The 144,179-nt window shown below is 38.3% G+C and overlaps 2 protein-coding genes across 3 annotated transcripts; one reads left to right on the top strand and one right to left on the bottom strand.

Moving 5' to 3' along the window:
• Window positions 1-64,104: 64,104 nt before the first annotated feature.
• Window positions 64,105-99,392, bottom strand: LOC132155069 (phospholipid phosphatase-related protein type 5-like). Its single transcript, XM_059563846.1, has 6 exons — window positions 99,133-99,392; window positions 80,556-80,688; window positions 76,048-76,298; window positions 72,624-72,800; window positions 67,004-67,138; window positions 64,105-64,841 (listed from the first exon to the last, which is right to left on the bottom strand). Exons 1-6 carry the CDS (start codon window positions 99,334-99,336, stop codon window positions 64,812-64,814), a joined length of 930 nt encoding a protein of 309 aa, XP_059419829.1. The 5' UTR covers window positions 99,337-99,392; the 3' UTR covers window positions 64,105-64,811.
• Window positions 99,393-110,341: 10,949 nt separating this feature from the next.
• Window positions 110,342-133,226, top strand: LOC132155067 (phospholipid phosphatase-related protein type 4-like). Of its 2 annotated transcripts, none has more exons than XM_059563845.1 (7): window positions 110,342-110,718; window positions 122,447-122,632; window positions 125,329-125,458; window positions 125,745-125,910; window positions 127,418-127,475; window positions 127,609-127,782; window positions 129,598-133,226. In XM_059563845.1, exons 1-7 carry the CDS (start codon window positions 110,641-110,643, stop codon window positions 131,098-131,100), a joined length of 2,295 nt encoding a protein of 764 aa, XP_059419828.1. In that variant the 5' UTR covers window positions 110,342-110,640; the 3' UTR covers window positions 131,101-133,226. The 2 variants fall into 2 exon arrangements, with proteins under 2 accessions (XP_059419828.1, XP_059419827.1); XM_059563844.1 differs by having other exon boundaries at window positions 125,715-125,910.
• Window positions 133,227-144,179: the final 10,953 nt, after the last annotated feature.

Below are 144,179 nucleotides of genomic sequence, written 5' to 3'. Positions count from 1 at the left end.
AATGCTTTATGGACATGGTGTCCTGCAAATGTTACATAACCCTCCATTACGTGCAGATTTCCCATGAGATTGACTTGCCAATCGACCCCAGTAGGATGTGGGGAGAGGTTGGGTGGACAGGAATACCGATAAGTTAAGAAAAAGCTCATTTAGACCTGAATAGAAATTATTGACCTGGAAGCAGCTGCTGGTTGCTTGCTGATTTGTTGCCGGTTCTGGCAAGAACAATTACTGCTGTGGTCTGGTCACTTGGAGCCAGTGATAAAAGTTTTTGACTGAGTTCACTGGCAATGTGAAGATGCTGAAGATTCTTTACGTTCCTCTGCATGGAATGATTTCACACAAAGCAGGTACAGTGGGATCCAACAGTCTAAGACCTCTCTCTCTCTCTCTCTCTCTCTCTCTCTTTCTGTCTTTCTTTTGAAAAGTTTCAGTGTTTTGCCATTCTGAAACCCTAAGGAATTCCATGGTTTCAGAAACAACAACAGCACGCATTTAAAATATATACAAATAGCATCTTGTGCAGTAGAAGCAAGAACATCTGGCAATCTGTACAAAAAGTCATGATTAATATAGCAAATAAATTTGTGACCTAGAAATAGTGCAGGATGTTTTTTTTTTGTTGTTTTTTGTTTTTTACCAGATTGTCCTTTTTTGTGAGTTAAATGTTCATTCTTTCCATTGCTTTTTCTGTTTGAAAAGGTTTTTATTCCAGATAATACAAATTTAAATTTGTATTTTTTAGGAAAAACAGGTCTTGTACAGTATATCTTATTTAGTTTCTATTTAAAATTATATTTAACTAAAATATGTTTTTTATATACATATATTTTAGATTTTCATGATGCCCCTGTCTACTGTTACAGATCTGCACATTTTGCACCTTTGTATTTACTTTGACTTTTGCTTGCAATCAAATATAAATTCAGCAAGAATTCCTTTCTGCATTACTCCTCGACAAACACTATTTTTAAAACACACAACAGACACAGCAGGGGCTTGGCGAAAAATTCCAAAATCTGGTTTTAATGCATGAGATCTTGTTTGTGTGGTTTCTATAACAAAGCTACAGGCTAAGAGTAGCTGTCTATCAGCATGAGTCTAGCTAATGAAGCATTTTAACTTTACGTGACAATAATTTGGTCTCAGTCATTTTGTTTTCCAAAATGCTTCAGATTTATGGAGGTATATCTCTCTTGCTCTCTCTCTCTGGATTTCCAAACAGAGATAATATCTGAAATAAAGATGTTTTTATAATTTAATACCTTTCACCAATGGTTATCTCAAGAACAACAGTAGCATTCCTGGTTGTTTCAGCTCTTTATGCAGTAATGAATGCCACTTTGAGACACTTCCCTTCACACCTCCCTACAGGTTCGCCAGCTAAGCTTCATGCTGATTATCTTGTCGGATCCTGTTCCCGGCTTGATGACAGTACACACATGACAAATGGCATGCGGGGGAGCTGCTCGCTATTAATTAAGTCAAATGGTCGAATGTCAAAGCGGCAAAGGTCAGAGCTAATCTCTGCGACCTGTCTCTGCTGCTCCCTGCCAGAGACCGTCTCACTGCTGAACGTATCGACAGATACCTATTGCTTTATCTTTTGATTATGAGTCACCCTTTATTCTAACCCTACCGAATTGATTATTTACAAGGCAGAATCTCTAGGGGAGGAGGAAAGAGCAGAGAATAAAAATGAGCTTTGTTAAGTAGGGCTGTTCAGAACACGGTCTACTTGTGATGTAATCCAGGGTAATGTCTAACCTCAAAGTGCCCTAAAGTTTCTCTTTTTGTGACACAGGTTTGTCACATTTTCGTCATCATCTTTGACTCTTTTAATTATTATTATTATTGTTTTTTGTGCTTTAAAAAATCTTAACTCATTCTTAAATGGATAGTTCACCTACAAATCACATATCTTGTATCATTTACTCACCCTCGTTTCCTTTCATGTCCTTTCAAATGCGCTTGACTTTACTTTCTTCTTAAGATCACAAAATGTGCCTTTTTGAAGAATATCCTAGCCACTTTTTGAAATATAATTAAAAGGTATAAAACTCATGCTCTATGTTCCAAATGTTTCTTTGAAGGGTTATAATTTTTTAATGTGATAAATGTTAGGATTTGGTTTAGGTTTAGTTGCTTGTGATTATTTTTACTTTCAATACTATAATAAGTACATGTAACCAGGGCCAGATTAACACTTTGTTGTACCCTGGGCAACAATATTCAAGGGCCCCATCATCACGACCCCAGGATCACCATAATATGGTCATATACAGAATATATTACTGTAATATACAGTAAATATACTCACTACTTCAAGTTCTAACTGTCATCAGGTGTATTTTGATTTACAAATATTTAAATGCTCATAGAACTACAAATGCACTACTATGTCCCCTATCAAAGACATTCACTCACATATAATGCTATGAAAACAAAACACATCAGCATCTGTATAATCTGGTAAAATTGACCCACTACATTGAGAGGGAGGGAAATATCCTCCATTTTCACAAAAATGAATAAATAAGCAACCACTTTCAAACCATTGTTTATTTAACAACATTTATTCCCAATATAAATGTATTGAATTGATAGAGCTATAACAGAAGACCACAGACAACACATCAAGAAACATTTTGGTCCTCAGCTCATTTTAAGCAGAAATCACCCTGACAGGGTGACCCTGTTTCCTCAGAATTCAACAAGGCAATCAAGTCATTAGTACAACACAAACAATTTGAAATCTGCCAATTATCCCTCCACAACAATATACAGCATTTTAATAAAGCTGACACCTCAAGGAAAAAAATAAATAAATAAAATGCAGTATCACTATTATCTGCTCATAAACATTTTTATCCTAAGCTCATTTTAACTTGTTTTAAAATAGAACAACAACACATCACAGCACAATTAACCAGTTAAACATTTTAGTGCTACATAAACATTTAGAAATCTGTCAATTTCTCTGAAGAAGACAAGACAGAAATAAATGCTACATAATCTGGCAAAACACACAATTTTAGTACTAAATAATGAGGAAGTGCATGTTTGAATTTGAAATGCCTTCATTTGGCAAACACATCTTACAATGGCTTTTTTCTGGACTTTGACTGTGCAAACTGGTGTATAACATCTTCCAAATCAAGGCCACTAACAAGTTCATGTCCAATAGCTAAAATAGAAAGATAAAAATAAATACTTCAAAACCTGGCAAAACACACAATTTTAATCCTAAATAATGAGGAAGTGCATGTTTGCTTTCATTTGGCATCTTGAAGAAAAGTCCTGGCTAGCTGAGTTGTCCTCGTCGTTGACGGAAGCTGACTTAACAGAACTCTCGGCAACATTAACAGGAGTGAAGAAATGACCTATTTTAGGTATATACTTAAAATTTTCTGCGTTTCTGATGTCCTTTTCCTTTTTTAATTTCCGCTTCGCGCTCCCACTTAGCTTCTCCATGTCAGATTTTTATCTGTTGTAGCAACGCCTGACGTAACCCGCTCGGCGTAACATTTGACACACCTCATGCGGACTGACCAATGAGGAGAGGGTCTTAACTTGAGGCCCTCTCTTCATTTGTCATTCCGCATGAGACTGACTCTCAACCGCTCTCAACTCACGTTCAAAGTCATAGGCAGCGCAGCGTCTCTCTGTGCAGCGCAAAAGCCCGTGTTGACAGTTTGTTTAATATAAAGCGGGAGATTACCAGATACAGTATTTTGCTCGTGCCCTTGCTGCCCTGGGCCCTTTAGAGGTCTTGGGCCCCTGGGCAATTGCCCAGTTGCCCTTATGGTTAATCCGGCCCTGCATGTAACGTAACATAAGGACACTGTAAAAATAAAGTGTTACCCCTACTATAACATTAATTTTGATAGCCTCACCAGTTTTCCTTGGCACATCCATTAAAGAAGTAGCATTGTCCGCTTCATGAATCACTGGACTGATGCTCAGTTGACTCAATGAATCGTTAGCAGCAGTTAACAGCTCAATGGAGGGGAAGATTATCAGTGGACAACTTTAATTTAGGACTGTTAGTCAAACAAAAGCTAAAGTAATTCAAACATGTGGAATTTAGAACATGAGTTGTAAGGCCAGTGTTTAAGAATGCCAGAATATTCATTATGGGTGAACTATGCCTTTAAATGAGGAAACATTAATAAGTTAACATTTTAATCAAACCTGTATTTGTAGATACTGTGAGTGGTCAGTGAGCATGGCATTATGGTAAAGGATAAGCAGAATGTTGCCTTCAGGTGGGAGCAGTTTGACAGCATATAGCTTATAATGAGGAATTTTCCCCTGCTGCTCATAGATCTGCTGGATCGATCATTAGCCGTCTCCATGCTCACTGATTTGTGTTTTAATGGCTCTGTCTGACTGTCCCAGGGAAGTCCAATAGCTATTTATAGAGTAAGAAACAAAGTGGTATAGCCAGCGAAGGCTTTGGGGGGTAAATTTTATACAGTGGCGCTCAATCGTTTTGGAAAACATTGAAAATATGTTATTTAAAATCCAATTTAAACCTGTAAATAATCAGAAAAAAAAAACTTTAAACAAATGATTATTTTATGATGTAAAATGTCATCGTTATATTTTATAATAATATATTGACAATAATAAATAAATTAATATGTATTTTTATAAGAATAATTCAGATTCTCCACTATTTCTAGGTTTACCAAAAGGCAGGTTTCAAGCCTTTCATCAGTTTTTGGAAAAAAAAATGTGATGCTGCTATATTTTGATACTCTTTTAAAAACTGTTTTGGATATGGATATAAAATGGAAATAAATGGTTATATGGATATAAATGTACCTATACTACAGATTAATTGACACACATTGCTGTGCATGCAATAAACAGCTGCTTCATTGTTGAAACGATACTAAGAAAAGTCAAGTTATGGATATACATATTACTGCCATTTCCATAAAAGAAACTGCTGCAAACAAGTCAGTCCTTAAGTCAACTGTCCAAATCAATCAAGTTAAACCTTTTGACCGATTAAATCAAAAGAGTGTTCTTTGGCAAATTTGGCATCTTATTCTAACACAGCAAAGAGAAAATGCATGATTTCTGAAATATTATCAGAGAAAATGATTCTCATGTTGGTATATGGTAATCTTATCAGACAATGATTAATCAGTAATATTTTATTGGGGCACAGCAGTATTTTACTGGGGATCATCAGCAAATAATGCTAACAGAATAGGGAGAAACCAAATCATATATTTAAATAAAAAAAAATCATTTAAATTTGTTGCTAAATTTGAGACATTTTCACCAGTGATCTCAAACTTTACAGTCTCTACTGTATGTGCAGTATTTTCCCAATGCATTTAGTCTCTCCAGAAAACGATCACAGGCTAACAAGCAAACTATGACAAGCGTGAGTAATCAGACAAGAACTGAAAACAAACATACTGCATATTGTTTACTGAGTCCAATCTAGCCTGCAAATCTCACCACATGAATCAGTTTGCATTTCGGGAAAAGTTTTCAGTGACTAATTTGTTTCTTGTGAGAGTTGTGTGTGGGTAGTCTGAAGCCTGGTAATATATTCCATGACAAGACTTTACAGCGATCTGCATGCCCTTCAGTATCTCCCTCACAAAAACACTTAACATGCAAGACACATGCTGCTCATTGCATTCTTTGCCTACATGTGAAAGTCAAATATATATAATAGCAAAGATTGTTGTATCCTTGCCCAGTCGTGACATCCTGCGTGAATAATTGATGCCAGTATTCCAACACATTTGAATCATTAACCACATGCAACACTGAACATAGCACTCTCATTAATATCCAGTCGACCCTGCTGTCCACAGGGTTTCGCCGATCTGCACCTTTCTTTCGCAAGCTAAGCCCTGTGGTTCATTTTAAAGACACATCTATCCAAGTAAACCCATTTTGATCAGAGCAAATGGAGTCAGTTAAGTGAGTGGGCCTGTTTTTAAAGCCCATGGCTCTCATCTTGCTCCACGCATCAGGTTGCCTGCTCTGTGGCTGGGTGGCAGATGACTTGTCAAGACGGTTTTATGTATTTTTATATACACACATATATATATTGGTTTCAACCCGTGGACTGAGAAGCATCGGACTCTCCTGGAAGTTCCTCTAACTGTTTAGAATCATTGTTCTCCAAATACACCAGCGCTCCAGCAGCCCCTGCCGAGCATGGTGGACTGGAACGCATCGCCTGCAGGGAGCAAGATAAAACCGGCAAAGAGAGAGAAAGAGAGAGAGTTTGAAAGAGAAGCAAAGTCTAGCATCAAAAAGTCGGCTTTCCCTTATGAAGCTGTAAAAAAAAAAAAAAAAATAGGAGGGTGAGGGAGAGAGAAAGAGACCGAGATGGGAAAAAGAGCATTGGGAGAAAAAACGTAGGGCTTGCTAGATACAGCTCCAGCTGTCAAGTAAGTCATATACCTCTCTGTAATGGAAATTTCTGATAGGTCCAATGACGAGTAGAGAGTATGTACTGTTTTTTTTCTTCTAAAAAAAAAAAAAAAAAAAAACTCTCCTCACAGATGGACCTCCAAATGTTTCGGGGGAGGCTCTCTCTTTCTCTATGCGCTCTCTCTCTCTTGCATGGCAGCATGTGTATATTTGGAAACTCAACAAACACAAGGATGAGAAACAGTCACCACCGCTCCCTGTTGTGCTGGAAAGGCAAACGAATAACGGGATCGTTATCCTAATGACTGACACGAGGGGCCAGAAAAGACAAGCTTCCTGACCAGGTGCACCCTGCGTTTGACTTTAGAGCCGATCGATGGTGTCAGATTAATTTACAAGTTCTTACAACCACCAGTGGTGCATTCTGTGTTTTAAGAGAAAAAGGTCTCGTGGGGTCTTTCAGATAGGCGTGATGAAGATCAGAGAATGATTGCAGAGATAACTTCTTTGTGCAAATGAGGAGCATTTATTGGAAAATCTCTCTGCTGATAGTTTTCTGCCAGGGAGCCAGTGATGAGTGGGCAGTTTCATGTGTGCGGGTGTGAGAATATAAAGTCGGCTCCGTTGCATCGCTCCGAAATATCTCAGCAGTGTAAGCAAGCGTGCAACTTAAGTCCAACAATCACTGACCTATGACCTTTTAATGACCTTTGTTTTTAAAGAAATAGTTACATTTTTGTTTGTAGAGGGAGTGTTGCAAAGAAAGTAAAAGAAAAAGAAGAAAATGGAAAAGATGTTGGACATTGGGTTTTAAAGGGATAGTTGGAAGTGAACCAATGCATTTTTAAATATCCATATTTAAAACTTTATATAACATAAATATAGCTTTCGCTAATTGTCATATGCAGGTACACGAGAGAGTGGCGTTCCAGCAGATGACATTGCATGTGATAAGAGAGCAAAACAGGTTACAAGTCACTAATTAGAAAAATAAAATAAATAAATCGTTTTGTACAGAAAAATGTTACAGGTCACAGATCACAAATTAGAAAAATAAAATGAATAAATAGTTTTGTACAGAAAAATGTTAGAGGATTAAGCCTAAGCCAAGAGGAGATTGGTTTTCCCTTGCTGTAAACACAACTTGGTTCTGGTGAGACTAGCATATTCTCCTCACCCTTACACTATGCCTACATCCTACGTCATCAGCTGGAACACCATTCTCTCGTGAACTTGCGTATCAGTTACTGGAAGCTAGAGTCTAAAGTTTTAATATGGATATGTTTCTTACAAAAATGCATTGATTCACTCCAGAAGGCCTTTATTAACCCCTCTGAGCCATTTGGTGTACTTTTTATGATGGATTTGTGTACCTTTGTTGGACTTCATCCATCCAACTTTATCTTAAAGGGATACTCCAAAATTAAAAAAATTTCATTAATCACTTACCCCCATGTCGTTCCAAACACATAAAAGTTTTGTTTGTCTTCGGAACACAATTTCAAATATTTTGGATGAAAACTGAAGGCAACTTAAGCTCTTCTGTGTCAGCTGCAACACAAGGATGTGCTGTTTTCTTTCAAAGCAAAGTGTAAATACACATTGAAAACATATTCTTGTGGTGTGGCTGGCACAGAAGAGTGTACGCTGCCTGCGGTCAGCTCATATTCTCAAAAATGGCGTCATTGTGATGTGGAGAGACATAGAAGACAAATTGTTAAATAAAGTCATTAATTTTGTTTTATTCACATACAAAAAGTATTCTTGTCACTTTGTAATGTTACAGTTGAACCACAGATGGCAGATGGACAATTCTGAAGATACTTTTCATACTTTTATGGACCTTGTTGACAGTGTAATTTACTTGGCAGTCTATGGGAGAGTTACAAGCCTCCTGGTTTTCATCCAAAATATCTTAAATTGTTTTTTTTTTAAATGCTTTTAAAATTTTCATTTTGGGGTGGAGTATCCCTTTAAATCCCACTCACTGCCAGAACATTTTTAATTATTACTCTGATTGTATTCATTTTAAAGAAGAAAGTCATATACACCTAGGATGGCTTGAGGGTAAGTCATGGGTAAATCTAAATTTTAATTTTAGGATGAACTATCCCTTTAAGCCCACAGTCATGCATTACCACAAGTCTATAATTTGGGAAATTCCCAAATCCTCAAACTCATCAAATTCTTCAACTACCCAGTTTAAGATAAAAGTGACAACTATTGACTATATTAATATAATATTTTTAAATAAAAAATATGGTCGCAACTTCCAGTTCACAAAGACTTTAACTTACTGTTTAAGTCAATTTTGTAAGATGGTTTAGTTCAAGAGTCTAAGACTGCACTGAAAGTTATGTATTTCGATTTTTCACTTTGGATTGATTTTCTGTTCAAAACTCCATCTAAAATGTTCATTTACAATGAAATTTATTAAATTATGTTATTTCTCAATATTAGATATAACACTGTATGCATAACACAGCAGTTGCAATGTCTTTGATATAAAGGTAAATACAAATTTAAAGCACAGCTGTCATTCATTGTAATGAGCCTTCTACACTGCTCTTAGGGGGTGACAACTAGATGTTTGCCCAAAATCCAATTTCACATATCTGCTTACATGTCCTCTTATCACATGAGATCTAGGCAATGATGAGTCATGTGGGGAAGTGTCTCTGATCTGAAGGAGATAAGAGAAAGTGACATTGAGAGGAACACAGTATTCAGATAAGTGGTTAATCATTGTGAGTTGTTCAGTGGCAGATTCTGGAACGTTTACTGCATATTCGATCTAAATATTTGGTTACATCCTTGATTTAAAAGATCACAGTTCTATTGCTTAGAGTGCGCTTGTGGTATGGAGCAAAACATTAAACATGAAAGGGTTTGCAAAAGATTGGAGCCATCTTCTATAAAGTAGAATTGCTAAAGAGGTGCAAATTCCAGCAGAGGCAATGGGGTGGAAGGCCAAGAGGAGCGAGCAAGCCAAAGGCCCGTTTGTGGCGCTTTTCCCATTCATGCCTCATAAATAATGCAGCGGCGCTCATCTCATTTCCATGCTCGCAGCCATGAGCGGAGTGCTAATAGCTTAACTAATTGCTCTAAACAGGGGCGGTGGTTAATTGGGATGGGGGACTGCATTAGAGGAGAGATTTAAGGAGTGACGCCACGCTCCCAGCAGCCTCTGATCAACTCACCGAACCTAAGCAATGCTAGACAGCCCTCACTCTTTTTAACTCGCTGACCCGGGACCACGTTAAAACTTCACAACCCTTCCGCCAAACAGGACACTTCCTTCCTTGGTGTCAACATGAAGAGTTCTTTTCGGGTAAGAGATCACAGAGTCCCAGTGCTGCAGATCAGGTGTAAAAACCAGGTAGTAATCAGTGTCGGAGCAGCTGGTGATAAAGAGACAGAGGCTTGTGGAGTATGTAATTCAAGGAAGCACATCAACCATGCTGTTCCCCACCCATGGGAAGTGTCTTTGTCAAACACCCAGTGAAACCTGTTCTCTTCCGACACCGACGGCATGCATTTCATACACAGATGCAGGACAAATGTAAAGCACAGGTTGTTTTGTTTCAACTGAGGATTAAATATTTATCCAAAGTATTTTATTAACAGGCCGAGGTGCTCAGGCGAAGCAGGCGGCACAGCTGTTCTGTCACATTTCTAAATAGCTCTGAGTTGTTTGTTGTGTTGTGTGCGGTTTATTTATTTATTAATATGCGTTTATTCTCATGTACCCATGAGAAGACAATGGAATTCCACATCAAAATAAAGAGAGAGCGAGTAAGAACTTCTGACTACATTAAGGTGACTCATTCATGCTGCTGCTGACTGACTAAAATGTGTTTCCCTGCACATTTTTGAACATAGTCACATCTCCAGCTGACATGTTAGCTGTTCGTATTCCCTTTGCACTGTTTTGCTGTCATAGACTTTGTTTTCTTAAAGACTTTTTCATGCTTTTTATCTCTTTTTTGGTTTTGCAACAACAAACTAAGTATAAAACAAGTGCTCTTCGAAGGAATACTGTATATGTGCTGTAAGATTAATGTGGGTTTTTGTTGCAGCGAGCAGTTTTTTTGTGGTTGTTGTGTTTGTGTGCTCAAACAGAGGCCAGTTATACTAGAGTAAACTAGTACAAGTTTGAAAATTAAGCAAAAAAAAAAAAAATTAAACCTGTGTGATCTTTCTGCTTCCTGTAGAAATCAAATTATTGCTACAGTAGCCTCACAAAATCAGATTAATGACTACATTATTTACTGAAATAGGAAACTGACAAGAAACTTAATACTCAGTGAGTTTATGCTTAATCACCTGACATTTAAGGTAAAAAAAAAACAAGGCATATTAGTCATTGTTTATTGTTCATGCAAAATACTGTCTGCAAAAGTTTGGATATCAGCGTAAATACTTGTCATTTGATGACTTGTACATTAGGGCTGGACAGTTTGTAGATATATAATGAAAATAGCACTCAGTGTTAATCGATAGAGATTTGATAACAATTTTTTCATAATTTTGCATTTTATTGTTATTGAACAGTTAGATACACACAAAATTGTCTTTCACGTGGCATAATTTTCACGAAAACAGTCACTTATCTCTGAAGTGAATGTAAGCAGTTGGGGATAAAAATTGGATGTGTGTGTATATAATACATTTTTGCCATTGAAATGACCAGAAAAATGCTGCAATTCACCCCTATTATGTTTAAAAAAGAAGTAGAAAGAAAAAAATAATTACTGTCATACTTTAATGCATTAACGTTTACAACATTTAAAAAATTTTCAACTTTTTATTCATTTTATTTGGTTTTATTTATAATGAACTGGTATATATCTATATACAGTATATATATATATATATATATATATATATATATATATATATATATATATATATATATATATATATATATATATATACATATATATAAATATATATATATATATATATATATATATATATATATACATATATATAAATATATATATATATATATATATATATATATATATATATATATATATATATATATATATATATATATATATATATATATAATATACAAAATTTTATCATGCACCAAAAATGCTTTCATTTATACCCCCCACCCACCTCCTGTTATCACTTGGAGGTTTTACAGTAGCACAATACCATTGTAAGTGTGATGGACTGAACTTACATTATTATGTGTAACTATGATCAAATTAAAGTGCGACATGATGTAGCATAAACTAAGGCGGAGCTAGAAAAAGACATAGCATCTTTTTAGAGGTACAAGCTGATCTAAGCAGAGGAACATAGACTGTAAAAATTATGACTGGTGTGCTTGTATCCAGCCATTATTTTGGCTTTCACATCCTGCCCATCTTTGTTAGCATCGCTCCCTTGTGTATGCTAATTGCAGGCCAAGTTTAAATCAATACCTTTGAGGGAAGGAGGCGATGAAATCTATCCAAACTGCCGTGTGCTCACAAAGGCCTCATTAAAGAGTGGAGCTACCATGATGCCTCCCACTCAACACCCCCGCTTGCCTCCCATCCCTTCTCACTCACCGATATTTGTGTTCGGGTCCCATGCGGTGCGTGCTTTTAGAGCACTGTAGTTCCTGTTATCCATACATTTGGACTTGAGCTGGGATCCCATATGTTTCACAGGCAGAAAACATTTTTCTTGCCTGCTGATAAAAAAAGCAACCTGGAAACAAAGTGCATGAGAGCAGATGAGAGAAGAGAGGGATGAAAAGGGGGGAGTGGGTGTTGAATCTGGTTAGAGGTCAGAAAATAATGGGAGAGTTTGCAAGGGTGAACTGTAGACTTGCCACAGTCCAATTATTAAAATACTCTCTTTTTCCCTCCTTTGCAGATCCGCTACACACACACACACACACACACACACACACACACACACAATCATAGATAGTTCCTTGCATTAACTGTAAAAGAAAGAGGGTGTGCTAATTAACTTTCTTTTAGGACAGCGAGGGAAAAAGGTGGAAAAGAACGACACAACTAGTAAAAAGTGAAACTCAAAAGTGATTTAAACTTAAGGGGCAACTTTATTACAATTAAACCACTTCTGCACTCTTGCATTTCAGTCTGTCTTTTTCACCAACCAACTATTATTTATAAGCTTTTTTTTCCCTTCTGGAGCCTGAAATGTAGGAATTTTGGTCAATATTTTTCTAAATGTGTTTTTGTGTTGGTTGTGCTGGCACCTTGTCTGGTTTAGGAATGTCATGGATAAATAAGGATGACAATAAAATCGCCAGTAGGTCGCAGCAAGTCTATGTTTTAATAAATCATTTATTGAATCATTCAAATCAAACGATTCGTTCAAAACGGCTGATACAATTAGAAAGTAAACAAGTGAGTCCACTTGAATGAGCTGTTGAATCCCTGGCTCACTTGATTGTTCAAAATCTGATTCATTCAAGGAACGAAACATCGTGTCGCTATGCACTGTTGTATAAAATAAATACAGAAATATCAGAAGATATTTAGAAAAGTAGATGTGAAAGGAATATAAAAACTTAAAAACTCATAAATGGGTATTTTCAGTGAATGCTTTTGGAGTGGACTCAAGATGTGTTTTTGTTTTTTTATGGCCAAGTTGGTGACTGATATGAGAGCCCTGTTTTCTTTTTTTTTTTGTGCGAAAAATGACGAAAACTTGCTTCAGTTTGTAAGCAGTTCGAGTTCTGATTGGCCCATCGCCGCTATTTAGTTTGTGAATTATCATAAGTAATTTAGAGAATTTTAACATTTGCATCGTAAGTTTTACATAATACACATATTATTCTAAAGGGGATGGTAAGGGGGAATGTTTTTTTGTCTTCTTTTTTCTTCAACTTTTTTTTCTGTACAGAGCCTAGGGCTGCAACAGAGACAGGTGTGATTTCTAAGGACACCTATTTCAGTGATATCTGTCAGGTAGTAAAGACTTTATGTGTGGTGTTTCCACAAAAAAATACAAAAATAAACTGCTTGCAGCAACTTTAAAAATGTGTAATTGTATGGTGACACTGTGTGCAACATATAAGCTTGAAAGATTTCTTACTTTACTTTTGTTTGTGGTCGTGTTTTATTGGAATAGTCATTAACCTAAACTTTCTTAGTAAAAGTTCCATTACAGACGTGTTTATTCTGGTTCATTTCAAAACAAATCACCTAACAACAATAACCAATCAAGACATGTTTAGGATTTGGAGGATTTTAAAGCAGCACGCCACACATTCATGTAAAACCAATTAATTAATCCTACACACCTTTCAAAAGAGTGTGAGAGTGTTTTCATTGTTCTGCCAGAAGAAAATCAGAACTTTTTTGATTCTGCTGTCAGAGCTAATTTGATGTGAGTATTATTGGTTTGTTAAACACCCACTCTCTTCAGCTGGAACTGATTTATTTGTAAGGTAAATCTATACCGGGATAATAACTCATTATTGTAATGACACCTCTATGAGAATAAAATATTCTATAAATATAAACTATTCAATATATCCCTTAATTAACCAGCAAACTAAAAGAGCTTAATTAGCACTGAAAAGAATTTCCAATGACTCAACGACAATTTTCAACGAAAAACACATACAGTAATTACTTGTGGCATTAGTTGTTTTAGATAAATCTCTTGAGTGCTATTAATGGAAGACTGCTTTAGATACTATGGGACGGCATCCTGAGGGACTTGTAAATGAATATTAGAAACTCGAAATCTGCTTTTCTCCCACTTAATATGCCCTTGATAGATGTAAGTCCTAACCGCATAGCATACATCTTTCGATCTAGATTGGATCCACTAGCATGAGCGCACATGGCCAATATAAATGGCAAGTAGCCGTGCGCAATCTAAGGCCTGGACTCTTTAACCTGTAAGTTGCTACTCCCAAAGACGGCCTGCAATTTAGACCTGGCAAATCAAAGTGCCAGGGAACTCGATCAATTTCAAATTGTACATTGGAGTCATTTAGTGCGCTGGCAGCGGCACTGCAGCCACTGTAATGCGGCTCTGGCCAGGTTGCTATAGTAACGGCAGGCAGAGGAGAGACGGCCTGGCCGGTGTGTGTTGGAGCGAATGTGACTCCCGTGAACTGTCTGATAGCATGCAGGAGGCACGCGCGCACAGAGGATTAGGAGAATGTGTTCACAGGAAATGAACTGAGAGATCTGGGCTGAGAGAGAAAAGAGACAGAGATGGCTGGTGGAGGGAGATGGGAGGACGGAGATGAGGAGAAGAGGATTCTGGGAGAGAATCAGATTCATTGTGACAATCATCTTTTCATCTTTTGTGCCTTGTGTGTAGCATTGATCTCTGGAACACATGACATGTAGCTTCTGACGATTTCATCAACAACTATTAAATCTTCTTTAAATGAGTTTTTATTTATTTATTTATGTACTAAAGGAAAAAAAGGAAAGAAAACATATTTGACGACTACTACCCTTCAAAACCTCCCCCCTTCCCTCACTTGACCCAGCATACCTCAGGACATAGAAAAATATCGAAAGTAAAACAACTTAAAAATCAAATAAGTATACAGCTAGGCAGGATTGGTAGTATTAATAGCAACAAAAGTAATCAGTAGATTAAATGGCCAAAAACACTGTGACTGTGGAAATCCAGTTCTTCCAAATGGACAAGGTTACAGGTTTAGCATGATTAGTCCGTGCAAATGATAGGTCCAGATATATTATCTCCAAAAAGGAATGTAGCCAATGCTTAGCACTAGCAGAAAGATTATGAGTGGGTTTTCATCTTTGAACTAATAGTTTCTTTGCCGCATTCATAGGGGCTGGCCAAAATTTCTGTTTCTTCTCTCTTACAGAAAATGGAGAATTATCATGCATCAATAAAATAACAGGATCTTTGGGAAAACGAATCCTGGTAAGCTTGTACAAAATATCCAACACAATGTCCCAGAACTTTGCACCTCTGGGCAGTCCCAAAGCATTTCAACATGTCAAGGCAACCTGTTCCACAAAAATTACAGTACTGGTTGGGTGATAGACCCATAGGATAGTGTATGCATGTGGTTAAAAATTCCCTGTTATTAATTTTAAAGTGAATAAATTTGTAATTAATTGTGAATGCATGGAAAGTATTATCCCATATACTGTGTACCAGTCAATGATTCCGTTATGGGGGTCAAATCTGATAACCACACTCTAGCTGTAGTGAGAAAATTAAGTTTTGAAAAGCAAAGGTAAAAATAAGAAACAATTCCAGTGCTTAGCGCATCGGGAATCCGATTCACTACTGGGTGAATCTGAAGACATGAGTTTTTAATTTTTTTATAAAGTCCAAAATGTCACAGAGATACAATTGTCTTGACATTATGATAAAAAAGCCCCATTGATAGAATAAACAAATATTTAAAGAAAAACTTTATATTAAAATATTATAATATATTGAAATATATAAAAAATCTGGATCCGATTGTTATGTTATTCTGTAGGTCCAACTGGAGCTTAATTGGATTCCATAGATAGATAAAAACTAAAAACTCTTAAAACTGTATTGCAAACAGCATTTTATGTTGCAATATATATATATATATATATATAAAATACATACAAAAATACATTTAAATATATATATATATATATATATATATATATATATATATATATATATTTAAATGTATTTTTGTATATTTATTTATTTATAGGTCTGTGTGCTCAAACAGTGTGGTGCTAGTAATGCAAATATTATGCACTGTAAAAATAATTTTTCAAATTTGTTTTACAAGAAAATGCTATTTACATTGTATTACTTTAAAATGTCATGTTCATTTGGATATGTTACTTGAAGTTTATTTTTTATATTTTGTTGTACTAGCAATTTCTGAGTGAAAACTGTTTCAAAGGTTTTTTTTTTTTTTTTTTTCAGTGTTGGTTTGATTCCCAGGAAAAATTACATGCTTGAACTTGAAAATGTATGCCTTCAGCACTATGTATACATTTCCTCAGATTAAAGATAAAATCTGCCAACTGCATGGTAGTTGAGAAACTGACATAAAAAAAAAAAATTAAAAAAAAAAAACGGTTCTGGGTGCCTGCCTTGAAGTGTGAATAATGAAATTTGTGGGTCAAAAATGTGTTTTAAACTAGATTTTTATTACACGTTTCTTTTTCATGAACACTCATTATTTGCTGGACATTCACTATTTCAGCACTTTTAGTGGCTGGCTAAACCAGTTTGAAGGTGGCCAGTGAATAAATTGATTTTTTTATTTGCTCTGAAATACTGTTTAGTGAAATAGCCTCAAAGTGTTTGCTCGTTGCATCTATGTACAACCGAGGCCTACACATTAGAACTAGCACTCCATCAAACCAGTCAGCAAAAGCCTGTTGGTGATTTCTAGACCACAGGACCTAATAGGGCATAATGCACCCATTCACCTCAGTGTGGTTCAGTCAGAAATGCTCTGAACAGAAGCTGTCTGCACTGGCCACACTAATGAAGCAAATGGACGGAAATGCCATGTGAAAGGAACTGATGTATGGAGGCTGTTGTTGAGGGGGAGGTTAGTGTTGATCTGATTAGAGACTGGCAGTGATGAAGCAGGGCCGAGTACGGAGCCCTGACTCACTCCAGGGACGGGACAGTGCCACCAGGCTCAATTGTGTTCAGGATGCATGGTTCTCCTTCTCTCTATTGGCATCTGCTAGGTGGTGTCCCAGGAAGCATTCATCTTAATATTTTCTCTCCTGAGCATTTGTAACATCTTGTCCCTGAATCGTCCAGCAAGACAACTTCCATCCATTGTAAACGCATTAAGCCCCCTCAGGGTTTGACTTCTTTCCTCCGCACCAACAATTTACGTCGAGATAACATTTTGGATCAATGTGATGAGAGGTCATGACAGAGTCATGAATTTATTTTTGTCACGGGCTTGGTTCATGCTCGCGTCCGTGCATTCATCAGGGTTAATGCATATTTATGCATACAAGCCGTCGGTCACAAACAGATAATGGTTAAATGAATCAAAGCAAAAATCTATTGAAAGTGCGTTAAGAGTTATGGCTGGCTTCTGATGACCTTTCTAGTGCTCTTTTTCATACAGAACTGTAATCTAGTCAGTTTAAGATGTGACCTTTGAGGACGTTCCCTTGGATTACCCTTTATAAATGCATATGAAACAGAAGGTTACTCGCCGGATCGCTGTGTAACAGTAGAACAGAGGAATCTCAGGGCATCAGAAACGAGAAAATCAGGAGCAGATGGTGTGCATGGTCTAAACAAAAGAATGACCTTCTGAGTAGATCTTTCCCTGTGGCCAATTACAGATCAACAAAAGGTTATTCAGAGTACAGGAGTGAGTTTCGAGATTCAGTTGATATGGAAATTGTACTGATATTTAGGCAAAATACAAATCAGCACAATGTTCTTCTCGCTCAGGCACATTTTTGTTCATCATGAAACAGTTGTCAGTTACAAATGTGATTATAAATATTATTGTGTCTGAGCAGAGCAGCTTATTACTGAGATCACATGGATTCCCTCTTTATGCAGAATTAAAAAAAAATTGCAATTTTATTCCCCTTTTCAGTACATTAATTTCTATATGTGAAACCTACAAATAGATATTTATCATCTATCTATCTATCTATCTATCTATCTATCTATCTATCTATCTATCTATCTATCTATCTATCTATCTATCTATCTATCTATCTATCTATCTATCTATCTATCTGTCTGTCTGTCTGTCTGTCTATCTATCTGTCTGTCTGTCTGTCTGTCTATCTATCTATCTGTATCAGGAGATACTGTTTTTATTTAATAGATATTTAGTCAGATGCTCTAAATATGAGGTACTGTAAGGTTACACGATTCTATTTCAGATTCCCCACATGATTACTGTACAGTGCAGCAGGCAACAGTGACATCTGCTGGTGTGACACTCATATTCCATACAATCATAACCATATAATAGACACAAAAACATATACATAAATATTATATATATGGATGTATACCATGGATGTATATAACATACAGTGTATAACATATACAATATAACATTGTGATCAGAAAACAATATTTTAAGTTATTAAGTGCTCAAATTGCAGTTTCAGTACAATTCACTTTTGACATTCGGGGTCGTCATTTTTAACTTTCCTGAGTTATAAATATATTGATGATATCGATGGGATATTGAGTGTAATTTCTTAACACTCTGAATTTTAGAAAACACATCGAGTCCACATTATTGAGCTCATTTTTCTCTGTGTTACGTAATTAGCAGCCCAGTCATAAAAACAGGCACATTTCAGTTGATTTAAAAGAGCTGCTTTAGGATCAAAGAGAGTTACAGACAGCTAGGACATTTAAAAAGCAGCCATCTGACGAATGATTTCCAATTTCAGCCTCATTACAGTCAGTCATTGGTAAAATGGATTTCTTAAAAACCATTGCTCCCTTTCTAAGAAGTTTGGGAACTCTTGCCCCCTCTTGAGCTCTTAATGTGTGCTGACTCATTTTCAAATTCAGATTCACATAATTATCAAGTCAGCTAAACTTAATTCAGCCTGAACTTGAAGCATGAAGCATGAAGCTAGTTTTTCCAAAATGAGCATTCATTTTCTGTTATAATAGTATAATGCATGAGAATTGTAATATTCACATTGTTCACAGTTCAAATAGTAGCTCAATTTCAGTAGTAAATTGACATTTAGTAGTACAGACTAATTGACAGTCTGTATAGCTAACATTGACTCATGGGAGATGGTGTAACATCTATAATGCATTAGGCTGTGTTTGAGATTGTAAGGGCCAGATAGGGACATTTCCCTGGCTTGACTCTGTCTTAATGGTAGCTAATAGTTTATTGGTAAGAGGACTAATAACTGAAAGGTTTGCTCAGCATTGTGGCCTAGAATGAGACCACAATATCAAGTTACTCCAGGACTGTTTTTTTTAAGTGTAAAGTCATTTAGAAAAGAGGACATCCATTAGCTGACTACTATACTGAAATGAACTAATACATTACGGGTACTACTACTAAACTTTTCACACACACCAATAGATTAAATTACAAAATTACTGTTACTCATAAGGAAACAAATAAAACTCATGGGTTTTTAAGAATTAAATGAAGGGTTACCTCTATCTTTCTGAAGCATGAATTAATAATTCAATCACAAAGAAATATATATACACACACACACACACACACACACATATATATATATGTATTCCAAAAAGCTGGTTATGTGACATACCCGGGCATGTTTGAGGATAAGCAAGCGGACAACCTCAGCTTTCGGTTTCAAAATCGGAGGTTACTTTCAGGGTATGTAAGTAACCATAGTAAGATAACCAAGTTAACTAAGTAAAGAAAACCAGCTCCGGAGCAGGTGGTAGTTCTCTTCAATTCAAGTTTATTTGTATAGCGCTTTTACGATACAAATCATTACAAAGCAACTTTACAGAAAATTACATTTCTACAATATTTAGTAGTAGCTTATAAGTGGTGACTGTCAGTTTGTGTGCATATGACAGGATTTTTCAGAAAAATTAATACGTAGTCAAGACGTAGTCAGTCAGACGTTGAACATTATTAACAGCAATTATTATATGATGTAATCACACTTGTAGCAATATTTGTTAGTTCTGTTTGTTGATTCAGGGTTAGCATCATCTGGGGTCCTCTGAGGGGTCAGCATCATCTTTTCTCAGGTGTTCTGCTTCACGTTTTCTGTGTCTTTACACACCAGAATTATGCCTGACTCGGCGCTGGCGCGCTGCTCCTTTTGTAGGTGACATAGAGGGAGGCCGCCGACAGACCAGGAACTTGTCTTCACGACAACAATATCTATACTTCATGTTGAGCATAAATATAAAGCCTACCGATAAAGAACACCGTCAACAGTATTGATGGCAAAATAGACTATGTTTGACAGGTGCAATATGCCAGTGTCACCGGCCTAAGGTTTTCAAAAGGCATCACGCGAGTATGAACATCACTACAACTAGGAAAAAAATGATTGTAATTCAAACGCAGCTCCCGTCGGCATTTAAACAGACCAATGCTCTTAATTCCGATCGGTCCAACGCAATAACGAAATCTGAGCAGGTCTAAAAACTGAAACTGTTGATGCTGCATTTTACACTTTGGAAAAGTTATATATATGTTTTAAATATGAGCAGGCCTACAAGCTGGGATTGGTAATGCTGCACTGTAATCATAGTTATTTATTTATATTTTTCATTATATTTTATTATATGATATTGGTTTGAGACTGAGAGTATTTTATTTAGTGGAGAACTTTGCAGCAGTATTTTATTTGTTATTCTTTTTTTATTTTATATATATTTTATTAAAATGTATTTTTAAAAAGTGTAAACAAATTGTTTAAAAAAGTTTATAGTAATAAACAACCAGCAGTTTAATGTTTGCATTTCTTTCCCTTACTGTACCGAAAGTGAACCGAACCGTGACTTTAAAACTGAGGTACATACCGAACCGTGATTTTTGCGTACCGTTACACCCCTAATATATATATATATATATATATATATATATATATATATATATATATATATATATATATATATATAGTATATAGTACAGACCAAAAGTTTGGACACACCTTCTCATTCAAAGAGTTTTCTTTATTTTCATGACTATGAAAATTGTAGATTCACACTGAAGGCATCAAAACTATGAATTAACACATGTGGAATTATATATGGAATTATATACATAACAAAAAAGTGTGAAACAACTGAAAATATGTCATATTCTAGGTTCTTCAAAAAAGCCACCTTTTGCTTTGATTACTGCTTTGCACACTCTTGGCATTCTCTTGATGAGCTTCAAGAGGTAGTCACCTGAAATGGTCTTCCAACAGTCTTGAAGGAGTTCCCCGAGAGATGCTTAGCCCTTGTTGGCCCTTTTGCCTTCTGTCTGGGGTCCAGCTCACCCCTAAACCATCTCGATTGGGTTCAGGTCCGGTGACTGTGGAGGCCAGGTCATCTGGTGCAGCACCCCATCACTCTCCTTCTTGGTCAAATAGCCCTTGATGCCTTCAGTGTGACTCTACAATTTTCATAGTCAACTCTTTGAATGAGAAGGTGTGTCCAAACTTTTGGTCTGTACTGTATATACTGTATATATATATATATATATATATATATATATATACAGTCATGCCCAAAAATATGGACACCCTTGGTAAATATGATCAAAGAAGGCTGTGAAAATGTATCTGCAATTTTAAGAAATTCACAAAAATATAACCTTTCATTGGATATTAAGAATTTAAAATGGGGGGAAATATCATTATGAAATAAATGTTTTCTCTAATACGCATTGGCCACAATTAAGGACAAACAGGTATGGCACGGGCAAAACACAAGAGTGTAACAGTTAGTGTGGTGCAAGAGTCCATATGATGGATGAGTAACCTCTGATGGAGATCGGACGGAAGTCCATGGACAGGATTCATACCATAGGTGGAGCAGAAGAACACCAGAGCAGGACAGAAGACCATCAGGCTGGAGCAGACGGAGTAGAAGACCACCACGGAGGATCAGAAGACCACCAGGTCGGAGCAGACAGATGATTTGAGCTTTGTGACATGGTGCATTATCCTGCTGGAAGTAGCCATCAGAAGATGGGTACACTGTAGTCATAAAGGGATGGACATGGTCAGCAACCATACTCAGGTAGGCTGTGGTGTTTAAAAGATGCTTAATTAGTACTAAGGGGCCCAAAGTGTGCAAAGATATATCCCCCACACCATTACACCACCAGCCTGAACCTTTGAGACAAGGCAGGACAGATCCATGCTTTGATGTTCTTTACGCCAAATACTGACCCTACCATCTGAATGTTGCAGCAGAAATGGAGACTCATCAGACCAGGCAATGTTTTTCAAATTTTCTATTGTCCAATCTTTGTGACCCTGTGCGAATTGTTGCCTCCGTTTCCTGTTCTTAGCTGACAGGAGCGGCACCCGGTGTGGTCTTCTGCTGCTGTAGCCCATCTGCTTCAGGGTTCTACGTGTTGTGCATTCAGAGATGGTATTCTGTATACCTTGGTTGTAACGAGTGGTTATTTGAGTTACTGTTGCCTTTCTATCATCTCTAACCAGTCTGCCCATTCTCCTCTGACCTCTGACATCAACAAGGCATTTTCGTGTACACAACTTCTGCTCACTGGATATTTTCTATTTTTTGGACATACTCTGTAAATCCTAGAGATGGTTGTGCGTGAAAATCCCAGTAGATCTATTATAGATAGTAGTTGTACCTCCAGTGTGCATTTGAAACATTCAGTTTCATCTGTGTTGTAATAAATTATTAAAGATGGTGCTGTGAACTGGTGGTTGAAAAGCATAAAACATCAAAAGATGCTTATTAGGGAGCAAAAGCAAACATTCCTGTAAAACAGAGAGAGAGAGAGCTGACCTGTTGTCACATCATCTGATTTAATAACAGCACAAAGTGACTGTAACTCAAGCTGTTTTCCTCTGAATCACACCTTTTCTATTTTCTATTTTGAGGCATGTTTAATTAAGCTTTATAAATATACATTAAGGGATGATTTGTTATAGATTAAAGGAGATAAATGTTATAGTTTAAGAATAAACACATAAATTGAGTACAATAATTTACTAATTTATTAACATTATTTTACTTTTTTCTTAATCTTGTACATTTCCTTTTTTTCCACAATGTTTTGCTTCTAAAGATATGCATATGCATTTTATTTAAGCCGGAAGTTCTTTGAACAGAAATAGTTTTTTTTTTCTTTTTTTTCTATATTTAATTATTATTATTGTAATACACTTTTTAGCCAACAGATGGAGGCAAATGCACAGATCAAGTAAAAATTAAGCGATTCCATAGATTTGTCTCCTCCGAAATGTTAGATAATTTAGGCATTAATCCTGATGTCACAAAAATGTTCATTATATAAGCATTATATTTCCCTTCTCTTAATCTCCTTCTATTTATCCTGAAGATTAATTTTAGAGGAGCCATAATGATTTCCACAATGGTTCCAATTTCTTTATTTTTTCCCATGAGCACAGCAGGGCAATTAAGCCTCACTAATTTGTTGAATTTACCAACATTCTTATCAAAATTCAGCTGTTCTAAATGCATGCAATTAGGCATTTAGGGATGTGTCACGGTTAAGCAGTGCTTCTGACACTGGACTCACTGACTCTGGATGATGAGTTGACCAGAGCCTCAGTTGGAAAGAAAAGCATAACAGTGTCTAATCAACCAGCCAGTCAACCATAAGGTCCCGCCCTCTGGCCCTGTGCTCTAGCCAATGAGTGACAAAGGAATGTATTAAAGACTTAAAATCCAGCAAATCAGTTGCAAGGTCCTGCTTTCCCCTCCTGGGGCCATGTTGACGTCATCATGTCAGCTCTGTTCAGTGGAGTGATAAACTTCGGCCTGAGGAATCAACAGACCACCGCAGACAAAACTCATACCTACAAAGTTTAAGTATTCTTACACATACATCCATAAGGCATAACCATAACCATAATATTAACAAACGTAGATTTGAATCAGTAGATGTTCTCAAGATGGGTATTTTTCATAAATATCCAGTAAACACAGCACTATATGGCCGAAAATGGCTTTTAATTGATTCACTATCAATCCATCACAACATCCGGAATGGTCTCATAGCTGTTTTATGCTTATGGCAAAGAGCCCTGTGAGCTGAAACAAATCAAGTTGTAAAAAAGCCCCTTTAGTCATCGATCATGTTCAGATGTTCGAACAGATGTATTTTTAGCTGTGCTTCAGTAGGGATTGGCATTTAAAGGTTGTGCTTCTTTCAAGGGTTCTCTCCATCTTTGTTTCCAGAGTTGAGGTGCAAGTGGCTGCATTAACAGATGCTTCCCAAAGCACTGAAGAGAATCTAAATATGAAAACAGCACAAGAACACTTCATTACACATAGCCTGACAACAAAGTTTGTGCTTCCTAGAGCTGCATTTCAAAGTTCTTTAGTATTTTATATTTACTCAGAAATAAAGGGGGGGGGCTTTCATCAACAGCTAATTGCCTTGTGGAGAGATGGGCTGAGGATCCAAATCACTTGCCTTACTGAAATTTAGTAAAATTATTTTCTTTCTTTTTTGACATATTTCTCAACAGCAAAAAAATTTGAGTATTTTGATACAACATATATTGTAATATATATATATATATATATATATATATATATATCAGCTCCATTTATTTATTACAAAATGAAAAATATTAATTTAGATGATTAAATATATTAAATATATGTGACCCTGCATGGACCACAAAACCAGTCTATACGTTCTGAATTGCTGGGGTTTATTTGTAGCAATAGCCAAAAATACATTGTATGGATCAAAATTATAAATTTTCCTATTATGTCCAAAATCATTAGGATATTGAGTAAAGATCATGTTCCATGAAGATATTTAGTAAATGTCCTAAATATATAAAAACTTATTTTGTATTATTATTATTAAAATGCATTGCTAAGAACTTAATTTGGCAATTTTATCAATATTTAGATTTCTTTGGGGACCTTCAGATTCCAGATTTTCAAATATTTGTATCTCAACCAAACATTGTCCTATCTTAACAACTCATCAATGCCATTCATCAATGGAAAGCTTATTTATTCAGCTTTCAAATGATGTATAAATCTCAATTTCAAAAAAAAAAAAACTCACACTTAAGACTGGTTTTGTGGTCCAGGGTCACATATTTTTGTATGTACATAACTACACATTTTAGATGTTAAGTTTACTTTGGAATCTTGACCAAATTTGCATTTTCCCAAACAAGACCTGAATGAGAAATAAAAGGTACAAATGGCAGGGTTCAAGAAGATCTAAAGTCAGAAATATGGAAATACAAATACACAGATACTTGAATATGGATAAAAGAGATATGTAAAATATACAAATAATACATAACCTCTGTGGGCAACTGTCAGCAAACAGAAGCAACACTGGTAAATGACGGTCACACAGAGCTTTATTAATGGCTTCGGGAGAGGAGCAAACGATTATCACAGGTGAGACAATGGAGCTGATAACTTGAGCAGAGACTTAGCTAAAATGTAACTGGTGGCTTTGCAGGGTGAGGCTGAGTAAACATGCTGGAAGGAAGATGACTGGATGACAGATGACTGGAATGGATTCGACAAACAGGTAGGTAGAGCAGGTAAGCAGCTGATGCACGTTAGCGGACAGCAATACAAGACACTGAGGTGGTGATGGGTAGGTGGCTTTTTACTGTGACCAAATGAGTGATGACAGGTGGAATGCATTAGAATTTTAGGGATTGTGAACAATCTGGCATTGCTGGTGGCTCTGCAACACCAAAATCTCACTAATTCATCCAAGAGCATTTATTACTGGGTTGGTAACACTTTAGAATACTGTTTCTTACTTACTACATAACTAATAAGGAATTATTGAAGAACTAACAGGTGATTATTCATTAACACTTAACTCACTACTGTTAACTACTAAGAAAGATTAACTAATCAGTATGTAATATAATTTTATGATTGTGTTAAGTAACAGTTAGCTAATCAGTAACTAATATATTCTGTGATATCTCCTGAAGAACTACTATTAATTATCTTCTAGTTAAGGTTCAAGAAAAATAACTATGACATAACTACTACTGAACAGTTATACGCAAATAATCACTATAATAATCAGGCTGTGTCCCACAAATACTTGAGTAAAAGTACAGATACCCCAATAAAATATTACTCCAGTAAAATTTTATATTGTAGGCCTATTCATTTTCAAAATTACTTGAGTAAAATGACAAGTATAAAGTACTACTACGGTAGCAACTTTGTTACAGCCCTCTTATTAGCTTATATTGGAAATGAAATATGGATTTTGTTTGCTTCTAAATGTTTAACTTTTGATTATGAAATGTTTGTTAAATTAGTTAAAATGTGGGCAGTATACATGTTAAAATGGAATAAAATATGCTGTATTAAGAAATGTTCTCATCTGAAATAAACAGATTTTAGTCAAAATGATGTAGTTTATTATTATTTACTAATAGGTTCACTTTAGAATTCTGTTTCGTTTCTAAGTAAGTCCTGCAAAATTATCTGATAATTCTTTATTAATTACTAATGGGTTCCCTATGTTTTCACTTTAGAATACTGTTTCAGGTTCTAAGTAATTCCTGTAGAATTATCTGATAAATCTTTATTAATTACTAATGGGTTCCCAACATGCACTTTAGAATAGGCCTAATGTTTCAGGTTCAAAATAAGTCCTGCAGAATTATTTTATAATTAATTATTAGTTACTAATGGGTTCCCTATGTTTTCATTTTAGAATACTGTTTCAAGTTCTAAGTAATTCCTGCAGAATTATCTGATAATTCTTTTATTAATTACTAATGGGTTCCCCATATTTTCACTTTAGAATAGGCTTAATGTTTCAGGTTCAAAATAAGTCCTGCAGAATTATTTTATAATTCTTTATTAATTACAAATTGGATACCTGTATTTTCCTCAGGCTTTGCCTTACATAAAGAAATTGAATTAATGGTAATGTGGTATATGCTGATGAGGCACACATACAGTACTGTATATAAAATATAAAAACTAAGGTAAGTTATCGCAAGGCACTGGAGTCATGGTGGGGTTCCTATTGGAAGCTGATTTCTTACTAAATACACTCACAAAACAATTCACTACACAGGCAAAACCTCTATAAAATGTATTGTATTTATTAATATTGCATTTTCATACTACTACTACTACTGCTAATAACATTTATATGAAAGGGTCACAATTCAATGTAATTGTGTAAAACTGTTCATTAGTAGTTACTTGTGGGACACAGCCTGATTATTATAGTGATTATTTGCGTATAACTGTTCAGTAGTAGTTATTTCATAGTTATTTTTCTTGAACCCTAACTAATAGATAAGTAATAGTAGTTCTTCAGGAGGTATGACAGAATACATTAGTTATTGATTAGCTAACTGTTACTTAACATAATCATACAATTATATTATTCCTTAGTAGTTAACAGTAGTGAGTTAAGTGTTAATGAATAATCACCTGTTAGTTCTTCAATAATTTCTTATTAGTTATGTAGTAAGTAAGAAACAGTATTCTAAAGTGTTACCAATTAAATATACAGTCAAACCAAAATGAATTCAGACACCTTCAACATTTCTCACATTATCACACTTTATTTGCTATAGTTTAGAAAATGTTAACAACATATGACATGAACTCAGATCTGTGTCAGAACAAATTCATCTTGATAATGTCAGATAACTTTAATAGAAAGGTATGTAATGAATAACAATCAACCAAAAATTCAGGCAACGGTTAGTATGACAATATTTACACAACTATCAATACTTTGTTGACCTATTACCAAGCAATGTTTAATTTTGTTCAGTCTTTTGTGTAAAAATGTGGCATTAGCAATTAAAGAAAAACACTTAAGCAAACAGGTCAAAGTGTCTGAATAATTTATTTATTTAAATGAATAATTTATATTAATATAATATAAAATATAAATTATATATTAATATTACTATATATTAATTAATATATATTAATATTAATACACATTTTTTATACATTTTACCTTTATTCCCCTCTATGAAAAATTTTGTGGTATAATATGTGACAATTTACTTTATTTTGCTATGCTCATATAAATGAACTATAAATTATATCTGATGTCTAAATAAATTTTGGGTTGACTGTGGACTAATTCTTGTTAAAACTACAAAGTAACTCAGTCAAGAGCAGTGAGGGATTTTCTTTCTTTCATTTTCTTGGATTAACATTACAGCAGCTAGTAAATTATGTGTGGTCACTTTAAGAGACATTGCAACGCATCCGATTTCTTTCTCCACTTTTTACTTTCACTTTAGACATAACCGACAGTTTTTCAAGGATACTCTCCAAGACAGGTATTTTGACATAATTTTGTATGTAGTTGTCTGTACAAGAAGCAAGAAGAGGCAAATTCCACATTCAAATGCTTTGAGACGCATCTCTTCTGCGTGCGCCCTGCTTGGGTGCTGAATTATGGTCTTTCACTTCTTTTTCTGTTTGCATGTTTAAACTGCGATTTGAATTTGATCGTTCAGGTGCAGGAGGATGCCGAGGAGCGCTCGGTTCTCTGCGTGCGCACCAATCAGGACACTCGAGTACTCAGTTGTGTTTTTCCACATCTAAATAAATGCTCAAAACAGTTGATGGGCCACTGCTGCACATCGCCATGACAGCTTATCATTTGCATGTGTTTTTAAGCCTTGCCAATTTAAACATTCAAAAGAGTTTAAAGCATTTAAACACAAAATGTGGAAAAACTCAACTGAGTAGGCTAAGTGTTTTTTTCTTTAATTGCTAATGCAATCTTTTTACACCACAGACTGAAAATAAATAAAGCATTGCTTGGTAATTGGTCAACAAAGTATTGATAATTGTGTAATTATTTTCATTCAGTTGTACTGCAACAGTTGTACTGCAACAGTTTAACAGTCTGAATTTTACATTACATACCTTTCTATCAAAGCTATCTGACATTATCAAGATGATTTTGTTAACTCTTCTTGTCATATTTTATTACCATTTTTTACGTTTGATTATTCGGTTTTTGTACCTGGGCTACAAACTTGAAGAAACTAAAACATTGTGTAAATATCACGAATAAATAAATAGAATGAACATACAAATTAAAAGTTTGAAACATGGCCCTGTAACACGGGAGCCGATGAGACGTGAGACGTGCAGATCAATATGCAAGCTTTTATTGGACAGAGGCATGGTCATAACAGGCATGGGTCAAACACTGGCAAACAGGTATATAGAGGGCAAGACACAAGAATAATCCTAGGGCAAGTGTGGGTATTTGATGAGCGAACAACATCCAGAGGGCTAAGCAAGAGGGATAATCCAGTATCCAGAGCAAAAGGGGCAAAACATGAGTAACACAGCAAGGCAAGGAAAAGACTAACTAAGAAAACTAGAATCAGAGACAAGACTATGAAAACTAGAAACAGAGACAAGACTATGAAAACAAGGAACTGAAACAAGAGTATGAAAACTAGAAACTAAGACAAGATGCCGAGAACTAACATGGAAAGGCTTTTGTATCGCAGCTAATCCCTAGGAGAGGGATATCCGCAGAACAGTACTTGGCCTTGTGTGAGAGGAAGTCCAATGCTTATAAACCGTGTCTGATGATTGTGCTGTGTGTATGTAATTGGTAGCAGCTGTGTGTGATAGTTATCAGGTGAACGTGATTGGTGCAATGGAGCATGGGACATTTAGTTCAGGGTGTACTGTGTAGTGTGAGAGTCTGTGTTGTGGATGATGACCTCTGGTGGTGAATTAATGGAAGTTCATTGACCGAATTTTGACAGGCCCACTGGTACAAGCTGCACTGGGGCCCTGCAAACCCCAGGTACAGCCCTGATGTAGTGTGAGCACTAACCACGCCAGATAACAGAACAGATACTATTTTGTGTGCGCTACTGCATTCATTACAACCGCAAACATAGGTATTCTATTACTATTAGTACACTACACTTTTCAATAAATTTAATTTAATCAAGTATATTTAGGTTTATAATGGCTATGGTTCTTATCTTATTGATGAACAAAAAATGTAGTTGTGAGTAAAGCTCTCATAAAGATGCAAATTATTTCATCAACCTCAGCTGTCTCCATAATAATTTTCTGATTCATACAAGTGAAAATCAATGCACGGCATAAATTATTAATGAATTATTATAAATTATTCTGCAGAATATTAGCGAAAGTGGTTTTCTCCTTTATCTCTTAAGCGTGCTCTGGCCCAGAAAGTTTAGTGTAAGTGTGAGTGCAAGCCAGCAGGGAAGTGGGGAGGAGGGATAATCGCGCTCAGGCTCGGTTCAAGGCAACCGTGCCTAGTGTGAGTACACACTTAGGATATCGATCTATCAATCAATCTATTTATTTATCTATGAGGATATAATTGCTCACACTGTTTCAGTGGGGTTCAAGAACTTTAGAAATGACTTTTTAACTCTAATATTGCTACATTACAACTGTTTTCTGTTTGAATATAATTTGCATTGTAATTTATTCTTGTGAGGGCAAAGTTGAATTTTCAGTAAAAACTGCCTGTGTGTGTCTGTGTTGAGAAAATAAAAATGCTTTTTCACAGTGACAGTATGTGTTACAGTGAATTTTTATGTTAAATAAATGAAAAAACAATTTCAAAACTATGGTTTATGTGTTTTTATGGTATTACACTAATATTACTTTTTATTTGATTATTTGAAACCACACATATGTCAGAGGGTTAAAGGGGGATCAGGAAGGAAAATTCTCTTAATGGCATATAGTGTTTGAACGTTATATATAGTGAATAGTGACTATAATAAGAGAGATAAGTAACCTGATAGATCAGACTTTGGTAAGCCATGTTACCCTTCAGTGCTTTGGTAAAGTGTCTAAAAAAAGAGTCAGTTAAGGCCACACCAGGAGTTAGGGTTAGGGTTACTCGGATTGTTCACCAGTGTTGCAACAGTGACATGGTATAAAAAAACCTACCCCTTCAACACAGTAGACCATCTCAGATGTAGATCATTAAAGGTTAGATGAAGACAGAATCAAATCCATTGCATTGGGGCTGCCATCTGGATGAGACCCCTCTGAACCAGCTAGCAGTTCTTTGTGCCCTCTTTTACAGAGGCTGCCCAGACCATAGGCGAGTGCAACCATACTAATGCCACAACCACATGCAGGGCCTGGATGCTGGCACTCATCAAAAAATGTTCAGACTGATCATAGTGCTCATACAAAGATACTTTAGTATGAGAATTAAGGATAAAATCTCTTTCGTGTATATATGAAACAGTATATTTATATGTAAAATATTAAAAATGTAAAAGATTGGATGACCAATAATTTTATCCTACTAAATTCTGATAAGACAGAGATATTACTTACTGGACCAAAAAACAGTACACAAAATCTCGTAGATTACAGTTTGCAACTAGACGGATGTATTGTTACTTCCTCTACAGTCAAAAATCTGGGTGTTATATTATACAGCAACAGACCATTATTCCCATGTGATAAAAACAGCATTCTTCCATCTTAGAAACATTGCCAAGCTATGAAACATTTTACCCGTTTCTGATGCAGAAAAGCTAGTTCATGCATTTATGACCTCTAGACTGGACTATTGTAATGCACTGCTAGGTGGTTGTCCTGCATCTTCAATAAACAAGCTACAGGTAGTCTGAAATGCAGTGGCTAGAGTCTTCACCAGGTCAAGAAAATATGATCATATGACCCCAATTCTACAGTCTCTGCACTGTCTACCTATTAAGTTCCATTATCAGTTACAAATTATTATTACTTATCTATAAGGCCCTTAATGGTTTATCTCCTGCGTACCTAACTAGGCTTCTACCACGCTACAATCCATCACGCTCCCTAAGGTCACAAAACGCTTGACTTTTGGTAGTTCCTAGTATAGCAAAGTCCACTAAAGGAGGTAGAGCTTTTTCACATTTGGCTCCCAAACTCTGGAGTAGCCTTCCTGATAATGCTCGGGTTCAGACACACTCTCTCTGATTAAATCTAGATTATAAACACATCTCTTTGGCCAGGCATTCAAATAATGCATCTCATAATCTTGGACAGTTATATCTGATCAAATGCGCATTATTATTCTTTAGCTTGGGTTAAACAAATTAATTTTACTTGGTTGGAACAGCAGTTATATGGAAGCATATGGGTAGCAATATTCAATTTGGGATGTAATTTGCAAAATGACAATGCAATATGTAAAATGACCATGCATTTCTGTATTTACATTTTCCAATACATTTGTGCAACGTTTGGTGCAAAATGAAAATGAAAATGAAATTACATAATTTTCATTTGCCATTTCATACACCAGTTTTAATATGTAAAATTAATATTAATTTTAACGCTTTATAAGTTGCAAAATTAAAATGAAAATGTATTACAGAAATAATTAGATATGTATAACATGTTCAAGCAAAAACTGTGGCAAAATAATCATTTAAATGCTATTTTTCTTAAATGCATTAACACTCACAGTCAAGACACTTACGATTGCATTTTCATTCAATGTCCCGCAATGAATGTAGCAAAATTCAATGTGCACATTGAAAATGCATTCCGAGCCGATCACGTGTCCGCCCCCTGCCGCCATGTCAATCACTGCATGAACAAGGCGGGGCTTGCAGAAGGTCAAGAGACTCAAATCTCAATTAGAACATTCAAGTGAGAGAACATGAACAAGACAGTTGGCCGTGTACGTTTTGATAATTTCGGTTTATGGCTTCAATATTTAATTCACACTTGTGGGCGGAGCTGAAACGCTTCTTTCATCTGATTGGTCGAATCGCTCCACCTTCAGCTCGGTCTTTTTATTCTTTCAGGCAGAATAAGAGTCAGTGCGAGTGAAGCACTGTAATGTCTGAAACCACCGCTCACTGTTAATTAGCATAATATTTGAATCAGATGTAGCTGGGCACATAATTCGTGCTGCTGAGACCTGCAAATTATTTCTAGGTTGTAGTCAGTGTTGGGGAGTAACTAGTTACATGTAACGGCGTTACGTAATTTAATTACAAAATTATTGTAACTGTAATTAGTTACAGTTACTACGAAAAAATGAGTAATTAAATTACAGTTACTTATGAAATTTTTAACGATTACAAAGGGGATTACATTTGAATATTTACACACATCCACATACAGATTTAACTGATTTCTTTCCCAAATTGCACTGACTATTCTGAGACATACCGCCCTAATAATTTCCGGGATGCGGAAATACAGTCTGGTTCGTAGAATCCAGTCATAAAGACGAAATGCCTAACGCAGAAGGAATATGCAACATTTTGGATGACTAAATCAAAAGTAGGTCAGTACACTTGAATCAAAACATGACATCGACTAGTGTCTGTGAATATTAAGCCCCAAAAATGCAATATATGACTTGCACATTCTGCGTGTCTGTGAAAATCAGGCGCGGACTGGACACCGGGAGAACCGGGACAATTCCCGATGGCCTGGCAGCCGATTTTGCCCCACTATTTAATATCATTATTGTATAATTGCCTGCCGAATGTACTAAAGCGATCATTTGCGAATCCGCCATTTGATAATTAAATCTCTAATAAGTCATGAATTGTTAGTCATGACTCGCGCGCTCTCCGCGCCTCCGCAAAACGGTTTGGATCAGACTCAGAGTAATCAATGCGAGTGAGAGAGAGAGAGAGAGAGAGAGAGAGAGAGAGAGAGAGAGAGAGAGAGAGAATAGAGTGGAGTGGAGTGTGGAAGCGCGCAGCTGGAGCAGAGAAGCAGAACTCCTGTTCAGGGTTTCAGGTCAGTTTCATCTGTAAAGATGCTTTGTTTTTTTTTGTTTTTATTTAATCAAGCAGCAGCACGTTGCTCACTAGTCATCACTCAAAATACTATATAAAGGACATCATTATTATCAGTTGTAATGTTACAGTAGGAATTTATCTGAAAAAAAAAAACAGATTTTTTTTATAGGTTTAGGGGGAGCTACGACAGACAATAACACAACCCTTACGAAAATTAACATTTTAATATTTAACTATGAATCCAGAGAAAATGATTACTATTGTTTAAATGTGGTAACCAAAAATGTAAAATTATTTTACAAATGTATTTATTTAAAAATAAATACAAATCCATTTGCAAAAAAACAAAAACATAGGTTATTTTACTTTTATATAGGCTTATAAAAGCAAGGTTAATTTTTGTAAGGGAAAAACATGACTTGTGTACAGTATTAGGATTTTTCTATAAAGATATTGTAGTATTTTAGAGTATTGTATTGTAAAGTATAGTTTTGTTCAATCTTGAGTAAGTCATGAGAGAGATGGATAACAGGGCAAAATAAAGAGACTGAAGAGAAAAATGGAAGTGAAGGTGCAGTTCAGGAGAGAACTTTTAATTATTTTGCATGTCCCCAAATTAAAGATTTAAACCTTTTTTATCTCAGGTCCATACAAAAAAAATAGTTTTGTCCTTGAATTTGTTTGTATGAGTTTGAATATTTCAGTCTGAATTTTTTTCCCAGTCCGCCCCTCCTGTAAATTAATGGCAAAGACATGGTTTCATTTACTACACATAGGCCTGCTGAAGCTCGCAGTGTTTTCAACCCCTGCCATCTCAATATAGGAGTACACGAGCACATAAACATAATTTCTAGAACTGCTTTGTGTCACTTAATGTGCTTTTTACTTATTTTGAGAAAACTATCATCATATCATATACAAAGAGACAGCAGTTTAAAAAAAAACACCAATGTTTTAGGAGTTTAGTACACAGAATACGTCACATGCTTATTAGATAACTGTATTTAAGTTGATGTATATGCTTTTATTTATTCTTCTTTAATTTTCACAAATTTAAAAAAAGTAATCAAAAAGTACTCAAAAGTAATTAGTTACATTACTTTAATAAAGTAATTGAAAAAGTTACATTACTATTACACTTTAAACAGGGTAACTTGTAATCTGTAACCTATTACATTTCCAAAGTAACCTTCCCAACACTGGTTGTAGTATTGTATGAATATTGTCCCACTGATAAATACAGTGCAAATAGTTCTCTCTCTTTGGATAAAAGTGAAGTGGAAATAAAAATCAATAATAGACTGAACAGTTCCATGTCTGTAACATTTACCACTCTCATCTTTTAAGTTTGTGTGTGACATTAATAAATAATTGTAAAAATTAATATAGTTACATTTCTAAATAAAAATAGTAAAATTAGCTCTATGCTGCTCAGTGCTCCTGTAGCCTACCCCAGAGCGCCCTCTCGCGGCTGTAGACGGTAATGTTTTCTCTTGGTTCTGAATAAATACGACTTATAGTCCAGTGCGACTTATATATGATTTTTTCCTCGTCATGACGTATTTTTGGACTAATGCAACTTATACCGAAAAATACGGGTAACATTATTATTATTATTTATTATGAGAGTAATTGACACAGACTAGAACTTTAATGTTTCACCAAATTGAGCTCAGATCTTTAGACTCGTCTGACTCGTGTTGCTGTATAACTGGCCAGACTGACCTTCCCAAAAAATCCTATTTAATTTTATTTCATAAATGTAACTATATTTATTTACACTTCACTGTTATCCAAGGAGACAGGACTATTTGCACTGTTTTTATCAGTGGGACAATATTTATACAATACTATAACCTAGAAATAATTTAATTTAACTGGCCAGACTTACCTTCCCAAAAAATCCTAGTTAATTTTATTTCATAAATTTAACTATATTTATTTCCACTTCACTGTTATCCAAGGAGACAGAACTATTTGCACTGTTTTTATCAGTGGGACAATATTTATAAAATACAGTATATACAACCTAGAAATAATTTAACGGGTTCTCTTGCAAGTCGCAGCAGCACGAATTATGTGGCCAGCATCATCTGATTCAAATATTATGCTAATTAACAGTGAGCGGTGGTTTCAGACATTACAGTGCTTCACTCGCACTGACTCTTATTCTGCCTGAAAGAATGAAAAGACCGAGCTGAAGGTGGAGCGATTCGACCAATCAGATGAAAGCAGCGTTTCAGCTCCGCCCACAAGTGCGAATTAAATATTGAAGCCATAAACCGAAATGATCAAAACGTACACGGGTCAACTGTCTTTTCCATGTTCTCTCCACTTGAAACCTCTTCTTGAGATTTGAGTCTCTTGACCTTCTGCAAGCCCCGCCTTGTTCACGCAGTGATTGACATGGCGGGAGGGGGTGGACACATGATCGGCTCGGAATGCATTTTCAATGTGCAGATTGAATTTTGCTACATTCATTGCGGGACATTGAATGAAAATGCAATCGTAAGTGTCTTGACTGTGAGTGTTAATGCATTTAAGAAAAATAGCATTTAAATGATAATTTTGCCACAGTTTTTGCTTGAACATGTTAGACATATCTAATAATTTCTGTAATACATTTTCATTTTAATTTTGCAACTTATAAAGCGTTAAAATTAGTATTAATTTTACATATTAAAACTGGTGTATGAAATTATGTAATTTCATTTTCATTTTGCACCAAACATTGCACAAATGTATTGGAAAATGTAAATGTAAATACAGAAATGCATTGTCATTTTACATATTGCATTGTCATTTTGCATATTACATCCCAAATTAAATATTGCTACCCATATGCTTCCATACAGCTATGCTAATTATATCTCTATTTGTTTCTCTTTTTTGCCATGGGATTTACATCTTGTGGTTACTAGGATTTACACAAGCTTCTGTCTGGATCCAGAACACCTGAGAAGAGATGATGTCAACCCCTCAGAGGACCTCAGATGATGCTAAACCTGAAACAACATACAGAACTACCAAATTTTGCTATAAGTTGAATTGCATCATATAATAATTGCTGTTAATAGAGTTCATCGTCTGTTTGATAACGTCTTTAATAGATTTTCCATACATTTCTGCCATATGCACATAAACTGACAGTCACCACTAATAAGCTACTACAAAATATTGTAGAAACTTAATTTTCTGTAAAGTTGCGTTCCAATGATTTGTATCGTAAAAAGTGCTAAATAAACTTGAATTTATTTTAATATGATTACATGAATTATATTGGTTGCTTTGACAAATAAAAATCTAAAAAAAAAACTGTTTAATAAAATCAAGTAACTTACAGTTCAGACATTTACTGTTATGTTCCTGTTTAAGCTTCAACATTTGAATAGTTCCAAATAATGTCACAACAGAATCAACTTTTGTTTGTTGAATGAATGTTAAATCCAGCCCCAGATTAGCCTAGAAATCTAGACGCACCCTAGCGGCAGCAAAATGTATTTCGCAGCCTAGAGTACAGTCTAGCAACTCTCAATACACCTTCTAGCAGCAAAAACCCAGATTGGGTCAGGCCAATCACGTCGTGTATAGACGGTTTCAACGGTAACAACATAAACAAACGTTACTGCGCATGCGCGTTTCTGCGGACCTAACTTAACTTCCGGTAGACTTCCAAATAGAATCAATAACAACAGCCAAGTCCCTCTAGAGTAGATATTTTTTGATAACAAACAAAATATGTTTGCCGCGTGGGTCAGGCGGACTTAATGAAAATGCAGATTCATTCTTTGCCAGCAGGAGATGTTTTAAAGCATAGACATAAAGCGCGAGAAATAGAGGTTTCCCCAGTAACAGCTGTAAACAAAGCAGAGCTGGTACGCTCACACGCTGCTTTATCAGGCACATGCAAGTCTTCCTTCAGAAATACAGCGATATAAAAACACCTGTGCCTCGTTTTGATATTTAAACATATAAATGTATGGAGTTATTATTATTAAACGTGCATTACGTAACGTTACTCATGTTTATTCAACGAAGCCTTTTTGAAAATCGATCAGTTTTAAAATTGTGGCGAGTCTCCAAAAATAAATAAATGTATGGGAAACACATCCCGCAACACCTGACCCCAACTTCATTCTACTCATCACCTTGACTTTAACTGCGTTTGTAGAAGGCACTGCAGCCAGACCGATATACACAACACAGACCGGAAGTTAACTTAGGTCCAGGCGCGTGCGTCCGATGAAACCGTCTATAGAGCAGGCGGGGCCTGCAAGGTGACGACACAGAGTTGCGACGGCTGCCACTTGAAAACAAAGAATGGCGGCTGCAGCTGTCGAACAACGATCTTTTGAATCGGCTTTGGCCGCGACTCTGGAGGACTTGGACTTAAGTTTCTCTTTAAGAAAAGAGCAAAGAACGGCACTTAAGTCATTTTTAAAAAAGGAAGATGTGTTTGGAGTTTTGCCGACTGGATACGGAAAAAGTTTAATATACCGCTCTGACTACGTCACCTTCTTCGTTGCTCTGATTAGTTGTAGCGCTATCCTATTGCGTGCAGAGGGATTTTGAGAGACAGCCGTTTATCCCGCCCCTCGGAGGAAGCCTCGTCTATGGAGAGTTTCCAGACTAAACATCTTGATGTAAGTCTGGCTGGCCAGGCTAGCCCCAGATGCCACATCCTGTCAGAAAATATAAGTTTTGTCTGGTATCCGAACAACTAGCGTAGTTGTCTAATACCCAACACCCGTTTACAGCAAGTCTTTTCTGGTAACCAAAACCAGTGTTTTGTCTGTTAATATTGTATTAACAGTCTTCTATTTTCCAAGATAGAGATGACTGAGAAAGCCAGAGAAGGAGAGGAAGTAATGATGATATAAAAAGAGCAAAGTTTATTGGATAATCTTAGTTGTACATGGTTCAGTGTTTAGACTTTTTTCTGACCAGCACAAATTTAAACAAGTATTATCATACCACAAGCAACTGCAATGGAAAATTACTGCTTCACAACATCGTCCTGTGATGTTAAAGACCTTGAAATTCTGATTAAAACTAAACATTAAGATTAAATAACAATGGAAAAAAAATAATATAAAAACAATAAACGTATTAAATTATAAATAATATGAGTGATTAAATGAAGAATACACAAATATAAAAGAAAGGAAGTAAAACAACACACATGTACGGTTGCTCTCTTGAAGCAACATACAAACATCCTTCAACACCAAGGAATTCCACACTTTTTCTAAATTTCTTCCATTGTTTCAGTTATATAAGTGAATTCCATTAATCTAGGCATTTGAAGTACTTTTTTCTGGAATTTTCAGCGTGAACACATTGCTCAAACGATTTATACAACAAAATATCCCAGAATAGTGCATAATATGCCATTTAAGACACACCTACTTGTTCCATTGCTGTATGAATCAGTGTTTTTTAAACAAATCGATCTAGTAAATGATTCTAAATGATTGACTTACTCATAAAGACATTGTGTTTCCTCCTATATCCGTATGTTGTGGACTATTTAAGGGAAAGCCATTTGTAGAGGTGTCCAAAACAATAGACATTATTGAGTACATTCATACAATCCAATAATCCATTAATAACACAGCTTGACTAATCAAATTAGAAAACAATAATATTTTTGTAAATGTATGTATTGTAGATAGATGTGAGCCATTATTGATAGATAGATAGATAGATAGATAGATAGATAGATAGATAGATAGATAGATAGATAGATAGATAGATAGATAGATAAAAGTACCCTGACTGACTGACTGACTGACTGACAGACTGTAACCCTTTGGCCTCATCATTCTCCTTTTTAATTGTCACAAACTATTAATTCCTTATTAAAATGTGTTTGCATGCCAATCCACTCTTAAACCCATGACTCATTAGCTCCGTTGGCATAGCTGAGCACAGCTGATTAAAGAACAGCGTCACAGACTGTGAGACATGCTCTTAACCAGAAGTGTGTGCTGGACAGTCCCATTCAGATCCTCAGAACGATAGCCGGGTATCTATCCACACAGCTGACCCTCATTTCACTCACTGATAAGAGAGCAGAGGCAGGTGTGATGTCGCCCTGTTGCTCAGCCTGTCAGAGTAAATCAGCAGCAGATGTGATGCAGACAGAGGGACACAGGAGTGAGTGTTACCTCCAACAGCAGCTCAGGGCATCGCAATGACAAAGAGAAAGTCAAGGGGAGCCCCTTGTGCTTTCCACAGAAGGCATTCCCTTAAAAAAGACCTGGGCCCGTATTCATAAAGAATTCGCTCGCACGCACGCACACACACACACATACACACACACACACACACATACACACACAAATTATATGTGTGTATATAAATCCTTTTTTTATTTACCATGTGTGGCGAGTGGGGCGGGGCCAAGGGACGTGGGAACAAGGAGTGAGGCCGGCAATGATTGGGCAAATCAGTGTCACCTGCGACCCACCGCCGGTCTCGAGTCCCACGTAGGAGATGGAAGGATATAAAACTGGAGCGACGACAGTGAAGGACGAGAGAGGACCAGGCCTAGGCTTTTAGTTGTGTTTTGGTTTTATTTTGTGCGCATCAGTCGTCTGTGAGGGGCTGGTGCGCTGTTTTGTTTATTTTGTGATTATTAAAGTTTCATTTGATTGTCCGCCGGTTCCCGCCTCCTTCTTCCCGATGATTAGGAAGTTTGAATTCATTACAGTGGTGCCGAAGCCCGGGAGAAGGAGGGACGCGCTGCTGAAGATCCCTCGCCACTGTGGTGAATCCGCGGTGCCACGGAGCTGGCGAGGAGGATGCCGCCATGGATGCTCGAGGCGGTGGACTGGAGCGAGTTGCCGGTGATGGGCGAGCTCGCTGCCGACCGCCCGCGATGTGGAGGGACGGCTGCCGTCCGTGAGGGAGCGGAGGAGTCGGCGCCGTTCGCCAGGTGGCTGGAGCCTGCTGCCTCCATGAAGGTATCCGGAGGAGCAGGGAACGGGGGACTCCTGCCGGCTGCCCAAAACCGGAGGAGCCGTTGCCGTCCACCGGGCGGCGGAGGGGTGTCGTGCCGTCCGCCGAGGGCCGTCCAGTGCCACCGCCAGGCACCACGGAGGAGATCGCCCAGCCGGTGGAGGGCCGAGCAGCAGTGCGTCTGGGAACCGGAATTTTTTTTTTTTTTTTCTCCCCTCTCTCGTCTCTGTCGCTCCTCCTTCCATCTCCTTTTCTCTCGCCTCGTCTGTCCTACCCCCAGGTTCCCGCAGGTTCCCGTGAGCGGTCCCCCCCGGAGGGAGGGGGGGGGAGTAGAGCGCAGTCTCGAGGGTACCCCCCGGCCTGCGAGGGGCGATGGGGTATGTGGCGAGTGGGGCGGGGCCGAGTGACGTGGGAACAAGGAGTGAGGCCGGCAATGATTGGGCAAATCAGTGACACCTGCGACCCACCGCCGGTCTCGAGTCCCACGTAGGAGATGGAAGGATATAAAACTGGAGCGACGACAGTGAAGGACGAGAGAGGACCAGGCCTGGGCTTTTAGTTGTGTTTTGGTTTTATTTTGTGCGCATCAGTCGTCCGTGAGGGGCTGGTGCGCTGTTTTGTTTATTTTGTGATTATTAAAGTTTCATTTGATTGTCCGCCGGTTCCCGCCTCCTTCTTCCCGATGATTAGGAAGTTTGAATTCATTACACCATGCTTTTAATTTCCTAAAAGGTATTTGATTGGCTTAGAATGATAAAAATTGTTCCACTCTTTCCAATTACAGTGATTGCTGTCCTATTTAAGTGGTGGTTTGAATGTTATTTTTAATGTATCAAACATGGAATCAAAACCAAGAAGGGCGAGAAAGCCAAACTGGACAGAGGAACAGTGTTTACTGTTAGCCCAGTTAGTGGATGAACACAAGGCCATTCTTAAAGGAAAATTCGGGCCGGGTGTCACAGCAGGGGACAAGTAGCAGACATGGGAGTGTATAGCACAAACTATTAACGGTTCATTCCCCTGCTTGTGCGCACCTTTAAGCCTGCTATATTCATAAATGCAGTTTTTTGAGCCTGCAAGGTGGGAATGTCCAGTGCAAACTAAATGAACTGCGACACAATGAGATGTTCTGAAAGTGCTGTAATTGTTTGTGTGATCACTCTGCTTACAGAAGGTTGTGACAGACACAAATCATCACTATTGCATTGTTGCCTTTTTTTCCCAGTTGCCAAATATCGTAATGTAGTGATTACTTTAATTTCTGGTGCAATGGCATTTCTGCGCTGTGTCGGAAATGTCAGCACATCTCTAATAAGATCAGTCACAAACATGATCCCTGCACATCTAATCTATAGCGTCTTATTAACTAACTGACATCCATTGTCTGCAACACATTTCTTCTGCCTCTTCGTCTTTCTGCCATTTTCCTCCTCTGCTTTCTGAATAACTTTTTTCATTACTAGGATTTTTTCTTTAATTTTAAGAGTAAACGCCCACATTTCTAAGAATTTTCTTAGAATTTTGTCACTAGGAGCTACTTTTTGCATTAAGATTCTTTATAAATACGGGCCCTGGATGCTAGTGACACCACTAAATAAACCAGAACCTCAATGATTAACCACTTCTAACAGGGCAACTGTACTAGTCAGACAGATTCAATAGCCAGGTTTACGCAAATGAATAGCATAAATTAGACCAACACTAATATAACATTAAACCATTAAACAAGACAGACTTCAGTGAGAATTGTTTTTGTTTTCTTTTGTATTTTCCTGATTAACCATTTTAAGGTGTTGAGAGCATGCTGTAGGAAAAATGATTTAGTATTGTATGTGCCAATGTTGTTTAGGTATTATTCATATAGTATTAAAAAATATTTTAAATATTTACAATTTTAAGTTTTAAGTTCCAATAATTTTGTGTATTTTCATCTTTAATAATATTTCTATTAAGCTTTAAATTTCAGTTTCACTTTTAGTCATCACTTGAACTTAAATTTTGAGTTTTTTAGGTTTATATTTTATTTCAGTTTTATTTTGATAAATATAAATTATTTTTGATAGTTTTAGTTAAAAATAGCAACAGTTTTACACTAATTCGAAAACATGTTTCAAAAATTACAAAACCTTCTACAGTAACTGTGCATATCAAAGTAACATTTACATATATATATAATTTTTCTAAATTAATGCATACTTTATAATTATTATTAGCATCATAAAAGTCTGAGGGAAAATTGATTTAAAAAAGTAAAATTAATATAGGAATTCTTAATATTTGATTGTCTCTCTTTTACTCTAATGACTACAGCAATTAAACTGCATTAACTGTAGGAGTGCACAAAACCTGATTCTCAAGTTCTCAGCATGATTTAAGAATAATCCAAAGAGCATCTTGTGCTTCAGTGGAAAAACATCTGGGCCCGTATTCATAAAGAATCTTAATGCAAAAAGTAGCTCCTAGTGACAAAATTCTAAAAAAAATTCTTAGAAATGTGGGCGTTAACTCTTAAAATTAAAGAAAAAATCCTAGTAAAGAAAAAAGTAATTCAGAAAGCATCTTAACCCTTAAAAGAGGTCTTAAGGTCAAACTTGTTAGGAGCACAGACGAGGACTTTTAAGAGGCTTAAGAGTTTCTTTAGCAGAGGAGAAATTGGCAGAAAGACAAAGAGGCAGAAGAAATGTGTTGCAGACAATGGATGTCAGTTAGTTAATAAGACGCTATAGATTAGATGTGCAGGGATCATGTTTGTGACTGATCTTATTAGAGGTGCTAACATCTCCGACACAGCGCAGAAATGCCATAGCGCCAGAAATTGAAGTAATCACTACATTACGATATTTAGCAACTGGGAAAATGCAACAATGCAATAGTGATGATTTGTGTCTGTCACAACCTTCTGTAAGCAGAGTGATCACACAAACAATTACAGCACTTTCAGAACATCTCATTGTGTCGCAGTTCATTTAGTTTCCACTGGACATACCCACCTTGGAGGCTCAAAAAACTGCATTTATGAATATAGCAGGCTTATAGGTGCGCACAAGCAGGGGGAATGAACCTTTAATAGTTTGTGCTATACGCTCCCGTGTCTGCTTCTTGTCCCTTGCTGTGACACCCGGCCTGAATTTTTCTTTAAGAATGGCCTTGTGTTCATCCACTAACTGGGCTAACAGTAAACACTGTTCCTCTGTCCAGTTTGGCTTTCTCGCCCTTCTTGGTTTTGATTCCATGTTTGATACATTAAAACTAACATTCAAACCGCCACTTAAATAGGACGGCAATCACTGTAATTGGAAAGAGTGGAACAATTTTTATCATTCTAAGCCAATCAAATACCTCATAGGAAATTGAAAGCATGGTAAATAAAAAAAAAGATTTATATACACACATATAATGTGTGTGTGTGTGTGTGTGTGTGTGTGTGTGTGTGTGTGTGTGCGTGCGTGCGTGCGTGCGTGCATGTGTGTGTGTGTGTGTGTGTGTGTGAGAGAGAGAGAGAGAACGGTCAAAGAGGAAAAATTACGCATATAAATTCAAAGTGAGAATTAGAATAGACCCTATGCTTAAAATCACTCTTTTTTTCCTTCTTGGACAACCAACCAATCACAGTCTTCAAAAGATTGTGTCATACATAGCAACGGGGTCAACCCCGCCTCCTCACTAAGATGAAAGTTTTTGTCTTTTCCTTCCTCAGAGTTGCTCTCAGATCGGTCCCGAATCGCTCTTAAACTAAGACTCCTACGTAAAAGTCTTTAAGCTAATTAAGAGTTTTCTGAGAGGATTCTTAGAATCTTTATGAATACGGGCCCTGACCATCTGTACAAATAGTCACAAATTTACTTGATTCGAGATGTTACAGTATATATAAAATCCATTCCATATCATTACTTTATTTTACATTTTTGAAAATGCTAAAACTTAACTTTAGATGAATAGATTTTTAATAATTAGAGTTTAAATTCTAGATTTTCAATGCATTTATTGGATTATTATTTTGATTCTGTTATTCAATAGGTTTTTTAATTACCGATGGGACAAATTGTATCCTCTATACTAAACTTGCCCTATACTAGATGAGCAGAGGTGAATAAAAACAACATTACATTCCATTATATCTCTGTGTTAGTGGCCGGTGTACAAAGAGAGAGTTACTCATGTTAGTGTGAGCCATGGGTGCTCTCTGCTCTCTCAGCTTTCTGTTTTATCTCTGCAGTGGAAACTCTCATTGTAAGAGAGGATGCACTGAGATACTCCCTTGATTCATTGAGACAGAGAGCCAGGCTGCCCATGGTCTAACCATTCTTCTTTTTTGTGTGTGTGTGTGTAAGAAGTGTGCAACACAATGCACTGCAAAATGTTTATTTTCCTGACCTACATGTGTGCATTTTCAGATGTTTTAAGGCTTAAGGCCAATATTTAAAACCAAGTAAGTGGGCAGTAGTAGCAAATTTTTTTTTACAAAAAATAACAGCTAACAGATTCTTAGAATGAGATTAAATGTTGCACTGAACGATCCACACTACAAACTGGAAATAGAGAAGATATAGTCTGTTTATGTTTATGAATTTAATAAACTCAGTTATCATTATCCTGGCAGCCTTCAGTAAAATCATGTGTCTAAAATGATTAAACATGAGTATATATATATATATTATATATATATTCACACTGATAGAAAGTAATCTTTTCCAATAACTGACTTTTAGATTTATGAGCATTTTTAACCCTTGGACGCGTATGATCACACCGGTGTGATCAGTCTTGGCTGGTCCCCGAAGCATACGATCACACCAGTGTGACTAGAACTTTCAGTGCGTCATTTCATCAACTGCTAAATTTAAATCCACTTTCACGCTTTCACTGGCACAGAGCCAGATAGGACGCACTGAGCGCTTGTCATATTATCACACATATTCAGTTTTTTCAACTATTTAATGCTTATTTAAAGATTCAGACATTTAAATACACATGAGTATTAGCAAAAACATATATTTACAGTTTGTAAAATATACGCTGATGTCTATGGAAATTGCAATAATGATCCTTACAAATATAATCTGACTACATGTTTTTAATGATATCATATACAGATTGTGTAGGTAATTAAAGTTTCTCTGCTCTTCTCCCAGTTTTCCGCAGACTTACTTTTAGGAGGAGAGGATGAATTTGCATGTTGTAAATCCCACAGCTCGGATTCAGCACCAACTAACATGGCGGCGCCCATTACCCGGTATTAGTTATGTGTCGTTCGTGAACGAATCGTTCTTTTTGAACAAATCTTTTAGGTGAACGAATCGTTCTCGTTCACGTAATCCACTGACTCATATTTCTCTTTCAGTGAAGTTCCTCCCTCCACAGCAGCGCGGCGCTATTAGCAGCGCATGCGCAGCTCAGTGAACCGGGTAACAACCATTTCATCCTGTCAAAGAATTACTCAACCTCGAGCCAATAGCCTTCGAGTATGAGATGTGACAGAGCATGTGATTTGTTGAATGTAGTGAACGAATACGACCTTAATGAACGAGTTTCATATGAGTCTGAACTAGATCTAGAGATCTTATCGTTCGTGAACTAAATGACTGAACTGGCACACATGTCGTTCATGAATGAAATGAACTGGTACATAGCTTATCTCGTTCGTGAACGAAATGAATGAGGGTAAACCGGGTTAGTCTGCCATTTAGCATGTCAATCTCGCAAAAATGCAAAGCGCAGTTAAGTACTGTACTGTGCACATATGCTTGTTTTGATATTTAGCAACTCCACGTTTAATCCCTGATTTATGAATGTGAATATATAATATACAAACTGTCTGACCAAACAATTAAAATGCTAATTAGGCAAGAAAACCTTGTGCTTTGTTCATCTGAACAACTTAATTAGACTTTATATATTGAATGCGATTATACACACATTTTAATAAAGCCAGATACGTTTTTGTAACAAGTGAATACGTTCATTGACTTGAGACATAACACATAATACACTCTTTTTTTGCCATCTGCTGGCTTATTTTGTGTAATACGAAAAAATGGTCACTGAACAAATCAGTGAACGATTCTGAACGAATCATTTTGGTGAACGAACTGAAAATGAACGAATTTCTAGAAAGAATCATAATTTCCACCACTACCCGGTATAGATCAACTAACAGGGTTGATATAAACATGTTTTAGCTACCAAATATATTTACTTGCACATATTTCAGAATCAGAATATCAGATATTTCATAATATAGTGAGCATGTTTTGTGAACATTTTGAATAAAACAGGAAAAACTAAATAAAAGCGATCCATGTGTCATACAGATCTATTGTAGCTGTGTTTTGTCACATGACAAGCATGACACATCGCCATGGAAACAATAAGGCGATACATTCTAAAATTACGGTCGCCTGAAAAAACTCACTCCAGGGTCTCATTTACAATATTTGTAAATATTGGGAAAGGGTTAAGTATCCATTATCTATTGAGTCAAATTCTTACATTTAATCAGTGAGATTAGAATTAGAATAATAAGACATTTGGGCTGTTACAAAGCCCTCCGATAAAAGAGAAAAGTCTGCTTGGTTGTTTTCCACGGGAGAGTGTGCGCTTGAGTATATAAGGCAAACAAAGTTTCCTCAGTTAAACTACATCCTAAGATCGCATATACAATCTTATGCAGGGTTCCCCATCACCAGGGTAGGTATTATTGGCATTATAAATAATCACACACGGCGTTGAACGCTACAGTCATGTTCAGATCATGCGTCACTGGACTGGACTCTCGAACATTGTCATCATAACAGCGTAAACAACGTAAACAATAATTAATTTGTGGCATAGTCCATGAGATGCAGTGGAATCATCAGTCATCAGTCGGGAATGTTGTCGCACGTTCTGTAAATTAAATCCCGAATGGATTAACCATCTGTTATGCTACTAAAATCACCAATTGAAGGATGTATGATTGTGACGTGTCATTCCCCCACAAACATTAATCGTTATTGTGACAAAATCTAAAGACATCAAATAAATGTAAGGACGTTCATACAAACCGTTGTACCGATCCAAATGTGCTGCCTGTTGGCAATTTGATGATTTTGTCTAGAACAATGAAATTGCTAATGCGCCTCAAAATCCAAATGATTTACAAGTAAGGGTGGTCTGTGGGGTATCTGTGCGTGTGCTTAACTAAGGTAAGAGTATGTATGCAAAAAGGTAATTTACCCAGTTGTAAAGTGCTGGAAATTGAAATGTCCTTGGAAGTGCTTGGATTTACTCGAGGGCTTAAGAACCCTGGTGTAACATCTCTGAACAACAGGGGGCGACAAGGACTAAACATCCATCGGCAATCACTAGTGAGAAGTACTGGTTGCATCTGATCTCAAGTGTAGGTCCCTGCAGGAAGGTATTGGGAGTTACCAGATTAGGGTGTTTTTATACCATGATACCTGATTGGCTGACATCATAGTGATGGTATAGGTTTAGGGGTGGGGTTGGGTTAGGGGGATCATTTTGATTGCATGATTTAGAAACACCCAGCAGTTTGAATACACCCACAAGGTCATAAACGCCCACTTTTTCTCTTCAGAGACCTAAGTCTCTCCGATCTTAGGCAGTTGAATCGTGGGCATCAGGCATTAGGTGCGTTCGAATTCACCAGCACTGTGCAACCGATCTCAATCTGACTTGAAGCAGTGCACACCGGTTAGAAATATTGTCCGACTGAGACAGCGCCAACGCCATGACGTTCACGTGTGGTATCAATTACCCCGAGAGTGTTTCGAGAGCAGCCGGCTGACTCAGCCACCGCAGTTTAGCGCTGATGTCGACACAGCTGTTCACGATTGGCCAGATTCACTACATGACAATGATCACGCGTGTTTCAGGGTTTATTCAACATTTTATGTTCCAATTATGGCCACAAATCTGTGTTTTAGAATGGTAAAAGCCTTTAATGTAGTCGCCTGTTGTATTCAGTCATGTTCATCATACTACACAGATCAAAGCGTATATACCCCTCTGTATTAGCATTTAAACAGCATATGGTCATGTTGAACTTTATTCTTGAAATATATGGCAGCGTATTAAGCAGTATATAGTATTCTTGCTCACAAAACGTTCTGAAATGCCTGCGTATTTGACAACTCTGCATTTTATTTACTTCATCTGTGATAAGTATATGAGCACCATTATGAGTGCCATTAACAGGAGCAGAGTGCCCGGCTGACATGTCTGTTTTCTCTTCATGAAGTAATTTTGGACAGGCTTCTGAGGCAGAGTAATGATCTACAGAATTATATATAGAAGTGTTGGTTATAACCTGTGGATATTTCGTACAACGTACATTTAATAAATAAATAAATAAATAAAATAATACAACACTGACTGCAAGGAGAAGGAGGAGAATGAGGAGGAAGATGAGAAGAATGAGGAAGAGGGTGAGAAGAATGAGGAGGAGGATGAGAAGAATGAGGAGGAGGATGAGAAGGAAATGGAGAAGGAGAAGAAGGAGATGAAGAATGAGAAGGAGATGGAGGAGATGTAGAAGATGGAGAGGGAGTATAAGAAGGAGATGTAGAAGATGGAGATGGAGAAGAAGGAGAAGTTGAATGAGAATAAAAAAAAATGCAACCCTTGCTGCTTTAACTACAGGGGACTGCTGTTCTATCCCTCAAGCGAGGGACGAACACTCCTCAAAGAAAAAAATAAAGGGACTGCTGTTTTCTCCAGCTGGAGAGAACAACATTGCTGCAATGTGAAAAAAAGGACTGCTGTTTCTTTACCGAATGGTTAACCATGGTTTCATCAAACAAGCAGCTCCGCTCGAGTCTGCGCCTGTGGCTTTAGAGTGCTCTTATTAACGCATGCCCTCCGATAGAAGAGAAAAAAGTCTGCTTGATTGTTTTCCTCGGGAGAGCGTGCGCTTTGAGCATATAAGGTAAACAAAATTTCCCTGCTCAGTTAAACTACATCCTAAGACCCCAATGCATACAATCTTATGCAGGGTTCCCCAGCATCAGGGTGGGTATTATTGGCATTATAATTAATCACACACAGCGTTGAAAGCTACAGTTGTGTTCAGATCATGCATTCACTGGACTGGACTATCTTGAACATCGTCATCATAAACAGCGGAAACGACGATTAATTTGTGGCAGAGTCCGTGAGATGCAGTGGAATCATCAGTCATTAATCAGGAATGTTTGTTACTCGGTTCTGTACGTTAAATGCCAAATGGATTAACCATCTTGTTTATGCTACTAAAATCACCTATTGAAGTATGTATGAATATGACGTGTCATTCAAATATATATTTTTTTAATTGACATTAATTGTCAAAAATCTAAGGACATTTAAATAAAGAAAGGACATTCATACCTTACTGTTGTACCGGTCCAAATGCGCAGCCTGCCAGCAATTTGATGATTTTGTTTATAACAATGCCTTCTAAAATCCAAACAATTTACAAGTAAGGGTGTCTGTGGGGTATCTGTGCGGGTGTTTAACTAAGGTATGAGTATGTATGTAAAACGGTAATTTACCCAGTCGTAAAGTACTGGAAATTGAAATGTCCTTGGAAGTGTTTGGATTTTACTTGAAGGCGTACGAACCCTGGTGTAGCCTACTAATCCCTGAACAACAGGGAGCGACGAGGAGTAACCATCCTCTAAAACCATCGGGAATCACTAGCGAGAAGTACTGGCTGCATCCGAATCTTTAGGCAGCTGACTCGCTGAGTATCAGGCATTAGGTGCGTATAACTTCACACAACATTGTGCAAACCGATCGCAATCTGTCTTGAAGCAGTGCATACCGGTTAGAAATTTTGTCCGACTTGAGACTGTGCTAATGCCACATGACTGTCACGTGTGGCATCAAAGTACCACGAGAGTGTTTCGAGAGCAGCCCGCTGACTCAGCCACCGGAGTTTCTCCAGAGCGACTGCAGGAGCACTGATGATGACACAGCTGTTCACGATTGGCCAGATCCACCACACGACAACGATCACGTGTGTTCGGGGGTTTATTCAACATTTGCAGTTCCAATAATTGCCACAAATCTGTGTTTTTAGAATGGTAAAAGCCTTTTTAATGTAGTCGCACTGTTGTATTGAGTCACGTTTATCATACAACACAGATCAAAGCGTATATACCCCACTGTATTGGCATTTAAACAGTATATGATCATGTTGAACGGTATTAAGCAGTATATAAAAGTGTCTGTTGCTCATGAAAATGAAACCATCTGCGTATTTGACAATTCTGCATTTAATTTACTTCATCTGTGATAAGTATGCAAGCACCGCGTGAGTGCCACTAACGGGAGCAGAGTGTCCGGCTGACATGTCTATTTTCAACCTCATAAACTGATTTTGGACAGGCTTCTGAGGCTGAGTACTGATCTACAGCATGATCTACAGCTAAATATAGAAGTGTTGGTGATAACTAAGTGGATATTTCGTACAAACGTACAGTACAGACCAAAAGTTTGGACAAACCTTCTCATTTAAAGAGTTTTCTTTATTTTCATGATTATGAAAATTGTAGATTCACACTGAAGGCATCAAAACTATGAATTAAGACATGTGGAATTATATATGGAATTATATACATAACAAAAAAGTGTGAAACAACTGAAAATATGTTATATTCTAGGTTCTTCAAAGTAGCCACCTTTTGCTTTGATTACTGCTTTGCACACTCTTGGCATTCTCTTGATGAGCTTCAAGAGGTAGTCACCTGAAATGGTCTTCCAACAGTCTTGAAGGAGTTCCCCGAGAGATGCTTAGCACTTGTTGGCCCTTTTGCCTTCTGTCTGCGGTCCAGCTCACCCCTAAACCATCTCGATTGGGTTCAGGTCCGGTGACTGTGGAGGCCAGGTCATCTGGCGCAGCACTCCATCACTCTCCTTCTTGGTCAAATAGCCCTTGATGCCTTCAGTGTGACTCTACAATTTTCATAGTCATGAAAATAAAGAAAACTCTTTGAATGAGAAGGTGTGTCCAAACTTTTGGTCTGTACTGTATGTCCCATGTCTAATAGGAGAGTGGTAGTGATTGGAGCGATTTGACAGCTGACCACATCAGCTGATCACAGCCTATGCATCCGTGGCCTGACTGAACTAACGCTGCTCTCGATTTCAGACAAGAACCAATTTGGCATGTTTACTTGAGTTTACTGAACACAATTTATCTTTGGCGGTATGGTTCCATATGGGGGTTCTTGCTCCAAGAATAATTGAACATACAAGAGCTTTAACATTAACCCCCGAAACATAATGAAAGGTATTACTGCCTGAAGAAGAACCCCCCAAACCAACCTTGTTCCATTCCTGCAAAGAGAAAAGACAGTGTTATTGAGATATCCTTAATATAACCTGCTGGCTAGCGAAGGGGTATTCTGCCCTCCAATGAGGCAGATAATAGTGGGCCTCTCTTTAATTAAAGTAGCTGGTAATAGCAGCGAAGGGTATTCTCTCCAGTGGGAGAACCGCAAGAACAAGCAGCATGTCCCTGAGCTTGGTATGAGCGGTAGGAGAGTAGCGTGAAGACCCCCCGAAATTGTCCTTGTTCCATTCCTGCAAAAGAGAAAGATAATGTTATTGAGATGTCCTTAATGCAGCCTATGCTATGAGAAGGGTATTCTCCCCTCTAAACGCGAGGGAGAGAATAGCAAGTCCCCTCTTGATTTAAGTAGCAGGAGTGTTCATCCCCTGCTGAAGAATGAACAGCAGTCTCCTGTAGCTATAGCAGGAAAGGGTGTTCTCTCCAGCTGGAGAGAACAGCAGTCCCTTTCTTCTGAGGGGTGTTCGTCCCTCGCTTGAGGGATAGAACAGAGGTCCCCTACAGTTATCGTGGCAAAGGGTGTTCTCCCTAGTGGGAGAAAACAAATATTAACCCAATGCACACATTTTCAAGCACTTATCTAAATCCAAGAATTTTTAATTAACCTAGAAAACAATGCATTAAATTTCCAGCATTTTCAAGTATTTCAAGCACCCGTATGACGCGGTACAACGGCGAATGCGACAAATATAAAGCCTTGACTGTTCGATCAGGTGCGCGCGCAGTCAGTGGAGGCTCGCAAGTGGAGCCAGCGAAAGCATAAATCCCGCCTATGCAATGGCAGGACTAGCACATGATGCTGGACAATAGATAAACCTCAACAAGCAAGCAGTCCAATATCCTGATAGCTTTAAGCAAAGACCTTCTTAAGTGCGTGGAGTGGGGCGCGATCCCTTTATGGAGAATAGGAGTAGCGAAGGGAGCTCTTTTAAATGGCTAAAAGTTCAGCATGCAACTGTAAAGCCGTACTCCATATGGTCAGAAGGTTATTTTATGCAACAGCATTAGCCCTTATTCGGTTAACATTTTAGCATTGATACGAGCCAAATTTTAAATCAGTACATTTAGTATAAGGCACTTTATAGATACACTAGTTTGACCAACAGCAGATCACTGATTTAAACCCAGTGTGTTGGAAATAGTCGGATAAGTTTGATGAAAGCATCCCCAATAGATGAGCCTGAAGCAGCAGCCCATTAATATCGACAGCCTTGACCACAGATTAATGAGGCTTGTAGGTACATTTAACTGGTAGAGTTACCGGTGTGATAAAATGATAGCATGCCTCGCAAACATAACTGAACAATTAGTTTTCTACAATGAGCAATGTCTGAAGCATGTTCGCCAAAATAGCATTAGGCAATAAAATGAAAGAACTTTGTTTAGCTTCGTGAAGACATCCAGAGATGAATTAAAGGTGAAATTGCCAATTGTTCATGGATGCTTTGATTCTAGTTGAATATCTAGCTTCTTCCCACGGGGAAGCAGATCTCATGTAAAGTTGTGAGTCAGTTGTATTAGTACAACTTGGTGATGAATCTCGGTCAAAGTGTCTGTATCAAGTGCTCGCTCATATCACTTTCAGTCCTTTGCTTGACAAACAACGCGGCAAATTTGCTTAAGTTCACGACTTGAAATCTGTTGAGATACTCTATGGGAATTCTGCCAAATCCTAATTTTAACGCTTCCTATGGAGATAGATTCACCATCTGATTAGTTCCTGAGCAAGCGATAGCTCTCGCAAGCAGTTTGAGCCTTGTGTGCCGTTTGAGCATGCTTACCATGCAGTGGTGCCACGTATATATGTCCCGTGTCTAATAGGAGAGTGGAAGTGATTGGAGTGAGGACAGCTGACCGCATCAGCTGGTTGCAGCCTATGCCTCTGTGGCCTGACTGAACTAATGCTGCGCTCAAATAAAAACAAAAACATTAAAGGGTCATTCCACCCGTGGAGACATGAATGTGTATTGAAAGTGGGTCGTATATATAGTAGAATAGTATCATTTTTTTTATTTTGGTCCTTCTGGGCCTATAAAAGGCAGAAAATAACTTTTTAGAGCTTGTGGACTGTAGACAACAATCCCCATAGTGCATTGCAATACTCAGCTCCGCAGGCCACTCCCACTACTCCGCCCATCAATGTGGATTAGTTGAGCTCTCCTCTACGCTACCGATTGTAAATTATTTGGCAAAATTTGTTGTGAAGAGTTATTTTGCGACCCAATTAATGTTTTTGTGACAAAATGGTGTGCACTTGCATAGTACCGGGATGTTGTTCAAGAACAAGGAAAAGTATTCACAGATTCCCGAAAGATACGGACTTGTGCAAAAAGTGGATACGGGCTAACATTATCAATAACCCTAAGTTCGGTGAGGACACAACACTTGAAGCACTAAAAAATCAGATGCTGTGCAGTTTACATTTCAAGCCCGAAGATTATGCGCCTAACCCCCTAGGATTGAAGAGACCCGCGCTTTTGAAAAACGCAATTCCTTCAGTATTTTCCTTGCCAGACGACGACGACGAAAAGCCAGGAACGTTGGGAACCACCAGCTCTAGCAGCACTAATCGCATTTGCCTGGAGGTAATGTTATTTCTGACGACTAGACTCTATTAGCAGCTAGTGGCTACTGAGAACACACACTGACATAGTCGTCTGCTGTAAAGAAACACATCTCCTATGATTTTTCTGTTTACGAACTAAATATCTTGTATGTTTTGCTCGCTTGTTGTTTTAATGTGTCTGCCTCAGTAACTAACGTTACACTTGTCAAGAAATGAGTAAGTAAAGCTAGTATGTAACGTAATAATGTAACGTTAGACACTTAGCTAAAAGTTATATATAAGTTTGCTATTATCGATGTAAATCAACCATGTTTTACTGTGTTAGTTTGACGCTTTTCAAGTTTTTTTAGCTGCTCGTCGCTGTACTGTGGCTCATAAAGGTAGCCACGAACATCCGTTTCTAACATAACTTCGTCTAAATCAAAATCCTCCCCAATGCATCCGTCTGAAAAATCAGTATTTTCCTCCAAGTTTCTCCCGGTGAAATCAAACGTACGGGCACTGATGTGTGATAGGTCTGTTAGCGCATTAGGTACAACCCCCTATGGGCAGACTACTTGTGCTTGTAGTCTTTACAGAAATCCACCCTTTTTACACTTCCTCCTACAATGATGTCAAATTACGATTTTTGCGTCATTGTAGGAGGAAGTGAAAAAGGTAAATTGTGGATTTCTCTCGTCTCAGGGGAAAATGAGAGAATGTTGCACAACCATTCGATAGTATGACTGGTTTTCTAACAATGGACCTCTTAATGCAAATGGGTGGAGTGACCCTTTAAGCTATTGAAACTGACTGATTGAATTAGAAGACAATTGAACAGTTGAACAATTGAACAGATCACGGCAACCGGTCGAGCAGTTCAGGCTTTGGTAGCACAGGTCTCAAATCTCACCAGCCAGATTCAACATCTGAGAGTCGAGCCTGTCCACATTCCCACTGTGCTTAGACCATCCACAGTTCCACCCACCAGCTGACCTACTAGCAACACGGAACCTTGTCTGTCACCTCCTGCTGCTTATTCAGGTGAGCCCAAACTCTGTCGTGGATTTTTGACTCAGTGTTCACTGTTCTTCACTCTGCAGCCATCATCATTTCCTACTGAGGAGTCCAAGGTGGTACTTGTCATTACGCTGCTGTCGAGCAGCAAATCAGCATATTAAATTATTTATCAAGAATCAATTGACACTGAAGACTGAAGTAATGGCTGCTAAAATTCAGCTGTGCCATCACATTAATAATTTACAGTTTATATTATATTCAAATTGAAAACAGTAACTGCATTTTTAATCAAATGAATGCAGCCTTGGTGAGCATATGAGACTTATTTTAAAAACATGAAAAAATCTTAATAACCTCAAACCTTTGAATGGTAGTGTACATATGACCACTGAAATATGTTCTTCATACTTTGAAAGCCTAAATTAAATTTTAAAATTATTAAAATATATTCTACTCAATTGAGTAAAAGTACAAGTATTATTCAGTGGTACTCTGTGGCAAAGTCCCCAAAATAATATTTAAGTATAGTAATGGGTAGTAAAGGACATTTTCTCAAGGAATTTAAAACACTGCTCACTAACGATTACATAACTGTGAAGTGTAAATATGAAAATGTACAGAACGCTCTATGTAGACTTTCAGAGCCCTCACTGGGCAAAGCAGATTCAGCTCTCGATCGTCCTCTGTGTTTTGTAACACAGAGAGAGTGACCACTTGTGCTCTGAAAGGTGTGGAGAGCACCTTTGGTACATATCCATGCCTTGGTTTCAGGACAACCTTTGAGTCGTTAGGCCCATATTCTAGGCAATTAGGGCTTATCGAGAGTGCTTGCAAATCGCCCACACGCTTAACAGACACTAGTGCCAACAGCAGAGCGGTCTTTAGCGACAGGGCCTTAAGGCCTATGGACTGTAGCGGTTCAAAGGGGGCCCTCTCAGTACTGTGGGCAGGTCTCATGAAGAGACAGTGGGAGGGCAACGCAGATTAAGCCTTCTGGCACCTCTCATAAATCGGACGACTAAGTCGTTTCTGGCCACCGACTGGCCTGCTATAGGGGCGTGTGATGCCGCTATAGTTGCTATGTAGACCTTGAGCGTGGAGGGGAATCTTGTAAAAAAAAGATCCAAGAGCTCTTGTAAAAATGACAGTATCACTGATACGTCACAGGATGTCGGGTTTTCGCCATGGTCTGAGCACCATGTGGAGAACACAGACCATTTGGAGGCATAGAGGCATCATGAAGACGGAGCTCTAGCCTGTGAAATTGTGTTTAGCACACGCTCAGGGAGTCCCGTGGCTTCCCGTCGAGCGACCAAAGGTGCAGAAACCACATCTCTGGGTGCGGATGCCAAATCGTTCCGTCCGCCTGAGAAAGGAGGTCCCATTGGGCCGCAGTCAGCATCTGTGACAGGTCGGCTATCCAGTGCTGATTTTCCCAGAGCGGGGCTACAAGAAGAACCCTGCATCTCTGATCCCTGACCCGCCTGATTACTTGGGGAATCAGAGGAACCAGAGGAAAAGCATAAAGAAGTCAGTCATTGGGTCAACACGTCCAACGCGTCCTAGATCTTGGAAAAATATGTTGGGCAATGACAGTTGTCTTTTGCGGCAAAGAGGTCTATTTCCGCTTTACCAAAGATGTCCCATATTTTCTGAACTGTCTGCGGGTGGAGCCTCCACTCTTCTGAGGAGACTCCGCTTCTTGACAGCATATCCGCGCCCTTGTTCAGTTTGCCCGGTAGATGCAAACCATACCAAGCGGGGCACCCTGTTCCATCCATTGCATGTTCCTCCAAGGGGTCAGGGCCGAAATGCAGTCCTGACTCACCTCACGCATGAGGTGGAACACGTGGTTTCAGCCAATATTGGAGGGGGCGCATACGTAGCAGCCTGAGCTCCAGCACTGGCGATGCTGCTGCCATAAGGCCCAGCAACTTCTGGAATGTTTTTAGTGGGCGAGAAGCACCTATTTTGAAAGAGGCCGCGAGTCACTGTAGAGCCGCAGTGCGCTCCTTCACCATGGTTGCCCTCATCATCACTGAGTCTAATACTGTTACCAGAAATGATATCGGTTGGCTCGGAGACAGCGAGCTCTTGGCAAAATTCACCCTGAGCCCCAGGTATTCCAGATGGCTGAGGAGCAAGGTTCTGTAACTCGATGCCTCTCCCTCTGACTGAGCTATAACTAATCAGTCATCGAGGTAATTGAGAATGCGGATTCCCTTCTGCCTGAGAGGGGAGAGAGCCCCATCCATGTAAACGTGCGAGGTGCCAAAGACAGCCCGAGGGGGAGGACCCTGTATTGGTAAGCCAAGCCCTTGAAGGTAAATCTGAAGAACGGCCTGTGACGGGGGGCTAACTGGATGTGAAAGTAAGCATCTTTCAGATCCAGCGAAAAGAACCAATCCCTTGAGCCTATATGTGAGAGGATTTGTTTCAGTGTGATCATTCTGAAGCGCCGTCTCATGAGGGCACGGTTCAGATGTCTTAGATCGAGGAAGGGGCGTAGCCCGCCATCCTTCTTGGGAACTAGAAAGTAACGGCTGTAAAACCCTGAGTCGCGGTGCGCTGGGGGAATGACTTCTATAGCTCCCTTCACCAGCAGATATACTACTTCGGCACGGAAAACGTGAGCGTTCTTGTTGTGCACCGAAGTGGTGACCACCCCTCGAAAGCATGGGGGTCGTCGTGCGAACTGAACGGAATAGCCGTGCTTTATTATTTCCATGACCCAATCTGACACCCCGGGAATGGCTTGCCATTTTGAGGCCCGGATGGACAGAGGTTGGATTGACTCAAGTGTTTGTCTGCCGTGTGTTCCCATGTCCCATGTGTTTAGGGAACTGAAACCGTCTGGTGGCCGAGCGAGAACGGTGTCGAGGCTCGGATTTCACAGACTGGGCAGCGGCGGTAACAGCAGGCACTTGCTTGGGAGGCTGACGAGTCGGCACCTGCTTGGGGCGACTGTCAGCAACCGATGAAGCGCATTTTGTCAGGAAGTGTCGCATCGCCTGGGACAACTTCTGTGCCTCTGTGAAGTGTTCAGCGAACCCTTCAATCGCTGGACCGAAAAGGCTGCTGGGGGACATCAGTGTATCCAGGAACTGGGCTCGGTCAGTATCCTTGATCTCCGTGAGGTTAAGCCACAAGTGGTGCTCCAGGACGACCAGTTTAGCCATCGAGCACCCTATGGCCTGGTCAGTGCTCTTGGTAGCATGCAGTGCCAAGTCCGCTGCACTTCTCAGCTCCCTGAGCATGGCAACATCCGGGCCAGACTCATCAGTGGCGGCGAGAAGTTTGGCCTGGAAGACTTGTAGCACTGCCATGGAGTGGAGCGCTGCGGCTGCTTGCCCTGCCGATTAATAAGCACGTTGTACGGCAGGGTTTGGATGGATGGTTGGCCTTGGCTTTCCATCCAATAGCCATGGGCAGGCAGAGATGCGTGGCCACAGACTCGTCCAGTGGCGGCAATCGCTCGTATCCTCTTTCTTCAGCGCCGTCAATTCGAGGTGAGGGCGGATGAAGATGAAGTACACAAGCACGCCGAGTAGGGGGCGCGCCACGATTTCGTAAGCTCGTCGTGGACCTCCAGGAAGAACGGGGCGGTTCTCTGATGAGGGGCTTGCTGGCGCCCCGGCAGAAACCATTCATCCAGATGGCTACGGGATGGTTCCTCTGGAAGAGACCATTCCAGACCCAGCTCCTCCACTGCCCTGGAGGGAATGCGGATAAGCTCAGCGTCCATCCCTAGTTTCATGCGGCTGAGTTCAGATAACGTCGAGGGTGCGGGGTACGGTGAGCCAGACAGCTCCTCAGCAAACAGCAAAAGACATGCTGTCCTCTAACAGTTCCTCCTCAGTCCCTCCAAACAAGACCAGATCACTCGCGGCAGCAGAGGGACATTGGTCTGGCTGAATAAAGAGGACTGGGGAATCCCCTCTGGATGGAGAAAACGAGGCACGCGGGGGCTGAGCCGGTGTGAGCTCACTTTCATCCTGTTGCTTTAATCCTCTGCCCCGCCTTTTCTTCCTTGCCGGCTTGCGGTAGGAAGTAAAACGAGAAGGCGCGAGGAGCGAGATCGCTCTGTTTCAATCTCTCTCTCTTGCGGGATGGCCGCAGGGAAGTGATTTGTCTGCAGCGGGGACCGGCAGTCGCATTGCAGTGTGAGGCGTGTCAACGGCGAGCAGTTCAGCGGAGATCAGCGAAGCAATGTGACGTCGTCGCTGAAGGAGAAGAAATCTGAATTCCTGTGGCGAAGCGGGCAATATAAAGCCTGTTCCCCCGCCCATTTTGGCGGGCTTTGGCGGGCTTCGCTGCCATAGGTTCGTAAGGCACCACTGTTGAGCCATTGGTTTGTTTTAATAACACTGCACGAACCAATGGCCATGCAGTTTCACTGCGTGATTGAATAAGGCTTCAGTTCAGGAGAAAAAATTAGTTTTTCCCATAGCGTCTTCGACGCAGTACGAGTGAAGTATTGAAAGGGAACTGTGTTATTTAAAGATACTGCAATGGTGTTCCTGTTAAAATATATCTCAATATCTCAGTCACTGTGTTCTGCATTTCTTCATTGACTCATGCCCTTTTAATGCCCTTCCTTTTAATTAAAATAATTTTATGAGAAGCCTGAATGAAATCTTCAGAAATGAAATCAAGATAGATTCCCCCTGGGTACAGAGTTCTTGAAATGTCATTGAAAACATCGAAAGCATTTTTAATTTACATTTTGTCCATGGTAGACTTGCACTGTACATGCGGCAGAGGGGAGGTGGTGGGCACTGGGACTCACCCACCACACATGAGTGCCATTAATGGAGGAGATGAAAGCAGGAAGTCCAGGAAGACCCCTGAACTCCAACATCCTTTTGCTTGGACCAGCCAAGAGGGTCTGGCTGCAGACTTGCACTTGCACTCTCAGACTTGCATTCTCAGACTTGCACTCTCAGACACTTGCACTTCCGCTAGGGTCATCACTTGCAGTCTTTATTTTTTATTTGATTGAATTTTTTTTTTACTTTTTGTTTGAATTTCCCAAACATTTTATAACAGTAGCCAGGTGGCGAAGACAAGAAAAAATAAACTAAATTACAATGTCACTTGCAATCGCTACTTGCACTCTCTGCTATCTGCGACACTTGCAATCAACACAAATCGTGCTTGTTGCCAATGGAGACAAGAAGCTGTGGTGGTGAATAAACGCAACGCGCAAAGTTTCGCGTTAAGCATTTTTCCATATAGAATAAACTGTCTACAACTCGTTTATATCACTGTCTTTGTCCATTAAGATACATTATGTGTTTTATTTATAATGATTTTCTATAGGAGGAAAATGTTTAATGTACAATTTAACGCACTGCATTCTGTAGCCTACTTGTCTGCTTGCCTGTACGGAGCGGATCCTTTTAAAATCACTTAATGCATTTCATAATGCACGTTCATATTTGCTGGTCTGTATATACGTTGAGTCAACATCAAGACATATAGGCTAGGCCTACTGAATTGTCTTTATCATCTTAGTCTGTTATTAGGCCACATTAAGCGTTCGCATTGTGTTCATAGCCATCTGCTTGCCTTGTAGTACATTAGATAATAACTATATATCGAATTTGGTCTTTTAATTGAACTTAACGTATCCTAATACATTATGCCATATTAAGTGTTTGTTTTTCTACAGGAGAAAAACGCTTAACGAAAAACTTTGTGCATTGTGTTCATATTCTGCTGTTCTGTGGCCACGGATTTGCCGGTCTTGCCGGTGAATGTTTGTTATTGCCAGGAAGATACAGATACAGACTGAGAACTCTTAGCAATGTACAGTAAAATTTTGAGCCACGTTAAGAACATCACATCCCTATAAAAGTTACAAAAGGCCATAGCTTGACTGAAATGGATGATAACTAGAATAAAACATTTGAAGACATCAAAGAAACATAAGTACTGAAACAGCATCTTTACAAGATCAGCATTCTAAAATATTCAGATTTGTGATCTTACAGTTTTTTTGCTGCATGCAAAACAGCTGGATGAAATATAAAAGTATTTTTCCCCCAATACATCATCAATTTTTTTTTTTTATTTTTTTTTTTTTTATTATTACATTTTTTTTCAAGTTTCCTAATTCGTCTTAGGTCAACTCAAATGTTCACAACCAGCATTTTATATATATATATATATATATATATATATATATATATATATATATATATATATATATATATATATAAATATACTGTATATATATATATATATATATATATATATATATATATATATATATATATATATATATTACTAAGATTTAAATGTTAAACATATTTTAACTCATTACATTTAACAAAAAGCACCCATTTATATATCAGACCTTTTTATATATACTATAAAGAATGTTGTCAGAATATTGTCAAAGGGCTAAAAATATTAATTAATTTATTTATTTGCCAAATTATCCTGCCTTGTTAATGAAGTTAATTAACACTTTTTTTCTTTACACAACAGTAAATTTCAGTAAATAAACCTGAATCTGAAAATAAGAAAATGTAACTTCAAACTTAATGTATTAAGGACATAATATAATTGTGGCGAGTGGGGCGGGGCCGAGGGACGTGGGAACACGAGTGAGGCCGGCAGTGATTGGGCAAATCAGTGGCACCTGCGGCCCACCGCCGGTCTCGAGTCCCACGTAGGAGATGGAAGGATATAAAAACTGGAGCGACGACAGTGAAGGACGAGAGAGGACCAGGCCTGGGCTTTTAGTTGTGTTTTGGTTTTTATTTGCGCACACCAGTCGTCCGTGAGGGGCTGGTGCGCTGTTTTGTGTTTGTTTTGTAATTAAAGTTTCATTTTGATTGTCCGCCGGTTCCCGCCTCCTTCTTCCCGATGATTAATAAGGTTTAATTCATTACAGTGGTGCCGAAGCCCGGGAGAAGGAGGGACGCGCTGCTGAAGATCCCTCGCCGCTGTGGTGAATCCGCGGTGCCATCGAGCAGGCGAGGAGTGTGCCGCCATGGACGCTCGAGGCGGTGGACTGGAGCGAGTTGCCGGGGACGGGCGAGCTCGCTGCCGACCGCCCGCGATAGTGAGGGGCGGCTGCCTCCGTGAGGGAGCGGAGGAGTCGGCGCCGTTCGCCAGGGGGCCGGAGCCTGCTGCCTCCGTGAAGGTATCCGGAGGAGCAGGGAACGGGGGACTCCTGCCGGCTGCCCAAAACCGGAGGAGCCGTCCACCGGGCGGCGGAGGAGTGTCGTGCCGTCCGCCGAGGGCCGTCCAGTGCCACCGCCAGGCAACGCGGAGGAGATCGCCCAGCCGGTGGCTGTTGGTCGCCCAACCGCCCAGCCGGTTTTCTTTTTCACAAGAAAAATTCCTTTTACTACTTGGGTTTTGGGCATCAAATCCTTTTGTAAGCCAAATATGAAGGATATAACCTATACTGCAAACTAACTTTTTAAAAGCTTGTTGAAAAAAAAAAATCTCTTAGGAAAAACAAAATCTTAGAGTGAAGTTGAGTTACCTCATTACTTTCATGACTGGAACATAATCTCAAACGTATATATTCTTAACACATACCAATGTGCATTTCACTAGAAATAACCCTGAATTAAAGCCAGTGTGCAGGTAATGCAGTAGCTCTTTCAGAATAATTGTAAATTCACTTTATATTGCACTTTCACAATCACAAAATCTTTTACAAAAAGTGCTTTACAAAACCCTCAGTGAGCCAGCCAAACACTCTTCAAAAAGTTATATGCACAAGCTTTCCATAATAAAAGCATCAACTAATGAGACGAACACTGGTCATGAAAGGGATCAGGATGTTCTGTAGTACTACTACTACATGAGTAGTAGTGAGATGAATTGGATAAATGATTTGCATCATTAGGAGACATGGTATTTAATGTATTCAAGCATGAATTTGAAAATCAAATCTCTTCATTGGCCAGTGAGAGATCAAACATATGCTCAGTATAGTTAAAAAAAAAACACTCCACAGAATGTAAATTCAACCAAACACTGCAAAACTCTCTTTCTTTCCATGTCTAGCTCTCTCTCTTTCACAGGTACAGGTATTATTCCAGCTCTGTCAAGAAAATAAACGGCCTTGTCTAAGCCACCAGAGACTGCGTTCTCACAGAGGCGACATCAGGGGCAGACTCACAAATAAGCACACACACATACACACGCACTTGCAACGTTAAAGCACAAAAAGTGATCCTTCACCTAGCAGCCTCTTTGGGCAAAAGCCTAAGCATCTAATCTTTGTGAGTCTTGTAATCAATTGCACAATTAATTCACAATTAAATACATAATCTGCTCTGCCATAATGACACCAAAATCAATCATTATTTCTGCTTATAACCTCATGGCCACATCAGACCTGTGAAATAAAAAATAAAGTTTTTTTTTTTTAGTTTATTGAGACCATGTATTTGCTAGTATATTCATATACATTTCTGAAAAACTGAACAAAAAAATTGATGACTCATCCTGTACTACACTGGGTTTTGACCAATCAGATGCTCGCTAGAATGAGAATGTCCCTCCCACAATACTGTTTCCACTAGCAATTAGCAAATCATAACTAAACCTTACTGGGGATTTAAACATGCTTTAAAATACATAGAATAATCTGATGCAACACTGAAAAAGTCTGCTTCTCTGAAAAATGTGTTGTGTTGATGTTATATGTTATGGCAGGCAGAAAAGAAAAGAATTACAAATCTAGCATCAGACCAAATCATAGAAGAACCTGATTTCTATGAGAATCAACAGCAATTCTTCTTGTCAGGCAGAAACCTCTTGTAAATTCAGCAATGGACTCACAGTTGTAAATAGTACATCAGGATATGTTATACATTATACATTTCATATGACATCATGTTGCATTTTCTCATTCACTCCATACCCTGTATATTCAACCACAAAAAATGCCAACAGTAATATGTTTGAATAAAAGTAGGGATAACAAAAAATGGGGTTAAAAGGAGTACATCAAGGTATAGATTTGTATTTATTTTTTTGACACTTAAAAATGGAAGTGTAAAAATTGCACAGGCATTGCACACAAAATAAAAAGATGCATTGGAGAGCAGCAACATTATCCACAGCATTCTGGCTTGTGGGCTTTTCACTGTCATGTGATCTCAGCATAGGTGATGGGATTCTGAAAATCAAACAAAAAATGCAGTTTAATATCTAGGCCAATTACATCAAACTCATTTGTTGTCTGAATCTGTTAAATTAATTTAAAAACATTAAAATACAATTTATGCATACGATCATTTCAATATGAGGTATTTAATATGACATCCTGACCATGTTTTTGATGTCTGAAATAAAATATTTCTCAGCATAAGCTCTGAAATGTTATTGTTGTTTTTTTCAGCTGAAAAAACAATCTAAACCATATGAAACCAACGTGACTAAAATATTACATTGCTAAGAATTTGGTACTTGTTTTATACTTTCGGTGTTTCAGACTCCAGTAGTGTTAAAGTCACTGCAGCATAAGTTGCTTTTCTACCTCTCCATTTCATTGCAAAGTTAAAGACCTAGCACACACTTTTTTTAAGGCTGTAGAGATAAGTAATAACTACCTTAAAGATTAATGACGTAGCCTTAAAATAACCAAGTGTGGCATTTGCAGGTGCACATTGTATGTCTTTGGCTTACATGTAATCTTGATGAACTGCCTCACGGAGCCCCTGAGCTCAACCTTATATGAATCGAAAAATGAATCCTGGGAAGTCATATTGAACAATTAATCAAAGATGGGCAAGACTCCTGTTGATTGTGATGCATAATGGACTTCAAAGACATCTGCTACCAGACTGTGGGTTCATGACCCCAAGGGGACCAATACTTGTTAGAAACAATCAGCAGTGTATATCTGATCTGTGGACAGTGAGGTACTGTATAAACATTAGTCAGTGGATGATATTGAGGATGGAAGGTGAATTGGGAAACATGGGATTTAAAATCATATTCATGTAAACCAGTAAATAAACAACAACAATAAAAAAGGTGTGCAAGCATAATCCAACGTTTTCATTCAGAAGCAGCATGTAGACATGATATATTCAGCTAGATGTGGCTATTTTGTCAGAGACTGGAAGATAAACCCACTGACTTACTCTGATCTCTTGTGACACAGATAAAAGAAATTCCTGCCTGAGGCAAAGCAGCTGAATGAAGAAAATACTGAAAAGAAATAATGGGATTTACTAGGGAAGAATATTTAACATTCAGAACATAATATTCAGTATCCAAAGGCTGTTCAATGTGATGGCTGTAATCAAAAGTATTTTATTATTCTATAAAAGTAACTGAAGTGAAATGAGATTGAGTTCAGCACTCAAAAAAAGAAGCTAAAATGAGAGGACTGTTTATCAAACAGCTGCAATTCCTCAGGATTTCATCTCTGATTGCTGAAATCTTAAAGGCCCTTTACCAGAAATGTGTGTTACCATTTAAGGTTTTAAATTCATAGCCATACAGTAAGAGTTAAAATTTTAATGCTGCAAAAACTGCCAAAGGCAAAGTCATAAAATGGCCCACATAAAGCTAACGTGTTGTTAATTTTTCAAGTGCGGGTAAATGATCTTGTATGAGCCATATGTAAAAAGCTCATCTATATTAGAGTTAAGACCCTTCACACCAGGGAATATAATTATGATAACTATAAAACTCAAAGTCCACACCCACCACAACTGTAACAATACAGGCACAGAGGAACAATGTCGCTAGAATCAATTTCAGAATCAATTTCAGAACGATTTTCTCCAGCTGATGGATGAAAGAAAATAATAACAGCCAATCAGAATCCATCACCTTTAAAGAACTTGCACAAATTAATTGCAGCACGCACTTGAAATAAACAGAATGTAAATGTCCACTGGTGTTGATGTTATTATAGTTATCGTTACCAGTATTTTTACAGTTAATTTTGTACAGCCAAGACGAATATTTGGTGCACAAAAACTAGTGCGTTCAAGATTTTTAATTCGAATCTCCATTCTATCACACTGCGAAGAAAACTGGCCAACCAATCAGATATAAGTTTTTGGTCACATGCCCAGAGCTGCTGTTGTTTAATGAAACTACGACTTGGTGGCGCTTACGAATGGAATATTTTGCAAAGCGATAGTGAATATCAGAGAAAGAATCCAGAACCTGCTGTCTTGTGTCTTTATACTCTTGTATCTGGTGAATACAACCAAAATCTGAACAGCTGTTTGAAAATCTTCATTTACAACTTTTAAAAATATTTTTCACTCTGTGTTTTAGTATACATTCTAATAAACATGAATGCTTGTGTTTGAATACCTGGGATGCTATGTATTTCTCCATAGTGTGCTCCATGCTAGGCTGAGTGATCATGGGACCACTGGACACACATTCCTCCGGCGGTATCTCACTTAGTAAGGGCTTCCCTTTGAAATTCTTCACCACACACACCACCTAACACAAAAGTGCCCATAGGGAAAACAAAAGGAAAGAGGGAAAAAAGGGAAAAGAGGAAAGTTTTACACCTCTGAAAGGCTTTCTGTAGAACACATACACATATATGGCTTTTCTCAGGCTGTAAATTATGATTTATGTAAGTCTTGAAAGGGCAAAGATGCTCGCATGACTTGTTTCCCAAAGTAAAAAGGCTCTGTGCTCTTTTGGGAGGGAGGAAACATGCAAGTTCATGTCCTGGAGGAGATTCATCCATTATCGAACCAAAATGAGTACTTTCAGTGAGACATTACAGGCAATACTCTGCCTCTTGAAAGACTGCAGCATAGCACAAGAGAGTTTCAGCGGAGGACATCTTAGGGCGTTCTCCACTCCCAGAGTCTTGAACTAAACAGAAGGGCTCAACAATAAAGATGAAGCTGGGCCACTCTGAGAGGTTCTGTCACTCTTGTGAGAGTTTTGTTTGTTGATCACATACATTTTATACCTAATAAATAAAACCTTTTTTTTGTAATTTTTGTGACGTACTGAACATTGTTCAAAAGTTGGCTTAAATAGCTGTGATTTTATCCTAGCAGAAAGAATGACTGGTAACACTTTATTTAAATCATTTATAATGGATTATAAATAGTCTTAATGCACTAATTATGCCTTGTAATGCCCCTTATTATAACTATGGTTATATCAATTCATTCAGTGAAGAGTGAATATAGAAGTGAGTATGTTTGAATCACTAGTTTAGGTAACATTTTACAAAAAATATTATATTAGTAAGCATTAGTTAATGCATTAGTTAACATGAACTAACACTAAACAGTGCCCTTGTTAAGGGTTACTTAATTTTTTTTTAATATTAACTTACACAAATACTAATGCATGTCTTTACATTAACAGCTTAATTAGCTGGTGATTGTGATTTGACCAAGTACAACATGTTCCTGGATCAACATCCTTGTTGATCCTGAAACAGCATTCCAATCCACCAAACAGAAGTGAGGTATAAGTTTTCTAGAAATGTCATTTTTAGGCATACAGTCATGGTTAGATGCTTCTACACCCTTGTTATTCACCTATCATTTTCTTCTGATTTTAAGTATAAATTCTGGGTAGGGTTAGGTTTTTATTTTTGGACAGTAATGTTGATCCAGGATCAACAAAAGATATTGATCCAGGAACATGTCTTACTTTGCAAAATCACAGCAACCTACAGTAATTAGTTAACGTTGGTTAATGAATTAGTTTTCATAAACTAACAATGAACTACGCCTGTAAATAGCTTTATTTATTTAATTATTATTATTATTATTATTATTATTATTTTGTAATGCTAATTTATATTACATACGTTCATGTAGCAGCTAACACACAATGATGATCAATGCAAATTCACCATTTGGGCACTGATTTAGGTAATTGGTAAAAATTTAATTCTAAAGTGGAAATCATCTGAACATAAACTGACATGTTATTCATGCTTGTAGACTTTTTATTAATATAACTTGCTACGAAAAAGTATTTACAGTGGATATAAAAAAGAATCACCCATTTTAAAATAATCAAATTTTGTTGCTTTGCAGCCTGAATTGATGACAGACACAGTTTTTGTTTTATCCAGCTGTATTTACTCAGTGCAGCTTATAACATCCAAGTGAAAGGATGTTATAAGGGCCATTGTAAAAAAAAAAGAAAGAAAACAGGAGACAGGCATTTGCAAGAATATTGTAATACATTTACTTAAGCACAAACTGGTGTTCCCTTTTACTGCATCCTGGTGATGTGATGCATTATAAGATTTGATCTGACCATGAGTTTGATGGCTATATTCACCTTCCAACCTGCACCATCCCACCCAAACAACAGAAATAGGTCACTGCACATTTTGTACAGTATGACTACAGCACCACAGAAAATAGCCACGTTTCCACAAACTCACTCACAATGCTGTTATTCCTAATGTGTGGCGAGCAGGCATGAGCTGATGTGTGATCTTTCTCTAAAGCTCACAATGGGTTTCTCATCTTCACTGTGCATTCTTTACACAACAGTGTGCCTAGCACAGCACAGCACAAACTGTAGGGTTTTATTGAAGAGGAAGCTATACATGTGCCCTATTCTGTGCCCTGACCTAATTACCTAGACATTAATAAGATAGTTACCTACTAATTACCTAAACAGCCTTCAAACTGGCTGTTATTTAGCCTCTCATTTAAAAAAAACTTGACTTGACTCCAAAGAACTAGTTAATTACAGACTGATCTCGAATCTCCCTTTTATGTCCAAGATATTAGAAAAGGCAGTAGCCTCACAATTATATTCCTTCTTAGAGAAAAATGGTATCTGTGAGGGTTTCCAGTCAGGATTTAGACTGTATCATAGTACTGAGAATGCTCTCATTAGAGTTACAAATGAGCTGCACTTATCATCTGATTGTGGTTGTATTAATGCTACTGAATCTTAGTGCTTGGTTTGACACTAATGACCACAAAATTCTTTTGAATAGACTAGAAAACTTTGTTGGCGTTAGTGGAAGTTCATTAGCATGGTTCAAATCATAGTTATCTGACTGCCATCAATTCATAGCAGTGAATGAAGAGGTATCATCTCGATCACAAGTGCAGTATGGAGTTCCTCAAGGCTCAGTACTAGGGCCATTACATTTCATGCTTTACATGTTACCCCTGGGATATATGATCAGGAAACATGGTGTTAGCTTTCACTGTTATGCCAGGACAACTAGATGAGCCCCAGACACAGATCCTCAGTGAAGATCTTGACTCATAGACAGCCACCGGGACAAGGCCAAAGGTATAAGTTGAGTCTTCCAGCCTGGAATTGAACTGCTGGTTTCATCTGGCCAGAGGAGAACTGGCCCCCAAACTTTTTTTTTTCTCCCAAGGTTTTTTCTCCATTCTGTCACCAATGGAAATTTAATTCCTTGTCACTGTCGCCCCTTGCTTGCTTAGTTGTGGACACTTAATATCCAGCGATATCGTCGACTTGATTTCAAGTTTTCCTTTCTCTTTGGAGTGTTACAAGCTGTTCATGAATAGATAAGATCCCTAAAGTTGCAAAGACTAAAATCTCAAACCCAAAGAGATATTCTTTATAAAAGTTAAGACTCAACCACGCCCTCCTAAAACTGCTCATTTAAACACGCCCCCACATGTCTACATCATTTTGTGGGAAGATTTGCATAATGCCGCCCAAATGTTCATGCAAAGAAAGAAGGTGTAACTTTGATTCTCACTATAGTATTGTTACTGCCACTGCCATGTTGTGGAGACGCTGTGCGTTTCGTTGTGGAAGCGAAACTAATTTTTGTGGCCTTCCAAAAGAGAACACGACTAGAAATCAGTGGCTAAGTTGTATTTACAACACTGTTCCAGAACAGTTCAACCCAAATATTCAGATGTGTGCAGCGCATTTTATGGAGGACTGTTTCCTGATCCTGGGAGAGTAGACTACAATGCTGGCTGTTCTGACTCACAGACTGTAAGTACGTTTTCAAATTTAAAGAATTTGCCACTGCTGGTTCAAATGCGAGTTTTTAGCAGTGTAGAGTAGTGCTTGTTGTTTGTAATTTCTCTGATCACAAATTCAAACATGATTTTATGTTTACATGGCGCGATAGAACGCAACATGTAAAAATACAGTATAAGTAAGTATAATATGTAATTATGTCCCCACTGGATGCAACAAATGCTTTGTTTGAAATGGGTTTTATTGGTTTTGTCTCATTGCACCGGTGTTCTGATGATTTGTTCTACCCTGTCAGGTTTTGCTACTTCTCACTTAAACAGATAGCAGCATAATTCGGAAGCAAAATCCTTTATTAACATACACCTACCCCAACCCTAACCCTTACAGTAAGATAAATACAATGTTGGTAGCATAATCTGATAGGTAGCATTATTTGTTAGAACACCAGGATGTGGCATCATGGTATGTTAAGGGACATAACATTTCTGTCACACACTTGAGGAATTTGGCTGATCACAATGCACTGGATAGCTGGCCTATCAGATCACACCTTGCTTTTCAGACTGATGAGCTTTGTAAAAATCAAAGGCACTTTCAAGTCTATGAGGCATTTAAACAGAAATTTTTAGTATGTATTTTTGTTATACCACTGTTAAATTATTCAGTACTATGAGGTATGTTATGTATAATTTGTCTACATTCTCTGACGGGCATTTTCAAGCTTTTGATGTTCCCCACTTCCCAAACATTGCTTAGAAATGTCTGACTGATAAAGTTATATAAGACCAGACTAAACAGCAGTTCCAACATATTATTTTAGTTTTTATTTTAGTATGTCTCATCATTGGTAACTTCTTAGGCACCTAGATTTGTGCATATCAGGTTATATCCTTTATATAATTTTGTTTGCATGTTTTATGAATCACAACATAAGAAAACTCAAAAGCAACAATGTTGCATAATACTATTATACTATACATTATCCATATTACATACACTACTGTTTAAAAGTTTGGGGGTCAGTACTTTTTAAAGTAATAATCATAATAATAATAATTAATACTTTTATTCAGCAAAGATGTGATAAATTAATCAAAAGTGACATTAATCACTTTCACTGTTACAAAAACATTCTTTTAACATTCAAATAAATGCTGTTATTTTGCACTTTTAATGAATCAAAGAATTCAGAATAATGGTTCCTACAATAATATTAATCAACACAACTTTTGTCACGTTAATGAACTTTTGTTCCCTTATTTGGTCGCCTTCCTTTTCTTGTTTTAGTTAATTGATTGATCCCCACCTGTCTCCAGTTCCCTCATTACCTTCTGTGTGTTTAAATACCCGTTCTGTTCAGTTCCTCCTCGTCTGTGATTATATGTGTAAATGTGTCAAAGCTGTATGTGAGTGTTAATCTGAATGTATACTGAATGTATGTAAATATGACTTGTATGTAAATGCTGTAATTTGTATTGTATCCTAACCTATTGTCTGTTATTCTCCTTCGTTTTCTTTAGTAAACTCCTCATTTGTTCCATATCCTCCTCGAGCACTTAGTCTTTCGTTTAGCACTACCTCAATTTGTAACAACTTTCAACATTGATAATAATAATAATAATAATACATGTTTCTTGAGCACAGCATATTAGAATAAATTCTGAAGAATCGTGTGATACTGAAGACTGTGGTAATGACTGCTATAAATTAACCTTTGCCATCACAGAAATACATTACATTTTAAAATATATTATTATTGAAAACCGTTATTTTAAATTCTAATAATATTTCACAATATTACTGTATGTTTGATCAAATAATTGCAGCCATAATAGACTTCTTCCAAAATTATTTAAAAAATTGGACCCACCCCAACATTTATGTATAGTCTGTATTGCTGTAATTAAACATATCATTAAAAGCATCTTTATAAAATAAGCGCAAACAAGTATGCATATGAACTGCATTTGAATGTTTACTATTAGTGTGTCAGAAGTGAACTCACCATAAAGACAGCAATGGCTCCTCCGATGATGAAGCCAGCAATGACATCAGACCAGTGGTTGCGGTACTCCGCCACTCGATTAATCCCAGTTAGGAAGGCCAGACAAATGAGCCCCAGAGAGAGCACTGGCTTGGCCAGCCGTGTCCCTTTGGCCTTCACCGAGCATGTGATGTACATCTGAGGAAAAACAGAGCACTCTGTAATAGATCTTCATCCTAACAGCTGTGTAAATGCTTTTCATAGCTCAATCATTCCCTGCTCAGATGTGGGCATATTTGTCTGAAAACACGGGTTTCAGTTTAACTGTTTTTAAACAGTGGCTTTTACAATAATAAACTGCACACATGCACCAATTACACTGTTCAGTAAACATTTGTAGTGTTTGTATATTTGTAATGAAATACATATCTACATATATTGTTTCATTTATCCCAGACATTGGCATTGACTGGAAGAGTGGCATTTGAAGGCTACCTGCTTGGCTTTTATCCTGAATCAAGCCTTAGGGGAAAGAGGAAAGGTGGGGGGTGGCATTCATCTCACTGTGAGGATTTGATCAAGTACAACTATTAATGTCTTGAGCAAGGAGCACCAGCAGCATTCAGAAAGATGGCCTTTTCATTCTACCAAGCTTCCTTTTAATTGTTCCCAAGGAAGCTCACATTTTATAGGTCTAGGGATACACTGATTAAAATGCTGACCAATGAGATAAGCTGATGATTCTTTCCATGTTATGGCCAATTAATGATAAATGGCCGATACTAAAAACTCAAACTCAAGTGAATAATTTTAAATGTTGCAAGTGATTTAGGCTTCACAACTTCATAATGTACAGTATGGAAAATGCATATTAATATTTGAATTACATTACATTTAACAGTTTTACTAAATTATTAGTGATGCTTTTAGAGATTAACTTTAAGTGAGCATTAGATGATGCCAAAGATAATCTAAATGTAATATTAAGTGTAAGCATGTGCAATTAAATATCCAATATCATATAATAACAATAATTTCCAAAATCAAATATATAACCAATGCGTAAACAAACCAGGGTTTTTGCATTTTTTTAGAACAAGTAAAGAAAATATTCTCATCTTCAAACATCATCTCATATTTAAACAAAAATAATCAGATAATTTTAAGACTTGCAGAAACCCTGAAATTACTTCCTCGTTTTTATCTAATTCAAAACTCAAATTTTTTAACAAAAAAAGCAGATATGAAGTTTTGAATAAGATGAGCTATAGATGCAAACTTTGTCAGTGTTCTGACATATTCTATAGCTTCCAAATTTGTGCTACACAGGACAAAGACAACAGGAAATGGGATTGGAACAAGGGTGAATGAGTAAATAGTGACAGATTTAATATTTTCATGTGGAATGCCATTTTGATATTCCATCACATGTATAATGAGATAATTAAGTAATAGAACAGCCGTTAGGCATGCTGGATCTATTGATTCTCCTCCAAACCTCTAACTCTGTTACACAATTCCATTTGCAAAGGAGAGATGAAAAACTAAATCTGTCTATAGGGAAACTATTAATTTTATTATTGTCATAGTGTCACGCTATGCTACTGTGAGGAGTAGGAAGCGAGGAGACGAGGAGTTGACTTCAGACAAAGAAACTTTAATAATATTTGCAGAACCAGGAATTCACACATGGTGGGGAAAGACAAAATTCAATACCGGACAGAGAACAAAGAATAGGAAACACTTTAAATAAACACTTTAAATTGCACAAAATGCGGTGTATATTAACTTGTGACATTGCCTAACGTCTAATGGATTTGACTCTGTATTTTTTTTTAGATGCATTTCTACAAACCTCTGGATGAATCATAAATCAGGGCTGCTAAATTCTGCTCCTGGAGGGACAATAAACTACAGAGTTTAGCTCCAATATACCTGCCTGGAAGTTAGTTAGTAATCCTGACTTAAAGACCTTTAGAGATCTAATGGAAAATTAAAATATTTTTATTATTTTTATATATTTTTAAAATACATTTACAAATACAAAAAAACAGCTTTTTATGCTAATAAAAAGTGGTACCATTAAAAAAAACATGTTATGAAGCCTTGGATCAATACCTTGGTAGAGCAAGTGAGGCAAAGCACAGTTGAAAGTTGAAGTAAAAAATTTAAATCTAATTGAGAGAAAACAAATGCACACTCACTTAAGCATAGGCTATTTATTCTCCAACATTTCAGCTAGTATTCATTTACACACTCACTTAAGCATAAGTTAGTTATTCTACAATGTACCCCCACAAGGTACCTTGACAACGGCTACTAGCCAAAGGTTGGATAATACAAGTGCATCTCAAAAAAATTTAATATCATGGAAAAGTTCTTTATTTTTTGTAATATAATTAAAAGAGAAAACAAATTTTTTTATTAAAACAAAAAAAAAACTCTTGATATATTTCAATTTGTGTGCAATGAATCCAGAATATAAGAATATTTGCTTTATTTATTAAATTACAAAAAATAAAGACCTTTTACAAGATATTCAATTTTTTTGAGATGCACCTGTAAATTGCCTATGCTTAAGTGATTGTGCAGCTGTTCTCTTTCAGTTGGATCAATACCATATCATATATGGCTTTTTTCATCAGGATTTGAAGGGGTGTTGGAGCAAAATCAAAAAGCTCTTTATAAAATCTTAAATCGGACAACAATTTTACAAGATAAGCATAATCAAAATGTCAGTTTGAATAATCAGTAATGTACAGACTAAATATTAAGAAGGACACACTGCCCTCATACATTAAAGATACTGTGCTTTCATAAAGTCTACCAAGCACCACTTGCACAAGCCATGCATATTTATTTTATACATCATATCATATCACAGTAAGCTTTTTAATTATTGTTTTATTTTTCTCTGAGCTCTATATATAAATGTCATGGTGTGGTGCGGGAGAGAAACATGTAACAAGGAAGATGATGATACAAAGTTTTTAATATTCCACATAGGGGAAATCCATAGGGAGAAGGCAGAAACACACATACACATCGACAAGACCGAACACCCAAACACTGAATTTATAAAGCAAATGTTATTGACAGACACACCAGAACATAATGACACAATTAACATGGGACACGGAACTCATGAAGGGGAAAACACAACATAATGAGTCCAGGGGCATGACAATAATTTTTAGCAATAATAGATTAGTGTCATAATTTAGTTTGGAATTATCGGTTTCTACCTTTGGTTTGACCCTTATTTAGTACAGGCTGTATTTTTAATTAATTTGTGCAAACAGCCTTTATTAATTGCAAGATTGAAAAAAAAGCATTGGACCAGGTTTGTATTAAATGTATTTTTTGCTGTTAAAAAATTAATTAGAATGAATCAGTTTGACTCGTCTCTTGCTTTTGTGTATATGTATATGTCTAGTTTACTCACAGCAATATAAAGAGCTGCATAAACACTGATGGCCGCCTCTTTGGATGGGAAGGATTTGCGAGCTTGTAAGATATCATCTTCTTTGCCTGTGCAGGCTTCCTGTTGGTTGATGAAACGCACCACCTGTTGGCACCCCAGTGCTGTGTAGTTGGGTTTGCACACCGTCAGGAAGTATGGAGACAGATTTCCTGTTACCACCTGCCCGGCATTTACATAGATATCTGTGGCAAAGAGGCCAAATGCGTACACACCTGGAGGAACACAAAGACAAAAATCTAGGATTTCAGTCTTGCATATGGAATTAAGATTTTAAGATTTAGAAGATTAAGATTTTAAGATTTTATGTCTTCTAAAGAAGTCCTACTGTATATGTTCATCAAGGCTGCATTTATTTGATAAAAAAATAATGTCAAAACACCACTATTGTGAAATATTATTTTCTATTTTTATATATTTCAGAATTGAATTTATTCTTCTGAGGGCAAAGCAGAATTTTCAGCAGCCATAACTCCAGTCTTCAGTGTCACATGATCCTTCAGAAGTCATTCTAATATGCCTATTTGGTGCTAAAGATTTTTTGTGCTGCTTAATATGTTTGTGTTAATCGTAATACACCTCTTACAAGATTTTTTTTCAGGATGAATATAAAGTTTAAAAAAACGACTGGCTTCGTCACTAAGTTATTTTAAACGAAAATTGAAAGCACTTGAATTAGCGTTTGGCGCTGAATAATTAAGCTAAAGCTAGAGTTATTTTTTTTTATTTCTAACATTTGTTGTTGTTGGTCAATGTGTGTCAGAAAGTTAATACTGTGTAATTTCTATTTAGAGATAGTACAGCACATTGGCCAACATTAAGCTTTTTTAACTGTGGTATATAAAAAAAAGAAAAGAAAAGAAAAGAAAAGAAAAGAAATATAAATATTTTGTAACAAATGTCACTTTTGATTAATATAATGTGTCATACTGACCTAAATTTTTTGAAAGGTAGATTACATACTGGTCAAGTGGGATGATTAATTGCACATAATTTTCTTCATAATTAATGTAATGCTTATCCTTAAAAAAAAAGGAAACTAATCCTGAAAATCTGAGTGATGCCAAACTGTAATCACATCATGGAAAATGACAGCCCATTCCGTGCTTGGATGAGGCTACATCATTTTTACAACCAAAATATAAGCAAAAAAGCAGAGGAATGGGGCTCAAATCTTAATGTAAGTGTGGGCAGCTTTGTCACATTGAATGTTTTCTATGAACAGAGCTTGGAGAAGCAGCAGACTGAAAGTATAGTTTACAATGAGCACTACCACTGTCAGTTTACTCACACAGCTCCTCCATCAGCCCCCACATTAACAAACTTATTCTTTATGCTCCAGAGGACTACATTTTTAACCAGAAATCTAATGTGGCAAAGCAATGAATTTCTGTTGAGATATTCTCAAGACAAAATGCAAGAGTAGTCATATGGTTCATAAAACTACATGATTGCACACTTAAACTGAGAGGAGTAGCATAACAGACAAGACAGTGAATTTACTGTGCTGAAATAATGCAGCAACTACAACATCTCTCTGACACTTACTGCATTACACTTACAGTATTTCTTTCAGGATGAACCCAATAAAGGTTTATGCTAAGGAAAAGTTTTTTTTTTTTTTTGTAGGTTATGTTCTAAATGCTATATTGTGGAAGATGGAGCAGACTACCACAATCTAGTATACTTTACTAAAACTATACAATATTGCTTCACCACTGCAATTCAGACAAGTGAATCAGTTCTTTAACATGTATAACACAATGTAACAAAGAATTGTTTCGGTTAAATTTTTATGGTCCTTCTCTAATTCCGTGTTGTTAATTATAATTGCACTGTATATTTTTACCTAGCTTCAATATTTTGGTAAATATTTAGGTCAGGTAAATTTCATTTATTTTTCATTTTGTTATTAATTATGAAACACTGGATTAGTACAGATACGTTTTTGTACAATATTTTTTATTATTTTATAAATGTTATTATATATATATATATATATATATATATATATATATATAATTTTTTTTTTTTTTTGGCTTATTTTGGCTTATTTTGGTTTTGCAAGGATGGGAACATTCTATGAATTTCTGTAACATTTTGGAATAATGCTTTCTAGATAATTTCAGAACATTGTGGGACTAGTCATAAAAGTCAAAAATCATCCAGTGTACACTTTTCGGATGACTCACTTATGGTAACTGTTTATGTTAAACTGTTGTTAGCTAGTATTATGGATATGCCATGTAATTTTCACTCACTCCGAGAGTGCTCCACTATCGTTCCATCACAAGCACAGTTAATGCCAACAGCCATTGATAATTTAACTGCATTTTATCATGAATTCACGCATTAAACATCAATAGCTAGCTTGACAGATATGTGGATCACTCAAATCAGAAGGAAGGTGAAGAATTTCTGTCACCGATGGAGTTTTGGTTCCTTGCCACTGTCACCTTTGGCTTGCTTAGTTGGGGATGCTTGTCTGATTGCACAGACACTACTGCAAGAGAGCTGAACTGGTTGATGACATCACTGAATCATCACTGAACTGACTTTAGCTTTAGGAAAAATGACTCATTGTTATTGTCCCCTTGCATTACTGAAAAAGTACTTTCCTGTTTGACACTGTAAATCTGCTTTGACACAATCAGTATTATATAAAGCGCTAAACAAATAAAGGTGACTTGACTTGGATGACGGTAATGGACGTATGCGGGAGGTTATAGGCTATCTCAAGCATGTTTGTTTGTAGCATGTGGATACTCAATATTGATTGGATGAATTCTCATTTTAAACAGTTTATTGTAAAAGTAGTTAAGGTGTGATCACGCCATATCATAATTACCATGATTGTGAGATACCAACTTGTGAAAAGCGTTCACATCCTCGTAGAAATCGTAATCATAATCGTAATCAGAGTTTTCTGAGAGCTAACTGCAAAACTGCTTAAATAACTGCTTATCTACATTTTACTATTGGAAATGCCGCCATTTTTCTCTGGTTTCGTGCCAGGCGCAGTGGTCACATGGTACAAGCCATTGCTCTCTGTAAAAATAAGTTCTACGAGGACGTGAATGCTTTTTACAAGTTGGAATCTTGAATTTACGGTAATTACAATATAGCGAGAAAGCACCTATAGTTCCGAGTCCAAGGGTGTGAACATAGTGGTACAAGTTGTAGCCCTTAGAAAACATACAAATCACACACACATAGAAACATTTAGGAGTGCAGAAAATAATTTTCAACGCTGTCCTTTGATTTATCTGCTTAAAAAATGGAAAAGTTACAGCATATTCTTTCTGTTTCTGAAGTAACTACAACCCTCACCTTCACTGTAGTAGAGAGACGCTGCACAGACAAATGAGTTAAACAGTCATTTAATATAGAAGTGGGTTAATTGTAGTGTTCCAATAAACCATGTTAAAACTATTTTTCTAGTATTGTGTATTTATTTTTTGTTTAATATAAGTTCTGAACAGAACTTTGTGATATTTCAAAACATACGGAAATCATTGTGATCATTGAATGCTTAGAGTGCGAAGAACAAATTGTTGCCGCTCCAATACACCCACTCTGCTCTGTACACGTTAAGAGATTATCAAAATGGTTGAATGCATTCAAAAACTGAATTTCTAAGCTTTAAAATGGTACATAGTCATGTATATCTATAGTTATGAATTATACAAAAAAATATCTAGAATAGACAGAAACATGCTTGCTAATATTTTATTTGCCAAGTGTTCAATAAAGCTCTCCAAATGATTTATTCAAATCATGGGTTTAGGTATTATTTACATAAGAACGATGCAATGGATTACATTGGCTATTTTGATTATTCCATTATTTTGGACTTTTTTATTTTTGGGTGAGAATCTGCTGTAAATAATGATGTGCTATTTTCCACGATCTATGCCTGTTTTATGAAATTGCGAAAGAAAACGCCACGTGAAAGATATAGTGTTTTGTTGTTGTTTATTTATTTGTTTGTTTGTTTCATTATTCATTTTGTGTTTTGTTTGTTTATTTTATTGATAATTTTCTTTGCTGCATCTCACTTGCACCTGTCTGGTTATAGCTCTATGCGGAATATCTCTGGATCTAATTGATGTATTGTGTTAAATGTTGGCTCTTTTTAATCGGGAGAATTAAAAAGTAATAATTCTGTGCCATTTTTCAAGTTCTATGCATATTTCATGAAGTTATAATCTAATATGAAAAATAATTACATACATAAGCTAAGTTTCTAAGCTTTAAAGTGATACCTATTTTGTGTTATTCCATTCAGTGGTTGCTTAGTAATTTGATGATGATTTTTAATTTTTTTCTTGGGGCGGGACACCTCAGGAACCTCAGTTTCTCTGTCCCACATAAGAAACTCGCAAGTACTGTATGTGTGTCTGACATCTCAGTTTTCTAAGTCTAAGTCTACATTTGCACTAATTAGTGCACATCTGTCTGTGAAGACATACCAAGAAAACGAAATGTCCTTCGGACCAGAGGGTTGAGATAACAACAGTCGCCCATCACAATGATCTTCTCTCGATTGTCCAGATCCTCTGAGACATACTGCAGCAAAAAGAGCACGGATTCTGTCACTGTAATCTGCAGACAAAAAAAAAACAAAAAACAAATCAAATAAGAGGAATTTAATGCTATACTTTTCTTTTGTAGACACTCTCTCTTCTCCCGCTTTATTGTTTTTTCATAGATCTTTACATAGAACTATAACCTAAATGAAGCTAAAATCTAATTATTTTGGCTTGAAGACAAAATCAGGCTGTATTTCGGCTATTTGTAACACAGGAACACGCATAAAGACCAATTCATGAACACAATGGATATGATTAGACGTTGATTTTGTGCCGGCCAGAAGCCAGTTCTCAGCAGGGTTTTGAACCTGATTTTGCCAAACTGTCAGGGTGCACCAGGGTCAAAATAAGCATAAAAAACACTTGCAATTAGTGCTGGATGGTTGTGAAAGAATAAAGTGTGTAAAGTGTGTGCGTGTGTGTGTGTGTGTGTGTGTGTGTGTGTGTGTGTGTGTGTGTGTGTGTGTGTGTGCGCATGCTTGTGTGTGTGTGCGCGTGTGTGTGTGTGTGTGTGTGTGTGTGCGTGCATGCGTGTGTGTTCGTGCGCGCGCATGTCTGTGTGTGTGTGTGCAAAAATAAACATTTTGCTTGCTTTCCTTCAGTGTTTGGCATAAATTTACTTTTAACTTTTAATTGTCAATATTTGTATGTCACATCACTTTAAAAAGGTCCAATTTGCACTCGAGTAAAATAGATTAGTATTATGAATTATACATGATGAACCTTTTAGAGGTAAAAAAAAAAAAAAAAAAAAAAAAGATGCCACTTTAAGGATACTGCCCCAGTGCTGAGTTGTTGTACCCCTAAAACTAAAATTTTTGCCCAAAAAAACCTTACATTCTAAAATGTGGCCTAGAGAGGATGAAACTAAGTGAAATTTATCATCATGGTGTTTTAGTTGTTAGTAACCCAGCAGCTAACAGTTTTGTTAACCCATTTTTGTCAACCCATTGATTCATCAAATAAATCAAAATAACTTTTTTTATTCTTATTCAACTACATAATGTAATTGTTCACTATGTACACTTCATGTTTTCTTAATACACGTAGAAACCTCAAAACAAAAAAACTAAACTATGGAGTCAATTTAAATTTAAAAAAAATTACGTTTTGCAAGAGAAAATAAAGTTTTGCAAACAAAAATTAAAGTATTGAGGAAAATAAATTTGCTTTTTGCAAACAAAAATTAAGAATTGCATAACATAAATGAAACTGCGCGAAAGCAATTATTTTGTAATACATATTTTCCATGGTCATATCTATTCATTTATTTGCAACGCTGCTTTTATTTTGCATGCCAGTCTAGTTTGAGCTTGCAATACCATTTTTCCTTTGCACTTCACTTTTGACGTGGGGGCGGAGTCAAGGGACGGGGGCGTGTACAACATGCCTCCCTGGAAGTGACGTCATCGGCCCGAGACGCAGAGCTCACTGATCCAGGTCCTGTCATGATGAGCAGAGACCAGGGGGGCAGGGTTTCATATTTTTTTGAAGCACCCCTAGGTGCCGCCATTGGCTAGCGGACCCCCACCTGCTGTTAGCATTCCACTGACTACCATTCATTTTGGCGTCACTTTGACAGCGAATAACTTTACTTTTAAAGACTACATTTGTCCATTAATTATTTCTAAAGAAACACGAAAATGTATAACAGGCTCCGTTACCTTGTATCTTACGTTATGGTCCCGTAGAAGCAGTTTTTGTGAAAAAAATAGGCTAACGATTGCGTCATAACCAGCGACTCTCTGTCGCAAAGTTGAGAAATTACCGTATGGACAGGAGGAGAAGCTTGCAGGCAATCTTTTACTGTCTATCAGGCAATCGGGGGGACAAGGAGGCATAAAGTCAAGGTAGATAATTAATCAGAACTCTTTTACTGTCTATGATCATGACAGGACCTGGATCAGTGAGCTGCGTCTCGGGCTGATGACATCACTTCCAGGGAGGCATGTTGTACACGCCCCCGTCCCTTGACTCTGCCCCCACGTCAAAACAGTGCCACAAAGAGAGACGTGCAGAAAAGTGAAGCGCAAATGAAAAATGGTATCGCAAGCTCAAACTAGACTGACACGCAAAATAAAAGCAACGTTGCAAATAAATGAATAGATATGACCATGGAAAATATGTATTGCAAAATCATTGCTTTCGCGCTGTTTCATTTATGTTTTGCAATTCTTAATTTTTGTTTGCAAAAAGCAAATTTATTTTCCTCAATACTTTAATTTTCGTTTGCAAAACTTTATTTTCTTTTGCAAAACGTAATTTTTTTGCGTATATATATACGGCGTTAAATTGACTCCATACTAAACAGGTTACTCATTTACAACTTTGTGTATGTCATTTAGAATAAAAAGCATCTGCAAACCAATTCATAGCACATGAAGACTACAGCTGCAGAGGAGCCCAGCACCCTTATTCCAGTACCAATAGCCATATTCCAACACCAATGAAAAAATACAGGAAGTGAGAGGTGAACTTGTGAACTCTTGTGCCAACTCAACAGTGCAGCAAGCTCCAGGTTAACAACATAAGTGATATCTCAATATTAGCACAGCTGAGCAAGCTTTTGAAATGGGAACACCACAAGTCTGAGGATATATCACCTTAATTGACATCACTTGTTAGTACTGCAGTTTGAATCTCTACTCTTTATTGATTACATATGAGGTATATAAAATAAACTCAAAAAGATAAACTGCATTGATTAAATGTAGAAACGTTGAATTTGAAAGTTAGCGGCTTCATATAGATCATCTAAGACCCATTTTACAGAATATAATATTTGTTATTTTTGTTTACTTCACTTTCAAGACACATTCCTTTAAATCGTCACAGAAAATAGTACATAAACTGGCAAATTCAGAATGTACACTTTTTAATAATTAAATATTAATATAGTCTGATCTGTCAGTGAACAGGAGACAAATCCTTTCATGACTTTCATGGAAGCTTATGCATTTTGGGACTGTGAATGTGGAGTGGCATGATTCACTGTTCACTCCTAATATAGACATCATGCCATCCTGGCCTATAAATGCCAAACAGCCAAACCACATGAGCGAAGAGTTTCTCTAACTGGCATATGGGCCGCCCAAAAATTCTTTACGTTTTTTATTTGTTTTCATATTCATATTTAATATGAAGAATGTGAGATGCAGCCCAAAGAGAGAATTCTATTAATCTGCCTTCTGCCTCCAAAGTTTTAACTACAACAAACCTGTGTTAAGCAGATCTACTGTTTAAGTGATGCAGGTAATGATGCAATCAGAGCGCTTTCACATAAGAGCTTCGGTTCATTTGGTTATGTGAAAGCAGGTTTCCAGTTAGCAATAAGTATGAAAAAAATTCATCCCAATTTATAATCCATCCTAACATAAAATTTGCATCTTTAAATGCTTTATGTTACAACTATAGCATAATAGATTTTTCATAGCTGCTTGTGTAAAGGCAGTGGGAGGGAGGTGGATCATACTCAGGTTCAGAACAAGCATTAAAAAAGCCTCAAGGGCAGTTTAAGCTTTGGAAAGTGTTATTTGTTATTTGTGGGTGATCACTTTGAAATTGGGAATAGAAGTGTGAGTCAAATCCTAAAACTCTCTCGTTGGCATTTTTCACATCTGTTGTCAAATGTCAGTCAGTGCAACTAAAATACAGAAATTAATCCATTCAAATTGCTCAAGAATTATCTACACTGACCATTAATATAGGATACAAAAAATTATGAGTATGTACATAGGTAAAAGCACATTGAAAAATTATGGTGGCTTTAGCAGGTCAGCATATATGTGCCCTGAAAGCATATATAACCACTACATCATACAAGAGATAGGACGGGCTGTTTGGTTTTAGAATTTTGATGAAAGCTGAATGCTTGATGCATGAGATATCACTGGTCAGTAGACACACACTGTATCAGAAATACCATGGCAAGCTACTTTGTTAAGGGCCAATTCTACTGCACTACTTTTCCATTATTTTGTAAACAAACAGTTGACATCTTTAATTGTTGCGCTTGTGTCTTGTGTCTTTTACAGCGTGTCACGCATGACACAGCACTATCAAATCATGTCACTTAAGTTAAAAGAAAAGTTAAAAGAAGTTTTTCCATCCAATTACAATAACTATTAGCTTCTAAAAGACGCAAACACACAATAAATTTATCATAAAAAGCCCATACTGTCTTGTAAAGCCATATAGCAAAATCTATTAAATCCCATTACCACCACATAAGATAAAAAAAAATCATGCTTTGATGAATCACAATTACAAATCATAAATCAATGAAAAAATATTAGATTAAAACATGACAAATTAATAATTATGACAAAAAAATCAAAATTATGAGGTAAAAAGTCATGACAAAACTAAAAAAGTCTGAGACAAAATGTATTAGTATAAAAGTTTAAATTAATCATTAAATTGTCATAATTACGACTTTTCATCTCATAATTCTGACTTAATATGTCATAATTTTGTCTTTTTATCTCACAATTATAAGAGCTCACTGGAGGTGAAAGGTTTTAACAATTTTAATTTCAGTTTGTTCCTCACACAAATTTATCATATGAATTCATAAAAGTTGTAATACAGGACACGAATCATAGACTACTTTTATCATACCTACTGTATATAAATTTCTTCATTTGTGTTCCACAGAAGAAAATGAGTCACCGTTTAAAACAACATGAGGGTAAATAATACACTTATATTAATAATAAACTCTCAGATTTTGTAAACTTATCAGTTGCCTTGTCAGAAATGCCCAAGTTCAGCATGCCAGCAATATGTGGGACTCACACTAAGCCTTGCACTTTCAAAGCCCGTCGAGCTGATAGCTGACCTTTACTGTCCACCACAGAGCACGCTTGAGGCCAGAGAAGTGAAGAGAAGTGATGCTTTCAGCAAATGGGTGAATTTGTGTGGCCTTAATATGAGGCCAAGAAGAGTGTTTTCAGATCAATTGAGCAAAGCCATTGGAATTCAAATTCAGAGATGAAAGCACAGGCTCTGTGGTGATCCTGGTGCTCTTTAATTGATCATCGGAGCTGTCAATATCTTGCTTAACATTAATTATATTTTAATATACTGTAGGCACAGAAAGCTACAGTCTAGAGCCAAAAAGGGACTTCTCAAAGAAAGATCCCAACATTCATATGGCCAACCTAGTAAACACTAATGTCACCCTGCATATGCAAGTTTTTCATATCTTTCATATCTCATTTCTTCATTTCTTCAATTCAATTCAATTCAAGTTTATTTGTATAGTGCTTTTTACAATACAAATCGTTACAAAGCAACTTTACAGAAAATTATGTTTCTACAATATTTAGTAGTAGCTAGTAGTTTGTGCACGTTTGACAGGATTTTAGAAAAAGAAAAATAATAATAATAATACAAGACGTAGTCAGCTAGATGATGAACTATCAATATTATTAATTAATAGTAATTATATGATGCAGTCACACATGTAGCAATAATTGTTAGTTCTGTTTGTTGATTCAAGGTTAGGATCATCTGGGGTCCTCTGAGGGTCAGCATCATCTCTTCTCAGGTGTTCTGGATGCAGACTGGAGCTTGTGTAAATCCTAGTTACCACGGGATGTAAATCCCGTGGCAAAACATAGAAACAAAATAGAGACATCATTAGCATAGCTGCTGATCCAACAAAGTAAAATTAGTTTAACCCAAGCTAAAGAATAAAAATGCAGATGCAACTACACTCACAATTTAAGAGATACATTATTCGAATGCTTGGCGAAAGAGATGCGTTTTTAATCTAGATTTAAACAGAGAGAGTGTGTCTGAACCCCGAACATTATCAGGAAGGCTATTCCAGAGTTTGGGAGCCAAATGTGAAAAAGCTCTACCTCCTTTAGTGGACTTTGCTATCCTAGGAACTACCAAAAGTCCAGCGTTTTGTGACCTTAGGGTGCGTGATGGGTTGTAGCGTGGTAGAAGGCTAGTTAGGTACGCAGGAGCTAAACCATTTAGGGCCTTATAGGTAAGTAATGATAATTTGTAACTGATACGGAACTTAATAGGTAGCCAGTGCAGAGACTGTAAAATTGGGGTAATATGATCATATTTTCTTGACCTGGTAAGGACTCTAGCTGCTGCATTTTGGACTACCTGTAGCTTGTTTATTGACGAAGCAGGACAACCACCTAGAAGTGCATTACAATAGTCCAGTCTAGAGGTCATGAATGCATGAACTAGCTTTTCTGCATCAGAAACAGATAACATGTTTCGTAGCTTGGCAATGTCTCTAAGATGGAAGAATGCAGTTTTTGTAACATTGGAAATATGATTTTCAAAAGACAAATTGCTGTCCAATATAACACCCAGATTTTTGACTGTAGAGGAAGTAACAGTACATCCGTCTAGTTGCAGATTGTAATCTACAAGATTCTGTGTGGTGTTTTTTGGTCCAATAATTAATATCTCTGTCTTATCCGAATTTAATTGGAGAAAATTATTTGTCATCCAATCTTTTACATTTTTAACACACTCTGTTAGCTTAGATAATTGGGAAGTTTCATCTGGTCTCATTGAGATATATAGCTGAGTATCATCAGCATAACAGTGGAAGCTAATTCCGTATTTTCTAATAATATTACCAAGGGGCAACATGTATATTGAAAATAGAAGGGGACCTAGGACGGATCCTTGTGGCACTCCATATTTTACTGATGATAAATGAGATGACACCCCATTTAAGTAAACAAAATGGTAGCGATCGGACAGGTAGGATCTAAACCATCTTAGAGCCTGCCCTTGAATACCTGTATAGTTTTGTAATCGATCTATGAGTATGTCATGATCTATGGTGTCGAACGCAGCACTAAGATCAAGTAAGACTAGAAATGAGATGCAGCCTTGATCTGACGCAAGAAGCAGGTCATTTGTAATTTTAACAAGTGCAGTTTCTGTGCTATGGTGGGGCCTAAAACCTGACTGAAATTCTTCATACAGATCATTTTTATGCAGGAAGGTGCTCAATTGAGCAGACACAACTTTTTCTAAAATTTTAGACATAAATGGAAGATTTGAAATAGGCCTATAATTTGCCAGTACACTAGGATCTAGTTTTGGTTTCTTAATAAGAGGCTTGATAACCACCAGCTTGAATGGTTTTGGGATGTGACCTAAAGATAACGACGAGTTAATGATATTGAGAAGCGGTTCTTCGGCTACAGGTAACAGTTCTTTTAGTAATTTAGTGGGTACAGGATCTAATAAACATGTTGTTGGTTTAGATACAGTGATAAGTTTATTTAGCTCTTCCTGTCCTATATTTGTAAAGCACTGCAGTTTATCTTTGGGTGCGATGGATGAAACTGAAGGGTTAGACGCTGTAGAATCTACATTCGCTATTGTATTTATAATGTTATCTATTTTATCAGTGAAGAAATTCATAAAGTCATTACTATTTAACGTTGGTGGAATATTTGAATCAGGTGGCGTCTGGTAATTTGTTAATTTAGCCACTGTGCTAAATAAAAACCTTGGATTGTTTTGGTTATTTTCAATGAGTTTGTGGATATGCTCTGCCCTAGCAGTTTTTAGAGCCTGTCTATAGCTGGACATACTGTTTTTCCATGCAATTCTAAAAACTTCCAAGTTAGTTTTTCTCCATTTGCGTTCAAGACTACGAGTTACTTTCTTGAGAGAGTGAGTATTACTGTTATACCATGGCACAGTACGTTTTTCTCTAACCTTTTTCAATTTGATGGGGGCAACAGCTTCTAATGTATTAGAGAAAATAGTGCCCATGTTGTCAGTAATTTTGTCTAATTCATCTGTATTCTTGGGTACAAATAGCAGTTGAGATAGATCAGGCAGGTTATTTGTGAATCTGTCTTTGGTGGCTGGAACAATAGTTCTGCCCAGACAGTAACGCTGAGACATATAGTTAATATCAGTTATACGCAGCATGCACGATACAAGGAAATGGTCTGTAAAATCACCACTTTGGGGTACAATATCTATAGCAGTAAGATCGATTCCATGCGATATAATTAGATCTAGTGTATGATTAAAACGATGAGTGGGCCCGGTGACATTTTGCTTGACTCCAAAGGAGTTTATTAGGTCAGTAAACGCAAGTCCTAATGTATCATTTGCATTATCAACGTGAATATTAAAATCTCCCATGATTAGCGCCTTATCAACTGTAACTAGAAGGTCTGAGAGGAAATCTGCAAATTATTTTAGGAATTCTGTATACGGCCCTGGTGGTCTATACACAGTAGCCAGAGCAAGAGATACATTAGATTTCTTTTGCATGTCTGACAGTGTAACATTTAGCAGAAGTATTTCAAAAGAGTTAAACCTGTATCCTGTTTTCTGGGTAACATTGAGAATATCACTATATATTGTTGCAACACCTCCGCCACGACCAGTCTGACGGGGCTCATGCTTATAACAGTAGTTTGGTGGAGTAGACTCATTTAGACCAAAATAATCATTTGGTTTTAGCCAGGTTTCAGTCAAGCAGAGTACATCAAAACTATTATCTGTGTATCATTTACAATAACTGCTTTGGGTGTGAGTGATCTAATATTTATGAGCCCAAACTTTAAAAATTGTTTTTGTTCATTTACTTTACATTTTTCTGGTTTAATTACGATAAGATTTTTTCTAGATCCTACATTATATTTTGACCTCACTATTCGGGGAACAGACACAGTCTTAATAGTTTTTACAGCGCAAGTATTTCTTCTATACAGCAATTATATTAAAGGGGTCATATGATGCAATTTACATTTTTCCTTCCTCTTTGGAGTGTTACAAGCTTTTGGTGCATAAAAAGATCTGTAAAGTTGCAAAGACTAAACTCTCAAGTCCAAAGAGATATTCTCTATAAAAGTTAAGAGTCAACCACTCCTATCTAAAATGGCTCATTCCTCATTCTAACATGCCCCCACCAGTGATGTGCGGGTCAATGTATTAATAACCCACACGTTTTCAACTAACCCGCCCACAACTCGGTCGGGTTAAATAAATATTGAAATATTAATATATTAAATCAAGAAAATATTGTACCCGACCTGCTTCCTGACCCGCATTTTTTAAAAGTAGTAAATGCTCATCATAGCGTCATTTGGCCATAGACGTAGGAACTAGGCAAAAAAAAATAAAAAAACAAACAAAAAAAATCCTTAATATAAAAATAATCGTCAATAAGCTCATAATTTGTTCTAAAATAGTCTAGTCTGGCTATGTCTATTTTGATGTTTCTGTTCAGCAGACAGTGAGGTTCGGGTTTGTTCCGATCAGAGCTCGTGAGCGGAGAGCGCATTTCTCCATATATTACGCTCCGCTCGCTCATTACGTGGGGTCTCGCTCAAGCCAGAATGGCCTGCTGGTTCGAAAATATGTAAGGAGACATTTAATTGTTTAGTAATAAACTGGTGTTTTCTGTGTCGCTGCTAAGATTAAGTTGACGATGCGGACTCGCCATGAACGGCAAAGAGAAATGCACATTTCATATGGATTACATAATCAGAGAGTAGCCTATTTATTTCGTTTAAAAGTAGACATTTCAAGCTTGCTGTAATATATAGCCTATATTTCTCAAATCTGTGAGGCACAAGCTGAGTTTCGGCACCCTCCAATTCACATGCAATGCAAGTGATCATGCCGGCGCCTCATTACATTGTCTGCTATTTATTTGCTTCTTATTTATTAAATACAGGCAATTGATTGATAAAACATTGATCAAAATTAAGATACAATTTATTTAAAAAGAGTTTTCTATAAAAGAAAACTTAATGTAGTCAAAAAATCATGTTTTACCAAAAACAGAGTCTTCACCTTTTCTCTTGCCTATTTAGGAGACTTCTCCATCTCAACCTGCAGACTGAGCTTGTGCGTCATCTTCGCGCCAGTTATTCAGCCAATAAAGTGTAGGCCTATGTATTTCAAAATTGTGTCTAGTACTATATTAATTACAAAGGTTTAATTGGCATCTTTATTTCAAACGACCCGACCGACCGCGACCCGAATTTCATTAAAAATATTTTTGGATGACTCGTAACCGCTGGCAACCGCGGGTGACCGCAGGCTTTGGATCAACCCGCACATCATTGGTCCCCACAAGTCCACGTCACGAAGTGGGAAGATTTGCATAATGCCTCTCAAATGTTGTCGCAAAGACAGAAGGCATAACTTTTAGTGATGGGAAGTTCGAAAACTTTCCGCGAACAGTTTTGGACGTTTCGATTCAATAAACCGGTTAAAAAAAACGGCTCACCGGTTCTTTTACGCTCAACCTAATGACGTCATTGGCGATGACGTAATGGCATCAAGTCTATCAATCATTCAAATGTATATAGTCAGTAATCAAAACATTAGTCAGTTAAAAACCTCATAATCATGAAAAGTTTACAATTAGGTTTTACAACAACGCACCCAAATACAGTAACAGCAATAATGTGCATATGAGGATTTAAGTCTTGAAGATATAAAGTAAATAAATTAGGTGTCATCAGCGCAGAAACCATGATCCACTTACTATACATAATCCATTGCGATATATTTGTTATTAAATGAACTTACATTTTGCCAGATTGCCCTTCATTCAAGCCCTCGGTTTACCCGCACTCATAATATTAGAACAGAATCAGTTCAGAATCAATCACCAAAAGAATCAGTTCAGTTCAGACCTGCTGTGAGTCAGTCGGCTTTACGCTGAATCACGCATGCGCAGTATCATCAGCTCCTCGGTTCTCGAATCGGACGCGTCTGAAAGAAACAGTTTCCGGTTCAGTGTACTGATGATCCGAAAACCGATGCAACCGGTTCTTGACTCGAGAACGACAATCGCTCTAACCGGCACGTGCAGCAGTTCAGTATCATCAGCTGCTCTACTCGTGTACATGTTCTGTTTACTACAAACTCAATTTGTGAATGTGTCATCATTAACTATAAATACAGTACAGATATTTCATAAATCATCCCTCTTTAGAGTCTTAATTATTGTCCAACTTCCCTTAAAACCCCTTTGGCCTATAAACATTCTTAAAAAAAAGAAAAAAAAAAAAAAAAATATATATATATATATATATATATATATATATATATATATATATATATATATATATATATATAGTTATTTTATCACACTTTCCAATGTTTAACAAAATACTTGAAAAATTACACGCATGCGCAGTATCATCAGTTCATCGGTTCTCAAATCGGACACGACCGAAAGAAATACTTTTCGGTTCAGTGTACTGGTGAACTGGATACTTAAAGGATATTTGTGTTATTTAACATTTAATTATTACATCATACCCTGAGTTTGCTTTTCACAGTTTTTATTGATTTTGAAGAATACTGAATCTGTGTTTGTGCAGGTGAGATGATTAAATGCTCATGTTTATTCTAGAACTACAGTAACATCATGTTTCCACAGCGTACACAACACCTCTGCACTTACTCCTGATTTCTCTCAACATGGGGACAGGAGAGCTGTCAGGCTATAACTGGGACAACAAAGTAGCCTAATTGGCATTACTTATTTGAAGTAACTTTACAATATTTTATTGTAAATTTAAAAGTAATGCACTACTTTACTACTTCACTATTTTACTACTTAAAAAGTAACTGGATTACATAACTCATGTGATGTGTAATGTGTTTCCCCCAACACTGCTGTTATGAACACATGCACCATTTTTACAATCAAACTAACACACAATGCTGTCAGTCACTGAAGAGATCAGGAAATTTGGTGCATTCAAGTCAAGAGGTCAGAAAGATCGCACATAAACTAGAATGACCATATGCTGTCTTTTTCCAAAACAGGATTTCATAATTTGTTTATAGACGGTCTCTCTACAGTCCTAAAGGGATAGTTCACCCAAAAATTAAAATTTTATGTTTATCTGTTTACCCCGAAGGCATCCAAGATGTAGGTGATTTTCTTTCTTCAGTGGAACACAAGGCAAGATTTTTAACTCAAACTGTTGCAGTCTGTCAGTCTTATAATGTAAATGGATGGGAATCACGGACAAACAAAACCAAATTAAACCCTGCAGCTCATGACGATACACTGATGTGTAAAGACACAAAACGATCAGTCTGTCCTCTTGTGCGAATTCTCAGCAGCAGGTGCGCGAGGTGTCTTTTTCTTCTTCTTACTTTGTGTTCTACTGAAGAAACAAATAGATGCAGCGTATTTATTGTCGGTATATTTCATGCAATATTTTTCAGTTACAATAGAGCTAGCTAAGTTGCATGTACAAAATATAACAGTACTGTACAATTACGATGGAACATTGAATTCAAAAATAAAATGTTAAAAATCGGAAACATTTTAATTTAAAATAAATGTTTACAAAAATGATATAAAAATATTTTAAAAACATGTATAAGTATTTTTTATGAATTTAAGACATAAAAAGTTTTTGTAGAAAAAAATCTCCATCTTGCTCTGACCAAAGTGACAGCTCCTGATGTTGCCAGCACAACTTCCCAAGTCCCAACTCCTAAATACCAACTTACAAGAAGAATGCACCAATACTGCCCTTGTTTGAACAAACAAAACTAAACGCTAAATAAACAATAAAAACCCTGTTATAATTCATTTCAAAGACTTATAATATTAATTAAGTCTATAAAATAACACAAATGTAAACATGGTAATGATACAGTGATCAAAAACGTGAGGCAAATGACAATATGGACTATTTTTATTTGCAGCAAAATGTATTTGTTTATAAACCTATTTCAAATGTTTAAGCATAAACCTGTATATTAAATGCTTTTGAGAAAAAATAAATTCAGTCAGTCAAGTGTGTCAAAACCTTTGACTGGCTGTCATGAATGTTTATGCCAAGACAAATAACAATTCATTTCCTTTAACAGAAAACCAGGTTAACTGGCAGTGCTTACTGAGGCGACTCCTGCCCTCCACCCCATGGCGTTACTGCAGGTCCATCAGGCCAAGCCCTTGAGAGACCTGTATGAGGGTGGCCACGACCTGGTGGTTCTAAATGATCTGCATGCTGTGACGGACCTTGCGCTTCGAGTGACGAAGGTGACCACTCAGTCTCTGGGTCATGCGATGTCCATGTTAGTGATCCAGGAGTTCCATCTCTGGATGTGTCTGGCCAACATGGAGGAGCATGATAATGTACAGTTCCTGAATGCTCCTGTGTTACAGACCAGACTCTTCGGATCCCACCCAGGCCACAGCCCCTCAGCCTGCTCATCGCTTTGGGCACCCCCTGCAGCTGCCCCTGCTCCCACGAAGCAGCAGCAGCCTTCCACCAGGCAGCGTAGTGCCTGTTTCACACAGTTTCATGGGTTTGGACAGGTCCCCAATTGCATTGGCATATTAATTGCCTCGAGTTGCAAGCAGTACACCTTGCCCTGAGCTGCCTCAGATGGCACCTTCAGGGCTGGAATGTTCTGGTCCGCACAGACAACACTGCGACCGTTGCGTATATTAACCAGCAAGGCAGTTTATGCTCCCATCGCATGTTGTAACTCACCCACCACCTGTGGAGTCAGAAGCATCTGAGGTCCCTTCATTCCATCCACATCCCAGGAGAGTTCAATCAGGCAGCTCACAAGCTGTCTTGAGCAGCACTTCTGGGAGAGTGGAGAGTCCACCCCCAGGTGGTTCAGCTGATCTGGAGACAGTTTGGAGTTGCTCAGGTAGACCTGTTTGCATCTCCAGAAACCACCCACTGTTAGTGGTTCTACTCCCTAACTGAGGCAATGCTCGGCATGGAAGCACTAGCACACAACTGGCCCCGTGGCCAGAAAATATGCATTCACCTCAGTGAGCCTGCTTACACAGACACTGTGCAAGATCAGGGAGGTGGAGGAGCAGGTCTTGTTAGTGGCTCCATATTGGCCCAACAGGACCTGGTTCCAGAAACTCATCCTCCTCATGACAGCCCCTCCCTGGCCAATTCCTCTGAGGAAGGATCTGCTTTCTCAGAGACACACTTTGGCACCCGTGTCCAGACCTGTGGAAAATCTATGTGTGGTCCCTGGATGGGATGCAGCGGTTCTAAGTGACCAGCCCCAGGAGGTAGCTCTCACTATCTCTTCAGCCTATGCTCCGCCCACAAGACAGGCCTATTTGCTGAAGTGGAACCTGCTCATCTAGTGGTGCTCCTCCCACCAGGAGGCCCCCTAGAAATGTTCGATCAGAACTTTGCTTTCCTTCTTGCAGCAAGTGTTGGAGTGTAGGCTGTCCCCCTCTATCCTTAAGGTTTACGTTGCTGCTATTTCAGCCCATCACGACCCTATAGAGGAAAGGTCAGTAAGGAAGCATGATCTGGTCACCAAGTTTCTTAGGGGGGACAGGAGGATAAATCCTCCTAGTCACCCCCCCCCACCCCCAGCCCTCTTGGGATTTGGCATTGGTGCTAAGAGCCTGCCCCTTTCGATCCTTTGCAGTCAGTCGAGTTGAAGTTTCTTTCTATGAAAACTCTGCTCCTGATTGCATTGGCCTCAATCAAATAGGTGGGAGACCTACAGGAAATTTCAGTCGACGAATCATGACTTGAGTTTTAGGCCAGCTGATTCCAGTCTAACACTTATACCACGGCATGGCTATGCACACAAGGTTCCTACCACTCCCTTCAGGGACCAGGTGATGAATCTGCAATTTCTGCCCCTGGAGGAGGCATACTCAGCCCTAGCTTTGCTCTGTCCTGTACGCTCACTGCGACAGTACATGGATGTGACTTCTAACACATTCGCTAGGTTCTATAGGCTGCATGTCAAATCGGTTTCCTCCTGTGTTCTCATCTCAAATGGGTAGTAGAACTGAGAGGCCCAGTTCAGAGTCAGCTTGCAGCATCCTGGATGCCTAGTTTTCCAGAGAGTCCCCTGACAGGGCAGACCCTGTTGAGTCCTCCAGCACTCCGGCAGCCAGATGTGGCACAGCGTCCTGCGCCAGGCCTTTCAGCCAATGAATTCTTGAAATCTGGCATGAGGCTAGGGCCCATATGAATAACCCGGTTGGCATCCCATATGTGTATTTACATGGTACAGCTACTTAGGCCATGTTTCCCCTGGCAGACCACGTTCTAAATGATGCAGCCATAAGCAATCTCAGAGACTTCCATGTGGTGTTGCACGGTGCACCGATACTTCAAAAGTATTGCGATTCTCATAAAATAAAAATGTCACAATTCCTACATTTATTAGTATCGATACTTCAAAGAATGACTGCGTACAGATTTGTAAGAGACATATTTCAAGTTGGTGTGTGCAACGCATGCTTCCAGTGCCTCCCTATGGACGTCTGTGTTTTTTCTTTTCACGCAAGCTGCAAAAAAGCACTACAGCGAGATGGCTGCATTAGTGGCTTTACTAAACTGATTTGGCTTTACTAAAATGTGTGCATAATCGCATTAAATCGTTTAAATAAGTTGTTCAGATGAACAAAGCACAAGGTTTTCTTGCATAATTAACATTTTAATTGTTTGGTCAGACAGTTCATATATAATATTCACATTAATCGGGGATTAAACGTGGAGTTATGTTCTGTATGCTAAATATTAAAACGAGCGTATCTGCACAGCACCTATAACTGCGCTTTGTATCTGCTGATTGCTGATCGAGATTTACATGCTTGGCTCACTGACCCTGTACACTCATTCATTTCGTTCATAATGAGATGTATCAGTTCATTCAACTCATTCACGAATGAGAAGATCTCTCGATCTCGTTCAGTGAAGGGCGTATAGGTTCACTACATTCAACAAATTACATGCTCCGTCACATCTTGAGTAACTCTTTGACAGGATAAAAACAGTTCACAGAGCTTTTCACGAGTTCACAATAAAACCTATTTTGGTCACTTTTTGTGATTCTCCACGGCATATTTGAAGGTGTATGCAAGCAAAAAATAATTAATGAATGATTAAGGGGCCATTCACATATCGCGCCTAATAAGGCGTGGAGAAGGCTATGCGCTCCGCTTTCTCCTTCTTTCCAAAGCGCTCGGGCAGAAGCGCTCCTGAGGCGACGCGTTCTCTCCATGAAGACACGGAAATTTCAGCAAAGGATAAATGGATTTGCAGCACAAAAAAAAAATCGCTTTCAGTAGCTCTGCTACTAAATTTATTTCAAAATGGCAATCCATATACAGCTATGATCAGTTGTTCCTTCATCTTGGCTGAGCTTTCAACGTTGTTACAGGAAAGGATGAAGCTGAATGTTTAGTTCTTGTCACATGACCTGCGGTGCGCTTGCGGCATTCTGAAAGTTGAGATGTTTTTAACGCGATGCTGTTCGGACACGCCTGGAAAAAACGGGACCGCGTCGCTTCCATTATGAGCGCGCATACCGCGCGCCTACATTGGAAATAACGAACTTGAGCATGCAAAAGACGCGATATGTGAACGCCCCCTAAAAGAACTGCGGTCTTCTACAGTACTTCAAATATGTCGTGGAGAATCACAAAAGTGATCCAAGAACATTGTTACAGCATCTCTCAAGCAACGAATAAACACTGCTAACTTGGAGAATGCAGTGAAAACTCCTCTTCTCGCGTCCGCCCTAGACCCTCGGCACAAGCATCTCAGGTTTCTCGATGAAAACATGAGAGAAGTAAGAAAAAAAAAACTTTTTTGAACATTATCAGAACATTTTCCTTGATGCGAGTGGTGCGGATGCAGCCGCCGTCACCAACGATGAAGACGATGCAATGCCCACTCGTCCGAAAAGGCTGAGCCAGTTCTCCAGCGATGATTACAGAGAGTCCAACCGAGACGAGTGGGAACAGTTCTTGCTGGAGCCATCTATTCCACCAGATGAGGATCCCATTGAGTGGTGAAACGAAAACATGAAGCGCTTCACAAAACGTATTCGCTTAGCACACCGTTATTTGTGAGTCCCGCCAACGTCTGTGTCGTGAGAGCGCGTTTTCTCGACGGCCGGCCTTATTGTTAACTGACTAAGGAGCCGACTTTCCCCCAATCATGTTTACATGCCCGTATTTCTTAACAAGAACATTTGAAACAATAGAAAAAAAAGCAAAAAAGATTTGCTGATAGTTTAAAAGTTAAGTGTAAGCTACATTCTGTACAATAGCCTAATTGCTGCAGGCTGCTTTACGTTTTTTCTTTGTTCACTTTTTTTTTTTTTTGCTTTTAATCTGTACTTTTGTTTGTTTGCACGCATTGTTAAAGGTTTTCAGCTACAAAACACGATGTGTAATGTTCAAGCTTATTGTAAGCTTTTTCAAAATGACGAAAACAAATGTTGCTGAAAAATAACATCTGACTCATTAAACTTAATTTAAATAAACGAATATTCGAATATTCGTTTTTTGTGAGCTCAAATATTCGAATGTGATATTTGTGGAAAACGCCCATCCCTAGTCTCCAATAAGCATTAATCCACAAATGACTTAAGCTGTTAACTTTTTTAATCTGGCTGACATTCCCTCTGAGTTTAAATAAACCAATATCCCGGAGTAATTAATTTACTCAAACAGTACACTGACTGAACTGCTGTGATGAACACCGAGCCGAGCCAGATAACGAACGAAAGATTGACTCGTTCTCGAGTAAAGAACCAGTTGCATCGGTTTTCGGATCACCAGAAGTGATGGGAAGTTCGGTTCTTATAAACTGGTTGAAGATGGGAAGTTCGATTCAATAAACCGGTTGAAGAAAACGGTTCACCGGTTCTTTTGTGCTCGACATAATGACGTCATTGGCGATGATTGCCCTTGATTCAAGCAAAGAAATTCTAACTGACCCTCTTGTCACATGGACTACTTTGAAGATGTTTTTATTGCCTCTCTGGACGTGGTCAGTATACCGTACATACATTTTCAATGGAGGGACAGAAAGCTCTCGGACTAAATCTAAAATATCTTAAACTTTGTTCCAAAGATGAACGGAGGTTTTATGGGTTTGGAACAACATGAGGGTGAGTCATTAATAATGAATTTTAATATTCGGGTGAACTAACCCTTTAATGCATCCTTGCTGAATAAAAGTAGGCTATTAAAAAAAATATTAAAAAATAATCTGACCCCCAAATAAATGTACTGATCCCCTAAAAAGTGCAAACTACACTGTAGTTAGAAAATACACAATTCATTTGCAATATTATATGCATAGCCAAATATATATAATATATGTATTAAGCATTTTCCATTCTGAAAACTGAACGTTTTAAATACTTTAAAAATATATATTTATATATATATATATATATATATATATATATATATATATATATATATATATTAAATCCAGATGCCACATTCTTCTGTGTATAATTATTTCTTTAAATTATTGTTATCCTAACTTTGCAGGCAGTCTGGCTACGAGACTATATCAAGAAAATACAATCTCTACAATTAACAAACTGATTAACATGATGTTATTATGTAAATAAAGATAATCCCAAGAACCACGAAAAAAATGCATTGCTTAATCTGAACCTTTAAACTTCTATACACACTCACCACGAGTGCTGGGACCCCTGCGACCACCGCATACAGGATGGCTGGTGGGATCGCACTGGACTCCTCTGGTCCGAGATAGGGCTTCGTATAGGCATTGTCATGACAGAAAAATCCCTGGATGTGCACGTTGAAAGTATCTGTATACTCAAAGTAGTATGCCAGCATGACAGTCCCTGCCATGATCACCAACTGAAAGTAAAGCATTGTGAATAAGGATTCAACAGAAAAGAAATCCTGGGGAGGAAGTGGAGGGTATTCTATCAGCTCCTACGATAACATTGGTATGATTTCCTCTTATTCCACCGTCACTCCTCGTAAAATCCAACAGAAGTAGAACCGCATTGTATCGGTGACGGTCATTTGCGCTGTAAAGTGCGCTGTAGTATTTGAGAATGAACTGAGTTAGAGCTCGCGCTGTAGGCGTGCCTCACTTAAATAAGTGATGATGGAATGCCTATAAACATGCACTTGAACTGTTTTGTCTTATAATATTATGTGTTACGTTCTTAACTAACGAATATTTCATGTAGTTTTTGCTTGGAACCTACATGCTGCTGCATACGGTATTAGCATAAAGACTTGTCAAACAAGTTCCTCTTCATTAACAATATATGGTCAAATACGACCACTGTTCAGTTGAAGAATTTTTTTTCTTTGTTTTTCAGCCTCTAAATATTGAAATAATATCGGAAAATTGGGTTCTGCAAACCGTGATAAATCAATCCAACACAAAATTAGGTGAACAAATTCTTTTTTTTTTTCAGAATGTGTAATTTGCATACTGTTCTACTGAAATGTAGCAAAGTAGCGGCTTCAATGTATTTCTTATGTCTGATGATATAGGAATTGTGCGCTGCTGCCCTCTTGTGAATGCACTAAAGTCATACTTTGAAAAGTATTTTTAAGTTTCACTTTAAAAAACAAAATAAATAGATAAATAAATAAATAAATAAATATAAAGAACAATTGAAATATAAGTTAAATCTGCTTGTTAAAAGTGTAAATGGAAAATGTTCATATTAAAGTTACACTTACATGTATCTGAAATTGCCTCCTATAGGGCACATTTTTAGGGGACAGCCATTTGTACTGGTGTCTGAAACCATCCAGTGCACTTTGTACAACCAGGGAATGGCTAGAGAAATACCCATAATGCACTGTGAGGGTCGTGCCAGATTAATACATGCTAGTTTCCACAACAGAGTTAACAATATAAATATTTTCATTAATGGATCTGCTAGTTTGCTAAGTATTGAATGATTACTAACAGCAAATCAGTGTCTGAATTTGCTCACCCATTTTCATTCACTATTTTAACTGGACTTTATCAGTAGACTACTGTAGGGGATAGTGAATTAGTGTATGGGGTGATTTTGAAAACAGACTTTTTTTCTGCTTAGCTGACTATAGCATCACTGCTTGCTGCAGCCTTTGACTCCAACTGGTCCAAAGACAGTTAGTTTGCCACCTGCTGCAGTTCATAGCGAATATTTTATTTGTTTATTTATTTATTTTCGGTCCATTTCATGCTAGACACATGGACATTCTTGGAATAGGTCAGTGTTTTTTTTTGTGTGTGTGTTTTTTTTTTTTTTTTTTTTTGCATGTCGTTGTAGTTCATTGTAGGTCATTTGTGTTGGTATGCACTTCAGAATCCAGGCGCAGAAGTCATCTGGGTACATTTCACCTACTCTTTTTTTCTTTTTAAGTACACTGAAATCATCAGTACAGAAGCTATGTTTGGAATTGCATACTACCATACACCTCCTACTATATTGCAGTATGCTATGTGTATGCTGTGAATAGTGTGAATTTTCTGTATGCATAGAATTTTCCGGATTACCTACAACATTTGCTGACCTCTGATGTATGATTTCCACAATGCAATGCGTTCCATGTGATGTTTCATTTTCAAATGAGTCTGCAGGGCAGGGAATAGTAATTATAATTGTACCACTTTTATATGTACGTAAACAACAAACTATTGCTGTGTATCTAAAAACAATATCGTTATTAGGACATAAATTGTATGCCCTACCCTCTACGTTTCCGATCAAGTCAAATGGCATCATCTTTATCTCTATAGCACTTTATACAGTACAGATTGGTTTCCAAGATATTAATTAATAATAATATTGAGATAATATAATATTTATATAACATATATAAATAAAAATAATATTTAAATTATTGAAACAGAATTCAGTTCCCATTTTGAATTGAATTAGACTTACATTTGATGTCAAGAGCAGCTCTAAAAAGAGTTTATTTCTCATAGTACATAGTCTGATTTGTTGGCAGAGGCAATTTTCATTAACTCCGCCCACCAATTCCTGGCTGCGATAAACAGCACTGCAAAAGGCGCAAGTTTACCAGTAGTTTCAGTAAGGTAGTGAATAAAGCCCAGCTCACACTGTGATTTTGGCAACAATTTGGTTGTCTGAGACAAATTTTGGAAATCTTAAAATATTCCTATAATCCTAAAATAAAATCTGTTGTCTTTGATCGCTGGTTTGACATGTTCACTGACAGCTGATTAATGGTCATTGCAATATATGTTTTTTCTCCAATTAAATTATGGCAGTGTAAGAAGGTTTCAGACACTTCCCTGCAGTATGCACAGCCGCATTAAAAATAGGGCTAGGCGGGGCTTAAGCCCCGGGGCCCGAGCGAGGAGGGGGCCCGTGATTGGCTGTGGAGCAGATTGACCACTAGCCATCTGATTGCCAAAGCCTTACCACGCCCCCCACAAATTAGCCCTGTTATTAAGTGACGCTTTGCCGTATATTCCATACATTATAATGGAATCATTATCATTAATATGGCCGCTCTCACGAGTCACGCACATCCTGTTCTCACTCATGCAGTGAAAAATACATTGCAGGGGCAAAGACTAACCTTACACTGAGTGATTACGTCCTGACATACAAGAGAGAGCTCAGAGCAGCTGGGTTGCCAACCGTTCTGTATAATACGGAACCGTCCCATAATTGACACATAAAAGTCTTGTTCCGTATTGAACTGATACGGAACACACTTTGTTCCGTATTTTTCTGAGTCAATTCAGCGCAAATCCATGACAGACACACACATAGCTTCTAATATATGTCAGACTATGAACGAAGACATTTGTAGGCTATGATAAAAAACAAAACAACGGTGGGGTAGATAGGCCTACTAATTTCTCCTCGTTTGTCTTTGATCAGCGTAGCGTTTTTAACATATTGGAACATCATCAGAGAATGCAAGGGTTGTTATTAATAAAACTAATGCTACATATTGCTTTTGTTTGCTAGCTACCATTATAGCGAGAGAATGCAGGTCACAGATTGATGATGTAAAACTCCGGACTTCTTGTGTACGTCCATTTTTGTAACGTCTTGACTGTCATACAGTCTGATATTACGACAACTGATGGGGATCATTTTTGTACAGTGTGACCAGCAGCAATTGCAAAGGACTATTAAAAATTGCAAGGTGTGAGCCTGGCTTAAGGTGCAAAATAATAGCTTTTGACTCAATCGACCTGAGTGCCTAACTTGTTCTTCTCCTTTCCCATTACATATCAGATTGCAAATACATTTATTTTCACAAAAAATAAAGGTAATATTTGAAAAGTGGAAAAAAAAACGCCTGATTAATAGTACAATTTTATTGGGTATAGTTAGCAGTAGGTGCATGCTGCGAGGGCTGTGTCCCAATAAGGTGACATCCATTTAATAATATTATTGAATATTTTCATTTACAACCAATGTGTTATTACATACTAATGTACTACAGTACTGAGGTATACGTATCTGCCACCTACTGTAACTACTATTATATTAGCTAGAGAAAATATTGCTATTTTAAAGAGAATTTATCATTATTTGTACTTAGGATAACTAGAATACAGGTGCTGTTCATATAATTAGAATATCAACAAAAAGTTTATTTCATTTATTCCATTCAAAAAGTGAACTTGTATATTATATTCATTCATTACACACAGACTAATATATTTCAAGTGTTTTATTTCTTTTAATTTTGATGATTATTACTGACAACTAAGGAAAATCCCAAATTCAGTATCTCAGAAAATTAGAATATTACTTAAGACCAATACAAAGAAAGAATTTTTTTTTAATCTTGGCCAACTGAAAAGTATGAACATGAAAAGTATGAGCATGTACACTACAGCACTCAATACTTAGTTGGTGCTCCTTTTGCCTGAATGACTGCAGCAATGCGGCATGGCATGGAGTCGATCAGTCTGTGGCACTGCTCAGGTGTTATGAGCATTGGCAGTTCTACATTGAAATACACCCTGGGCAGGACCCCTTTCGATCCTTATCATCCATAAAAGTGATAAGCTCAAGGAGGCTCATGGTCTTTGATGGAAGGTCAGGGAAGTTCTTAATTTCCTGCACAAGCTCTTTACTGTCCAAATCAGAGTGCCCCTTAAAGTGCAGTGTGGTGGCAAGTGCCTCCCATTGATCTGTCAACTCCACGTCTGCAAGACTTGGGAAATTGGTCAAAACTCTGAATTTCTTTCCCACATTTTCCAATGTGGAAAATCTCTCTTTGATGGCTGACGTGGCTGCATCAACGACAACATTGAAGAATTCAACCTCCAACTTCCTAAGTGCATCACTGAAAGGCTCATCATGTGATTCATATGAGAAGTGGCGCTTTGTGGGCCTCAGCCTTTTTTGTTTTAATACAGCCTCCGCATTCATATTTTCACAAATCTCTTTGGCCGCCATCTGTGCAGTCACAAAGCCAGTTGCCCTGTAGCTCTGGAGATCTCACTCAGTCTTCTTCAAAAGACTCACAGCTAGGTCCACATGCATGTTAGGAGACTGCATGAGTTTGCTGGCATGCTGTATTGCAGATAGCATGTCATACCAAACAACCGTGCAGATTCTGAAGCGGTACGACCCCACCTCCTCAGACAAAGTATGGGCCTCAGCCTTTATAGCAGGTTCTTTGGTGTGGTCTCTCACCTCAATTAAAGCCTCTCTCACGGCAGCTCCCTGGTACCTCATGGGCTCGACGCTCTTAACCTTGCTCTCCCACCTTGTTTCTGCCCACTTCTTTAAGGTGATGCTCACATGGTTCTTTAGTATCGCCCATCTTTGGGTGGAGGCTGAAAATAATGTGTACAGCTTTTGCAGGACACCAAAGTAACTTAAAGCATCAACAGATCCCTTAGCAGCATTTTGGAAGAAAGTCAAGGTGTGTGACTGACTTTAGCCTATTATTAATTATATTACTAGTGTGGAGCCCCCGTCCACCCCCCAGCCCTGTCCGTTCCATTTGAGAGAGACCCAGAGGTGAAATGTCGCCAGCGCCTCTCGCCCCACCCCCTTTTACACTTCTCTCACAACACACAGCTTCTGTGCATGGTACATTTTCAGCAAGCAGGGGTGCCGGCAGCTGCAGGGAGCGCCAATTTGCCAATTCCACACACAGTGAAATGATATAAATGATGAAAAACTGCTTCGCGACGCAGAGGATTATTATTTTTTTTTATCTGCTCGTGCTGCCGCCCCCATTGTGTCACGAAAAAATGATGCCCCGGGCGGCTGCCCGGTTCGCCCGTGCCTAAAACCGCTACTGGTTATGAGAGCCCAGGTTGCTCTGATAGTAGCCTTCAGCTCTTCTGCATTGTTGTCTGGCATATCACATCTTCCACTTCACAATACCCCATAGATTTTCTATGGGGTTAAGGTCAGGCGAGTTTGCTGGCCAATTAAGAACAGGGATACCATGGTCCTTAAACCAGGTACTGGTAGCTTTGGCACTGTGTGCAGGTGCCAAGTCCTGTTGGAAAATGAAATCTGCAACTTTACACTGGACCTCAAGCAAAATTGACTTTCATCAGAGAACATAACTTTGGACCACTCAGCAGCAGTCCAGTCCTTTTTTTCTGAGAGACACTTCTGATGCTGTCTGTTGTTCAAGAGTGGCTTGACACAAGGAATGCGACAGCTGAAACCCATGTCTTGCATACATCTGTGCTTAGTGGTTCTTGAAGCACTGACTCCAGCTGTAGTCCACTCTTTGTAAATCTCCCCCACATTTGTAAATGGGTTTTGTTGCACACTCCAATCCAGGGTACGGTTATCCTTATTGCTTGCACACTTTTTTCTACCACATCTTTTCCTTCCCTTCACCTCTCTATTAATGTGCCTGGACACAGAGCACTGTCAAAGAGTGTAATCTCCAGTCTCTGTGGGTCACTCCACCCCTCGACAGTAAGTCTGTGCTGTAATTCAGACATTCTGGGACATGTACTGCCCAAATGGAGAGTGTTGATCTGCCCACAGAAGAAGGTCTTTCGCTAGCCACAGCAGAGGCCACAAGCTCATACTCCCTTGATGATTTATAAACACTTCCACTGTCATGTTGTCTGTCCTAATAAGAACATGATGGTGAAGAATGTCCAGGAGAAAGTATCCAAGCGCTAGGTATACAGCACGGAGCTCCAGACAGTTTATGTGCAACAACTTCTCTGTTCCTGACCACGTCCTGAAAGCTGGTATGGCATTGCATATGGCTCCCAAACCCGTTCTTGATGCATCTGTCATAACAATCTTTCTCCTGATCACTTGGTCAATAGGAACAGCCCAGCGATACAGTCATATCATGCCAAGGGGTCGGCGCATCCAAGCAGTCGCACGTCACTTTGATGAGCAAGGTGCCTGTGCACCATGCCCTCTGTGGCACACGGCTCTTTAGCCAGAGCTGAAGTGGTCGCATATGCAAGAGTCCTAATTTGCACACTGTTGAGGCGGCAGCCATCTGGCTGAGCATGCTCTGACAGCATTTCAGTGGAGGAGAGTGCCCTAATTTGAAGACTGCGAGAGAGCTGATCAGTTTTTGTGAGGGCTCCTTAAAAGGAGTTGTTCTGGTTTGGTGCCAGCATGCTCTTTTGCATATTCACAGTCAGCCCTAAGCTCTGAATATGAGTGAGGTGTCTGAGTTTGTCACTGAGCAGTGCGCTCTCTGATTGGGCTAAGACTAGCCAATTGTTGAGTTCAGGATGCACATTCCGCTCTGCTTCAGAGGAGAGAGATCCGCATTCATGCATTTCATGAATGTATGAGGGGCCAGAGAAAAACCAAAGGGTAGGACCATGAATTGATACTCTATCCCCTCAAATGCAAATCTCAGGAAGCGCCTGTGGTGAGGGAATACCTGAATGTGAAAAAAGCATCCTTTAAATCCACAGAGATAAACCAATCTCTCGGTCTGATGTGTAAGAGGTTTTGCCTCAGCATAAGTACTGAGGCATTTTGCTCTCGTACAGTGGAAATTAAATTACCATTGAAAATAGGGCGGTCTGTTGAACTACTCCCTTGATGATTTATAAACACTTCCACTGTCATGTTGTCTGTCCTGATAAGAACATGATGGTGAAGAATGTCCAGGAGAAAGTATTCAAGCGCTAGGTGTACAGCACGGAGCTCCAGACAGTTTATGTGCAACAACTTCTCTGTTTCTGACCACGTCCTGAAAGCTGGTATGTCATTGCATATGGCTCCCAAACCCGTTCTTGATGCATCTGTCATAACAATCTTTCTCCTGATCACTTGGTCAATAGGAACAGCCCAGCGATACAGTCATATCATGCCAAGGGGTCAGCGCATCCAAGCAGTCGCACGTCACTTTGACGAGCAAGGTGCCTGTGCACCATGCCCTCTGTGGCACACGGCTCTTTAGCCAGAGCTGAAGTGGTCGCATATGCAAGAGTCCTAATTTGCACACTGTTGAGGCGGCAGCCATCTGGCTGAGCATGCTCTGAAAGCATTTCAGTGGAGGAGAGTGCCCTAATTTGAAGACTGCGAGAGAGCTGATCAGTTTTTGTGAGGTCTCCTTAAAAGGAGTTGTTCTGGTTTGGTGCCAGCATGCTCTTTTGCATATTCACAGTCAGCCCTAAGCTCTGAATATGAGTGAGGTGTCTGAGTTTGTCACTGAGCAGTGCGCTCTCTGATTGGGCTAAGACTAGCCAATTGTTGAGTTCAGGATGCACATTCCGCTCTGCTTCAGGGGAGAGAGATCCGCATTCATGCATTTCATGAATGTATGAGGGGCCAGAGAAAAACCAAAGGGTAGGACCATGAATTGATACTATATCCCCTCAAATGCAAATCTCAGGAAGCGCCTGTGGTGAGGGAATACCTGAATGTGAAAAAAGCATCCTTTAAATCCACAGAGATAAACCAATCTCTCGGTCTGATGTGTAAGAGGTTTTGCCTCAGCATAAGTACTGAGGCATTCTGCTCTCGTACAGTGGAAATTAAATTACCATTGAAAATAGGGCGGTCTGTTGAAGAACGGAAGTGTGTAGCTGTTCTTTATTGATTTCATAACCCATTCTGATACCACTGGCAGCGACCTGCCACCATTTTGTGAATTGTGACAGCTGGCGAGCCAGACTGCACACCATAAGAGATAGTTCACCTTTGGGAAGTGGGGAGTTTAATACCACACAGGTATGATAGTGAGTGATTAGAGTGAGAGGAGGAAATGTGCTTTGATATTGAGGTGAGTTTTCTTTGACTTTATTGCACTGCATAATGGAACCATCTAAACACAAACATGCCAATTGTTTTCACTGCCCACAACAGGCAGAGGGACATGGTAAACACATACAGTGGAGCAAGCAGACTTCTTTAGTGGCTGGTCTTCGGCACTGGGTGCAGCTTTTATCCTCAGCGTCAGGAATGCGGCTTTGTTTCCGGTGCCGGGGTCTGCTGTCTCTGTCAGGGTGGGGCCTCTGGTTCTTTGAGCCCTGACAATGCTTCGGCCACGGCTGTCTTGGCCTCAACGTCGGTTCATGTTCACACAGAACAGCAGCAGAAGGGACGTGCCGTCTTCCTGCACACTGTGCTGAGGAGGAGCTGTAATGCAGGCTGAAAGTGACTAATGGCCTTTGACTGTTTCTACACTTCAACGAAGCGCTCCGTGAAAGTCTCCACCGCTGCTCTGAAGAGACCTCTGGGATTCATGGGTGAGTCTAGAAGAGTCCCTTAACTCAGTTAGGGTAAGCCACAGGTGATGATCTAGCGCCACAAGATTTCCCATGTTGCGGCCGATAGTCTGAGCTGTCACTTTTGTCGCTCTGAGGGCCAGCTCTTTGAAAACTTCAGGGTCTGGCCAGCCTGATACACCTGGAGTATTGCCATCACGTGCAGTGCTGAAGCTGCTTGGCCCGGCACAGAGAAAGCATTGCCGGTGAAGTTTGCGGTGGAGCGGCAAGGTTTAGAGGGGAACTCTCAGGTTCGCCGTGGCTGAATGACAGAGATTGGCAGCAATGGCTTCTTCCATGGGGGGTGGGTAGTTTAACATACCCCACTTAGTCAGCGCCATCCACAGAAGACAGGAGGGAGGATCCCGGGTTGTGCACTCGACTGGTAAGCTGTTCATTCCACAACTTCACTATCTCATCGTGCACCTCAGGGGAAAAAGGTGTGCCCTTCTAGCTGCGGTCCGACTGGAAGTATCATTCGTCCAGATGGCTTCTGGCTGGCCTGGCAGGAGGTGCCCATTTCAAACCGAGCTCATCCACTGACTTGGACAGGATGCGTAGGAGCTTGACATCACTATAATTGAGGTCTAGTGGTATAATCCAGTAGAACACAGTGTAATCCCAGTGGGCTGTTGGAACACTCCTCCCTCGCAGATGCTGCCACCGAAATGGTATCATCCTCATACTCCATAGCACTGAAGGTGTTTGTTCTTACAAAACAAAAAATAAAATAAATAAATAAATTTGTTTCCTGTATATTTTGTTCTCATGGTACAGTTTTTTTCATGTATGTTTATTATATTTCAAATCAATAAATAATTAGAAAAAACGTATTGACTGACGTTATTTTATTTTCTATTTAATTTTTAGTTGCTGATCATTTGGAGCATTCGTTCATTAATTTTGTGACAGCATTTCTTCTTTCTTTTTTTACCTTAAAGCATATATTCCTGTGCCCAGTCCCCTTGCAAACTCTGTTTTGTTACATGTTGATATCCACTGGCACATCAAGTTCAACATACTGTATGTATGAACAAACTAGATTATGTATTGATTTGGGGCAGAGAAAATCATGATGGGATTGAGCTCTTAAAAGACACTATATGTGGAGTTTATGAAACGTCATGCAGTCAGTTAATTATGGAAGCAGATTAGTCTCAAATATAATTCAAATGAGACTAATCTGCTTCTATAGTTAATACACTAGCTACCATATTTAGCTACTGTATTAACCATACAGTAGCCTAACCAGGGACAGGGGTTGCAAATTAGCTTCAGCTAGAAACCCTATATGCAACACATCGGTTCAAGTTATTGTAATCTGTTACAATGTTTCTCTTTTGCATTGTCCCTGACAAATAAATAAATAAATTTGACTCTGCTTTAAAGCATACTAGTTAGATCAAATTGGAGGTAGAAAAGAGCTACAGTACATTAAAACTGAAAGTCTATATTGTCATTTAATATCCAGTAGATGGCGCTTGTGTGCACTGAAACAAAATTCATAGTAGATTCACGTTGGCTTTATATTTCTAAGCTTTCAATGTGAAAGACTTTTGGAAATTTGAGTTTAGAAGAACATTTATGGGGAAAAACAAATAACCCAAGTTATGAATAAAAAAAGTTCGTAGGCTACTGACTCCAAACAGACATTCTCATTTTGACATTTTGTTATTTTCGTATCACTTTATGCATAGACCTATTTGAAGAAGGACGAACATATTGGTATGTTATTTACTTGCAATACGATAAAATCTAAATGATTATTATGTTTTGCTCTTCAAGTCATTTTTGGCGCTATGCAGTCTTAAGGACTTTCATATTAACCCCGACCATCTGTTGTTTTTTACTGTCTATGTAGTCTAACGGTGAATATGATGTATTTTACCATTTAATTCCTTATGACTTACTTGGCCAGTCATTACAGTGTCCACTATATCAGAAAAATATATACAACGCGTATCTACAAGCTCTCTGAGCCGTATTTTGAGCAATTTGAAAAGCACGACAGTGTGAACAAGCGTGAAAGCCCCCACTTCTCTCATACAGACACGCACGCACACACACACAAACACAACACAACACGCACACACACGCACACGCACTCGCACTCACACAAACACGTACGCACGTGCGCGCGCGCTAGCTTCTGGTGAAAATTGGGTTTTAGCACTCATCTGACGTCATCCTCTAATCAGAAGGTTGAAGGTTGGCTTGAACCATTAATTGGTGTAGGACATTGTTAACATTTCCATCGGCCCGTCCTTAGGGGATGGTGATCGTGTTGTCATGGTTTCAGTCATGATGTTGCCAGGTTTGATACAGCATCTTTCTTTCCGTGTATCTGCATCCGCAGTAAAAGCGCATTTGGGGATGGAGAAAGCTACAGCCTGAAGGAGCGCAATTTCTGCACACGGGGAGAAATTACACCAGCTGGGCTTCAGTGTTCCTCTCTTCGCGCACTGGGGTTTTAAAGGGACGTACCGTTTATCATGTCTGCGAAGGAAAGACTCAAATACAAGATGACCAAAGACAGCGTTACCTTGCTGCCCTGCTTTTATTTCGTGGAGGTAAGTGAGTCTAGCACACACTGAGACAGCTGTTCTTTTGTATTGTCTAATTAAGAGAAGAGAGTTGATGGTGGTCTTCGTTTACAAAATGGTCACGTTCAAAATCAAAGCAATCAAGCGGATTGGAAACAAAGTGTGTTCATTCTGCATTACTGCTCGTTAACTTTGCATACATAGGTTACTGTATGCAGTTCTGGTCTTGAGAAGGGCAAATGCATAACACTTGTTGTATATCATGTAAATGTTAAGTGAGTATGCGTGATATGTGATACAAATTGTGTTCTGGCTTTTGCACATCCATTGTTGGCTTGTTTCTTGATGTCAGTCATTCAAAAACAATATTTTCCTGATTGTAAAATGCTATATGGATTATCACCGACAACATGGCCCTAGCAGAGTAATACCTAAAAATCAAAATGAAGAAAATCATCCACATTATTCAGTGCTTTAAGTGGCCCAAAAGAGGTGCCGGTACTCTATTATAGCCTCTATATATATATATATATATTTTTTTATGCTGCCCTCATCCCCTGAGGTAACAACAACTATATTGAAGGGGTTTTATTTACAGCAGTCAACAGACGACCTTATAAAAAATAATAAAATCTTTTATTAGTTTGTGGATTTGCTTGAGCTAGAGCTACTGAACATAAATAAAATGTGCATTACTCTTTAGTCTGCCACAAGAAACAACAACATTAAAATAATGAACTCAAATGTCAGTGTAAAAAGAAAAAACAATGACTGTTGTAACAGTGCGTAAATCAGACCTTTCTGTAACGCTAACGCTAATGAGCTTAAACTTGAGCTTAAATGAGCTTAATGAGCCTAATGAGCTTAAATTTTTTGTACACAGTGCCGCGAACTGTCAATCATATGGAAGCACATGGGTAGCGATATTCAATTTGGAATGTAATATGCAAAATGACAATGCAATATGTAAAATGACAATGCATTTCTGTATTTACATTTTCATTTTCCAATACATTTGTGCAACGTTTGGTGCAAAATGAAAATGAAAATTAAATTACATAATTTTTATTTGCCATTTCATACACCAGTTTTAATATGTAAAATGAAAACTAATTTTAACGCTTTATAAGTTGCAAAATTAAAATGGAAATGTATTACAGTAATTATTAGATATGTATAACATGTTCAAGCAAAAACTGTGGCAAAATTATCATTTAAATGCTATTTTTCTTAAATGCATTAACACTCACAGTCAAGACACTTACGATTGCATTTTCATTCAGTGTCCCGCAATGAATGTAGCAAAATTCAATGTGCACATTGAAAATGCATTCCGAGCCGATCACGTCTCCGCCCCCTCGCACCATGTCAATCACTGCGTGAACAAGGCGGGGCTTGCAGAAGGTCACAGACTCAAATCTCAAGAAGAGGATTCAAGTGAGAGAACATGGACAAGACAGTTGGTCCGTGTATGTTTTGATAATTTCGGTTTATGGCTTCAATATTTCATCCGCACTTGTGGGCGGGGCTGAAACGCTGCTTTCATCTGATTTATGTGCCCAGCTACATCTGATTCAAATATTATGCTAATTAACAGTGAGCGGTGATTTCAGACATTATTACAGTGTCACACTCGCACTGACTCTTATTCTGCCTCAGAGAATGAAAAGACCGAGCTGAAGGTGGAGCGATTCGATAAATCAGATGAAAGCAGCGTTTCAGCCCACTATATTTAATGTCAGTGCTTTAAGTGGGCCGGTATGCACCGGTACTCAGTACCGCCACTTCCAAATATAGCTCTTGAGCGTACCGCCACCTCTCCATGCGCCCAGAACGTGCTTTTAGCGTACCGGTACGCTCATTTGGACATCTGTTTTAATAGAGGTTTTAATCTTTTCCTGCACTGCCGCTTTTCAGAGCGCCCTTAAATATAGTGGGGTTGGATTATTTTAATTAAATGAAGGCCAATCTGGCATGTGTCACGGCTTACGCTGCTGGAAGGAACACGGAGCCGAGGGATAAACGAAACAAGGATTTATTAAATTATATATAGGCAAGGTAAGTAACAAATAACAGGTGGCAAGTGGCAAGTAACAAGTGGACAAGTAGACAGGTTGACAAGTGACAAGTAGACCCGACAAAACAGAACAGAAAGGACAAGGCTTTTATACAAAGGATAATGGGGAAACACAGGTGGATGGCATGACTAAATTAACAGGGACATGGAACACATGCGGAAATGACTAGACACACCTGGGAACTAATCAAACCACACACGGAAGACAGAAACTGGGTCACAGGGGCAAAAACACACAAAATGAGTCCAGGTGTGTGACAGTACTCCCCCCTCCCGGTAGGTGCGTCCTCGCACCGTAGAAACAAAGGGAGGCGTGGGTGGGAACTTGGGAGGAGGTTCCGGTGGAGGACAGCCTCCCAGGAGGGGGCCAGCAGACAGGGACTACAGAGGAAGGGGCCAGGGAGGAGATGACGGAGGGAGGAGCCAGGGAGGAGACAGGAAGGATCTGAAGCAGGAGGTACCCAGCAGGACCCAGGCCACAGCCATAACGGCCCAAGGTGGGGCCGACGGTGGAAGGAGCCATGGAGGAGGAATGGTCACCGACTCCAGGGACTCGACCCACGGCAACGGAGCAAGTGGAGGAGGAGCCCGAGGCGGAGACGGAGAGCCGAAGAGCCAGGGTGACGGGGAGGAGCCGGAGGTCCTAGGCGGAACTGATGGCTCTGGTGACTGACGCGGCGATGTGGATCCGGAAGGCCGCGGTGAGGCCAGAGTGACCGAGGACTGAGGTGTAGCCGAGGGGATGAAGGAGCCTGACGGAGCCGGAGGGACGGAGGGATGAGGCGAAGCCGGAGGAGTGGAGTCCCGAGGCATAGGATGGACGACGCCAGACCAAGGCGGAGCCGGAGGGACGAGGGAGCCAGGCAGAGCCTGCGGACTGCCGGGCCACGGCGGAGAGGAAGGAGCTAGGAGCCATGGTGGAGCCGACGGGTCAACGGGCCGAGGCGGAGTCCAGGCCTCAGAGGCTGGAGGCGGCGGTGAGGGAGACGCCGACCAAGGCGTCGCTGGAGGATGGAGGTCCCGCTGAGCTCGCACCACAATGATGGTAGGCTGAGGGCGAGCAGAGGGGCAGCCAGATGACAGCGGAGGAGGAGGCAGGAGTGGGTGGGAGGGTGGGAATTTTGGAGGAGCAGGCATTGGAGTAAGCTCTGGGGCTGGAGCCCTTCCTGGGCTTAACGGAGGATCAGGAGCCCGTCCTGGGCTTAACGGAGGATCAGGAGCCCGTCCTGGGCTTAACGGGGGTTCAGGAGCCCGTCCTGGGCTTAACGGGGGTTCAGGAGCCCGTCCTCAGCTTAACGGGGGATCAGGAGCCCGTCCTGGGCTTAACGGAAGATCAGGAGCCCGTCCTGGGCTTAACGGAAGATCAGGAGCCCGTCCTGGGCTTAACGGGGGAACAGGAACCCGTCCTGGGCTTAACAGAGGAACAGGAGCCCGTCCTGGGCTTAACGGGGGAACAGGAGCCCGTCCTGGGCTTAACGGAGGATCAGGAGCCCGTCCTGGGCTTACAGGAGGATCAGGAGCCCGTCCTGGGCTTACAGGAGGATCAGGAGCCCGTCCTGGGCTTAACGGAAGATCAGGAGCCCTTCCTGGGCTTAACAGAGGATCAGGAGCCCGCCCTGGGCTTACAGGAGGATCAGGAGCCCGTCCTGGGCTTACAGGAGGATCAGGTGCCCGTCCTGGGCTTAACGGGGGAACAGGAGCCCGTCCTGGGCTTAACGGGGAATCAGGAGCCCTTCCTGGGCTTAACAGGATCAGGAGCCCGTCCTGGGCTTACAGGAGGATCTGGCATAGGTGAATTGGAAACCCCCTCTTTTTGACCCATTTGGCGCTCCACATTTTGCTCCCTCGTGGTGGGCAGTGTCGCCGGCTCTCGCACCTGGTCTGACGGGTTGCTCTCTGTCATCGGTGGGCTCGGGCTTATGCCTCGTACCGTGGGGAGATTGTAGGCTGGGCTCTGGGTCCAGAGTGGACCTGGCGAGATCCTCCATTGGGCCGACCGTGAGAGGTGACCCATTTCTCACCAGATTCCACTCTATAAATGCGGCGAAATCCTCCCGAGGACCATCTTCGGGCGACAACGCTCTGCACCTGGAGTTCAGGCTGGCGTGATAAAAGGTGCAGAGCGCGTGGTCCGGGTAGCTGGTGGCATTAGCTATCCAGAGAAACCGTCTGGTATGGTCCTCGAGAGACAGTCCCTCCTGCTCCAGCAGGAGGAGGAGGTATTCGGGGCGATAGAGGGGATCCATGACACACTGCGGAAAGAAAAAGACTGTGAAAAAACGGAAAACAAAACGGAGGGAAAACACGCAGTTTTTAACTTTTTTTAGGTCGGGTCTTCTGTCACGGCTTACGCTGCTGGAAGGAACACGGAGCCGAGGGATAAACGAAACAAGGATTTATTAAATTATACATAGGCAAGGTAAGTAACAAATAACAGGTGGCAAGTGGCAAGTAACAAGTGGACAAGTGGACAGGTTGACAAGTAGACGAGTAGACCCGACAAAACAGAACAGAAAGGACAAGGCTTTTATACAAAGGATAATGGGGAAACACAGGTGGATGGCATGACTAAATTAACAGGGACATGGAACACATGCGGAAATGACTAGACACACCTGGGAACTAATCAAACCACACACGGAAGACAGAAACTGGGTCACAGGGGCAAAAACACACAAAATGAGTCCAGGTGTGTGACAGCATGACCTAGATATCAAAAACAAGTGTGTGCTGATCACTGGTGTCATGGAGATAATGTTAGTAGTCTTTGATCTGTCTTGATTACTTGTCAACCTGCAGTGCTGAATTTTCTGTTTCTTAAATATTAAAGAGTATTAAAACATTTTGTCGTATGTATTAAATATCATGGTCATGAACTACAGACTACTGTTTTTCTATTCTGTTTAAACAGTTCATTTCAGAGAATCAGGACTATGATGAACTACTACATGATTAAAAATAATAATAATAATAATAATCTTTCAATAAGATTTGTGAGTGCCTAATTGTAAAAATGGAATGAATGTCTGGCACTGAAATGAATATCATGTTCCCAGGTGTGCCCTGGTTAACTTCTATAGAGTAGCCTTGCTGCAGAGACCTTGTTTCAGTCCTAAACTGAGAACAAATAAAAAATTAAGTAATTCAATATGCTTTGCTTCACTAATTTTGCCTAATTAACTTCACTGTTTCACTAATATTTTTTAGTTGACTAAATGGACTACAAGTTGGCCAAAAGTTTAACCTGTTAACCAGACCCCCCATTATGGGACTCACAGCTGAAAGTGCCCTATACCTAACGTCAAATTGTAACAGTTTTTTACTTCAGTGTGTTACACACATAATTTTGGTGTCTTGGAAAGAAGACCTTTTGGGCTTTACTTTTTATCAACCAAATTTGATAATGCTCAAAAATATTAAAAGTTATAGACACTGAAGTGCCATGAAAGATTTTTTACCACACTGAATTTTTTTTTCATTTGATATAAAAATATATGAAATCAGTCCTGGAGCAATCTAGAAAAGTAATGGGTTGAAAGTCAAATGTCTCATGAGTTTATATTTCAAATCTGAAGAAGATCGCATGAAAAATGAAATTCTGCAACCATTTTTTCTGAGACTATGTCTAGTCAAAATACAATAAGAATAATTTGAGTAAGAAAAATAAAAAAGATTTAACTTTGTATGCCAATTACAGAACATCCTGAGATTGCTAGAAATGCAGCATTTACAATGAATTCTGGTCATAAAGTCAATTATCACGTGCTGATGGCCAGCATTGTTGGGAAGGTTACTTTGGAAATGTAATAGGTTACAGATTACAAGTTACCCTGTTTAAAATGTAATAGTAGTGTAACTTTTTCAATAACTTTATTAAAGTAATGTAACTAATTACTTTTGAGTACTTTTTGATTACTTTTTTTTAAATTTGTGAATATTAAAGAATGATAAATAAAAGCATATACTGTACATCAACTTAAATACAGTTATCTAATAAGCATGTGACGTATTCTGTGTAATAAACTCCTGAAATATTGGTGTTTTTTTAAACTGCTGTCTCTTTGTATATGATGATAGTTTTCTCAAAATAAGTAAAATGCACATGAAGTGACAGAGCAGTTCTAGAAATTATGTTTATGTGCTCGTGTACTCCTATACTGAGGCAGCAGAGGTTGAAAACACTGCGAGCTTCAGTAGGCCTATGTGTAGTAAATGAAACCATGTCTTTGCCATTAATTTACAGGAGGGCACACTGGGAAAAAAATTCAGACTGGAAAATTCAAACTCATACAAACAAATTCATGGACAAAACTATTTTTTTGTATGGACCTGACATAAAAAAAGGTTTAAATCTTTAATTTGGGGACATGCAAAATAATTAAAAGTTCTCTCCTGAACTGCACCTTCACTTCCATTTTTCTCTTCAGTCTTTTTATTTTGCCCTGTTATCCATCTCTCTCATGACTTACTCAAGATTGAACAAAACTATACTTTACAATACAATACAATACTACAATATCTTTATAGAAAAATCCTAATACTGTACACGAGTCATGTTTTTCCCTTACAAAAATTAACCTTGCTTTTATTAGCCTATATAAAAGTAAAATAACCTTGTTTTTTTTTTTGTTTTTTTGCAAATGGATTTGTATTTATTTTTAAATAAATACATTTGTAAAATAATTTTACATTTTTGGTTACCACATTTAAACAATAGTAACCATTTTCTCTGGATTTATAGTTAAATATTAAAATGTTAATTTTCGTAAGGGTTGTGTTATTGTCTGTCGTAGCTCCCCCTAAACCTATAAAAAAATCTGAATTTTTTTCAGAGAAATTCCTACTGTAACATTACAACTGATAATAATGATGTCCTTTATATAGTATTTTGAGTGATGACTGATGAGCAAAGTGCTGCTGCTTGATTAAAAAAAAAAAAAAAAAAAAGACAAAAAAGCATCTTAACAGATGAAACTGACCTGAAACCCTGAACAGGAGTTCTGCTTCTCTGCTCCAGCTGTCCACTCTATTCTCTCTCTCTCTCTCTCTCTCTCTCTCTCTCTCTCTCTCTCTCTCTCTCTCTCTCTCTCTCTCTCGCATTGATTACTCTGAGTCTGATCCAAACCGTTTGGCGGAGGCGCGGAGAGCGCGCGAGTCATGACTAACACTTCATGACTTATTAGAGATTTAATTATCAAATGGCGGATTCGCAAATGATCGCTTTAGTACATTCGGCAGGCAATTATACAATAATGATATTAAATAGTGGGGCAAAGTCGGCTGCCAGGCCACCGGGAATTGTCCTGGTTCTCCCGGTGTCCAGTCCGCGCCTGATTTCCACAGACAGGCAGAAGTCATATAGGCTATTGCATTTTTGGGGCTTAATATTCACAGACACTAGTCGATGTCATGTTTTGTTTCAAGTGTACTGACCTACTTTTGATTTGGTCATCCAAAATGTGGCATATTCCATCCGCATTAGGCATTTCGTTTTTATGACTGGATTCTACGAACCAGACTGTGTTTCCGCATCCCGGAAATTATTAGGGCGGTATGTCTCAGAATAGTCAGTGCAATTTGGGAAAGATATCAGTTAAATCTGTATGTGGATGTGTGTAAATATTCAAATGTAATCCCCTTTGTAATCGTTAAAAATTTCATAAGTAACTGTAATTTAATTACTCATTTTTTCATAGTAACTGTAACTAATTACAGTTACAATAATTTTGTAATTAAATTACGTAACGCCGTTACATGTAACTAGTTACTCCCCAAAAATGATGGCCAGTTATAGAGGTGGTAATCATAGAGATGCGCCATAAAGTCAATAAATCACATTGTAATGATTTAAAACTTCCTATTCATCCGGAAGAAGGAGGCGGGAACCGGCGGACAATCAAAGGACATTTTAATAATCACAAAATAAACACAAAACAGCGCACCAGCCCCTCACGGACGACTGATGCGCACAAAATAAAACCAAAACACAACTAAAAGCCCAGGCCTGGTCCTCTCTCGTCCTTCACTGTCGTTGCTCCAGTTTTATATCCTTCCATCTCCTACGTGGGACTCGAGACCGGCAGTGGGTTGCAGGTGTCACTGATTTCTCAATCATTGCCGGCCTCCCTCCTTGTTCCCACGTCCCTCAGCCCCGCCCCACTCGCCACACACATTCTATTCATATAGATGGCATTCACATTGATAACCTTGATTACACAGTAATAGCGAGATGATTTGCTCTCAAACAGATGGTAATCATGCAGATACAGGCACATTCAACATAAAACACACTCACTCACACATATATAAAATATGTTGAAAAATAAAAAAATAAAGAAAAAGGCGATCGCTGAGTTCTGCCTCCATCAGCTGACAGGTGCGTCAGAGAGAGAGAGAGAGAGTGCCAGAATTCAAATAAACAATCTTTCGCCTATCTTTCACTTTTTTCAGTGGATCGTCTCATTCTGTTTATGACACTGTATGCTACAAAACCATGCTGTTTTTTTTACCACCAAGACACAGTTTCCGACCGTGAGTTATTCCATAACGGACACAAACAATACTGTCCCTGAAGAACTGAAATGTAAACAAAGGAATTATCATCCATATTACAACGTTATTGCTTAGTTGGACTAAACGTGCTCCATGAGATTTCGTTCAGTAGACCCTTACCTTCCTAACTAAACTGGAATTTACAGCTGTGGATGTGTTTATGACTCAATATTACGACGAATCTGGTATGTATTCCGTTTTCATTCTTCATGTTTTTATGTGTACTGCTTACACAAATCTAGCAAATACATTCTTTATAAGCTTTCCATTGAAAAACAGCTATCTGTCGTCGATGCTTAAGGCTTAGATGTTGATGATATATAGTTTGTCAAGATTAAATTTGTCCCGTTTCATTTAATCTATTCTTAAACATTGACACGTGCAAACAAGGGGAGTTCAGGACGCCCGCGTCTGTATACAGCTTAACAGGTTTTAACTTGTATTCTCATGAAAAAAAATTATTTTGATGGTTCCTTATAAACTTAATATTTAAAATACATAATAGGCTGACAGATCTCAGTTTAGGTTGCAAGTTATTATGCCTTCGACTTTCTACGTACACTGGTGTCTGGCAAATACATTCCAATTTTTTCTAAAATATTTTCCCACGATTACTTTCCTAATGATATAAATATCAAATTGTTTCTTGTTCAGTTGTTCAGCCATGATTAGCTAGCAAGGTTAATTAAAATTTCTGAATATAATTGTAATTTTAAATTAAATACAGATGCACTGATATTAAAATACAATTAGAGATAAAGTGTTCGAGGACACCAAAGATAATCTAAATGTAAAAATAGGCAAAATGAGCATTAACAATTAAATGTCCAAGATCAGGCAATATATTATTGACCAATACATTAAAAAAAACATATTATATTTATATATGTTTTTGTTTAAAGAAAATGTAAATTGTTGCATTATGCAAAAAAAAAAAGCATTATGCAAGTTTTGTTGGCTTACAACAAAGGTAAACAAAAGTTTTATTCTTGTTTTTGTGTTTATAGTATGCATGTATTGCATTGTAAGCTCTGTTATAATGGTTTAAATAACTTAAAATATAAATGAAACATGTTTATTTAAAGACATGTTCAGTTGCAATTTACTGCTGTGCTAAACATCTGTAAATGCACAGTCAAACTACAGAATTTATTTTTTTACTACAGAATGAATAATAGTTATGGGTGGGCCATTATAGACAACAACTGATATTCATAGTTTGAAGCTCCAATTGGTCCAGTGCAAATGTCAAAAAGGTTATTAGTATTTGTGCTGTAAAATGCAGCATCACTAGTCATTTTCACCAGGCTTTTTACCACCCCTTTTTAGAAGGGGCTTTCCTGAAACCATAGTTCAAATGAACATTTGCAAACAGTATCGCAAACTTACCAGGTTGGAACTACAGCTCTCGAATTATGGTTAGAAGCATTGTTTCTTGTTAGTAGGATATGGCACAGCAAGCAAACTAATGCTGTAGGCCTTAATTCTTTACTATTGAATCCATTTGAATATATATATACAGGTTATATATACAAGGTTGCTTTAAGAGTGTATATATATATATATATATATATATATATATATATATATATATATATATATATACACTCTTAAAGCAAAATAATTGGCTTCTGTTGTTCCATAAAGAACCTTTAATGTTCTTTATGGTGTAAAAAAGTTCTTCAGATTGTTGATATGTTCTTCACACTAAAGTTCACACCACCAGCAAAACACAACATCAAAGCAACATGCATTTTCCCTGCATTTTCCCTAGAGAGCTGGTGACTTGTGGTGACATGAGCAACAGTGACCATTGTAGAATGTAGGTGTTAAGTGACATGAATCATACTAAGTTAAGAAAAGTTAAACTTGATGCAAATGAGTTGCAAATTTCACAAGCGAAAAACCAATAGAGTGAAGACTTTGTCAGGAGAGTACTGTAGTGCAGGAAAGATTTCCGCGATTTCAATGTTTTCCCTGTTTTATATGATTTCACTGTAACCACATACATGGATTTAATAAAATGTGTGGAAAAGTGTCATCAGTCTTAGGTAGTTTAGGGAGTTTGATTCATACATTGATAGTTTGTGTTGTTAATATTTGATGCAGTGAGCAGTTTAGCATTGTTGCAATTCATATTTACTGTTTCCCCTGCATAATGTTGATTTAGTGACAATACATTTTATTATTTGTCAAATTCTAATTATGTTATAGTAATTTGTGAGAACAGCTGTAGTTTATATAATACCACTCTGAATGCTACTTTAGCATAATGCTAATACAATAGCAGAATGCTATTTTCTGCAATTTATCATTTGCGATTGCATTTTATAAACATATGGCCAGATATGCAGTCTACCAGTAACATTAGAGTGTTGGCATAGGAAAGCCCACAAACATCTTCACATTACAGAGACTAGCGACATGCAAAGTGGCTGGAAGTGTAAATGTTTATGAAAAAATGGTTCTTTTAGGAACTTCTCTAAAGAATGGTTCTTTTATGGCATTGCTGTTAAAACCTATATAATCTAAATATTTTAGTGTGTGAACAATCAGCACCACTTTTAAAGAGTATGACATAAGAGAGAACCTGTGATGAATAAAAAAATTATGCAAAAGGATTTTATATGTTTATTACAACAGCATCTCAGAAGATCTCGAATCAATTAATTAGCAGAACTTATTACTCCACCACCTGTGTGTGACATCATTAACCATCATTAACCACAGTCCTATATTGAGTTCAAAAGATGGAGTTGTGATCATGTTACTATGGTTTCAGGAAACAGTTATGAATAGTTGGTTAGCTTTTGTCCAGGAAATAAATCACAGGTGAGTTCAATCCTTAATGTGAAACAGTGGCAAAATATAGATCACATGATCAGATACAGTACCTCCATTGCACTATAACTGTCTGATTACCATGTCAGTGGAATAATTACCTCCTATCATGTTAGCAACTGTTTGCAAATTAGTGAGGGTTAATTAAACTAGCAAACTATGGGACAGTGCACCATTTGTGTAAAAAATGTTGCATAATTGTTGTTGCTGTTCTCTACTCATGTTCCATATTTAGTAAACAAGACCCATATAATATATGATATTCCTTCTGTTTTATCTCTACAGCTCCCGATTCTGGTGTCCTCTGTGGTCAGCTTATACTTCTTGGAGTTGACAGATATTTTTAAGCCAGTGCGTTCGGGCTATAGTTGCAATGACCGGAGTCTCAGCATGCCTTACATTGAGCCCACAAAGGAGGTCATCCCCTTCCTCACGCTCTTCAGCCTGGCTTTCGCTGGTCCAGTGGTGACGGTAAATACCAGAGCGACACTTGCACTTTTGTTTAGTATAGAGGGCACCCTTACTTATTCATGAATGAATATTTAAGTGAATATTAATAAATCTACTTTTGATGGTGTGTCTTCAATTTCTCTATAGTCACCTGAAATTGTAAATAGTTGGTAGCTTTGCACATTTCATGCCCCTGGACTCATTATGTTGTTTTTTCCCTCCATGTGTTCCATGTCCCATGTTTATTGTGTCATTATGTTCAGGTGTGTCTTGTCATTTTCCTCATTAACATACGCCTTATAAGCTACATACAGTTCAGTGTTTGGTTGTCCAGTCTCGTCGAAGTGTACGTGTGTTTGTGCCTTCTCCCTATGGATTACCCCATATGGATTATTTAAGACTTTGTATCATCATCTTCCTTGTTACGTGCTTCTCTCCCGCACCACACCTTGACAGCACACAGTTCATGTTAAAGACCCAATGAAATGGATTGATGGCTTTAGCTTTGTCTGAGCCATAAACCATGATTTGCTGCATTCTAATTGGCATTCGCATTTTTAGGGGGACATTCTCCTTCTAGAGAGCATCTTATTGGACAAGCATCTGTGTAGTGCAGGATGAGTCACTTTTTTTTTTTTTTTTTTGCTTCAAAGCAAATAAACAGATGTGCTTCTACATCTATAAGTAATAAATAAAACATTAGTATATTTACATTTATGCATTTAGCAGATTAATTTATCCAGAGTGACATAAAATGGAACAAAAGCAATTTGTCAAACTAGACTAAAAACTACATAATTCAAGTATAGGTTTCTATGATTTCACCTCATCTAAATTGTTGTTGGCATTTATATTTGTGTTCTCTTTCTTCATTTTTATTTCTTGCTCTTTGCCCTTGCCTGGCATGTTGTCTTCTCCCCAAACTGTCAGTGAAGTTTTGACTGCCGCCCACCCAGCGTGCATTTAGAACATCAGCTGGGCGACAAGGCTCTAAGCCTCTCCAGGCATGTTGCGAATGTATTATCAAGATCCCAGGTGATGAACTCATGAGTCTAATAGATTTCCCACAATCACATTTTACCATCTGTATACATGTTGATATTTACAAGAGTGTCATTGCAGCTAGGTGGAAATATCTCCAAAACCTGATGTCCCGTTTCTTCAGAGTTTCAAAAGTTGGAAGTTCTTTTGAGAGCTATTTTAACTATAGTTCAAAAGTTTGGGGTCAGTAAGATACAGACATTCTTTTGAATTTTGAAATGGTTTCCACAAAAAAAATTAAGCAGCACAGCTGTTTTCAAAGAAATGTTTCTAGAGCACCAAATAAGCATATTATAATGATTTTCAAATGATCAAGTGACACTGAGAACTGGAGAAATGACAGCTGAAAATTCAGCTTTTCCATTACATTAATAAATTATATTTTATAATGTATTCAAATAGCAATCAATTATTATAATTGTAATGATATTACTTTTTTTGCTGTAGTTTCGGTTAAATAAATGCAGCCTTGGTGAGTATGAGAGACTTTATTCAAAAACATTTTAAAAATTTAAAACTTCAAACTTTTGAGCAGTAGTGTAGCTTTTGAAGAAATAGGTCACTGGGTCATTGTTGTGTCAATGACTATTTAGGCTGTCCAAAAAGGAAAATTTTCAGTTTAAAACATGTCCAGCTCTTAGAAATATACTCTTTGTATTCATGTTGTTTTGTATGTCTTTGAAAAATGTTTTAATCCATTTTCAAGGTAAGGTTGCCTGTCATTGCCTAAGTTGCTTATAAAATTCACAATGGTTTTAAAATCTGTTATTCCAGAGTTGGTCTCATCAACATCATCTTGCAATTGCCTCGAGCTCGCTCCACCTAAATGCATCAGAGAGCAGATTTGTTTAATGTTTAATGACATATTTGTTTCATCATCTTCCCAGCACGTCTCTTGGGTGTTTTCATCACATTAGGTGCTCCACCATTCTGCCCTAATTAATTTTGCAAGGTGGCTTTGCTCATTTGAGTTCTATCACTGTTGCTTATCCTGTGCAGTTTGCATTTGTCAACCACTGTAAATAAAATCTGCAGTTGGTCTGCATTGAAGCATGGGTACAAATGGCCACCTCAGCTCAAACATTTGAGTCATCATTTTGACTTCTGCTCTGTTTTATCACTCAGCAAAACTCTCTCTATGATAAATCACCCAAATCAGTTTTGGGCCTCAGTAATGTATGGTATTATGGCTGAGCCTTCACTAGCAGGCGGTGTGTGAATGTGTATGCTGCTGATAGCTCCAGCTGTTATGGCAGTACCTGCTGCTCTCAAGTGCTGCACTTGAGTGTAGGTGTGCGGTAAGTGTGATCTCAGGGGGGTTTGATCACTTGTTCATTTCTCTCACTCTCTGTCTCGTCCTCCACTGCAGATGTCCCCTTCAGAAGGGTTTCTGCTTTTCATTTACATGGAATTAACAGTTTAGCCATTGCAAAAGTGGAGGCCTGAATGACTTTCAAGACACCTCCTTCATAAATTTTTTAGTTTTGTATGAAATCCCTCTCACTTTGCTATGAATGGATGGGTGGATTGGAGTGATTACTTTAATTACAGTAATGGAGTTTATGTTTCAGTGATTGTATTAGAAATAACCCCTGGAAGCCACTAAAATGGAAATGGGTGGCGGTATAAGGGGGTGCTGTATGTTTGGGTAAACACAGATGACCATCTTCCCACAGATTATGATTGGGGAAGGGATCCTGTACTGCTGCTTGGCCAGAAGAAACATTGCCATCAAAACAGAGGCTAACATAAATGCTGCTGGCTGCAATTTCAACTCTTACATCCGAAGAGCTGTGAGGTTTGTGGGTGGGTGTATATATTTCTCTATTAAAAGCCATATAGCTTGTATAAATATTGGAATACTTTTTTGATCTTGACTCATTCTGTATGTTTTATAGTATTGTACTATATTGAGTTTGATATTAATAATGAAAGCTCCATCTATTGTATTGCAAGTTTATGAAGTCTTCTTGCTGCTTATGAAATGTAGTAGATGCTGACTGAGGAAAAAGTGTCTAGCATTCATAGTGTTTTTTCTTTTGTGCTTTTGTCTCATTTTCAGGGGTCCATGTGTTTGGCCTGTGTATCACAGCACTCATCACAGATATTATCCAGCTGGCCACAGGAAACCATGCCCCCTACTTCCTCACTGTGTGCAAGCCCAACTACACTAGCCTCAACACTTCCTGTGATGAGAACTCTTTTATTGTGGATGACATCTGCTCTGGGCCTGATCCAGCGGCAATCAATGCTGGCAGGTCAGAGAGCAGTATCTGTGTCATACTGTAATTCGTAAAGCATATTGCATAATCATGCCCAAAAAAGGTCTAAATTTGGACAAAGTATGATACTATTTTCAGCGTGAAAGCATATTGCATAATCATGCCCAAAAAAGGTCTAAATTTGGACAAAGTATAATACTATTTTCAGCGTGAAATGGTGTTTGTAACCCATTTTGCTTGCATATTGTGAAGCATTTTAAAGGGAAACAGGATATTAAACCAGCAAAAAAAAAAAGATATATAATTTTATCCATTGGGAATTGTTTGAATGGATATTTTATACCAGAATGGAGCCATATCGAATACGTGTTTGCCAAATAGTGTGTAAATATCAGTGTGGCTATTGGTTAACATTTTCAAATAGCCTGTGTGATCAGTGATGTCAGAAGAAAAGGAAAGTCTTTTTTAGAGGCAGAGCAAGTTACTGTTACTAAATATTTTTTTATTAAATATTATGAAAATGTTTTTTTGGAATAATATGCAACAAGTCAAGAACAATAAGACAGCGAACATGTATTAAAAAAGTAAATTGAGTCCGTTTTGATTTAACCTGGTCTTAAAATGTAAAAAGAAAATTCTCAATGGACTATGATCAGCCTCCATCTGTGATAATCTGATTGAAAAGACATTTCTTTTCTTTTTTTTCTTTTTTTCATTCTCACTTGAGTTCGAACTGGCAAGATTTTTGTACCATTTTAAGATTTCTCATTATTAAAATACCTATGTCATGCAATGATTCAAACTGACTTTACAAAAGCTCACTCTGAAACTCAAAAGTCAGATGATGGAGTATGGGTGATTAATAATATACCCAAACAAAGATGATTTGACATATTATGGCTGACATAATTTAAATGGACCTGCTGCACAGCAACTCTACTTACAGTAAAAATCTTGGTTGGATCAATAGATTTGTATTTAATGTCTGCTTTAGACAGTGTAGACAAATCTGAAGGCAACAGAATGAATGTGGCACTGTCCTCTGGCTCATGGCGTTCGTGTAAAACCCACACAGAATTCAGTCTTGATGTTTTGCTCACAACCCGGCTGCCCATTCCAGCACACCCACACACATCCATTTGCGCAGCTCTGCTTTTCAATCTTCCACTCATTTTATGCACTCTCAATAGCCTTGATTATATGTTGTGCAGACGTATAACGTAAAAATTAAACGTAAAGAGGGTCGATGTGGTGTGTGTGTGTCACCTAAGACTTACACTTCTGTTACGTACACTGAAATATGTCTCTAAAATATCTAGCACACGCTAGCTTATTCAGACATATCTGTTGGTTTTATGAGAACATTCTTGGAAATAAAAAGCTCTAATACTGTTATGCGATACTAAATGAGTTAGAGCACTATGGACAGTATTATCTATGGCTTTCCCTTCCCATCTGTCTTTTAGTATGATACACCACTTCAAATGTGTTCAGTGTGAAAAAGATCTAATGATCTGACCAGGCTGTCTGTCTCTCATCACAGGAAGTCCTTCCCATCTCAGCACGCCACTCTGGCAGCTTTTGCGGCTGTGTACATCTCCGTAAGTAATCCACTTGACTCATGGCACAGTTGACTCAAGTGATATGTAACTGCATGCCAAATAATCCAACTGTCCTTTCCACTCTTAAGCATTTTCATTAAACTTCAGTCAAAAGGCTGGTCTCCTTCCACAGATGTACTTTAATGCCACTCTGACTGACTCATCCAAGCTTCTGAAGCCACTTCTGGTGTTTTCCTTTATCATATGTGGCATTATCTGTGGCCTGACTCGCATCATTCAGTTCAAGAACCATGCCGTGGATGTCTACAGTGGCTTTCTCATTGGAGGGGGCATAGCCATCTACCTGGTGAGTCCTGCTGTGGCAGAAGCTTTCAAAGGCACTGTGTGGATGATAATTAATTTTTCATATTACTATGACCAATCCATATTACTTTGTGAAACCTGGCGATGGAGAAGAATCACAGAGAATTAGTGAGGTGCTAGAAGACAATGCTGTTTTAATGGAGATAAAAATAGCTCACACATACGTACAGTAGCTCACACAAATCCCTTGTGGCTTCTTTTCTGCTCTCCATCCCCCCACATTTCTCCCACCATTTCTTTCTTTTCCTCTCACTCACTTTCCTTCTTCCCTGCTCAGTCTGCTCTGAGGGCTACGTACACGCTATGATTTTTAACTCCAGCAACAATGCCAAAAATTCTTTAGGAGGAAATAATGCAGATGAGGTAAATCAGTAAAGTCCCAAATTTAATGTTTGCTAAGCATAGTGTACGCTAATCAGGACAATCAAATTACAATGTAATGCTGTTTGATACTCTGGCTGTGGAATCCCACATCAGGTCTATAGATCATAGACAATAAAACTTCTCTAAAGTTAATGTAGGCTCATGATAGACAATGTAGGCACCCTGTGTATTATTTTTTGGAGAATGAAAACAAGGCTGTCGATCTTCAGCTAATGTTAATGTTGAAAATATATTTTGGCAAAGCACTTACGGTGACAAAATAACTTCTGGTCAAAATAAATCTGGTCAGACTGGTCTGTTTACTGGTTCTAGTTGGGTTTGTCTACTTTACAGATGGTCACACTGACAGACTTGCTGGCTATCTAGCTAAAGCTGGGGACACAGTTAACAGCTGAAACATTCTAAGATAGGACCCAACACACATAAAAACCGTTTCCATCAGCTGAAGAAGATTCTAGTCTTTGACAGTCAGAAAGGAGCACAAACCTAATGACCTAATGAATCGGTCCACTACATGCAGTGCCTATAAAAAACATCAAACCCCTTTGAAAGAGATACTTTTTTTGTCATACAGCCTGAAATCATAACCCATTCCCAAAAAAAAACCTTTTCAGCTTTATTTACTAAAAAATTAGAATAACATGTTTGGAAAAGTCATCAGTTCCCTGATTTAATACTTCATAGAGACACTCATTCATTCTTTGCACAATTGCTCAAGTTCATTTAAATTCCGTGTTGAGCGGCAATGGACTGCTCTCTTCAAGTGCATTCCCAAATTTTCAATAGGATTTAAGTCAGTGCTCTGACTTGGCCACTCAAAGACATTCATCTTCCTATATTTAAGCCATTGCGTTGTTCTTTTAGGATTAGGATTATTGTCATGTTGGAAGGTGATTGACCTGCCCATCTTCAGCTGTCTAACAGAAGGATGCAGGTTTTCCTCAAGAATTTGGATGTACTTGGCAGTATCCATTTTCCATTCAATACTGACCAATCGCCCAGTCCCTGCTGAAGAGAAACACCCCCACAACATAATGCTGCCACCAGCATGGTTCAAGGTAGGTATGGTGTGTTTTGGGTGATGTGTTTGTTTTTCACTAAACATGTGCTGAAAGAAAGAAGCCTTTCCTAAAAAAGTGTCACACACAGTCTCATTTGCACTACGCAAAAACACACCTGGAAGACTCTGATGCCATCAGGAAAAAGGTCCCATGGTCTGATGATATCAAAATTGACAAGTGCTATGTTTGACGAAACGCAAACACAACAAACCATTCAAAACACACCATATCTACTTTAAAGCATGGTGGTGGCAGCAGTGTTTCTCTTCTATCTCTATCACTTTCATGACTGAGATCTATATGGCATCTATTGATTGATGTTGCTGTATATATTCTTAATTTTTTCATTTTAGGGTCTGTATGCAGTCGGAAACTTTAAACCTAGTGAAGACACATCTCTGAAGACACATGTAGATCCTCCTCTCCGACAACCACAACCACAGCCACCGCACCCTCAACCACTGCCCCAGCCAGTGGTGCCTCCACCTGCCATGCGGGAGCATCTGAGACCTTTACCAAACCTGAACACAGATCCACCACGCTTTCTTCCACCTAAGAGCCTGAGTATGCGTGAGCGTCCCACCTCAGCTCGCTCTGAGAGTATCCTCCTACGTGGCCCGTCCCACAGAGAGAACATGTCCAGTTTGAAAAGGGCAAGCACAGAGGTAGAGTGCATTACACCTCCCAGTCCCCTCTGCAAGGAGAGTTTTGGGACATTCAGTAACACCTTGCCCCGGGTGCACTCAACTGCAATTGAAGAACCAGTGCCTCGTCGCCATGCTGCTATCCATGCCTCCATGGACTCCACACGTTCCAAGCAGCTGCTGTCACAATGGAAGACCAAGAATGAGAACCGCAAGCTGTCTCTTCAGGTGATGGAGGCTGAGGCTGGACAACTGTCTCCCCAGCGAAACATGGAGCTCCGCTGCAGCTCTGAACCCTCAGCCATGGGCTTAGATGGTGAGCTCCGTGGTGGACCTCCTGGACAGTATATGAAGCTAGCTGCTAGTGCTGTGCCATTAGCCAATCATAATAGCTCTGGTGGCCTAACTGGTGGTGCTAGGGTATCAATCCAGTCACGACCAGGATCGTCCCAACTTGTACACATCCCTGAGGAGACCCAAGAGAACGTTAGCTCCTCACCTCAGGAGGATTGTGGGGAGGTGAATGATGGTGAGGGAGGGGGCGAAACTGCACGGTCAAAATGGCTGAAGGTGGCCGAGAAGAGTACTGCCTGTCGGACTAACAGCCAGCCACGTATCATGCAGGTCATCGCAATGTCCAAGCAGCAGGGCATGTTGCATGGTAGTCCTAAAAGTGAAGGCAGCAACGTGAGTTGTACAGGATCCATCCGTTACAAAGCCCTCATGGATCAGGAACCCAACATTGTTCGAGTGGAGGCCCACCCTGAGAACAAGCCCGTGGTTAAACCACCATCTACAGATGGCAGTGGGTCCTGGAGGTGGAAACCGCAGGATCGGGGCAGCATCCGGCAATCCCTCGAGCTCAACGACTTAAACCGGGACTCCGAAAGCTGCGAGTCATTGAAAGATGGCTACGGTTCCATAGATGGCAACCGGAGCCTACCTGACATGAGCAACCCCCATCATCCCCATTTCCACCATCACCACCACCAACAGAGTATCACCACCATCAGAGTCACACCGGTAGAAGCCAGCAGTGAAGCCACCTCGGAAACTCTCTCCACCACCTCCAGTAGAGACTCCACACTACGCAGGAAAGGCAACATCATACTGCTGCCGGACAGAGGACCTAGTCCTGATAATGCCAGAAACCTGCCTCACTTTTTCAAACCCTCTCCTACACCTCCCCCCATTTTGACTTTCAAGGAGTGAAAGAAACCTCTTTCCATACCAATCCTAAGAGTTGCCTTGCTCTCTGAACTGAAGATTGGATGCTTTGCTAGGGGACAGAGTAGAGCCGATCATTCTGGATACATCTACCGTACATTCCCTGACCCTTAGACACAACTGCATTCTCCAGAACATGTAAGGCAACATTGTGCATTGTCAATCATTCTGTAGGACTCGTTACTATAACATAAGCACAAAATATGAAATTTGGGGCTGTTTGGTAAAGGTGATTGTTTGATTTGCCCATTTCATTTGGATTAGCTTTGAATCCATTGTCTTATCAGAATTGTCTGTTGTCAGTGTGAGTGCTTTTGTACATTTATATATATTTTCTCAATATAAATATTTGTACGTATTCTGGACAACTCGGAGTACATTTTTCATTCTTAAGGATAATAATTGTTTTTACTATGTTGCGATGAAATATTTTAGCCACGCTTTCAATCAGACTCTTTAGACAAATAGGAGAATGTTATTGTGATGTTTACAGAGGGATTTAGCAACAATGTATTAACCAAATGGATTTTGGTTTTGTTTAAGGGGCTTGTTTAACCATATACACTGTGTGTTTTGGTGACCATGAATGAGCTATTTTCATTCAAACAGGTGAAAGCACTCTTTGCTGGCATAGACACAATGAATTTAAAGAGACGCAGCCTTTGGCATTGTAATGCTGAGAACAATACATTCTTCAGACATTAATGTCATATTGCCTTTGTGTAATATAGAACTTTTATTTGGTTTCATAGGCTAATGAGTACTATTTCACTCACATATATTGATTTGTAAGCCCCGATATTTTGTAGTGTGCTTTGAGCACAGGTATAATTGTGTTTTATGGTCCATTGCTGTATGTTTACGGTGATGTATCGTGTATTGTTTTCTTAGTTGTCCCCCCATTTTGCCTGGCAGAATGGGGTTATATAGCTACTGAGGTGCATCGTCCACTTAATTTTTAAGAGTGTGGGCATAAACAAATGAATTATCACTGCACATTGCAAAGAAGCATACACAATATGAGAGCAATATGAGGCCCCCCAAGGTACTAGTGGGAATTCATTGCTTATTTTTGTAAACGTCTAAAAAAAAAAAACTAATAATCATTATTCATAGAGTGCCTCAAAAAGTATTATAGGCCTATTAGCTAGTGATAACTTAGCTTCTTCTTGCAGTAACTATACAAAAATGTTGCTGCTGTAATGATTACGGTGCAGAATTGACAGATGTTCACTGACTTTGCTTTAAATAACCATTGCCTGTGCCATCAAATGGCACTGAAAAATGGGCACAGTAACTGCATTAATGACAAGTGCTGCATAAACTAAGTTTAAATAAAAATGCACATATTAGACAATGTTAGGATTCGTCCTGTGTGGCGTGTGTATTTCTAAACAGTTCTAATCTGTGTATTTCTATTTCTAGCTCATTGTTTACATTCTTGATAGGACCATATTGTAATATATACATAAATATAGCTAAATATGAATGTATGTTGAGCAAGGTGACAGAAACATGTAGTCAATTCATGTACAGTGTCATTTATATGATGTTGGTTATTATTATTATTTTTTTATTGAACTAAGCCTTTATTGATATATGTATATATATATATATTGATGTGTCTGTTAAGAATGAATCTGAAACAACACATTTTAAAGTTTTATATATGCTTGTACAGTATAAATGTACCTCACGTTATGGCTTTAACCTGTCCTTACATATGCATGGTGACTTAAAACAGTGTATGTACTGTAACTAAAGGATTTGTTTTGTTTTGCTTTTCTTTTGTAGATGATGTCTTTAATAGTGAATCAACCGAATGATCATTCAGTCTTTTTACCCCTGTAAATAGGTATTTGTAACTTTGCCAGCAAACTGTTGAAATGTGAAAACGCTCAGTGGGTTATCATGTGATTGTCATAGAGACACTTGCTTTATTAGTTCTCTAAACAAGATATGGTACATCAGAGAAATGTCTTTTGGGTTGAACCTGTTGACAGATATTTGGAAATTTAACTTGTGGGGTTTTGTTTAGCAATGTATTTTGACTGAGGATGATATGTCTTAATATATATTGAAATAAATGTTTGGTATCAAAACCAAAATAAGCTTCTTCTTTTTTCCACACTCTTTCTGTATGGTGTCATAAAAGATCAAAATGTATTTAATCACTTTTTTTATGGCTTGTTCTAAAGTGTTCTGTCTTATTTCCTATTTATAGCAAAAAGCCCTTCTATACGTGAGAATACATATGCCCACAGACCTATAGAGTGAGAATCATGCCAAAACCTCACACACACACAAAACATGTTTTACTCACACCCAACGATTCACAAACAAACTCAGTGTGGTTTGCAAATACAAAACATCACTCACAAACTAATGCATTTTGTTTTGCAAATAAAAAACGTAGCTATCAAACAAATACAGTACGTTTTACATATATTACATATACATACACATATATATTTACAAAGAAACGTATTTCTTCAATGACAAAAATATCCTCCAAGTACAAACTAAAATCTTTCAAGTACAAAAAAAATCCTTCAATTAAAAAAAAACCTTCAAGTACAAAACAAAATTCTACAAGTACGAAAAACTGTCACATGACTTTAGGCACTAATTTTTCGCCTTGCTGATCCACACGCAAATGCCTTCAGATCCACACACATGCCAGTAAACTGTCATGTAATTCGCACTCCACAACAGCAGGTGGCGCTGTGGTCCGTGTACCTTCATATAATTAGTTTTTTAATTTAATATTGAAATCTGAAAAATGAAAAAACTGCACATTTTTCTTTTTTTATTTGTCCAAACAAAACGAAAAATCAAGACTTCGGCTTCGTTTTTTGCGTTTTTACGTTCAGGGACAGAAAATGAATAAACAACTTGAATATTCGATCCCTACATGTGGGCGGTAATGAAACGCCCCCCTCCGCTGATTGGTCAACCAAACATTACAACATAATAATAGTCCTAAAAACATAATAGGAGTCCCACGGATTCTTAACGTGTTTATTTCTACTACATTTTATCTCTTTCTCTTCATCATTTTGTTCCTTTGGCACACGGCTGTTTTATTATAGTACCCACCTATCAAAATCTGTCTGGCAAAGCTGCGCGACGCACTGCAGCGCGGGGAGAATGTAGCCTATTGTAGCGAAGCGCAGATTTATGTCAACATGTAACATTAGTCATAACTTTTGTTTTAGACAATATGCTGCACTTTAAACCATGGGGGAACTTAAATAAAATGACAGATATGAATATAAATTAGCACATATATTATTTTTCTATTTTGAGTTTTATTCATAGAGCACTTTATGCAATTTTCGGAAATCATAGGTTGTTTTCCCACTAGTATGGGACTAAAGGTCCTTTCACACTGGACGCGATTTTGACGCGCGAATAATTCGCGCGATGGTTTTATTTTTTGATCAGCTGTTTGTGTAATGAGTGCTTTCACACCGAATGCGAATGTGCTGAGGCGAAAAAACGACTTTTATTTTTTTCGCTTCAATGTCGATTTTTTTTTTACTTTTGAGGCGACAAAAAGGCTTCAACCAATCACATACAAGGAAACAAAGGTGACGTCACAGCAAAAATGACGGATCTTCTGATTACTTGTGTGTGTGTTCTATGGGCTGATGTTTTTAAGAGGACAGCTCACCTTAAGCAGACTGCCAGACGCTGCTCCGGATCAATTGGTTCCCTGAAGTTTGTGGTTTGTCTCGTCAGATGCGGTGCCACTATCTGAAGGAGCTCCTCGAATTGTCCCACAGACATCCGAAAGTAAGTGCGGAACCGGCCATGATAAAGTTTTAGCTCCTGTACAAGATTGGCATACTCCCCTTCAGACTCTCTGTTCTTTAGGACTGGGTGCACCCAAAACCTTCTTTTCTGTCTTTTAAAGAAAATGAAAAGCTCGTCTTCACTGGATGATGATGTTGAAGTGTCCATTTTCTCAACTGTCGGCGCGAAAGTTTTGGAATGTTGAAGCTCTCTGAACGTCACAGACATCGCAAATTCACGTCGCGGCAGATGTGAATGGTTTTGACGCGAACTATTCGCACGCGAACTATTCGCTTTTTCATTTCGCTTTTTCGTTACGCATCCGGTGTGAAAGGGCCTTACGCCGCCTTCACACTGGCAGTTGAAATCAGCTCCGTAATACGCAATACGCCCCCAGTGGACGTCGTACACAACGGTGAAAAGTGTCGGAAGCCTCGGAACCGAGTAGAACAAAAATGGCGGAAAGGTTGGAAAGGCTGACAGCGCGACACCCTGAAATACTCCCTGAAATCCTCACCGTTGTTCAGACGCAGCTCACCCACCAGGCGGTGAAACTCCCCGTACTGATACCTCTCTGCCAGGTAGTATTTTACCCACATGGATCTCTTTTTTTTTGCTTGCTTCTCCAGTATAGGAGAGCAACAGCAACAGCAACAGCATTGACAAGTCTACGATTAGCCATAATATAATTTTCTGGCTGTATGTGAATGAGCCGGAAAATGGCCACAACATTGAATTGTACAATATTTAAATATTTAATTATTTAATTGTATTAACTGCATAAATTACGTTATAAAATCATTAAAATGAAAAAATGACATGACAACTTGTCGTTATAAAATCATTATTTATTTTATTAAAAGTTAAGAATTCAGGTTTGTTTATCAGTACCATAGCAACGCCAACTTCCGCTGGAATTGTCGGATAGGAACCGTCCGTAGCCTTTCGCAAGAGTTCCATTTTTTGAACGCATCCAGATGGCCAACGGACACGATTTTTTTCGCACTGCACTCGTTCGCACCTGGTTCGGACCCATTCGCATGCGGTCTGCGAATCTCCATAGAAAATGAATGACTTCCGGTCGTTTCGCTGCCGTATCGGAGCTGATTTCAACTGCCAGTGTGAAGGCGGCGTTAATGGTTCGTCAGAGTGCTTGTTCCAGTGATTAAATTTAGTGAAATGTAAATTCGACGTCATGATTTGAATGTAAACTCATTTGAGTTATAAGAACATATCAAAACCCTGAAATAACACTTCAAACATTAAACCATAGATCAGTGTCAGAAATTAGCCTAACTTTCCCATAAGGGGCACCTGTCATATTAAATTTTTACATAAAAAACATTAGAATAATATGACAATAGGCTGTTACCAATTAAATCAGTATTCAGAGATGATACTTGATGTATTTATTGTAGGCTATTTATTGTATGATAGATGTATTAACAGTTTAATGCTGATCAGACAGCTGTACGTGCATTTACATAGCAATTACAAATGTATAATGATTTAAGATTAATGTTTTATACAACATTTTTAATACAGAAATATGAAAAAAAAACAATTAATGAAATGAAAATGATACTTGAATTATGAAAGTAATATTACCACTAGGTGGCGGTATTTCATTGTGTTAATAAAGAAGCCTTTTATTCAATCTATTCGTTCAAAATGCTTCATTAATTGATTCAGAAATAAAATCTGTCTCAGATAAAATCAAGTTGCTGTCTATAATAATTGGTCAGTGAATTGTTGTCTATAATAATGGATCTTTCAAAGACTGTGATTCTTTAAGGAACCATACACCATTGCTCCTACTGTGAGTCACACAGCTGTTCTGTGACGTGGGCAGCGAAAATAAAAAAATTCTATGCTATCAGTTAGATGGCCAGTACCCAATATGAATTCAATAAACTCAGCATATTGTCTAAAACTACCTATGTTCACATAAATGAATAGTGGTCTGCGCTTGTCTAATACATTCTCCCCGCGCTGCAGTGCACAAATTCTAAGTTGTGAGTGCAGGTGCGAAGTAAATTAATATTTACTTGATAAACTACATGTTTCACTTGGTAGGTTGCATAATTTATGCCTACACAAAAGAAAGTTCTGTAGGGTTTGCCTCGGTACGGTTTGTGTCAAGCCACTCGTTAATCTGGGCTGCGTTTCTCGATAACGATCGATTTTAGCGCTGAAGACCGTTTTCTACGAGTCATTTTACGATCGTCCGTTATTGTTTCATGTGCGTTTCCCAAAAATGCACTTAACACAGTCGCACGTAGCCGTGCTTTAAGTGCTTTATGTTTCGAATGTGTCACTGTTCTCCCAGTGTATAGATTGCTTTTCAAGATTTGAAACCTTGTAAATAGTGATCTGAAAACGCTAAATAAATGGTCCTTAAATTTAAAATAAGGTTACCCACTTGTCGCTGAAATTCACCATACAATTGCCAGTACCCACTGAGTTTACCACTGATAGACCGGCGGTGCATCAGTATGTACACTCTCACCTCACTTTCCTCAGCTGGCGACTCACTTTCCTCACGCAGTGGACCACTGACGCTCTCTTCTTGTAGAGACCGAATATTACAATTAAAGTGACTTCTATAGTGCATCCAAAAGAATATTTTGAAATTATATTTAAATATTCAGAAAGGTGTACAGTGTATTTTTTACTTTTATTAAAATATTTCAGTAAAATTATAAATAATTGCCTATTACAAAATTATTAATTCTGAATTTTTTTCCTATCCCTGTGTTTATATCTCACAATTGAGACTTTTTAACTCAGAATTCTCAGTTTATTTCTTGCAATTATGACCATTTTTTCTCAGAAATCTTAATTTAAATCCGTTTTTTTGTTTGTTTTTTGCCAGTATTTAAAAAAGTAATTGTGATCTCACAATTCAGACTTTTTCTTCGCTTATTTGAGTGAGTTTATATCTCTCACTTCAGATTTTTATTTTATTTTTTTCAGAATTGCGAGATATGAACTCAGAATTGATAGATACAAACTCAAAATTGCAAGGAAAAAAGTCAGAATTGTGAGATAAAGTTGCAGTTGCCTTATTGATTTGTTTATTCTGTGGCGCAAACAGGCTTCCATAAAGATTGCATCAGTCTGTCTGTGATAAAAACCAGTGAGCTTTAGTATCCATGTCTTTGTGCAAGTATCCAAGCCTTGTCGGTCCTAAGGGCACATCTTAAGTAAATGCAATGACAAGCTCTAACAAATGACCTCCCATTTTATTCATAGCGGGAATCAACAATCTACTTTTAGTTCACAATCACGTCATCTTTATTTATATGCTCTGCCAAGCTCAGTGTTTGACTCTGCATACATGTACATGTGGCGTTTTGGATTAAACACATTCCTCTATGAAGTGTCGAAAGCCAGGAAAGTGGGTCTGGTTAGCATTACTGAATCCAATCAGTGGGTCCTAAGTAGGTCAGAAAGCTGACCTAAATTGAGGAAGAGATTCTTACTCCCCTTCACTTCACACAGCATCCCCTGAAGACCAGATCTGGCATTGTGTTGAGAGGGGAGTAGAGTGTGAACAGTCCTGTAATATATCAGAGACCAAGACAACAAGGAAACAGAGGCAGCTAAAAGAACAAATGATGACCCGAAGAGCCATTCCTCACTAAAAATACTGCGACATGAAAAAATTTGCTAATTTGCTAATGCAAACAACAAAACAGCATCTGTTAAAATGAAGGTGAGCAATGGTTTAGTCCCTTATCATTCCAACATTGGAAAGTACATAGTCTATTTTTGAAAAAAATATTATTTTTTGTTTCTTTCATTTATTCCATGAAACTGTTATTTCAAGCCTGAAAACTCCCAGTTTAAAGTACATTATATTTATTCTGTGTTATATGGTATCAGCATGTCATTTGGCAGAAAGAAAATATTGCACAAAGTATACATCTAAACCAACTGTCTCGTACTTGACCAAATCAGCATGGAATATAGGTTTATCCCATTGAACAGCAGACTGTTCTATCCAAAGACATTAGCAGACGCTTCTATCCAAAGCGACTTACAAATGAGCACAATGGAAGCAATGAAAAAGAACAAAAGAGCAATCCTATACGTGCTAAAACAAGTCTCAGTTAGCTTAAATGCAGTACACGTAGCAAGGGCTTTTAAATAATATAATACTGTAAATAAAATAAAAAAAGATAGAATAGAAAAAGAATAGAGCAAGCTAGTGTTAGAGGTCTTTTTTTATTATAATTGTATAATAAATTAAAATAAAATAGATAGAATACAAAAAGATTAGAAAGGTAGTTAGATTTCTTTTAATATTTGTTTTATTGATAAACAGAGGTGTGACGTGTATTCTTTTCAGCTCATTAAAAAGTAATCTTGCTGCCATGTTCTGGATTAATTGTAAAGGTTTGATAGAACTAGCATGGGTAGAACAAGAGCTTGAACAAGGAGTTGTGCAGCATGTGTCTAGCATGATCACGGCCTGATCTTCTTAATGTTGAAATTAGCAAATCTGCAGGACCGGACAGTTTTAGCAATGTGGTCTGAAAAAGTTAGCTCCAAGGTTTCTGGCTGTTTTTGAAGGAGTTATGGTTGATGTGCTTAACTTGATGGTGAAATTGTGATGAAACGATGGGTTTGCTGGAACCACAAGCAGTTCTGTCGTGGCAAGTTTGAGTTGAAGGTGATGGTCCTTCATCCAGTAAGAAATGTCTGTTAGACAAGCTTAGATGCGAGCAGCTACCGTCTGATGTTTTTGAATGACAGAACCTAATGATGCCATGTAGACATAGAAGAGAAGTGGTCCAAGAACTGAGCCCTGAGGCACCACAGTAGTTAGATGTTGCGACTTGGACACCTCACCTCTCCAAGATACGTTGAAGGACCTATCTGATAGGTAAGACTCAAACCACTGGAGTGCAGTTCCTGAGATGCCCTTTGTTAGTAGGATTGACAGGAGGATCTGGTGGTTAACCGTGTCAAAAGCAGCGGATAGATCAAGCAAGATAAGTATTGAAGATTTGGATTCCACTCTTGCCAATCTTAGGGCTTCAACAACTGAGAGCAAGGCAGTCTCAGTTGAATGTCCACTTCTGAAGCCAGATTGGTTGCTGTCAAGGAGGTTGTTCTTGTGAGAAAGGCAGAGACTTAGTTGAACACAGCTCGTTCAAGTGTTTTTGCAATGAAAAGAAGAAGGGAAACTGGTCTGTAGCTCTCTAAAAGAGATGGGTTGAGGGTGGGTTTCTTAAGTAGTGGAGTTATACGAGCCTGTCTAAATGATGGGGGGAAAACACCAGTGTGGAGGGATATGTTAATGATGTGAGTGAGTGCAGGTACAATTGCAGGGGAAATGGCTTGAAGAAGATGAGATGGAATAGGATCAAGTGGACAAGTAGCAGGATGATTAGAAAGGATGAGTTTGGAGACTTCTGCCTCAGAGGGTGAAGAGAAGGATTTGAATGAGTTTATGTTTGCTGGTGAGATGTACTTCATGGATTGCATCATATGACCCCTATAAACTATATTCAGCAGTAACAATAGCAGCTTGAAAAAAAATATTTGTTGTGTTGATCTCTTATAACACAGAATGTGACTTGTTAGCAGATCACAAGGCACCATGATGTCACATCTAATGAGCTAGAAGCAAATTCAACTGAGATTTAGACATAACCAAGCAAATATTTAATGACTACAATGCTAATTTATCGGCAGAATGCAATCCTACAGGAATAGTAGGACCTGTAAGGACTAAAATGAAAGTTCCTCTTAATTTACTCATCCTCGTGTTTTTCCGAACCCATAAGACTTCAGGTAATCTTCGAAAACACAAATGAAAATATTTTTAATAAAACCTGACAGGTTTCTGTCGCTTCATTAAAAATCCAGTCAGCAAAAACAAAAAGTGAATGAATGATTGTTAAATGAATCCATATGAATCAAGCCGTTAAATCAAAATCATGTGAAGAGATACAATAGCTTTACTTTATAAACAGATTTAATTTAGGCATTTATTTACATCCATATAATGATCAATGCACATAAGGGCACATCAAATATGGTAAACAACATTATCGTAAACAGAGAATCTCAAATGTGTGTGTGATGCACAAGAGCTGATGTGGTTTGTTTTTCTGTGTTTGTACTATCTGTGATACACTATGTATTTATGTAAATTAAAGCCTAAATTAAATCATATAGTTGAATAAACCACTCAATTCATATAGATTTGGTTACCTGAACTTTTAGTGGAGGTATAGAATCCTCTCAGTTTTCATTAAAAACATCTTAAAAGTAACTGTTTTGTTGTTGTTGCTGCTGTTGTTTTGTAATGGGTGTCAGTGGAGGTTCACTTCAGCATACTGAATAAACTGCTTTTGTTGGAAAACAACATCATGTAATGAATCGGTCAGCAACTGACTAATCTTCAACATGTTTGACATTAAACAGATTTGGATTTATTCATGTTTTATGTTTATGCTGAAAATTCTGCATTTTATAAAGACAAGTCACAGAAAAATTTTCGACAGGATTCAGTTTATGGCACTTCTCATTCATTTCTAAAGGTATCCATAAACAGTGACTGTCACACAATTCTGGCAGAAATTCAGTGGGGGCTGTACACACGCTACAACTATCTGTTGTCCTTCAGTGGTCTACACACACAGTTTAGCATTATGTGATTAATTTACAACATAAACAAATATTTTTTATGTCTTTTTTTTTTTGCATAATGAAATTGAACAAGACCAGTGTCAATTCCTTTTCAGTTAATTTCAGATTATGGGCGATTGAAGAAAGTGAAGGATATTGATGCATCATACAAAACAGGATGAATGAAGGATGCAAAATGAAGACTGTCTACTAAGAATCCTTCAAATTGAGACATCCTTTGACAGAACTTTACGTGCAGCCTTACAAGGATGTGCCCTTCCACATGAACAACACCTAATGACTTCCAAGGCTGTAATGTGATTTATCATCAAGGCACACATGATCAAAATTGACCATTACTCTAATGGTAGAACAACAGACCTTGCTATCTCCTAGTACCATCTCTGTTCACAGAATTTCATACCAGCTCATCAAACCTACATATTCCCAGAACAGAAGTTTAGAGGTAAAGGTGGAAAAGAAAAACAGAGGCCAGTCACTTTATTATAAAAGTCAGTTTATGATCAGTATGATTGTGAAAATAATATTACAAGTTAAAATCTTACATAAATGTGTCAGGGAGCGGTCGGGTGGTCATGAAAGTTACCAATAAGAGAAGAGAAATCCTACTATGTCATCCGGAAAACACCGTGATATAACAGTTCTAAAAGGGACACAGGTTCAGTTCCAAAGGCAGGGTGAGCATAAAGATAGACCGATAAAACAAAAATCAGTTTATTAACATATGGTTAATAAAAACCATACAACAACACTTCACAATACATCACAAGTCTTTACCAGTAACATACAATAAGATGACAAAATAAAGAGAGAGGTGGCCACATGGCCATATACACATGGTCACTCACCACACAAAATTACAGATATTTGCAGGCCCATATCTGAAAACTGGCCAACAGCCAGAACAAGACAGACAGGAGGATAACCCAACTGTTAGCACTCACTCAAAGCACCATATGTCACAAAGCGGCAGTACCAAGCATGATGGATCCCAAGCAAGCAACCAAACACTTCTCCCTTTTATATGCACTACACAGGCACTAAGTGGCTCGTGAATCTTACCCAACTGACCAATCATGATTAAGTACAAACACTGATAGGTTCTGGGGAATGCCAGCCAATCATACTGGGTCTACACCTCACTCTGCTACATAAAGTTGCTTTAATTTGTGTTTCAAAGAATAACCAATGCTATCTCATGAAAAATTCTTACATATTTTACACATGGCTGTGGGTTTGGAACAACATGAGGGTGAGCAAATGATGACAGAATTTTCTATTACTTTTATATTCATGACTTCTATTTGTATTTTTTTCCACCATCCGCCAGACAGAATTGGGGGATATTGAAGACAGCACATTTATACATTTACACATGCATCCTTAAAAAAAAAAAAATCGTATGAAGGCAGGATGTACTGTAAATTCTGAATTCAGACATGCTTTGATGCCCTCCTACCTCTGCATAAATACTATTTGCCTCAGAAAGTAGTATTTTTCCAAAATTACATATGTACCTTCTTAAACAGATATATGCAGAGACATCGAGTGCATGTACCTAACAACATCAGGTCCATCCATCACACAGTACTAGCAACACAGGACAATTCTGTCCTATTTAACCAGCACCAGACAATGGATCTGTGAGGCAAAGAGCTGCAAGTTTGCCATCTCTGCAAGGTTACCATGGCAACTCCGCAGCAGACTCTGGATAGAACTAGAGTGTTTCCAATCAATGCTCTTTTTTCCCTCTAAGATGAGTGAGAGAGCACATTATGTAGCCAATGGCCTTGGTGGAGCCACTTCTGAATCTGAAAAATAATGTATTTTACACACTATTCATACCCTCATGGTTGATGTAAACAAGGTGCAAAAAGCTTGTGCAGATATCTTGAGGTAACCAGAAGGACAGGACGCCTACGCTTATCCTCAGATGAAGATTATTTTACACACTGTAGCTCAAGCCACTGAATATTTGCATGTCTACAATGTATGCCTCTTCTTACACCACATAATAGTGCGAGGCGATGGAGGCAGGCAAATAAAACTGAACTTTTAATGGAAGCCAGCCCATTATGGTGAGCCTGGGGTTTAACCACAAAATGAAAACTCTCTCACGAGCTGAATTAGGAAATTGAATTTCTGTTACCTGCAGAGTTTTTCCTAATTTAATGGGATCGCCCTGGGAGGTGCAATTGAGCTGCTTGGGAATAGTAATGTGTAAATAAGTTGTAAAAATGTATTCATGCACAACCTGGCATGTAAATTAAGTTGTTTGGGTATTATGATATTATTCTTTCCCATGTGAATCTAGGATAGACTGTGGATGATGATGTAGCAGTGTTATCAGTCTAGATGTTCCCCGTGGGATGCCGCATTAATTTATCTCTCCTATTTATATGAATCTTTATGGTTCCTCACAGCATGAGCAGAAGAAACAGCAAGTTACTTTCCTAACAATAATAATGTTCTTTGTGTGCAAAATATGGCATAAACTAATGGATTGTTTGCTTGTGATATCCTTTTTCTGCCTCTAATCTCACAATGTGACTTTGTATCTCACAATTGCAACTATATTTCTAATAATTTTCACTATGTTT

The sequence above is a fragment of the Carassius carassius genome, chromosome 12, assembly GCF_963082965.1.
Source record: "Carassius carassius chromosome 12, fCarCar2.1, whole genome shotgun sequence".
Taxonomy (NCBI): Eukaryota; Metazoa; Chordata; class Actinopteri; order Cypriniformes; family Cyprinidae; genus Carassius; species Carassius carassius.
The sequence above is the reverse complement of the archived record's forward strand: the minus strand, read 5'-3'. Positions and strand labels throughout refer to the sequence as shown.

Bases quoted from the DNA above. Each gene is read 5' to 3' on its own strand.
- LOC132155069 (XM_059563846.1), bottom strand. From the start codon at position 99,336: ATGCTTTACTTTCAGTTGGTGATCATGGCAGGGACTGTCATGCTGGCA. The intron at 72,801-76,047 runs GTGAGTAAACTA...GTTTTTCCTCAG, and splicing joins ATGCAGCTCTTTATATTGCT to ATGTACATCACATGCTCGGT. The intron at 64,842-67,003 runs GTATTCAAACAC...TTTGATTTTCAG, and splicing joins AGAAATACATAGCATCCCAG to AATCCCATCACCTATGCTGA.
- LOC132155067 (XM_059563844.1), top strand. From the start codon at position 110,641: ATGTCTGCGAAGGAAAGACTCAAATACAAGATGACCAAAGACAGCGTT. The intron at 122,633-125,328 runs GTAAATACCAGA...ATCTTCCCACAG, and splicing joins TCGCTGGTCCAGTGGTGACG to ATTATGATTGGGGAAGGGAT. The intron at 125,459-125,714 runs GTGGGTGTATAT...TCTCATTTTCAG, and splicing joins AAGAGCTGTGAGGTTTGTGG to GGGTCCATGTGTTTGGCCTG.